General features: G+C 38.0%; 2 protein-coding genes across 7 annotated transcripts in view; both read left to right on the top strand.

Moving 5' to 3' along the window:
• Nucleotides 1–48743: 48743 nt before the first annotated feature.
• On the top strand, nt 48744–115193 carry LOC131156338 (uncharacterized). Of its 5 annotated transcripts, none has more exons than XM_058109941.1 (2): nt 48744–49645; nt 114892–115193. In XM_058109941.1, exon 1 carries the CDS (start codon nt 48775–48777, stop codon nt 49444–49446), a length of 672 nt encoding a protein of 223 aa, XP_057965924.1. In that variant the 5' UTR covers nt 48744–48774; the 3' UTR covers nt 49447–49645; nt 114892–115193. The 5 variants fall into 5 exon arrangements, 4 of the variants coding, with proteins under 4 accessions (XP_057965924.1, XP_057965925.1, XP_057965922.1 ...); XM_058109942.1 differs by lacking the exon at nt 114892–115193 and adding an exon at nt 62289–62667; XM_058109939.1 differs by lacking the exon at nt 114892–115193 and adding an exon at nt 60800–61365.
• A 25432-nt stretch (nt 115194–140625) lies between these two features.
• LOC131156149 (calcium-transporting ATPase 12, plasma membrane-type) overlaps nt 140626–144179 on the top strand; it is a 6412-nt gene continuing 2858 nt past the window's right edge. Inside the window, exons 1-2 of one of the 2 annotated variants that reach the window (XM_058109601.1) lie at nt 140626–141156; nt 143212–144179. The exon at nt 143212–144179 is cut by the window's right edge and continues 2858 nt beyond it. In XM_058109601.1, the coding sequence (XP_057965584.1) occupies nt 140809–141156; nt 143212–144179 (1316 nt within the window). In that variant the 5' untranslated portion in view covers nt 140626–140808. The remainder of the gene's footprint in view (nt 141157–143211) is intronic. The other variant, XM_058109602.1, reaches the window with a different exon arrangement.

Raw genomic sequence — 144179 nt, forward strand, 5'->3', positions numbered from 1 at the left:
ACTGGTCAACCAAAGCCCTTATCCGGACTCAAGGGCACAACAACTCTACTATATGGCTCAGCTTACTACCACGCCACACGCTCCATGAGCCCGTGTGGTTGCACTGCTCCACTAGCAACGATACCGTGCTCTCAATATCATAACCCATCATTAGGGATTCCATATTCATCCATCAGGGTTTTCACTGCCACATACCAACAATCATTATGTGGTATTGGCATTTCATCCATCACATGTCTATATTCCCCGTGCAGAATTCCACATTTCATTTCTCATAATTTAGTATTCATACTGTAGAATTAACAGTGCAACATTCACATTTCACATATTTACATTTCCCATAATCATATTTCACATTTTCATATTGCAGAATTAACATTACAATATTTTCATTTCCCATATTCACATATCTTATCATCATGTTTCACATGTTCACATTCCTCATATTTATATTACAGAATTTTGCATTGCAATATACACATTTCAAAATCAGTATTCTCAACACATTTGCCATTTCAATAATACTTCCTCAGTTCATGATTCATTTCACCACATTTTATCATATAAATATCTTTTTTCACAAATATTCAATATTTCTCAAAACACATTCACATATTTCACATTTCCTCATTTTCTCAGAAAATACATTTCCTGCATATTTCACTTTCATTATTTTCCCATAATTCAATTCTCATATCATAACACAATTCAATATCATATATTTCACAAGATAATTCATTTATCCCAGTTTAAACATTTCCCAACATAATTCATATGCCACACAAATTTCATCTAATATTTATATTATAAATAAATTTCAGGTAAAATATCATATACCATTTTCACATATTTTCCAACCCATCCATGAAGATACTGCTATAATTTATTCCCCTTGCCTGACTTACTGAGATGTTCGCAATTTAATCCAAACGTACACCCATGATGTTCCCAACTCAACACCCTGAAATTTATATTTTCCCAAACTAAACTTTAGTATTATTCCAACTACTATACCTTTCTCAGTCCAAAAATACCAAATACCTTATAAAACTTAAAATAACCAACTTACCCAGAGTTTGGGATTGTGCCCAAGTTGGCCTAACCAACGAACTACTCCAGCAAACTTGAAGAGAATCTTCTCAGGAGTAGCGTGGTGGCTTCCAATCGTAGAATGAACAATGAATGAAGTCGTAAGTCTAGAGAGAAGGTAGAGGAAACGATTTTAGAAAGAGAGAGAGAGAGAGAGAGAGAGAGAGAGAGAGAGAGAGAGAGAGAGAGAGAGAGAGAGAGAGAGAGAATGGTTGTGCCACGCCCTGAACCCAGCAATGGGACCCAGGGGTGAAAATGTAATCTAACTTGTCCCTGCATCAAACAAATCATCCAAAGATGAGAGTCTGACTTCGTGGGGTTCCCAGGCACCCTATACACATCCATACACAACAAAATATATGCAGTGGAAAAAGGTCATTCTATACATACATGGTACCATACCAGAGTCTATACAATAAGAGTCTAAGCTCCATAGCACAACACATAACCCAATTATCAACCATACTCGAAAATGACAACCCAAGAACAAAAGTCCTAGCACTTACCCAAGCGCTATCCGTGGTACACCGACCACTATACTCCTACACCAAGAAGCTAGATCCGGTTACCCGAAGGACCTGAAAATATGTACGTACAATAGGGGTGAGACATCTCTTAGTAAGGAAGAATACATGTTATATCAGTGTGTGACATTCGAGTGTTATCATGATACACAACACATACACAGTTAAATGCAGTTCCAGTACTAATTTCACAACAGTGCATACAAGCACACACACATGATCAAGCAACCCGATGTTGTCATACCCTTTGGCCCGAAGTAGACCCGCGATACCCGACGTCAGCCTGTAGCTGACCCACGATACACGGCATCACTGGCACATGACTAGTCCCTGACTCCCATGGCATCGTACCGGCACAAACTGGTGGATCCACACCCTTCGGTGATCAGCCGGTAAGGCTTACGCCCTCGGATATAAAGTCGGACACTCTTGCCAAACATAGCCTAGCAATTTCATATGCCCACGGATATAGAGCTGGACACTCTCAGTACCTGGAACAACTCAAAACCCAATTCCAATTGCATTCCACAAAACATAACTATGCATGCTCATATAACCGAACATACCACAACCATTTGGTAATCTAAAATCATGGTTTTCTAAACATATACAGTTTAAATAAAGTTAAAGCACGGTCATCCCTATTACACAGTATAAATCATCATATACATACAGTTTTTCCAATAAAACCAGGGATGCAACCCAATACCCCCTTTTCCCCAAAATTGTAATCATGAAAAGCCCATAGTTTTACCCGTTAGATCTCCCTAAATGAGTAACCAAAACGCACACAAAACCATGGACCACAGTTCCACCAAGTCCAATTTCAAAAATAACTGGCATAAACTAAATCATCTTACCTTTTCCCCAAATAGCAAATCCCGAACTCCAAGGCCCCTAAACAGCGAACCGAGTTCCAAAACCTACAACCCACAGTACAGAATATACTCACGACTTCATTCTCTACAAAACTACTGGAACGAAAATGAAAACTGAGCCTTACCTCGATTTTATGCCAAAACCCGAAAATAGCCAAACCGAAAATTCGATCTGTAGAACTTGTAAAGAATCCTTCCACGATCCTCATGATAACGTCGAATTAACGATTCCCGCAAAAAAAAAACGACGAAGAAATCTAGAGAGATGGAGAGTAGGAAGAGTTTCAAGTGAGATAGAGAGAGAAAATAAGATTTCTTAGCTAAGAAGTAATGAAAATATCTATTTATAGTACCCTTGACTCAGCCGTTCTCGTCGACAAATTGCGTCCTCATCGATGAGGCCTTATAGACACCTCATCGACGAAGCGGTGACCTCGTCGACGAGCCTGAGATTCCTGGTTTCCCAAAACTCCTCGGCTTCTCCTCGTCGACGAACACCTGAATTTCGTCGTCGAGAAATATGGGGCCTTTAGCGACGAACTCTGGCTTCGTAGACGAAGCCTGCTAAATTCCCAATTTGCTCTTCTCTTAGTTAGTTAATTCCATATATCACGATTCGGGTTCTTACAACCTCCCCTCCTTACAAAAATTTCGTCCTCGAAATTTTCTATCTCTCATGCACAAACTCAACCACACAACCAGTTAGATACACATTCAACTCTAAAGAAAACTGGCAACTACTAAAATGCGGCCCTGTCACAATATATACATACCCTCACTTTTGGCGGAGGAATACCGTGGTTATATACACAACCGTCTCATGAGTTCACAATAACATACACTCCCAATGACTAACCACCTATCCCAACCCAAAGTAGAGAAATGTACACATACTCAGAACAACTGCGGATACTTCCGGTGTATTTCCATTTCCAGTTCCCAAGAAGCTTCCTTAACCTTGTGATTCTACCACACTACCTTCACTAACGGTATATCCTTGGTATGAAGTTTCTGAACTTTACGGTCCAGAATCTGAATAGGTACTTCCTCATATGCCAAAGTATCCCCAATCTCCACATCCTCATAGTTAATAACATGTGCAGGATCCAATACATACCTCCTCAACATGGATACGTGGAACACATCATGGATCCTCGAGAGTGTTGGGGGTAGTGCAATCCTGTAGGCCATCGGACCCACTCGCTTAAGAACCTTGAATGGTCCGATATACCTTGGGCTCAGCTTGCCCTTCTTCCCAAATCTCATCACCCCTTTCATTGGAGCGATTCTTAGAAATACCTTACCCCCCACCTTGAACTCTAACTCACAGCGGTGAACATCTGCGTAGCTCTTCTGTCGACTCTGAGCTGATTTAATCCTCTCTCGGATCAAACCTACCTTCTCAGACGCCCGCTGCACAAATTCAGGTCCTAACACCTGACATTCACCAACCTCATTCCAACATAGAGGAGATCGACACCTCCAACCATACAAAGCCTCGAATGGTGCCATCCCGATACACGCTTGGAAGCCGTTGTTATAGGCGAACTCTACTAGTGGCATAAACTGTATCCAGCTACCACCGAAGTCTAACACACAAGCTCGCAACATATCTTCCAAGATTTGTATCATCCTCTCCGACTGTCCATCAATCTGGGGGTGGAACGCTATATGGAAAGTAAGCTTCGTCCCCAATGCTTCCTGCAAGCTTGTCCAGAATCGAGAAGTAAACCTCGGATCTTGATCTGATGCAATGGACACCAGTACCCCGTGCATCCTAACTATCTCATGCACGTATAGGTTTGCTAACCTACTCAAAGGGCAGCTAACTTTCATCGGTATGAAATGAGTAGATTTCGTCAATTTGTCCACGATCACCCAGATAACATTCTACCCGTGAAGTGCTAGTGGCAATTCGGTCACAAAATCCATGAAAATATGCTCCCATTTCCACTCCGAAATAGCTAAGTGCTGCAACGGCCCTGCCGGCTTTTGATGTTCAGCTTGACACGTCAGACACTGCTCCACTAACTGAGCAATCTTCCTTTTCATACCACTCCACCAAAAGGTCTCGCGCAAATCCTGATGCATCTTTGTACTACCTGGATGTACCGTATACAAAGAGCGATGCGCTTCCTACAGAATCGTGCTTCTGATCTCATCATCGTTCGAAACACATAGCCTGGTCCCAAACCTCAACACACCTCCCTCAGAGAATTTGAACTCTGAAGCCAATCCTTATTATACCTTTTCCACAACCTCTGTCAACTCTGCATCACTAGCTTGTGCGACTTTAATACGCTCAAACAAAGTCGGCTAGATTACTAAGCTAGCAATAAAAGCCTGATGATCCCCAGATACCAACTCTATACCCAAGTTCTCCAGATCCTGTCTGATGTGATGCTGAGCTACAATTGCAGATACAGCCGTAGGTTCCGCTTTCCCCGGGTGATAACTGATGGTGCAATCGTAGTCCTTGATCAACTCGAGCCACCAACTCTGCCTCATATTCAACTCCTTTTGCATGAAGAAATACCTGAGACTTTTGTGATCAGTGAAAATTTCACATTGCACACCATACAAGTAGTGTCGCCAGATCTTTAGTGCATATACAACAGCAGCTAACTCCAGATCATGTGTAGGGTGATTCTTCTCGTATTCTTTCAGTTGTCGAGAAGCATACGCTATTACCTTACCCTACTACATAAGCACACACCCCAGACTCTTCAGAGACGTGTCACTATAAATCACAAAACTGCCATTCCCTGAAGGAATGGTCAAAATTGGAGTAGTAACCAGTCGGTGCTTCAACTCCTGAAAACACTGCTCGTAATCACTGGTCCTCTCAAATTTCACTCCCTTCCTAGTCAATCGAGTCAGAGGCCTAGACAGTTTAGAAAACCCTTCCACGAACCGACGATAATAACCCGCCAATCTTAGTAAACTCTGAACCTCTTGCACATTCTTCGACCTTACCCAGTCGACCACCGCTTCAATCTTGCTAGGATCAACTGATATACCGTCTCCAGACACCACATGGCCTAAGAATGCAACCTGATTCAACCAGAATTCACACTTCTTTAGTTTAGCGTACAATTTTTTCTCCTGCAGAACCTGTAATACTAACCTCAAATGATTCTCGTGCTCTTCCGAACATCTCGAGTATACCAAAATATCATCAATGAACACCACTATGAACTAGTCCAGGTACTCATGGAAAACTCTATTCATAAGATCCATAAATACTGTTGGAGCATTCGTCAACCCAAAAGGCATAACCAAGAACTCGTAGTGGCCGTATCTAGTTCGGAAAGCCGTCTTCGCAACATCTTTGGATTGAACCCTCACCTGATGATACCCTGACCATAGATCAATCTTCGAAAAGACCTACGTACCCTGTAGCTGGTCAAAGAGATCATCTATACAAGGCAAAGGATAACGATTCTTCACGGTCACCTTATTGATTTCACGGTAATCAATGCACATCCGCATCGACCCGTCCTTCTTCTTCACAAACAGTACTGGAGCTCCCTAGGGAGAAACACTAGGTCGAATGAAACCCCTATCCAGTAATTCCTGTAACTGCTCCTTCAACTCGCGAAGTTTTGATGGAGCCTTCTAGTACAGAGCTTTAGAGATTGGAGCCTTACCGGGCAGTAACTCTATCGCGAACTCCACCTCACGATCCAGAGGTAAACTAGGTAAATCATCTAGAAACACATCCGGGAACTCGCTGATTACCCAAATATCCTCGAGTCTTAACTCATCCCCCAACGGTCCCTTCACATAAGCCAAGTACCCCTGATAGAACTCCACCTCGCCTGCAATGCTGATAGAATCTGTGGCGTCGAACGCAAAAATGATCCTACAAACTCATACTCCTACTCCCTAGGAGTCTGAACACTACCACCTTCCTACGATAGTCGATTACAACATAACTGGAGAACAACCAATCCATCCCCAGTATGACATCAAACCCTGACATGTCATATACTACAAGGTTCGCCGATAGCAGTTTCCCTTGGATTACCACTGGGCAGTCCCCCAACATCCTTCTACAGAATGATATACTCCTAGATGGCATGGCTACATGCAATTTATCTTCCATAACTTGGGTCTCCACTCCACACAGTTTCACAAAATTAACAGAGATAAAGGAGTGGGTCGCACCCGAATCAAACAAAACAGAAGCTTTATTTGAAAACAATAATAAGGTACCTATCACTGCATTCCCTGCATGTTTAGCATCCGCTGGAGTAAGAGAGTATACTCTGGCCGGAGCTGTATTCACATGGATAGTTCCCCGAGATATTAGATTGCTACCCCGGTTCACACTAGATGTAGGCCTATCTCGCTTAGGTACACGACAATTATGATCCATGTGGCATGACTGGCCACAGTTGTAGTAGTTACCCCCATATGATTGGCACTCGCCCTCCTGCCATTTGAGGCACTTGGTACAACGATCCTGCGTCTGACTCGCTTGCGTACCCTGGTGCTCGATATTATGATGGTAACTCGAGCCCTTGTTCCTCTTTTTCCACGATCCTTGACGAGATCCCGACTGAGAACCAAAAGGTACTGTCCTCTTCTTTGATTCCTGATCCACCTCATCCTCTTAAATGTCGATCTCGATCACCGTGGCCTTATCCACCAAAATCGAGAACTCAAGAATCTGAAGCATACCCACCAGTTTGCAGATATCCTTCCTCAGGCCCTTCTCAAACCTCCGAGTTTTCTCGTACTCGTTTGAGATCAAGCATAAAGCAAATCGAGATAGCTCTATATACTGAGCAGCGTACCCCTGCACCGATATACTCCTCTTACTCATCCACTTTAGCATCATGTACAGAAGCCGAGAAGTATCTATCGAAGAACACCTCCTTGAAATAGCTCCACGTCATCTCCACTAGACCGGCTCTCTGCTTCTCCAGCAAACTCGCTGCAATCTACCATCGACCCGTCTCCCCATACAATTGGAAGGTAGCATAGAGGACTCGCTGTCTATCCGTGCAGTGTAAGACTTCTAGAATCCTCTCAGTCTTCTCCACCCAGTCCTCTGCTATCGTTGGGTCATGTCCACTAGAGAATGTCAAAGGATGCATGCGTGTGAACCTCTTAATGGTGCACCCTGCAGCAGTAGGAGAGCGTTCGCATCTCCTGACACTCCGCCCGATCTCCTGCAAAACCTGGCTCGTCAATACTCAAGGCACAATAGGAGACTCGTCACTCCTGGTCTAGCAACCGAACAAACCCTAACCAACTCTACCCACATCCAACATCCTATACTCTGGTATGTACTCACAGCTAAGCCAAACCAAGTCTACAAGACCTAACAACCTGGTTAGCTCTGATACCAAGCTACCACGCCCTGAACACAGAAATAGGACTAAAGGGTGAAAATGTAATCTAACTTGTCCCTATATCAAACAAATCATCCAAAGATACTGTACAATGAATAAGGGTCCGACCCCGTGGGGTTCCCAGGCACCCTATACACATCCATACATAACAAAATATACATAGTGGAAAAAGGTCATTCTATACATACATGGTACCATACTAGAGTCTATACAACAGGGGTCCAAGCTCCATAGCACAAAACATAACTCGGTTATCAACCATACTCCAAAATGACAACCCGAAAACAAAAGTCCTAGCACTTACCCAAGCACTATCCGCGGTACACCGACCACTACGCTCCTATACCAAGAAGCTAGATTCGGTTACCCGAAGGACCTGAAAATATGTACGTACAGCAGGGGTGAGACACCTCTCAGTAAGGAAGAATACATGTTATATCAGTGTGTGGAATTCGAGTGTTATCATGATACACAACACATACATAATTAAATGCAGTTCCAGTACTAATTTCACAGCAGTTCATACAAGCACACACACACATGATCAAGCAACCCGGTGTTGTCACACCCTTTGGCCTGAAGCCAGCCCACGATACCCGATGTCAGCCCATAGCCGACCCACGATACATGACGTCACAAGCGCAAGGCTAGCCCCAGACTCCCATTGCATCGTACCGGCACAAACTAGTGGATCCACACCCTTCAGTGATCAGCCGGTAAGGCTCATGCCCTCGAATATAGAGCTGGACACTCTTGCCAAACATGGCCTAGCGATTTCATACGCCCACGGATATAGAGCCCGACACTCTCAGTACCCGGAATAACTCAGAACCCAATTCCAATTGCATTCCACAAAATACAACTATGCATGTTCATATAACCAAACATACCACACCCATTTGGTAATCTAAAATCATGGTTTTCCAAACATATACAGTTTAAATAAAGTCAAAGCACGGTCATCCCTATTACACAGTATAAATCATCATATACATACAGTTTTTCTAACAAAACCAGGGATGCAACCCAATACCCCATTTTCCTTAAAATTGTAATCATGGAAAACCTATAATTTTACCTGTTAGATCCCCCAAAATGAGTAACCAAAACGCACACAGAACCATGAACCACAGTTCCACCAAGTCTGATTTCAAAAATAACTGATATAAACTAAATCCCCTTGCCTTTTCCCCAAATGGCAAAACCCGAACTCTAAGGCCCCTAGACAGCGAACCGAGTTACAAAACCTACAACCCACAGTACAGAATATACTCATGATTTTATTCTCTGCAAAACTATTAGAACGGAAATGAAAACCAAGCTTTACCTCGATTTTACGCCAAAACCCAAAAATAGCCGAACTGAAAATCTGATCCGTAGAACTTGTAGAGAATCTTTCCATGATCCTCGTGGTAACGTCGGATTAACGATTCCCGCGACAAATGACGAAGAAATCTAGAGAGATGGAGAGTAGGAAGAGTTTCTAGAGAGATAGAGAGAGAAAATAAGATTTCTTAGCTGAGAAGTAATGAAAATATCTATTTATGGTACCCTTGACTCAGCCGTTCTCATCGATGAATTGCGTCCTCGTTGACGAGGCCTTATAGACACTTCGCCGATGAAGGGGTGACCTCATTGATGAGCTTGAGATTCCCAATTTTTCAAAGCCCCTCAGCTTCTCCTCATCGACGAGCACATGAATTTTTCACCGAGAAACATGGGGCCTTCGTTGACGAACTCTGGCTTTGTCGACGAAACCTGCTCAATTCCCAATTTGCCATTCTCTTGGTACAAAGCTTGCTCAACTCCCAATTTTCCCTTCTCTTAGATAGTTAATTCCATATATCACAGTTTGGGTTCTTATAGGCTGCATGAAAAATTGTTGGTGTATTTATAAAATGCGGATTCGTTGACGAGGCACGTCACCTCGTCGACGAGTCCATTATGGAAGTTCGTTGACAAACTCGTAACCCTCATCGACGAAATTCAGGCTCCGCTAAACCCTTCTTAGTAAGTTCTCATCGACAAGATATGAGTCCACATCAACGAGCCCAAGAAGGCTACTCGTTGACAAACGTAGAGTCCATTTAGAAAATTCCTTTTCTCTCCTTTCTTTTATTTACTTAATTTCTATAATTCTTTGGGTCTCTACAATAAGTTCTAGCATGTTATAAATATATATACTGCAAGTAATTTAGCTGTAATATATCAACTGTAAATGATAAATCATGGAAATATATACTTTTAAACATAAGCATACTATATCATAACAAGTTTCTATAACATATAAAACAACTGCTATAACTGTATAATACTGAAATTTTTCCCTAGATGGATAGCGAGCTGATATCATGTATTACCCCCACATGATTGGGTTGTGCGGCCCGTAGGTGGGACCTAGCAATGGTTGGCCTACCATGCTAAGCCAAAACTGACCCGTTTGTAAGTATGATTGGCCTGCCCAGCTTGGTCCGGACTGCTAGGGGGCCACACTACTCTTCTTTGGCCTCAATCGACTATCCAATCACCAACACTCTATCTGAGATGTGCGGTGACACTAATCTGAACTGTTAGCTATGATACCATACTCTAAAACTAAACTAAGTCATCAGGGTTCCTGCTATCATACAGTGTAAAGCCCCAAAAATACTTATCACGGGAGGATGTAGTGATTTCAAAAAAAAATTAATAATAATAATAATTAATTAATTAATTAATAATTATTATTAATTATACAATATAATATAATATTGTAATATATATTATATATTATAACCTGAAGCTTCTCTAAAGCTTCAGGATTTTTCAATTATAGAGAACATAAGGCCCCCCCTCTGCGTTTCTCTCTCATGTTGTTCTCTCCTCCCACTCCTCTGTCCCTCCTTCTTTCTCTTCTTAATTTCCTAGCGAGTACTCGACCGATCGGAGAATGGAAGATACCCTTGGGTTCCATTCTCTCCCACCGACATTTTCACCAGAGTGGATTTGTCGTAGGAGCGACGTAGGCATCACTCCTAGGGTAAGATAACCTCTCAATATCCCCTCAATTTTTCCCTAAATCTCCAGCCAAATCGATGATCGGCCACCACCATGGGGTCCTAGCTCCGATCCTCATCATGTTGGCCGGAGCAGATTTTTAATTTGGGTTTCTTAGGCACCACTCCAAGGTTAGGGTAGGATAGTGGAAATATATCCATTAATTATGGTTAAAGTTTAATTCGCTATTGGGAGTGTGTTGGCCTAGAAAATATTAAAATAATTATTATTATTCTGGGAGTTGAGTTGATTAATCTAGGAAAAATGTGAATTTCAGGGTTTTGAGCATCGAACGCTGCGGGCGTATAATTTAGGTATTTTAGTGAGATCTCAATAAGTCAGGTAAGAGGAATAAATTATAACAGTCTTTTATGAAAATTACTGGTTGGGAAATATGAGAAATTAAAATATGATATTTTACTTGAAATTATTAATATATGAATATCAAATGAAAATTGTTTGACATATGATTTATACTGAAATGTATTTGAAATTGGGTTAAATGATTTACATTGAGAATAATGAGGTTATGAAATGTATATTGAAATATGAGATTTTAAATGTGGAAAATGATGAAAAGTGATAAGTCAATGAGTACTTTCTGAGAAATGATGAAAAATTGAGCATAGATATGTATGCTGAAAAATGGAAGAAATATGAAATGTTGATGTTGTTTTACTGAGATATATGGAAAAACGTGAAATGAGATATATATATATATATAAGATGAAGTGTGTATTGAAATGTTGAGAATGAAATAGAAGAGGATGAGAACCTAATGTGAATACCGAACTGTGAATATTGATATATGAATATGGAAATGGAAATATTGCAATGTGAATTTTGTAATATGAATATTGAGATGTGGAAATTGAAATGTGAATCCTGAAATGTGTATACTGAATTGTGAATATTAAAAATGGGAATATTGCAATGTGAATACTACAATATGAATACTGGAATATGAATACTGGAAATGTGAATATTGCAATGTAAATGTTGTAATGTGAATATTGAAATGTGAATAATGCAATATGAATACTGCATGGTGAATACTGATATGTGAAAGTGAAAAGGTGGAAAAGAAAACCCTGATGGATAGATTGCGATAATGAGCACAATACCGTTGCTAGTGGTGATTACGTGCAACCACATGGAGTCGTGGAGTGTGTGGTGTGATAGTCAAATGAGCTAGTGTGGAGGGTAGTTTTGCCCCCTGGAGTCTGGATCAGGGTGAGGCAGGCCATTCGTACTATAGACGGGTATATGGTATGTTTATTTTGATATAACCGGGTAGGCCAACAGTGGTTAAGATCTAGCCTTTGGGCCGCACAACCCTGACCATAGGGGAGAGCATGGCATTGAGAAATATTCTCAAGGCAGCCATGAGTTACAGACGCAATGTGCCCTAGTTATCGAGGACACTCATGGGCTGGATGGTGAGATGTAAATGGGAAATGAAAGAATGATGAAAATGGGAAATGAAAGAGAGTGAGTTAATAACATAAATAATTAAAGCGAAGTAAAACACTCTGCCTGAGGGCTTACTAAGTAAGGTGAGTGCCCTGATAAGTATTAGTTGTAGCCGAACCCGAGTTAATCGGGCAATAATAAAAACAATATCTGAGTAGAGGGAAGCTACATGTATGGGCATGTAATCTCCCCTATTCTCGGGAACTTCACTGGTAAACATGGGTTGCGTGTGAATGAATTTGAAAATGGAATTAAAAGCTTATTAAAGCTTGTTTTCTATATCTTTATGATTATAAGCATATATTAGTTTATTTTTTCAGATGATATGATGCTTTAAAAGAGTATGTCATCATATAATGAAACTCATTTTGTCACATACTGTAAATAATTTATTCTATCTTACTAAGATGTGTCTCACCCAAATATCTGAACATTTTAGGATGTTGGCCTAACAAGGCTTTTCAATCTTGTTTTGATGATAACAAATGAAGGATATTTTAACATGTGTTGTTGAGTGACTTTATTTCAAGATTAAGTAAAACCACACTCATGATCATGGAAGTAAGCTGGAAATTAAAGAATGCTTCTCAAACTATTGAAGCAATAAAAGACAAATGAAGAGTTTGAAGGCTAAGTTGGACTTGAAGTAAAGCTGAACCTCAAGAGACTTGAAGACTTAAAGCTAAATGAGTTCATGCTTAGAAAGATATTTGTAAGTACTTCATTCCAATACTATTTAGATATATGAAACTCTTTAGGATCAAAAGACTTAGAGACCATCTCTTAAACAAACCCTTGAAAATGATTTTGAAAAAGTTGTATTTGAGTTTTTCAAAATAAACTAGAGTTTAAAAATAAAAAATGAAAATATTTGAAAAAGAATGGTCCGTCTAGCCTACTGACCATGTTTGAACTAAGTTTAGCCAGACAAATGACAAACATAAAGAATGAAAAACTTGCCCAGCCGATTGACAATTTGAACTAGGATTAGTCAGCCAACTCACACCCTAGTCTGTCCAGTTGACTGACCATTTTTGAACTATGTTCAGTCAGCCGATTAACTATTTATTGATATAATTTTTGGATAGACAGAACGCTGTCAGCCACCTATCTAGCCGACTGACTTGCACAAAATTCGACCCAATTGATTGAGTCAGCCGACTAACTCCACAGAGATTTTGAAATTCGAAACTAAAGGGGAAGTTTTTCAAAATTAATTCTAGGATTTCAAATCTTTTGTGAAATTGACCAAACACTCCAAGTCAACTTGGTAAATAAGGTTATTCTTCCACAAAAGAGTCTATAAATACCTCCCTTGCTCAATGAAAAAATATGCTCAAGCAATACAAAGCATTCTACGTTCATACTCTCCTAAATCCATAGGTGTTTACACTCTTACTAGGAGAACTCTACGAAATTGCTGATTGATCAAAAGCCTTGGTTCTGATTTGCAACTAAGTTTTCTCTATCTATAAGAAAGAACCTTTGGTGACATCTAAATCTTGAGTTTCGTATTTTCTATCTAGTATTTTCTTTGAAGTATATTAAGTGCTTTAACTTGTACAAGTTTGCTCTGTTTTGAGAGTGTTCTTGTACGTAGATTCTTACTTCTATTTTGTAGTTCTTTGACGATTCAAGATTGATTTGGATCGTTGGACCAAGCGTGGGCTGTCGCTTGGGGAGTTTTCTCTTCCTGAAAAAGAGGTTATTTGAAACGGTTTTGTTCCACCTGGAAAGGAACAGGTATAGTGGAATCTTTAGGTGGTTTGCCTAAGGAAAAGACGTAGGCTGGGGATAAGCCGAACCTTGTAAAAACAGAGGTGTCACTCGCTTTCCCTTGTTCTCTTTAAATTCCAGCAAAAATATAAATTGGGTGGATGTTGTAATTCTCTCAATCATAAAAACAAAATGTATTGGAAATTAAATAAACCAAAGCTTAATTTGTTTTTAGGCTTGCGAAAACTGAAAGGGAGTACGTTGGTTAATCAATATTTTGTGGAAACCGTAAGGGAGTACGTTGATTATTTAACCACCCGAAACCTATTAACTAAACATTTATTTGAATTCTGATTTTGGAAAGAGTGATTGGATGTTATTTTGATTATCAATTGAAAGGCAAATTGCATTCTCTACAGGGATTACATATTCATATTTCCAAAAGAATCAAGCTAAATATTTCCAAACGAATTGAAAAACATATATTGATTGGTTACTTATATTGTGGTTGATTGGTTTAAGTAGTTGATTGATTGTTTATTTGTGTTGTGGTTGTGGATTGAATAAAATACTTAAGCTTTTGTGTGATTGCTAAAAGATGTCAAGAAATCTTTGAAAGAATTATAAAAGCTTAAGAGAATTCATAAAAGGATTTAAAAGAAATTTTAATAACCCAATTCACTCCCCCCCCTTTGGGGCTACACCTTAGTTTTCAATTGGTATTAGGGACTCGTTATAGTAAATCCTAACAAGAAGCTATACAAAATCTAGATGACACAAATAGGAGTAGCTCCCTTTGGTGAGGGTCAATCCTCAACTAGACCATCCATTTTTTTTGGACTTAACTACACCTTCTAGAAACAACGTATGAGAATTTACCTTCTAACAATGGATTGGAAGGCATGGAAGGTTGTCACAAATGGTAACCTAATCCCTACTAAACTAGTGGATGGAAAAGAAGTACCTAAGGAAGACAAGGAAATGACCGAAATAGATCACAAATTGTTGCAAGTTAACTTTAGTGCAATAAACGCCCTATATTGTGCACTTGATGCTAATGAATTCAATAGAGTGATGGCATGTAAAACAGTAAAAGAAATTTGGGATAAATTGGAAGTAACCTACGAAGGCATAGTAGATGTTAGAGACAGTAGAATTGATATGTTGACTAGTGAATACGAAGCTTTTAGGATGAATTCTGATGAAACCATAACAAGCATGTACACTAGGTTCACACATATCATAAACTCACTAAGTGCCTTAGGAAAAACATATACCACCCATGAGATGATTTGCAAAATTCTAAGAGCACTTCCACGTATTTGGGAACCGAAAGCCACAGCCATAACGGAAGGTAGAAACATCAAAACAATCTCATTAGATGAACTCATAGGATCACTTCTAATCTATGAAATGGCTATAAAAGAAAGAAACACTGAAAATAAAAATAAGAAGTCTATAGCTCTAAAAGCCTCGAAAGAACATTCAAGTGAAGAAGATAATGACTCTAGTAAATTAGACGATGAAGAATTAGCTTTCATAACTAGAAGACTTGGAAAATTCTTCAAAAGAAATAAAAAATACACTAGAAAATTCAAAGGGTCAAAAATTGAAAAAGGTGAAAATAGTAAAAAGGAATACAAGAGCAAAAATGAACCTCTCACTTTCTATCACTGTAAAAAGGCCGGACACATCAAGCCGGTCTGCCCTTAACTCAAAAAGGAAAAGAAGAAAAAGAAGCTTGCAATGAAAGCAACATGGGACGAGACAAGTTCAAGTGTATCGGAGAGTGAAACCAGCGAACAAGAAGTGGCAAACATGTGCTTCATAGCACACAATGAAGAGGTAAACTCTTATTACTCCTTCTCAGAAGATTTATGTGATGAATCATGTAATGATTCATGTGAAAGTATGCCCTCTCATATAGAAACTTCAAGCTGAATTATTCTCTCTTCATAATAAGTTTATCAAGGTCTCAAAAAGGAACATAATCTTAAAACAACAAAATGAATCACTTAGAAATCAGTTTGAATCCTCAAAAATTGTTGAAAAAAAAAAAGACTAAAAAATTGATGAGCTTGAGAAGAAAGTAAATGACATATCTCAAAATTTACCAAAATCTTAGGTGAATGAAGATGGCAAGAAAGAACTAGAAATAATTGATCTTAAAAACTCAATTCAAGATAAGGAAAAGATTATTTACAACTTTACCAGAGGTAAAGAAAACTTTGAAAAAATGGTAGGACAAAAAATGATGGCTAATAATAAAGAAGGAATTGGTTACAATGGAACACCAAACAAAAGAAAGAAAAACTTGTTTATGGGATATTTTGTAAATCAATCTAAACACTATGCAAGTACTTCATCGACAAACATTTATGAGCATACTACTTGCTACATGTGTAAAAATAAAGGACATATAATGTTTAATTGTCCACTCAAGAAAAATACATCAAAGTAAAAAATGAATGGAAGTTAAACACTAAAACTAGACAATACTTAAAGAGAGTTAAGAAAGTTTGGGTTCCAAAAGTAACAACATAAATCCTTTCTTGTAGGTTTGCTTTAGGTCCACTCCATCTAGAGAAAAATGGTACTTGGACAATGGATGTTCAAGACATATAACAGGGGATAAATCAAAGTTCAGTTCTCTCACTCAAAAGGATGGAGGATATGTAATCTTCGGTGACAACGCAAAAGGAAAAATTATCGGAATTGGTAAAATTGGTAAAGATTTCTCACTCACTATTGATAATGTTTTGCTAGTGAACGGTCTAAAGCATAATCTATTAAGTATTAGTCAACTTATTGACAAAAGATTTGAAATAATCTTTAAGAAAGACAAATGTATAATACAAAATCCTAAGGATCATGAAATACTATTCACAGCACATAGAATGAATAATGTATATTGCATAAACCTTGATAGCCTAATTTCTCAAGATGTAACTTGCTTGACTGCCATGAGTGAAAATAGCTGGCTTTGGCATAGAAGATTAGGACATGCAAGCATAGATCTTATATCCAAGCTTTCTAAAAAGAATTTAGTAAAGGGCTTGGCTAATGCTAAGTTTATCAAAGATAAAGTTTGTGATGCTTGCCAACTAGGAAAACAAATCAAGACAAGTTTCAAAAAGGAGAAATATATATCAACTAACAGACCCCTAGAACTCATACACTTAAATTTATTTGTACCTACTAGAACTCAAAGTTTAGGAGGAAAAAAATATGCCTTCGTAATTGTTGATGACTACTCTAGATACACATGGGTACTGTTCTTAGCTAACAAAGATGAAGCTTGTGATTTGTTAATAACTATATGCAAGAAACTTCAAAATGAGAAGAGATACAATATTTCAAACCTAAGAAGTGACCAAGGAAGAGAGTTTAAAAATAAGAACGTTGAAAAAATTTGCAATGATCATGGTATAAGTCATAACTTTTCAGCACCTAGAACCCCACAACAAAATGGAGCTGTTGAGAGGAAAAATAGAACCTTTCAAGAAATGGCAAGAACTATGCTAAATGAGAATAACTTACCCAAGTATTTTTGGGTTGAAACTGTAAATACAGCTTGCTATATAATTAATAAGGTTTCTATTAGAACAAGCCTAAATAAAACACCTTATGAATTATGGAAAGTAAGAAGGCCTAATATAACTTACTTCTATGTTTTTGGGTGTAAGTGTTTCGTTCTGAATAACAAAGATGACTTAAGAAAATTTGATTCTAAATCGGATGAAGGAATTTTCCTAAGATATTCTACAAATAGTAAGGCTTATAGGATCTACAACAAAAGAACACTAACCATTATTGAATCACTTCACGTAAACTTTGATGAATCAAACCCTTTTTCAAAAGAAGTCAAAAATGAAGAAAATGATGATATTTTCAAAAAAGAGGATGATCTAAAAATTAAGGAAGAAAATGAAGAAACCTTAAGAGGTAAACCAATAGAAAATATTGAATTACCACGAGAGTGGAAGTATGTAAGAAATCACCCTCAAGATCAAATTATAGGTGAACCATCTAGAGGTGTAACTACTACATCTTCTTTAAAGAATCTATGTAATCACTATACATTCCTATCTCAAGATGAACCTAAGAATGTTGAAGAAGCCCTTAAAGATGACTCTTAGATAATTGCTATGCAAGAAGAATTAAATCAATTTGAAAAGAGTAAAGTATGACAATTAGTACCCAAACCTAGAAATCACTCGATCATTAGAACTAAATGGGTATTTAGAAACAAAAAGGATGAAAATGCTATAGTCATTAGGAACAAAGCTAGACTTGTAGCTAAAGGAGGAAGGGATAGACTATGATGAAACCTTTGCCCCTATAGCTAGAATAGAAGCTATAAGGATGCTATTAGCTTATGTGTCCTACAAAGAATTTAAGTTATACCAAATGGATGTTAAAAGAACCTTCTTAAATGGGTATATTAATGAAGAGGTATATGTTGAACAACCCCTTGGATTCGAAGATATAGAAAATCCTGATTATGTGTTTAAACTAACTAAGGCTTTGTATGGGTTAAAGCAAGCCCCTAGGGCTTGGTATGAAAGACCTAGTGGATTTTTAATAGAAAATGGATTCTCAAGAGGAAAAATTGATAGTACCTTGTTTATTAAAACCAAGAAAGATGACATACTTTTAATTCAAATCTACGTAGATGATATAATACTTGGTGCTACTAATGAACATCTATGTAAAGAATTTGCAAAATGTATGCAAGAAGAATTTGAAATGAGCATGATGAGAGAATTAAACTATTTTCTTGGACTACAAATTAAACAAATAAAGAATGAGACTTTTATAAGTCAATCCAAATACATAAAAAAATTTATAAAAAAATTCAATATGGAAAATAGTAATCCCATAGGAACCCCTATGAGTACCTCCATCAGCCTAGATAATGATGAGAAAGGAAAACTTGTAGATATAAAGTATTATAGAGGCATGATTGGAAGTTTACAATATTTAATAGCCAGTAGACCCGACATAATGTTTAGTGTGTGTATATGTGCACGTTTTCAATTAGCACCGAAGGAATCTCATCAAGTTGCTGTAAAAAGAATTCTAAGATATTTATTAGGTACAATTGAACTAGGACTATGGTATCCAAAAGACACCGGCTTTGAAATAGTTAGCTATTCAGATGCAGATTATGCCGAATGCAAAATTGATAGAAAGAGCACCAGTGCCACATGTCACTTTTTAGGAAGATCATTAGTATCTTGGTTTTTAAAGAAACAAAATTCTGCGGCCTTGTCAACTGCTGAGGCTGAATATGTAGCAGCCAGAGTTGTTGTGCACAAACACTATATATGAAACAACAATTAAGAGATTTTAATTTAAAATACACAACTGTACCAATTAAGTGTGACAACATGAATGCGATAAACATATCCAAAAATCCTATTTCACACTCAAAAACCAAGCACATTGACATAAGACATAATTTTTTAAGAGATCATGTTCAAAAAGAAGATATAACTCTTGAATTCATCAATACAAATGATCATTGGTCTGATATCTTTACTAAACCTCTCTGAGAAGACAAATTCATAATAATTAGAAGAAAACTTGGTCTACTACATAGTAGAGAAATTGTGTAAAGAATCAAAATTTCAGAAAAGATCATCAATCAACCGACTAACCAAAGACCCAGTCGACTGACTGAAAAAATGCATGAGAAGAGTGTTACAGTTAGCCGCCTAACCCAAGACTTAGCCGACTAACTAAGCTATTTTTCTGAAATAGAGACCTGTCAGCCAACTAATCCTGAGGTCAATCGGCTGACTGACAGAAAAACCCGAGACTCGTTTATAAAAACCCAAGTCATTCGAGTGGTCAGCCAACTAACCTAGGGTTTATTCTCTCCTATGCTCTCTTTCTCTCCCATTCTTCAGTTCCTTCTCTTCCAAAAATCACCAAAATCTTGTCTTTCATTTCCAAAAATCTAACACTGCCTATCAAAACCACCTTAGAAAAGTTCCAAAATGTCATGGATCAAGTCTATAGGAAGTAAGAAACCTTCCACCTCATCTCAACACATTGAAGATTCTTCGATTGAGCAATGACTCATAGCCCCACATGCCAAGAGCTTTTATCGAACTCATCTAAGCGTGGCAAATCCTATCCTAGGTAAAATCCTTGATGTTTCATTTTTCACATCTGATTTCCCTCATATCATTTCCCTATTCGAGACACTAGGATGGAAAATTTTCATTGTGTATCAAGCCAAGGGACATTTTCCTAATCTTGTAAAAATTTTCTATGCAAATCTTGTTAAGGAAGAACACGAACTTTCTACCAAGGTGATGGGAAAATTCATCTCTCTCACTTCCAAATCCCTTGCAAAAATATTTAAAATCACCAAAGGAGATTTTGAATGTCCTACTTTTAGTACTTTTTGGATTTTAGAATAAGGTTTCACTCCAGAAGAATTCCTTCCCTTGATATTGGACACCAAGCCTGTTTCTTTTGACAATCCTCTGCTCTACAAACATTTGAATCTTCAAGCTCAGATTTTACAAAAAAATCATCGCATATAATATACTTCCTCAAGATGGATCACATGTGTATATCTCCTATGTAGACTGCTTTGTCCTTTGGTGCTTGCTCAAGGGTAAGAAACTAGACTTACCGAGTCTTATGCTTCAATGGATGATATCTCAGGTGGAAGCATGACGAGTCACCCTTCCATATGGAGGAATTTTAAACCAACTTTTTGCAACACTCTAAGTATCTTCATCTTCTGATCTCTTTGTGAAATGCACCCATTATCACATTTTCAATTCCACAATTCTCAAATTAATGGGTTATGAGAAGTATGAGGATGGTTGGATTCTAAAGGGAAGTGGAAGTCAAGTACAACAACCCCTTGTTACTACTACTCCCACATGGTTTAATCCGTTCTATCAACAATTCACCACTTTCAGTCAAACCATGCAAACTGGGCCTCAGCCTCTCCAATCCAATTTTTCTCCCCTTCAAGCAAATTACACCTCACTTGATGAACGTTTAAGCCTCATTGAGAAACATTTAGCCAGTTCCTCTCATATCGCTGATTCTATGGATATCAGTTCAACTCCTTCCAATGATGACAAGGATTCCACTGGAGGAAGTGAGGATGATGATAAGGAAGGCATCGAAGAAGAGCTTGGTTTAGAAGAAGAAGAAGATGAGGACTCAGATGAAGAAGAAAGAAATGAAGAGGAAGACAAAAGGAATGAAGAAGCAGTAGATGATCATCTTGCTGATGAAAGCTGATGTTTTTACTATTCTTGTCCTTAAAAACCTAAATCTTATAACTTTTTTACTGTAATTTGGTATTTTGTATGACTTAACACTTCATTTGGTTGCTTTGCTTGTATTGCTTAGTAGACCTGCGTCTTTCCCCTTGTTTTGAATGATGTCCAAAGGGGGAGAAATATTGGGAAAAAGCAAAGATGTCATGTTAAGTAGTTAAGTATGTATTTAGAAAGCAAAAATGTCATGACATGAAATAGTATGTTAAGTATATTGAAATGCTATGTTAAGTATATTGAAATGCTATGTTTGAGATTCTAAAATGCTATGTTTGAGCTTATGATGAATCAGGTTGAGTACATTATTTGCATATTGAATATCTTTGGCTTTGACTTTGAGCAAATTGACTATATGTATTTGATGATACATGCTTAACATATTGAAAGAATGCTTATAGTGAGGTGGAGTTTTTTTTTTGAAGAAACATTCATCTTTGCTCCTCATTTTTCATCATAAAAAAGGGGGAGATTGTTGGCCTAATCAAGCTTTTCAATATTGTTTTCATGATAACAAATGAAGGATATATTAACATGTGTTGTTGAGTGACTTTATTTCAGGATTAAGTAAAACCACACTCATGATCATGGAAGCAAATTGGAAATTAAAGAAAGTTTCTTGGAATATTGAAGTAATAAAAGAAAAATGAAGAGCTTAAAGGTTAAGTGGGACTTGAAGTAAAGCTGAACCTTAAGAGACTTGAAGACTACCGCCCCAGCACGAGTCTATATGCTGACACTAAGGGATGCTGAGGCGGCAAGAGATATTGTGATAGGTACTATTTCAATTTTGTCACATATAGCTATTGTTTTTTGTTGATTCAGGGGCAACTCATTCTTTTATTGCTTGAGAATTTGTTAAATTTTGTGGGATAAAGACTCAGCAATTAGACATTAGTTTGTTAGTGGCTATGCCGATAGGGGCTGTAGGGATATGTGAGAGGGTACTTAGGAACTGTCCAGTCTACATTCAGGGAGGTCTTTATTAGCTAATCTAGTGGTCTTGGATATGCATAGGTTTGAGGTGATACTAGGGATGGACTGGCTAGATGCTCACTATGCCAGTATAGACTGTTATTGGAGAGAGGTAGTGTTCAAACCTTTGGGAGGACAGGAGTACATATTTGTGGGGTCATGTGTGCGCACCCCACCACAGTTGTTATCTGCCATTTAGGCGAGGAGATTGTTGCTAGAGGGTTGTCAATGATATGTGGCTTGTGTGAAGGAGTTAGCAGAAGGGGAGTTGAGGTTAGAGGACATCCCGATAGTGAGGGATATTCTCAATGTTTTCCTAGAGAATTTTATGGGACTACCTCCTGATCGTGAGATAGAGTTTATTATCGATCTAGTTCAGGGAAAAGCTGTAGAGACTCGAATCATTATCATAATTTAATAATAGGAGAAGGAGAGAAAAGGAGTTAAAATTGGAAAATTAAACAGGGTCTCGTCGATGAACACTGGGGATTCGTCGATGAGCACATATGAAGGGCTCGTCGACGGGGACGTGTCTCGTCGATGAGAAGATACCGAAATGATATATTTCAGCTCTGAATTTCATCGACGAGGATAAGCATTCGTCAACGAATATCCTTCTTGACCTCATCAATGAAGTGACATGGCTGGTCGACAAAGGCCAGTGTATAAATAGCGTAAACCTCATTTTTCCAGGTGAAAATCACGCGCAGAATCCTCCTTCTCCCTCTAGTTCATCTCTCCCACCTTATCTCTAAGTTTTTGGGTCAGATTCTTGTCGGTTCGACTATCCGAGGCCACCATGACACTCCTGGGGAAGTTATCTTCAAGTCTACTGGAGTGGATTGTTGGCGAGGTTGCCTTGAATTTCAACCCAAATTCAAGGTAAGACCTTTTATCCAATATTTGGCTTTACCCTAGTTATAAGAAATGTAGTACACAGAAAAATACTGAAGTTTTGTTCTGAGGGATGTTGTTTTCAGGGTATTTGATGGGGAACCCAGTAGGTGTAGGACCAGTCATACTAGGGGCTTTCCAGCAATCAGGTAAGGGAAATATGCTATGTTAGGGATTTTAAAATGTATGTCAGAAGATTATGCTTATGTATATATATCAGTTTAATGATCAGTTTTTCCAAAATATTATTGTTATTAGTATTACAGTAGAATTACAGAAATTGAGCATGAGATTTTAATTACTTAATTGTGTGGCATGAGTTTATTACAGTTTAGTATGATGATTATACAATTTTATAGATATCCAATTATACAGTATATTAACAGAAAGTATGATTTATAGTATTCTTCAGAATGACATGATTTCTAAAACCATAACACTCAGATAGAAATTACAGATATTTTAGAAAGATATTACAGATATTTCAGTCATATATTATAGAAATTTCATTCAGATATTATAGATATTTTAGTCAGATATTTCAGTAAGATATTTCAGTACAGATTTATAGTGTTATGGTTATTTTAAAATCATGTTAAAACAGTAAGATAAATATATATATATATGTATATATTAGTATTACACAGTATCAGATCCCTGAGAAAATTTTAGACAAATTTAGATAGCAAAGCGCACCGTACCGTTGCTAATACAGATAGAGTGCAACCACATAACTCAGATAGTATGTGGATTCCATCTAACCGCGTTAGGAGAGATTGTAGTCTCCCGAGCAAGTTGGGTTAAGGTGGCCGATTAGACAAGATAGACTTGGAGATTGCCCGGAGAGACTGCAGTAGGCCAGATTGTCGGTTGATAGAGATATAGATTAACCTACCTGGTCGGCCAACCTAAGTAAGTCTCGCCTAAGGGCTGCACAACCGTGTCATGAGGGGTTAAATCATGACATACAGATCCCAGGGTATTATCTCATAAATTCCTATGTATAGATATATCACACAATAGGAGTTATATTATAATATTAGAAGTATGTATGAATAGAAAACTCGGATACAGAGTTGTATTTTAAATTATACTATGAGAGTTTCGTACAGTATACCAGCATATTTGTTTTACAGTATCAGTATTATATCTGTATATTAAATGTGTAACTCAGCCGCCACACACTAGTAATAGCATATTTCCTCTTACTGAGTGTTGTCTCATCCCAATGACTTACTATTTTTTAGGAGATCTAGCTAGGCGAGCGGATCAGACTCACGAAAGGATGCTTACGCTGCCCTTATTGGAAGGGTAGGTGTTCTTTGGTACCAGTGGTTTGGGGTAGATCCCAAGTTTTGATGATGTCATTGGGTATTTTGTGATATATTTATGTATGTACTTTGGGATTCATAGTTTTCTGGTATTGTATATAGATGTTTATAGTTTCTTGTATACCGCTGCTTAGGAATGTATGGTATATAGAGTTTGCTCAGTGATTTTTGGGCATGAGATGTTCAGTAGTATTACAGACAGAGTGGTTATACGTTTTATATTTGGAAAAAAAATGATATAAGTAGTTGGTCATTACAATTTGGTATTAGATTTTAGGTTGCTAGGTTCTGTAGACCCTAGAATGCAATAAAAACAATACCTGAATATAGGAGAGGAATTTGAGGTTTGTTATGTGATCTGGATACAGGATTTTCGTGTTGGTTTCTGTGTTTTTCCTAGGGTGACGATTTCAGGAAAGTCATAGTAAACTATTGATGAGTCGTGTGTTTAGGTTGCAGGATTAGATTTGAGTTAGGAACGGGGGTGATAGTTATTAGAGAATCTGAGGTTTTAGTTGAATGAAATAAATTAGATCTGTATGGGAGATAAGATCCCAAAATAGTGTTCTTTGTATTTACAGGATGAATCTAGGGAGTAGTGGTACGAATGCTGGAGGCTCCAGTATGGGAGGTGGAGATACAAATGCAATGTTACGCAGCGTCAGCTAGTAGGTGATGGCTGAGATGGCTAGGAGCGGGGGAGAGCGTGGTTGCATGATCAAGTAGTTTACGCAGATGAAGCTTCCATATTTTGCTGGAGGACCTGACCCGTTTGTAGCTGAAAACTGGGTTCAAGATGTTGAGGAGATTTTGGTGGTGTTTGCATGTACAAATGAGCAGAAGGTGTCATTTGCATCATTTAAACTGACAGGAAAGGCAAAGTGCTGGTGGAGGTCAGTGCGATTGATTGAGGAACAGAGGCCTGATCCAGTGCCAATGACGTGGAGTTAGTTTAAAGAATTGTTTTTTGAGCGATATTTTCCTACTATCATTCAAAGTGCAAAGGCAGCAGAATTCCTGTGTCGCACGGTTTATTGAGTTGTCCAATTTCGCCTCACATTTGGCACCAGATGAAGAGAAAAAAGCAAGAAAGTTTGAGGAAGGCCTGAGGCAGAATCTATTTGAGCAAGTTAGTGGATTTCGGGCTCAGACGTTCATGGAGGTGGTGGATAGAGCTGCTGTTATCGAGAGTGGTATGTAGAAGGGTGTCGCAACTCAGAGTTAGAGGAAGAGGCCCGCGCCTTAGGACTTTCAGGTGACTAACAACCGAGGGCCATAGAGAAGAGACCGATATGGAGGTAGTTAGGGAGGAATGATGGGTCGCGGTGGTCCTAATGGTGGACGGGCTATTCCTACCTGTTCTAGATGTGATCGGAGACATCCAGGTGAATGTAGAATGGGAGAGGACATCTGTTACCATTATGGGAGACTCGGGCATAGGTCGTGGTTGTGTCAGGGATTGCTGGCCTAGGCACCAGCTCCTAGACCGTTTCGGGGTAGTTATCAGACGTCTCGTGGAGGCCAGCAGAGGAATACTGCACCTGCAAGAGTCTATGCGTTGACGCCAGGTGACGTCGAGGCAGCTGGAGACATAGTTACAGGTACCCTTACTGCTTTTTCATATAAAGCTATTGTTTTATTTGATACCCATTCTTTTATTTCATCGGTGTATGCTAAGTTAACGGGGTATAAGGCATGATTGTTGGATATTGGGTTGGCTGTAGCTATGCCAACTGGATCAGTGGTAAGATGTAGGAGAATATTCAGGGACTTTCCCGTGACCATTTAGGGGAAAGTACTGTTAGCTGATCTTGTGATATTAGACATGTAGGGGTTTGATATAATTCCGGGTATGGATTGGTTGGCAGTTAATCATGCTAGTATCGATTGTCATTTGAAAGAAGTAATTTTTAGACCTCCAAGTGAGCAAGAATATAGATTTCTTGGTTCAAGTGTACGTTTTTCACCACAGCTTGCGTAAGCTATTTAGGTGAAGAAACTGATTCAAGATGGCTACCATGGATTTGTTGCCTACATAAAAGAATTGCCAAAAGAAGAACTGAAACAAGCTGATATTCTTGTGGTTAGAGAATTTTCAAATGTATTTCCAAAAGAATTACCTGGTTTGCCATCAGACTGTGAAGTTGAATTTACTGTGGATCTTCTACCGAGGTCAGCACCAGCATTTAAAGCACCTTACCGAAAAGCTCCAGCCGAGTTAAAAGAACTAAAAGATCAATTGTAGGAATTGTTGGATAAAGGATTTATCAAGCCCAGTGTGTCTCCCTAGGGAGCACCAGTTTTATTTGTGAAGAAGAAATATGAGACCATGAGGATGTGTATAGATTACAGAGAGATAAATAAACTGACAGTTAAAAATAAATATCCTCTTCCCAAAATTGACAATTTGTTTGATCAGCTCCAGGGGACCTAGGTCTATTCTAAAATTAACCTTCGGTCGGGTTATCATCAGGTGAAAGTTAGGGCGGAAGACATCTCAAAGACGACATTTCAAACGAGATATGGGCATTACGAGTTCTTAGTGATGCCATTTGGATTGACTAATGCACCGACAATATTTAAGGATTTAATGAATTGAGTGTTCCATCAGTATTTGGACCAATTTGTGGTTGTATTCATTGATGATATACTAGTCTACTCGAGGAATTTTGAGGAGCACGATCATTATTTGAGGCTGGTGTTGCAAACACTGAGAGAGAGAAAGCTATACACAAAATTCAAGAAATGTGAATTCTGGATGAGGCAAGATTCTTTTCTCGACCATGTGATCTCTGAGGCAGGTGTATTAGTTGACCTGAGTAAGATAGAGGCAGTAGTGAATTAGGTAAGGCCAAGGAATGTCCAAGAGGTTAGAAGTTTTTTGGGATTGGCAAGCTACTACTGACGTTTTGTTGACGGTTTCTCCAATTTATCAGGTCTACTGACGCGACTTACGAGGAAAAATGTAAGGTTTGAATGGACTGATGACTGTGAGCAGAGCTTTCAGGAGTTGAAACAAATGTCGGTTACTGCCCTAGTGTTGGCTATCCCATCAGGAGAGGACGGGTTTGTGATATATAGTGATGCATCATTGAAGGGTTTTGGATGTGTGTTGATGCAGCACGACAGGGTTATCGCGTATGCTTTTAGACAACTTAAAGAATATGAGAAAAACTATCCTGTGCATGATTTGGAGCTACCTGCAGTGGTGTACGCTCTCAAAATCTAGAGGCATTATCTTTATAGCAGGAAGTGCGAAATCTTCACAGATCATAAAAGCTTAAAATATTTCTTCACCCAGAAAGAATTAAATATGAGGAAAAGAAGGTGGCTAGAACTTATTAAAGACTATGACTGCACTATTATATACCACCCAAGGAAAGCGAATGCGGTGGCAAATGCTCTGAGCAGGAAATCAGTGGGACCTGTATTGGCAGCTATAGAGATTTAGCACCCGATCCTAATGAATTTGGAGAGACTTGGCGTAGAGTTAGTAGAGGATAATCCTCAGGCATTTATTGCCAGCCTGGTTGTGCAGCCTACACCATATGAGAAGATTAAGGCAGCCCAGGGTGATGACGTAGAATTAGCAGAGGTAATAGCCAGAGTACGAGATGGTTAGGGAGAAGAGTTCAGTATCTTAGATGACGGAGCTCCAAGGTTTCACAACATATTATGTGTGTCGGTAGATGATGATATTAGGAGAACGATTTTAGAAGAGACTCACAAATCACTATACACAGTCCATCCCAGCAGTACTAAAATGTATAGGGATCTGCGAGAATATTTCTGGTGGAGTGGAATGAAAAGGGAAATTGCCGAATTTGTACAATAGTGTTTGACGAGCTAGTAGGTTAAGATTGAGCACCAGAGACCAGCAGGGCAGTTGCAGCCACTTTTGTTCCAGAGTGGAAGTGGGATCACATCTCTATGGATTTTATTACTGGGTTACCACCAGTACGACAGGGATTGAATGCTATTTGGGTGATCGTTGATCTTTTAACGAAGGCTGCTTATTTCATCCCCGTTAAAGTTGCTTATTCCATGGATCGATTGGCAGAAATATATCAGGAAATAGTTCGTGTCCATGGTGTACCGATATCCATAATTTCAGACCGAGATCCATGGTTTACTTCACGATTTTGGAAAAGCTTTCAGGAGGCTATGGGTACACAGTTAGCATTCAGCATTGCTTTTCATCCTCAGATGGATGGTCGGACTGAGAGAACAATCCAGACATTAGAAGATATGCTTCGGGTGTGCGTACTAGAGTTTGGGGGTAGCTGGACCCATTTTATGCCACTAGTTGAGTTTGCTTATAATAACAACTATTAGGCTAGCATCGGCATGGCACCTTACAAGGCACTGTATGGTAGAAGGTGTCGTTCTCCTCTTTTATGCGTATGATAAGGTTCGACTAATTAAAGAAAGAATCAGTACCATGCAAAACTACAAAAAAGCTATGCAGACACTCGCCACCGGGAGTTAGAATTTGATGTGGGGGGTCGGGTATTCTTGAAGGTAGCTCTTTTGAGAGGGATTACGAGATTTGGGAAGAAGGGCAAGCTGAGCCCTAGGTTTGTTGGTCCTTTTGAGATACTAGAAAGAGTGGGGTCAGTTGCCTACGGGCTAGCTCTGCCACCAGCCTTGTTCAGGATAAACAACCTATTCCATGTTTCCATGTTGAGGAAATACGTCCCAGACCTGCCTACGTAATCAGTTATGCAGAAATAGAGCTTAAAGATTCATTACTCTATAAGGAAGCACCAGTACAGATCTTAGACCAAAAGACACAAGCATTGCACACCAAAGAAATTTAGCTGGTGAAAGTTTTGTGGAAAAATCATGCTATAGAGGAAGTTTCTTGGGAGCTCGAGGACAGAAATACCCGCAATTGTTCCAAGAGGTTTAGTTATAATCAGGTAAAGTGTAAGTTGTTAGGTAATGTTTCTTTAGCAAGTACATGCATTAATTTAGTTAGAAAGTAGTCTTTTTAGTTTTATATGTGTAATCTCCTAGAACTTAGAATGTAACCACGGTATTCCTCCGTCATAAGTGAGGGTAAGTAATAAAATAAGTCGACAATTTTCTTCAAAGAATAGTGTATGGTATAAATAGTAAATTTCGAGGATGAAATTTATAAGGAGGGGAGAATGTAGATACTCGAATAATTATCATAATTTAATAATAGAAGGAGAGAAAAGGAATTAAAATTGGAAAATTAAATAGGGTCTTATTGATGAACACAGGGAATTTGTCAACGAGCACACATGAGTGGCTCATCGACAGGGACGTGTCTCGTCAACAAGAAAATACCGAAAGGATATATTTCAGCTCTGAATTTTGTCGACGAGGATAAGCATTCATCGATGAATATCCTTCTTGACCTCATCGACGAAGTGACGGGGTTCGTCGACGAAGGCCAGTGTATAAATAGTATGGCCAGTACGAGTTTCTAGTTATGCCGTTTGGATTGACAAATGCTCGTATAGTATTCATGGATCTAATGAACAGGGCATTTCATCAGTATTTGAACCAGTTCATGGTGGTGTTCATTAACGATATATTGGTGTATTCAAAGAGCCTAGAGGAGCATGAGGAACATCTGAAGGTAGTGCTTCAGGTGCTGAGAGAAAGGAAGTTGTATGCAAAATTCAAGAAGTTTAAGTTCTGGCTAGAGTAAGTTACCTTCCTTGGACATGTGGTATCTAGGGGTGGTATTTCAGTAGATCCGAGCAAGATTGAGGCGGTAGTGGATAGGACACGATCGAAAAATGTGTAGGAGATTAGGAGATTCCTAGGATTGGCCGGGTACTACCATAGATTTGTTAATGGTTTTTCTAAATTGTCGGGGTCCTCTAACGAGATTAACTAGGAAAGGTGTGAAATTTGAGTGGACCGACGAATGTGAACGGAGCTTCCAAAAGTTAAAACAGCGGCTAATCACTGCGCCAGTGTTAAGGATTCCTTCACGAGAAGAGGGTTTTGTCATTTACAGTGATGCGTTACATAAAGGACTTGATTGTGTTTTGATGTAGCAGGGGAGAGTTATAGCATATGTCTCACGACAATTGAAAGAATATGTGAAGAGTTATCCTACCCATGATCTGGAGTTGGCAACAGTGGTATATGCACTAAAGATTTGGAGACACTATCTCTATGGGGGTAGGTGTGAGATTTTCACTGACCATAAGAGTTTGAAGTACTTCTACACACTGAAAGAATTAAACATAAAGCAGAGTAGATGGCTGGAGCTGATAAAAGATTATGACTGCACCATCAGTTGCCATCTGGGAGAGGCTAATGTGGTAACTGATGCTCTGAGTCGAAAATTAGTGGGTTCATCAGTATCTGTAGTGGTGATTCAACATCTGGTCCAGATGGATTTGGAGAGACTCGGGATAGAACTCACAGAGGGCGATCACTAAGCATTTATTGCCAATCTGGTGCTGCAACCAACTCTACAAGAAAGAATTAAAGCTGCTCAGAAGAGTGATGCAGAGTTAGTGGAGCTTATGCATAAGGTACAGAATGGTCAAGAGGTAGAGTTCAGTATCTTAAATGATGGGACTTTGAGGTTCCGTACTAGACTATGCGTACCTGCCAACCCTAAGATTAAGAAAGTTATTCTGGAAGAAGCTCACTGATCCCTGTATACTATACACCCTGGTAATACTAAAATGTATAGGGATCTTCGGGAGTCTTATTAGTGGAGCAACATGAAGAAAGAGATAGCGGAATATGTGAATTAATGTTTGACATGCCAGCAGGTGAAAGCTGAGCATTAAAGACTGGCGGGATCACTACAACCACTTTACATTCCTGAGTGGAAGTGGGAGCATATATCGATGGATTTTGTCACAGGATTATCGTTGGCACTACATGAGCAAGACACCATTTGGGTAGTCATGGATCGATTGACGAAAACTGCCCATTTCCTTCCTATCGGAGCCAACTACTCCTTTAGCAGACCGAAAGAGTTGTACATTCAAGAGGTAGTTAGAGTCCATGGCGTGCCAGTATCTATAGTCTTAGACCGAGACCCACGGTTCACATCCCATTTCTGGAGGAGTTTGCAAAGAGCCATGAGTTCTCATTTGTTGTTCAGTACAACATTCCATCCTGAGCCAGATGAGCAAACGAAGAGGACGATATGGATACTGGAGGATATGCCGCGAGCATGTATGCTTAACTTTGGAGGCAGTTAGATACAGTTTATGCCATTGGTCGAGTTTACTTATAATAACAGTTATCAAGCCAACATTGGGATGACACCATTTGAGGAGCTATATGATAGGAGGTGCTGATACCCGTTATACTGGGATGACATTGGGGACCGATAGATTTTGGGGCCAAAGCTAATACAATAAACTCATGATAAAGTCATACTCACCAGAGATAGGATCAAAATAGCACAGAGTCGGCAGAAGAGTTATGCGGATACTCACCGATGGGAGTTAGAGTTTGAAGCAGGGACTCATGTGTTTTTGAAAGTGGCTCCAATGAAAAGAGTTATGAGATTTGGGAGGAAGGGTAAACTGAGCCCTAGGTATATTGGACCATTCAAGATTCTTGAAAGAGTGGGTCAAGGTGCCTACAAGTTGGTGTTACCACCGGCGTTGTTTAGAATTCACGACGTATTTCATATATCCAGATTAAGGAAATATATCCCAGATCCCTCCCATGTGATCAATTATGAGGCGTTGGAGCTTGATGATGCCTTTTCTTACGAAGAAAAATCAGTGCGGATTTTAGATTAGAAGGAACAAAAGTTGCGTACGAAGAGGATTCCATTGGTAAAAATGTTATGGCGCAATCATGCAATTGAGAAAGTTTCATGAGAATTAGAGGAACAGATGCACCAGAGATATCCATATCTGTTCAATGGAGCTCAAAGCTGAGCTAGTAAGTAAAAGTAAATAATGATTTATGTATTTTGACTTGTATAGTGCAGGGTAGGATATATAGTATTTTGGTTTTGGTTATGAATGATTTTGGGGGAGTTTTCTTTTGATGCATATGATTGTAATCTCCCATAACCTTTCTTTGTAACTAGGATATTCCTTTACCATGAGTGAGGGTAATTAATAAAATTGAGGAATTTTTCTTTAAAGTTGAAAAGATGATGAATAGTAAATTTCGAGGACAAAATTTTTTTATGCAGGAAAGAATGTAACGCCCCAAAAATAATTATCACAGGAGGATGTAGTGATTTCAAAAAAATTAATTAATTAAATTAAATAAATAATTAATCAATTAATAATAATTATTATTAATTAAATAATATAATATAATATAATAATATATTAATATAAGGTAACCTCTCACTCTCTCCTCAATGTTTACCTAAATCTTTAGTCAAGTCGACGATCGAACACTATCACAGGGTCCTAGCTCCGATCCTCGTCATCTTGGCTTAAGCAGATTTTTAATTTAAGTTTCCTAGGCACCACTTCAAGGCTAAGGTAGGATAGTGGAAATATATCCGTTAATTATTGTTAAAGTTTAATTGGCTATTGGAAGTGTGTGGGCTTAGAAAATATTAAAATAATTATTATTTTTGGAATTGAGTTGATTAATCTGGGGAAAATGTGAATTTCGAGATTTTGAGTGTCGAACGACGCGGGCATAGAATTTGGATATTTTAGTGAGATCTCAGTAAGCCAGGTAAGGGGAATAAATTATAACAGTCTTTTCTGAAAATTAATGGTTGTGAAATATGAGAAATTGAAATATAATATTTTACTTGAAATTATTATGAAATGAATATTAGATGAAAATTGTGTGGCATATGATTTATACTAAAATGTATTTGAAATTGGGTTAAATGATTTATATTGAGAATAATAAGGTTATGAAATGTATATTGAAATATGAGATTCGAAATGTGGAAAATGATGAAAAGTGATAAGTCAATGAGTACTTTTTGAGAAATGATGAAAAATTGAGCACAGATCTGTATGTTGGAAAATGGAAGAAATATGAAACGTTGATATTGTTTTACTAAGATATGTGGAAAAACGTGAAATGATATATATATATATATGTGTATATATATATATATATATGTATGTATGTATATGTACGAAATGAAGTGTGTATTGAAATGTTGAGAATGAAATAGAAGAGGATGAGAACCTAATGTGAATACCAAACTGTGAATATTGATATATGAATATGGAAATGGAAACATTGCAATGTGAATTCTGTAATATGAATATTAAGATGTGGAAATTGAAATGTGAAGCCTAAAATATGCATACTTGATTATGAATATTGAAAATGAGAATATTGCAATGTGAATACTACAATATGAATACTGGAATATGAATACTGGAAATGTAAATATTGCAATGTAAATGTTGTAATGTGAATATTGAAATGTGAATAATGCAACGTGAATACTGCATGGTGAATATTGAAATGTGAAAGTGGAAAGGTGGAAAGAAAACCTTGACGAATGGATTGCAATAATGAGCACGGTACTGTTACTAGTGGTGATTATGTGCAACCACACGGACTCGTGGAGCTTGTGGCATGACAGTCAAATGTGCCAGTGTGGAGGGTAGTTCTACCCCCATGGAGTCCGGACTAGGGTGAGGCAAGCCATTCATACTATAAACGGGTATATGGTATGTTTATTTTGATATAACTAGGTAGGCCAACCACGGTTAAGATCCAGCCTTCAGGCCACACAACCCTGACCATGGGGGGAAGCATGGCATGGAGAAATATCCTCAGGGTAGCCATGCGTTACAGACGTGATATGCACTGGTTACCGAGGACACTCATGGGCTAGATGGTGAGATGTAAATGGGAAATGAAAGAATGATGAAAATGGGAAATGAAAGAGCATGAGTTAATAACATAAATAATTAAAGTGAAGTAAAACACTCCACCTGAGGGCTTACTGAGTAAGGTGAGTGCCCTGATAAGTATCAATTGTAATCAAACCCAAGTTAATCAAGTAAGAATACAAACGATATCAGAGCAGAGGGGAGCTACATGTATGGGCATGTAATCTCCCCTATTATCAGGAACTTTGCTGGTAAACATGGGTTGCGTGTGAATGAATTTGAAAGTGGAATTAAAAGCTTATGAAAGCTTGTGTTTTACATCTATATGATTATAAGCATATATCAGTTTATTTTTTTAGATGATATGATGATTTAAAAGAGTATGTCATGATATAATGAAACTCATTTTATCACACATTGTAAATAATTTATTCCGCCTTACTAAGATGTGTCTCACCCAAATAAACATTTTAGAAAACTGAGATAGACTAGGTGATAGAGCTCCAAGATAGAGGGGAGCTGGTACCTTGATATACAGGGCGAGTGTATGAACTAGGGATGTCTATTCCCCTAGAGTTTTATTGTTTTTGGGAATGTGTTAAACATGTATATATGGATGGGTTAGTACTCTGGTATGTGTATTCGCAGTGGTATGTAAATATAATGACTTTTGCTAATAGGGTTGTTTGTATGACTGCTTACCCGGTATCCTCTTTAGGTTGGGTTATGTTGTTATAGTATTAGAGTTTCTAACGTGGCCGATGGTTGAGTATATGTGATTAATAATTATTATTTAGTGGAAAAAAATTTGTATGAAAAATCAAGGCGTTACAGTTTGGTATTAGAGTCTAGGTTGTTTGGTTATGCAGACTTTAGTAAACAACAGAATACAATACCAGAGTATAAGAATAGTTTTTGATGAGATATGAGTCAGTTGTTGTTAGAGGATGAGATTGAAATTTAAGGTTCTATCTTGCAACATGAAGGCAGGAATTCCATAGTTGTTTCTATGATTTTCCTGGGGTGAAGATTTCAGGAAAACCATGGATACTATCGTCAGTTCTTGTTTCTAAGTGGTAGAATTGAATCTTAAATGGGGATTGAGAATGTTAAGAGAAATTTTTATAATAGAATATCTTGTGGGTTTTGGTTTTCTGGGTGTGTTAGTGAGTTATGATGATAGAGTTCTAAGACTGTTTTATACTATTTGCAGGACGGATCCAGGGAGTAATAGTGCACATGCTGGGGGTGATGATGCAGGGCATTCTAGTATGGGGGGCGGAGACCCCGATGCAATGTTACGTAGCATCACCCTGCCGGTGATGTTAGAGATGGCTAGGAGTTCAAGAGGGTGGAGCTGCACAATTGAGTAGTTCACGCATATAAGGCCCCTGTCGTTCTTCAGAGGAGCTGACCCACTAGTAGCCGAGAATTGGGCCCAGGATATAGAGGGCATGTTGGAGGTTCTCTCGTGTACGGATAAGCATAAAGTACTGTTTGTGGTGTTTAAGTTGACTAGGAAATCTAAATGCCGGTGGAAAGCTGCGAAACTATTAAAGGAGTAGAGATCTGAGGCTGTAGTGGTGACCTGGAGCAGCTTCAGGGAGATCTTTTTCGAGCGGTACTTTCCCGCTACTGTCAGAAGTGCGAATTTATGCAGGGGCAGATGATGGTACAACAGTATGCAGCCATATTTGTTGAGCTGTCCCGGTTTGCTCCGTATTTGGTACCGGATGAGGAAAGGAAGGCAAGGAAGTTCGAGGAGGGCCTGAGACAGAGTCTATTTAAGTAGGTTACAGGCTTGTGGGCCTAGTTTTTTGCAGAGGTAATGGATAGAGCCGCAGTGATTGAGAGTGGCCTATAGAGAGGCACTGCAGCACATAGCCGAGGAAAAAGGCCTGTGCCTTCAGATTTTTAGGCAGGGTCCAGTCAAGGGCCTTGGAGGAGGCATGATAATAGAGGTGGACGGAGATCGGGAGTGGGATATCGGGCAGTACAGGGCATACAGATGCCCCCTTCTTGTCCCATATGCTACAGGATACACCCGGTAGAGTGCCAGGTCAGGGAGATTGTTTGTTATTGATGCCATAAGCCTGAGCATATGGTGAGAGATTGTCGAGCACCACCAATTGTTACGCATGATTATAGCCCATATCAAGGAGGTCACCAAGCACCTCGAGGCAGATAGTAGAGGAATACCACCCCAACACGAGTCTATGTGCTGACACTAAGGGATGCTGAGGCGGTAGGAGATGTTGTGACAAGTACTGTTTCAATTCTATCGTATACAACTACTATTTTTTTTTATTCTTTTATTTCCTGAGAGTTTGTTAAATTTGTTGGGATAGAGACTAAGCATTTAGACATTAGTTTGTCAGTGGCTACACCGACAAGGGCTGTAGGGATATGTGAGAAGGTACCTAGGAACTATCTAGTTAGCATTCAAGGGAGGTCTTTATTAGCTAATCTGGTGGTCTTGGATATGCATGGGTTTGAGATGATACTAAGGATGGACTGGCTAGCTGCTCACTATGCCAGTATAGACTGTCATTGGAGAGAGGTAGTGTTCAAACCTTCGAGAGCATAGGAGTACTGATTTGTGGGGTCATGGGTGCACACCCCACCACAGTTTTTATTTGCCATTCAAGCGAGGAGATTGTCATTATAGGGTTGTCAGGGATATGTGGCATGTGTGAAGGAGATATTAGAATAGGATTTGAGGTTAGAGGACATCCCGATAGTGAGGGATTTTCCCAATGTTTTCCATGAGAATTTGTCGGGACTACCTCCTGATCGTGAGGTAGAGTCTATTATTGATCTAGTTCCTGGAACAGCGTCGATTTCAAAATCGTTGTACATAATGGCATCGTTAGAACTAAAAAAGGTATAGTTACAGGAACTTTTGGATAAAGGATTTATTTCGCCTAGTGTGTCGCCCTGGGGAGCACTGGTTTTGTTTGTGAAGAAGAAGGATGAGTCGATGAGAATGTGCATTGACTATAGGGAAATAAATAAAGTGACTATCAAGAATAAATACCCGCTTCCTTGTATCGATGATTTATTTGAGCAGCTACAGGGGACAGAGATTTTCTTGAGGATTGATTTGCGGTCTGGGTACCATCAAGTGAAGGTTAGGGCGAAGGATGTTTCAAAGACAGCATTTAGGACTCGGTATGGCCACTACATGTTCCTAGTTATGCTATTTGGATTGACAAATGCTTCTGCAATATTCATAGATCTGATGAACATGGTATTTCATCAGTATTTGGACTAGTTCATGGTGGTGTTCATTGATGAAATACTCGTGTATTTAAAGAGCCTAGAGGAGCATGAGGAACATCTGAGGGTAGTGCTTCGGGCGTTGAGAGAAAGGAAGCTGTATGCAAAATTCAAGAAGTGTGAGTTCTGGCTGGAGCAAGTTATCTTCCTTGGACATGTGATATCCAGGGGATGGTATTTTAGTAGATTCGAGTAAGATTGAGGGGGTAGTGGATTAGGCACGATCGAAAAATGTGTAGCAGATCAGGAGTTTCCTAGGATTGGTTGGGTACTACCGCAAATTTGTTGATGGTTTTTCTAAATTGTCGAGGTCTTCTAACGAGATTGACCAGGAAATGTGTGAAATTTGAGTGGACTGACGAATGTGAATGGAGCTTCCAGGAGTTAAACCAGCTACTCATCACTGCACCAGTGTTGACGATTCCTTCACGAGAGGGTTTCATAATTTACAGTGATGCGTCACATAAATGACTTGGCTGTGATTTGATGCAGTAAGGGAGAATTATAGCATATGCCTCATGATAGTTGAAAGAATACGAGAAGAGTTATCCTACCTATGATTTGGACTTGGCAGCGGTGGTTTATGCACTAAATATTTGGAGACACTATCTCTATGGGAATAGGTTTGAGATTTTCATTGACCATAAGAGTTTGAAATACTTCTTCACACAGAAAGAATTAAACATAAGGCAGAGGAGATGATTGGAGCTGATAAAAGATTATAACTGCATCATCAGTTACGATTCGAGAAAAGCTAATGTGGTAGCTGATGCTCTGAACCAAAAATTAGTGGGTTCATCAGTATTTAAAGTGGTGATTCAACATCCAGTCCATATGGATTTGGAGAGACTTGGGATATAACTTGTAGAGGGAGATCACTAGGCATTTATTGCCAATTTGGTGCTACAGCCGACTCTACAGGAAAGAATTAAAGCTGCTTAGAAGAGTGATGCAGAGTTAGTGGAGCTTATAGATAAGGTACAAAATGGTCAAAAGGTAGAGTTCAGTATCTCAGATGACGAGGCTTGGAGGTTCCGTACCAGACTGCGCGCACCTACCGACCTTGAGATTAAGAAAGTTATTCTGGAATAAGAGCACCAATCCCTGTATATTGTACAACCTGGTAGCACAAAAATGTATAGGGATCTTCGGGAGTCTTATTGGTGGAGCAATATGAAGAAAGAGATAGCAGAATATGTGAATCAAAGTTTGACATACCAGTAGGTGAAAGCTGAGCATCAGAGACCAGCAGGATCACTACAGCCACTTTACATTCTTGAGTGGAAGTGGGAGCATATATTGATGGATTTTGTCACAGGATTACCGTCGGCACTACATGAACAAGACGCCATTTGGGTAGTCGTGGATCGATTGACGAAGACTGCCCATTTCCTTCCTATTATAGCTAACTACTCCTTGAGTAGACTGGCAGAGTTGTACATTCAAGAGGTAGTTAGACTCCATAGTGTGCCAATATCTATAGTCTCAGACCGAGACCCATGGTTCACATCCCATTTTTGGAGAAGTTTGCAAGGAGCCATAGGTTCTTAGTTGTCGTTCAGCACAACGTATCATCTTGAGACAGATGGGCAGACAGAGAGGACGATATAGATACTGGAGGGTATGCTGCGAGCATGTGTGTTGGACTTTGGAGGCAGTTGGATACAATTTATGCCGTTGGTCGAATTTGCTTATAATAATAGTTATCAGGCTAGCATTGGGATGACACCATTTGAGGCGCTATATGGAAGGAGGTGTCGATCCCTGTTATACTAGGATGACATTTGGGAATGACATATTTTGGGTCCAAAGCTGATACAACAAACTCATGAAAAAGTCATACTCACTAGAGACAGGAATAAAACAACACAGAGTCGGTAGAAGAGTTATGTGGATACTCACCGATGAGAGTTAGAGTTTGAAGCAGGGAATCATGTGTTTCTGAAAGTGGCTCCAATGAAAAGAGTTATGAGATTTGGGAGGAAGGGTAAGCTGAGCTTTAGGTATATTGGACCATTCGAGATTCTTGAAAGAGTGGGTCAAGTTGCCTACAAGTTGGTATTACCACAGCATTGTTTAGAATTCACGGTGTATTTCATGTTTCCATGTTAAGAAAATACGTCTCTGATCCTTCCTATGTGATCAGTTATGAGGCACTGGAACTTGGTGATGCCTTATCTTACGAGGAAAAACCACTGCAGATTTTAGACTGGAAGGAACAAAAGTTGCGTACAAAGAGGATTCCACTGGTAAAAGTGTTATGGCGCAATCATGCAGTTGAGGAAGTTTCCTGGGAATTAGAGAAACAGATGCGCCCAGAGATATCCATTTCTGTTCAGTGGAGCTCAGAGTTGAGCTAGTAAGTAAAAGTAAATAATGATGTATATATTTTAACTTGTATAGTGTAGGGTAGGATAGATAATATTTTGGTTTTGGTTATGAATTGTTTTGGGGGAGTTTTCTTTTGATGTATATGATTGTAATATCCCAGAACCTTTCATTGTAACCACGGTATTCCTTCGCATAAGTGAGGGTAATTAATAAAATTGGAGTATTTTACTTTAAGGATGAAAAGATGATGAATAGCAAATTTCAAGGACAAAATTTTTATAAGAAGGGGAGAATGTAACACCCCAAAAATAATTATCATAAGAGGATGTAGTGATTTCAAAAAAAATTAATTAATTAATTTAAATAATTAATTTATTATTATTAATTAAATAATATAATATAATAATATATTAATATATTATAATATAATATTATAATAATTATATTATATATTATAACCTGAAGCTTCAAAGAGAAGCTTTAGGATTTTTTAATTACAGAAAACAGAAGGCTCCCCCGCTCTATGTCTCTCCCTCATGCCGTTCTCTCCTCCCGCCCCTCTGTCCCTCCTTCTTTCTCTTCTCAACTTAGTGAGTACTTGGCCGATCGGAGAACGTAAGATACCTTTAGGTTCAATTCTCCACCTCCGACATTTTCACCAAAGTGGATTTGTCGTAGGAGAGATGTAGGCACCACTCTTGGGGTAAGGTAACTTCTCACTCTCTCCTCAATTTTTTCCCTAAATCTCCAGCCAAATCGACGATTGGACACCACCATGAGGTCGTAGCTCTGATCTTCGTCATGTTAGCTGAAGCAAATTTTTAATTTGGGTTTCCTAGGCACCACTCCAAGGCTAGGGTAAGATAGTGGAAATATATCCGTTAGTTATTGTTAAAGTTTAATTGACTATTAAGAGTGTGTGGGCCTAAAAAATATTAAAATTATTATTATTCTGGGAATTGAGTTGATTAATCTGGGGAAAATGTGAATTTCAGGGTTTCGAGCATCGAATGTCGCGTGCGTAGAATTTGGGTATTTTAGTGAGATCTCAGTAAGCCAGGTAAGGGTAATAAATTATAGCAGCCTTTTCTAAAAATTACTCGTTGAGAAATATGAGAAATTGAAATATGATATTTTACTTGAAATTATTATGATTTGAATATCAGATGAAAATTGTGTGGCATATGATTTATACTAAAATGTATTTGAAATTGGGTTAAATGATTTACATTGAGAATAATGAGGTTATGAAATGTATATTGAAATATAAGATTTGAAATGTGGAAAATGATGAAAAGTGATAAGTCAATGAGTACTTTCTGAGAAATGATGAAAAATTGAGCTTAGATTTGCATACTGGAAAATGGAAGAAATATGAAATATTGATATTGTTTTATCGAGAAATGTGGAAAAATGTGAAATGAGATATATATATATATATATATAATGAGATGAAATGTGTATTGAAATGTTGAGAATGAAATAGAAGAGGATGAGAACCTAATGTGAATACCGAACTGTGAATATTGATATATGAATATGGAAATGGAAACATTGCAATGAGAATTCTGTAATATGAATATTGAGATATGGAAATTGAAATGTGAATCTTGAAATGTGTATACTGGATTGTGAATATTGAAAATGGGAATATTACAATGTGAATACTGTAATATGAATACTGGAATATGAATATTGGAAATGTGAATATTGCAATGTAAATGGTGCAATGTGAATATTGAAATGCGAATAATGCAACGTGAATACTGCATGGTGACTACTAATATATGGAAGTGGAAAGGTGGAAATGAAAACCCTGATTGATGGAATGCGATAATGAGCACGGTACCGTTGCTAGTGGTGATTACATGCAACCATACGAAGTTGTGGAGCGCGTGGCGTGACAGTTGAATGAGCTAGTGTGGAGGGAAGTTTTTCCCCGTGGAGTTTGGACCAGGGTGAAGCAGGTCCTTCGTACTACAAATGGGTATATGGTATGTTTATTTTGATATAACCACGTAGGCCAATCGCGGTTAAGATCCAGCCTTCGGGCCGCACAACCCTAACCATGGGGGGAAGCATGGCGTGGAGAAATATCCTCAGGATAGCCATGAGTTACAGACGCGATATGCACTGGTTACCGAGGATACTCATGGGCTAGATGGTGAGATGTAAATGGGAATTGAAAGAATGATGAAAATGGGAAATGAAAGAGCGTGAGTTAATAACATTAATAATTAAAGCAGAGTAAAATACTCCGCCTGAGGGCTTACTGAGTAAGGTGAGCACCCTGATAAGTATCAATTGTAGCCGAACCTAAGTTAATTGGGCAACAATACAAACAATATCAGAGCAGAGGGGAGTTACATGTATGAGCGTGTAATCTCCCCTATTCTCGGGAACTTCGCTGGTAAACATGGGTTGCGTGTGAATGAATTTGAAAATAGAATTAAAAGCTTATGAAAGCTAGTGTTTTACATCTATATGATTATGAGCATATATCTGTTTATTTTTTCGGATGATATGATGATTTAAAAGAGTATGTCATGATATAATGAAACTCATTTTGCCACACACTGCAAATAATTTATTCTGTCTTACTAAGATGTGTCTCACCCAAATATTTGAACATTTCAGGAAACCGAGATAGACTAGGTGATAGAGCTCCGAGGTAGAGGGTAGCTGTTACCCTAATATACAAGGTGAGTGTATGAACTAGGGATGTATGTTTCCCTAGAGTTTTATTGTTTTTGGGAATGTGTTAGGCATGTATATATGGACGGGTTAGTACTCTGGTATGTGTATTCATTGTGGTATGTAAATATAATGACTTCCGCTGATAGGGTTGTTTGTATGACTGCTTACCCGAGTTCCTCTTCGGGTTGGGTTATGTTGTTACGGTATCAAAGTTTTTGACGTAACCGATGGTTGAGTATATGTGATTAATAATTATTATTTAATGGAAAAAAATTTGTATGAAAAATCAGGGCATCACAGTTTGGTATCAGAACCTAGGTTGCTAGGTTCTGCAGACTTTAGTAAACAGCAAAATACAATACTAGAGTATAGGAATAGTTTTTGATGAGATATGAGTTAGTTGTTGTTAGAGGATGAGATTGGAATCTAGAGTTCTATCTTGTGACCTAGAGGCAAGAGTTCCGTGGTTGTTTCTGTGATTTTCTTGGGGTGACGATTTTAGGAAAACTATGGATACTATCGTCGATTCTTGTTTCTAAGTGGTAGGATTGAATCTTAAACGGGGATTGAGAATGTTGAGAGAAATGTTTATAACAGAATATCTTGTGGGTTTTAGTTTTCTAGGTGTGTTAGTTAGTTATGACGATAGAGTTCTAAGACTGTTTTATACCATTTGCAGGATGGATCCAGGGAGTAGTAGTGCACATGCTGGGGGTGATGATGCAGGGCCTTCCTATATAGGGGGCGGAGACCCCGATGCAGTGTTACGTAGCGTCACCCAGTAGGTGATGTTAGAGATGGTTAGGAGTTCAGGAGGGCAGTGCTGCACGATTGAGCAGTTCAAGCGTATAAGACCCCATCGTTTTCTAGAAAAGCTGACCCACTAGTAGCCGAGAATTGGGTCCAAGATATAGAGGACATGTTGGTAGTTCTCCCATATACAGATGAGCATAAAGTACTGTTTGCGACGTTTATGTTGAATGGGGAAGCTAAATGCCGGTGGAGATCAGCAAAACTATTATAGGAGTAGAGACCTGAGCTTGTAGCGGTGACCTGGAGCCTCTTCAAGGAGATCTTTTTCGAGCGGTACTTTCCCGCTACTGTTAGAAGTGCGAAGATAGTGAAGTTTCTGCATTTCACATAGGGGCAGATGAGGGTACAACAGTATGCAGCTAGATTTGTTGAGTTGTTCTGGTTTGTTTCGTATTTGGTAGTGGATGAGGAAAGGAAGACAAGAAAGTTCGAGGAGGGCCTAAGACAGAGTCTGATTGAGCAAGTTATAGGCTTTTGGGCCCAGAATTTTGCAGAGGTAGTGGATAGAGCCGTAGTGATTGAGAGTGACCTATAGAAAGGTATTGCAGCATAGAGTCGGGGAAAGAGGCCCGTGCCTTCAGATTTTCAAGCAGGGTCCAATTGAGGGCCTTGGAGGAGGCAAGATAACTGAGGAGGATGGAGACCGAGAGTGGGAGATCGGGCAGTACAGGGCAGAGATGCTACAAGAGACACCTAGGAGGGTGCCGTTTTAGGGAGATCGTTTGTTATCAATGCCATCATCTTGGGCATATGGCAAGAGACTGCTGAGCACTGCCAGTTGTTGTGCCTTCTTATAGACCATACCGAGGAGGTCACCAGGCACCTTGAGGCGGACAACAGAGGAATACCGCCCCAGCACGAGTCTATGCGCTAACACTTGGGGATACTAAGGCTGTAGGAGATGTTGTGATAGGTACTTTTCAATTCTGTCATATACAACTACTGTTTTGTTTGATTAAAGGGCAACTCATTCTTTTATCGCCCGAGAGTTTGTTAAATTTTGTTGGATAGAGACTCTGCTGTTAGACATTAGTTTGTTAGTGGTTACACCAACAGGGGCTATAGGGATATCTGAGAAGGTACTTAGGAATTGTTCAATTTGCATTTAGGGGAGGTCTTTATTAGCTAATCTGGTTGCCTTTGATATGCATGGGTTTGAGGTGATACTGGGGATGGATTGGCTAGTTGGTCACTATGCCAGTATAGACTGTCATCGGAGAGAGATAGTGTTCAAACCTCCGGAAGGACATAAGTACATATTTGTGGGGTCATGTGTGCATACCCCACCACAATTGTTATCCGCCATTCAGGCGAAGAGATTTTTGCTAGAGGGTTGTCAGGGATATGTGGCTTGTGTGAAGGAGTTATCAGAAGGGGAGTTGAGGTTAGAGGGCATCCCGATAGTGAGGGATTTTCCAGATGTTTTTCCTGAGAATTTGCCGAGACTACCTCTTGATCATGAGATAGAGTTTATTATTGATCTAGTTTAGGAACATCGCTGATTTCGAAAGTGTCATACGGAATGGCACCGGCAGAATTAAAAGAGTTGAAGGAATAGTTGCAGGAATTGTTGGATAAGAGATTTATTCTACCCAGCGTGTCGCTCTGGGGAGCGCCGGTTTTGTTTGTGAAGAAGAAGGATGGGTCGATGAGAATGTGCATTGACTACAGGGAAATAAATAAAGTGACTATCAAGAAGAAATACTCGCTTCCTCATATCGATGATTTGTTTGACCAACTACAGGGGACACAGATTTTCTCAAAGATTAATTTGCGATCTGGGTACCATCAGGTGAAGGTTAGGGCGAAGGATGTTTCAAAAACAGCATTTAGGACTCAATATGGCCACTATGAGTTTCTAGTTATGCTGTTTGGATTGACAAATACTCCTGCAGTATTCATAGATATGATGAACAAGGTATTTCATCAATATTTGGACCAGTTCATGGTAGTGTTTATTGACGATATATTGGTGTATTCAAAGAGCCCAGATGAGCATGAGGAACATCTGAGGGTAGTGCTTTAGGTGCTGAGAGAAAGGAAGCTGTATGCAAAATTCAAGAAGTGTGAGTTCTAGCTAGAGCAAGTTACCTTCTTTCGATATGTGGTATCTAGGGATGGTATTTCAGTAGATCCGAGCAAGATGAGGCGGTAGTGGATTGGACACGACCGAAAAATATGCAGGAGATCAGGAGTTTTCTGGGATTGGTGGGGTACTACCGCAGATTTGTTGATGGTTTTTCTAAACTATCATGGTCCTCTGACTAGATTGACTAGGAAAGGATTGAAATTTGAGTGGACCGACGAATGTGAACGGAGCTTCCAAGAGTTAAAGTAGCGGCTCATCACTGCCTAAATATCAGATTTCCCAAAATATATAGTAATTCATAAATATCTTTTCCATATGCCTAAATATACAGAAAAATCATATATATAATTTCTAAAATCAAACTTTTTAACTGGTAAATTTTTCTAAAATACTTGACATAATCTATCCCTTTACCTGATTCTTGAAGAAAAGCCTGCAGGGATCTTAAAATCGTGCCTGCGGTGTACACACAAAGCCCTGTATGCATAAATCCTAATTTAATCAACTCAATCCCAGAATAACTGCCATTTAACATTCCCAGACCAACACATTCAAATAACTAACTAAACTTGAAAAACAACTTCCTTACCCTTAGTTTTGGAGTGGTGCCTAGAATGCCTGATTTACGAAACCGCTCCGGTTAAATTGCAGAGAATCATCGCCGGGATCCCGAAATGATGTTTATTAGCTGATTCAGGCTTATTTCGGGAGAGAGAAAGAGAGAGAAAGAGAGAGAGAGAGAGAGAGAGAGAGAGAGAGAGAGAGAGAGAGAGAGAGAGAGAGAGAGAGAGAGAGAGAGTGTGTGTGTGTGTGTGTGTTTGATTTCTTAACATAAAATGAACTTAAACCCTTTATATAGGGTTGTTGGTGCAGGAAGTTTGACCTTTTTAACCAAACCATTTCTACTATTTTACCCTTACCTCCTCTCGGTAACTCAAAATCGTCGACAGTTTTTTGAGCTCCACCAAAACCATTGATTGTTTGGCCTTACACAAAACCAATTTCTCCTTTTTTTGACTTATTATTATTATTATTATTATTATTATTATTATTATTATTATTATTATTATTATTATTTTCATCATCATTTTCCGGGTCTCTACAAATTTAACTCCAAAATATTCCCAAAAATCTGATATAATCAAATCTCTGCAGTTTAATTTAATTCCAAAATATTCTCAAAAACTCGATATAATTAAATCCCTGCAGTTTAATTTAATTCCAAAATATTCTCAAAAACTCGATATAATCAAATCCCTGCAGTTTAATTTAACTCTAAAATATTCCCAAAAATCTTATATAATCAAATCCCTGGAGTTTAATTTAATTCCAAAATATTCCCAAAAATATGATATAATCAAATCCATGCAGTTTAATTTAACTCAGACATATTTTTAAAATAAAATCTGAACATAGATATAAATAATTTCACATACTGAATTTAAATCGGGCATATTTTAATTAACATAAGTCTAATTAAATTCACGTACGCAAATTTAATCGAGTATATTTTAAAATAAACCTGATATAATCTATTCCCCTTACCTTAACCTTTGAGTGGTGCCTACGACGTACAAACGAAGAAATCACTCCGGTTAAAACGTTCAGGAGCGGAGTTAGGACCCAAAAGTGATGTTTGTTTTTCGATTTGGCTGAGATATGGAGAGAAATTTGAGAGAGAGAGAGTTTGAGGAGAGAGAGAGAGAAAGAGAGCATGCATTCGGCCTTTGGGGCTTCAGGATACATTATAAATATAATATAATATTATATTAATATATTATTATATTATATTATTTAATAAATAATAATTATTATATAATTAATTAATTATTATTATTTTTTTATTTTTTATATTTTTTTCGATCATTACAGAAATGCTTCTGAGAAGCTAATTTGTACAACTTTAAACTATATGCACTCTTTCACAAGATAAGATTTGAGCTCGATAGAATTAGGGTTTCTCTCTCAAAAATATTTTTGAAATAAATGAGAGTAGATGAGAGTAGGTGATCTTTGATTTAAAAAATAAGTATGCAATAAATGCTTCAAAGATTTAAAATCAATAAATGTTTTCACCAACAAGGATTTTTGCGATAAATGATGTTTGGAGAAACTTGATTTTTGCTCTCAAGAAAAGATTATCAAATGAAAGAGTAGATGAGAGTAAAATGTTTCTTTTTCGAAAGGATGAGTGAAAACAATGCCCAAATATTCAAGAGTGTAATTCAAGATTAACAAAAATCATTTTAAGTGCTTTGGGCAAGGTATTTATAGACATTTTCAAAATATGACCGTTTTATGGCCATTGGGAATAAAATAATAATTTATTTTGAATTTTTGTAGTCGTTTTCTACTCAAAATAAGCTCAACCCGAGAGTTCCGGGCAATTGACCTGAGGTTCTGTCGACTGACCCAAGGTGTTTTACCTTTTTAGCGTGGTTCGATCGACTAAGCCATTGATCCGGTCTGTTGGATTGTCATTGCATGAAGTCCGGTTGATTGGGCTTGTACGTCCGGTCGACTGGGCCCTTTATAAAAACACGTTTTGGCCATTTGTTCTATTTTAGCTCTATTTTGACCTAAAAAACATTTCAAGTCTTTTTGTATGAGTTTAGCTTTTTAAGTAAAAGATTTCTCATGAAAAGATTGATTACTTAAGGTCATTCTATGGTCAATATTGAACTTCAAATCATATCAAGTAAGACATGCATTTACAATTGAAACTAAATGCAATACAACTGAAATAGTAAATGTTTTCATTCTTTTGTTTTTCAATTTTTCATGTAAAAAACCTGGAGATATGAGCTTTAAATGCCTCCTGATTTCCATTTTACCTTAACCATGTATGCGTACTGAAATATAAACTTGTTCAAGTATTAAATACACACATGAGGTACTTGTGCTTTGTCATTATTAAAACGAGATTACATTCAAAAAGTCAACGATCATTTTATTTTATAAGCAATATCAAAATATTTTTCTTTTATAAATCAATTTATTTTTTAACAATAATTATAAAAATCATTTATTCAATTACTGTTTATCAATTCAATTATTATTAGTAGTTAAAAATTTAAATTGTAATTGTGATTGGAAGATATTTTCATCTTATAATAATTTGAAATATTTTAATGTATTTGTAACTAGACGGGCCGAATAGCTCTCAATCCCTAACAATGGCCACACCACTACCAAGCCCACCACCACCATCACCGTCTGACCTCGAAGAGGACTACTCTCCTTCTTCAACCGTCATAACCTTTCCTCGCCCGCTTCCTTTGCTCCGAGTTCCCACACCCGCCAGCTCACGCAACGATCGCTCGGCTGGTCCATTCGTCCTCGCCTTCCCGACCTCCCAGTCTTTTGGATCTGCCTTCAAAGCCTGCGAGTCCAAAATTGTCGACCAGTGCGAGGGCGGTGCACGGATCGGTTGCGCCATTAGCGCCTCCAGCAAGTGTAAGCCCCCATGGTGGCAGGCTATAATAGGGGGAGGAGGCGTTCTCGATTTAGAGGAGAGGGAGAAATGTGAAGAGCGCGAGATGGGGATTTGTGTGGCTGCGTCGAAAGAGAAGTGTCTTCTGTTTGCGAAAGAGAAGTGTTTGGCCTCATTTAGGGATGCTCGAGTCGCATTAAATGATCCAATGGCGGGGTCGAAGAAGGTTTCGAAGTTAATTTTCTGTGCATCAATGTCGGAAGATAGTGTGGTGTCCAATTTAGTTGGAATTGATGAAATGGTTGATTGGGTTTCAGCTTGCGAAGTTGATGTGACAAATTATAGAGGGAGTGTTTTCCTCGATTCTCATAGGAGAGCTGAAAAGATTTCTAATAAGGGAAATGGGAGCGATTGAGTTAAGAAAGAGCACTTGGATTGTCATTTTAGGAGACATAGATATTTGGGAGGTGAAGCTCAGGTGAACAAGCTTCGAGTTGGTTTGAGACCTTGAGGGTTGATAAACGCAGGTTGCCTTGTTGCCTTAAACAAAGATGCTGCAGGATTAAGGGCCAATGCTGCTGAACAATATAGGCATCTTAGAAGGGCATGAAGTGGTAAGTTCTATTTCCTTTAATTTGTAGCACATCATTTCCCTGTTTTCGACAGAGTTGTGCGTATTTTTCTTTTGGCCTTTGGGGGATCTTTTTATTGAAATGCACATCTTAAATCATCATCAAAACAAAAGAGGAAATATATGAATTTCATGTATTATGAATTGCACTTTTGGATAAGATCAACTGAAGTTGACATCAAATATGATTTTGAATATTGTCATTTGCTCCATTGATTTTTTTTTTTTTAAATAGAAAAGTAAACTTCATTAGAGTAGAAAGGATAAGGGCAAAAGACACTCACCTCTCTCAAGGTTTGGCAACAAGATAGAAACCTCCCCTAAGGTTTGCCAAAAAGATACATATATCCCCTAAAAAAACATTTCTTTTTGTAAAATATAAGGGGAAATTTATATCTTTTTGGCAAATCTCAGGGGAGGTCCTTGAAAATTTTGAAACCTCAGGGGAGGTTATTGTTTTTTTGTCAAGTCTCAAGGGAGGTTAGTCTTTTGCCCTAAGCATATAAAATGAGGTTAAGAAGTCCTTATAAAACAAAACAAAAAACCAGAAAGAGCTAAGATAAAGAAAGAAAAAATTAGGCTAATAAACCCTTCCAATCATATTAAAGATAGGAGAAACCAACACTACAAAATAACACTAAGAAAAAAAGCTCATAGTGCAAACAAGACAATCATGTTTGATATCAAATCCATTGACAAAGTTTGATTGCAAAAAATATGAGCATTTATCTTTAGCCAAACCACCTAAAGAACAATAAAAATTGCACACCATTATAATCTCCTTGGATCTTTTAGCCTCTCTGTTGGAAGTTGGCGCTCTAATACCAATTTGTTGATGTGAATGCGCAGCGGAAACCAAACACATTTAAAATTTCAAATAAGTAATGCAAGCACTCAATGATGAATAATACGAAACAAACAATCACTCACAAAGAGAATCAACGAAAGCAATAATCAAAGACGCAAGATTTATGTGGTTCGGCAATGTGCCTATGTCCATGGGAGCAGCGACTGAATTTTCACTATCACATTGTCAAGATTACATTTTAGGGTTACAAATATTGATTAAAACGAATCTTAAGCATACAGGAACCTTAGTACCTATCTAAATCATCCCTGTAGCAATTCCCGGAGGAAAATCCTCCAATCCTCCCAATCTACTGATCACCAAATTCCAAATTGTAACCTGCGCCGAACGAAACCATTGACCGTTTAATGCCGAGAGCTGAAATCTGCAGACTGAATTGAAATCGTCGACCGTTGTAAAGAAACCGTTGACAGTTGTTGCAACCAACTTCCTTGTTCTACGATTCACGATACTTTTCCGGTGCATGCGTTCCACTCAATATGAGCCACATCCCCAGCAATCTCCACCTTGGCGAATATTCACCACTTAGGAGAAATCTGAAAGCATAACCCGCTGCTCAACCTAGGATAGTGGATTGGGACCGTCTCTCGACTAGCACCTAGAGACGTTGATTAAGTCCAAGCAATACTTGAACTTGCCCGTTGTGACTGATTTCGTCAATGTATCAGTTGTATTGTCAAATGTGTGAACCTTCTCAAGTAGAAGTTCACCTGAAGAATTCAGTTCCCTGATATTGTGAAACCGCACATCAATGTGCTTTGTCCTCGCATAATACACTTGAGTCTTCGCCAAGTAAATGGCACTTTGACTATCACACTGTAGCCGAACTCGATACCCAACTCCTTGACCAATCCCATAAGCTATAACGCTTCCTTGACATCCTCAGTCACTGCCATGTACTCTGACTCAGTAGTAGATAAGGCAACGAGTGAATGTACCATAAACCTCCAACAAATAGGTCCTCTCACAAAGGGTAAATACGTACCTTGTGGTAGACCTTCTGTCATCCAAGTTTCTTGCGTAGTTAGCATCTACGTACCCTACCACTGATGGATCACTTTGTTGTCTACTGAACATGATGTCACATCCGGTTGTACCCCTCAAGTACCCGAGAATCCACTTGACCGTATCCCAATGCTGTCAACCCGAATTTGAAAAGAACTTGCTCATCACGCTGACAACCTGTGTCAGGTTCGGCCTCGTACATATCATGACATACATTAGACACTGGACTACACTAGCACAGGGGATCTTCGACATATCATGAACCTCATCGTCCGTCTTTGGGCATTGGGCGGTAGACTGCCTAAAATGACTCGCCGACGGTGTGCTCACCGATTTAGCAATAGTCATGCTAAACCTTTCCAGCACTTTCTCCACATAGCCGCTCTGAGACAACCCTAGTCTCCCTACAACTCTGCCCCTGAGAATCTCCATGTCAAAAATCCTCTTTGCTGCCCAAGCCTTTCATACCGAACTCTTTTCCCAATAGAGTTTTCAACTGATTTATCTCAGTCGTGTCTTTAGTAGTAATTAACATGTCGTCTACATAAAGTAACAGAAATATGAGAGACTCATCCTTAAGACTCTTCACATAGACGCATCAATTGTACTCACACCTCCTGTAGCCAATACGGATCATATAGGCGTCAAACCTTTTGTACCACTGCCTCGGAGACTGTCTCGTCCCGTAAAGTGACTTCTTCAGTTTGTAGATTAAGTGCTCCTATCGAGGTTGGCAAAACCCTTTTGGTTGTGTCATGTAAATCAGTTCCTCCAGATTACCATGGAGGAACGCTGTCTTTACGTCCATCTGCTCCAGATGGATGTCATATTGCGCCACTAGTCCCAACACTACCTTGATGGAAGTGTGCCTTACCATAGGGAAGAAAATTTCATCATAATCAACTCCCTTCCTCTGCGAGTATCCCTTTGCTACCGAACGAGTCTTATATTTCTTTCTTTCCTTTTCTGAAACTGCTTCTTTCTTCTTGTATACCCACTTGCATCCGATCACCCTCTTCCCAGCTGAAAGCTCCACCAAGTCCCATGTCTGGTTCTCGACCATAGCGCCCATCTAGCTACCTTTCTCCTGGCTCTACATGACCTCTTGAAAAGTAGTAGGATCCCCATTGTTAGTGATAAGCGCATAAGACACCATGTCGTCAAAACCGTATCTGGGGGGTGGCTTGACGATGCGTCTAGATCTGTCTACAGTTATGCTGCAACTCGGCTGATTTCTTGAATTAGAACTCCCTGCATTTATGCCTTGAGTCTCCAAGTCCACCTGAATTGCATGTTCGTTGCTGTTGCGATTTTCTGGCACCTATTTCTCTATTTCCTTTTGAGTACACCGTAACATGACTTTCTCATCGAAAACCACGTCTCTATTGATCACCACTTTGTTTGCCACTGGATCCTACAGTTTGAATCCTTTCACACCTTTCTGATATCCCAAAAAGGTGCACCGTCTAGACTTCTTCTCAAGCTTTAATTTCTCCTCACTAGGAATGTGCTCATAGGCTGGATACTCAAATACTCTAAATCCGGAGTAGTTTACCTCGTTTCCTGTTCACACTTCCTCAGCAACTTTCCCATCTCATGATGCTTTACAAGCCATACTAACCGCCTTAGTCCATAAATTCATAGTGAGCCCAATATTCAACTTGAGACACCGTACCCTTTCAGTTAGGGTTCGGTTCATCCTTTTCGTCACACCATTTTGTTGTGATGTTTGGGGTACTGTAAAATATCTCTTTATGCCATGCTGCTCGCAAAACTCTCTGAAAGTCGAGTTTGTGTACTCAATTCTATCGTTTGTCCTGAGGAATTTAATCTTTCTCTTGATATGGTTTTTCACCTTAGCTTTCCACAATTTAAACTTGGCAAACGTCTCTGACTTGCGCCGCATGAAGTACATCCAAACCTTTTGTGAGTAATCATCGATGAAATTCACGAAATACACATGTCCCCCTCGTGATGCCACTCTCACTGGCCCCCAAATATCAGAATAAATGTAGTCTAGTATTCCCTCCGTCTTGTGCATGGCTGTCATGAACTGAACCCTATTCTGCTTCCCAAGCACACAATACTTGCAGAAATCCAACTTACATGATTTGACCCCCTTCAAAAGATTTTTCTTGTGAAGTTCCTTCATTCCACACTCACCTATATGCCCTAAACACATATACCACAAAACGGTAGTGTCAAACTTAGATTTTGCGGTTGTAGCTCCACCTATAACCATAGTACCCAACAGTGTGTATATATTTCTTGGTACTCTTTTCCCCTTCATCACGGTCAGAATGCCCTTGCTCACCTTCATTACCCAACCTTGAGATTTGTAATTAAATCTGTTACAATCCAAGGTGCCTAACGAAATCAGATTCTTTCTCAACTCCGGTATATGCCTAACATCACATAACGTCCTCACCACACCATCATACATCTTGATTATGATATTTTCCATCCCAACAACTTTGCATGCAGTATCGTTTCCCATCAGAACAAAACTAGAACTCACCAATCTGTATGTAGTGAACTAGTCATTGTTGGGCGTCATATGATAAGAACATGCCGAGTCCAAGATCCAAGAATCTACGAACTCATCCGACTTAGATGAAACCGAGAGCATATCACCGTCACTGCTCCCAAAGTCTCCTTTTTCTACTACATTCGCTGTGTTTGATGATTCTTCTTTATTTTCAGCATTCCCCTTAATCCTCTTCGGACAATCGGGTTTTATGTGCCCCTTTTCCCCGCACTTAAACCACCGCTCGTCCTTCCCTTTTTGGATTTGGACCAAGCCCTATTGTTGCCTGATCCACCTCAGAACTTGCCTCTCCCACGATCTTGATTACCCTTCATCGCAAGCCCTTCACCATGTGAACTCTCATCGCTGACCTTCTTCCTTTGATGGAACCCCAACAATGCACTCGTGATATCCTCCAACTCCATGGTTTCTTTCCCCCATGTCATTGTTGTAATCAGATTCTCGTATGTAGGAGATGTAGGTGGGGAATTAAGCAGCATCAATGCTTTGTCTTCTTTCTCAAACTTCACATCAACTCGCTTCAGATCACTAATGATTTGATTGAATGTGTTGATGTGTTGTGTTAGGTCCGCACCCTCTGTCATCTTAAGCCAATATAGTTTTTTCTTAAGATACAACTTGTTCGTCAATGATTTGAACATGTACTGACTTTCCAATTTTAGAGGATTAGTATAGAGAAGAGAGAATTCAGATCAGAAAGCAAGGGGAGAGACCTTAAAGAGAAGAGGAACAGAGTAGGACAAGAGACAATAGGCAGAACGGAATGAAGAAGGGAAGGGAGGAGGAAGAAAAAGAAGAAGAAGAAAAGAAGAACCTCTATGGGAGGGGGAGAGAGAGAGAGAGGGAGCCCGAAACTGCTATCTGATTCAAATAATAACTGATCAAATGATTTACAAGCCCAGTATTTATACCCACGACCAACTCAAACTATATTTGCATAAAACCCCAACAAAACAAGTAATTAAAAAAATAACCCCAAAGTACTTAAAACATGCAAAATAATCCTATACTAAATATCTAAAATTAACCAGAAATTTCCCAAACTAAAATAAAAATCTTAGTTACCATATAAACAGCTAAAGTTTTCCATTGATTGTTCTTCATCAAGGAGTCAGTGCACACAACATTTCCCCTCCCCATTCAATCTCTTTGGCATTGATTACAATCAATTGTAACATCTACTTGCTATGGAGTAGGCAAGAGGTACAATCCTTTATTTAAAGTCGAATTGCAAAAAAGGCCTTTTCAATTGGGTGTTATGGAAGATGAAAATGGTAAGAAAAGCCATTGGGGTTTTTTTTTGATGGCTTTGAAGATAGGGCTTTGAGACTGTTTAAGGAGATTGGGAAAAAAAGAAGAAGAGAGGATGCACAACTTAATTCTAAAACACCCTTGGGCAGCTACAGGAAATTGGATACAAACAGGGTGCTAAAATGCCTGCAATGTTCAGTTAATTATGATAAATCGGGAGGATGTACAGATTTGGTGGGGGCAAGTGGCAGCCGGGGTTGCAGTGTTAAATCATGTTAAAGAAAATCATATCATGGAATGTGCGGGGGCTAAATGATAAATTCAAAAGAAATCTAATCAGGCCCTTTTCAAGGATTGGAGAGGTGACATTTTCTGCTTATAGGAAACCAAAGTGGAAATATGTACCATCTTTCAGTCCGAGAACTTTGGGGATGGTAGACCTGCTGTTGGGCTTCCTTTGGGCCTGCAGGTAATGTTGGAGGCATCCTTGTTATGTGTAATCTCAATGTTGTGGAGATGCTGAATCATTCCATCAACCCTTATTATGTCCCCTGTTTGTTCAAATTTCAAAAACCTGGATGACAGTCTTCTATGGGTTCTCATGGGTGTGTCTATGACCCTGGAGAAGGACCTCATAAAGACACCTTTTTTGGCAAAGCTCTTGGAAATTGAAAGCTAATGGGATGCACCTTGGGTTATTAGAGGAGATTTCAATATGGTGTTGTTTCCAAAAGAAGTGCAGGCGGAGCAGAGAATAGTTGCATGAGAGATTTTTTCGACTTCATCAATGTGAATGCCCTCATTGATCTTCCACTAATGGGGGAACTTTCACTTGGTCTAACACTAGAGAGCCACCTTATTTCTCGAGGATTGATTGATTCCTTATTTTGGCGGATTGGTATATTCACTTCCCCAAAGCCACTCAAGGACTCCTTCCTAGGTCTGCTTCAGATCACTTCCTTATTCTCATTGACACGGAAGGGATCAAATGGCGTCCAACACCTTACCACTTTGAGAGCATGTGGTTAAAGCATAATGGTTTCAGAGACCTCATTAAGCATTGGTGGTCCATGCTTCAGATTGAGGGGAAAGCTAGCTTTGTGCTAGCATAAAAAATGAAGGGGTTGAAAGAAAAGCTCATGGTGTGGAACAAGAATACCTTTGAAAATATTCAAGAAAAAAAGACCACTATTCTCAATGATGTCAAGGATATTGACTAGCAGGAGATGGGACAAGGGCTTAGTATTGATAAAAAGGGAAAAAGGGTCTTGTTGAAGGAGGGATTGATTGAGATCATTAGCCTTGAAGAGATCACCCAGAGGCAAAAATCTAGAGCCTTATGGCTCAAGGAGGGGGATCGTAACACACAAAAATTTTCCACCAGACTAATGTTCCTGCAGACTGAACCCCATTTCCAGCATTGAATTCAGGGAGTACACCTTGGTAGAGGAATAGGAAATCAATAGGGTTATTTGTGAGTTCCACGAAGTCCTTTACTCTAAAATCGGAAGCTGGATACCTACACTGGATCGTATGAATTTTAAATCTCTCAGCCCCCTACCATAGAGTGGCTAGAGAGACCCTTTGAAGAAACTGGAAAATCCTCCAAGCTATCAGAGATTGCAATGGAGACAAATCACCCAACCCAAATGATTTCTCCTTATCTTTATTTTTATTTTTATTTTTATTAAATTTTTTTCCCAGCCTAGTTGGGACACTCAAGAAAGATTTCATTAGAACCTTTGAGGATTTCTTTAGATCAAGTAGATTTGTGTGCAGCATCAATGTCACTTTTCTTTGGTCCCAAAGAAATCTGGAGCCATTAATATTAAGGACTTTTGTCCAATCAGCATGGTGGGAAGTATTTAAAAGATCTTTGCTAAAGTCGTTGCTAAGAGGATCAAAAGAGCCATTTTGAAAGTTCTCGAGCTGCATCAACATGATTTTGTGGCCAAAAAAGGTGGATGCAGCCTTCATTGCTAACGATTTGGTGGATACATATCAAAGAGAAAGGAGTAGCTGTGTGGTGTGTAAGCTTGACATGGAGAAAGCTTTTGATCACGTCAACTAGAACTTTCTCCTTTATCTTATTAGAAAGATGGGTTTTGAGGAGTGATGGTGCAGCTGGATTGCTCATTGCATCAATACACCAATTTTCTCAATGCTCATAAATGGGCGCCCTATCGATTTCTTTCACTCCTATAGAGGACTGAGACAAATGTTGACCCTCTTCTTGTTCATTGTGGTGATGGAGATGTCGGGCTTCATGTTGAAAAAACCTACCAAAAGAGGGCTCCTTAAAGGCTTCAGAGTTGGCAGAAATGGAAGGTCTTTGGAGGTCTCGCATCTCTTGTTCATGAATGACACATCATTTTTTGTGAGGACAATCCTCTCCACCTTTTGAATTTGTGACGTATTTTGGCAGCATTTGAGGTCGTCTCAGCTTTGAAAGTAAATCTTAGAAAAAGTGAAATTATTTCAATTTTCGACAGTTCAAGGGGACCTTTTTTTGCGGGTCTTTTGGGATGCAAATTAGGATATTTTCCTATCAGCTACCTTGGGTTACCCCTTGGAGCCAAATTAAAGATAAAGGAGTGTGGGACCCATTATTGAGAAGTTCGAAAAACAGGTTAGTAGGATAGAAAAGGAATTTTTGTTAAAAGGTGGCAGACTCACTCTTATTATAAGCACCTTGACAAATCTTCCGGTTTATTTCTTGTGACTCCTCCCATTCTCGACTTCTTTTGCGAAGAGACTGGAAGGAATTCAAAGGAGGTTTCTATGGGGGAGCTTCGGGTAGAATTCAAGTTACATCTGTTCAAATGGGGCATGGTGAAACAATCTAATTGTTCAGGAGGCTTGGGTTTAAAGTCCCTCCACATATTCAATAAAGCCCTTCTTGGGAAATGGTTGTGGAGATGCATGGTTGAAAAAAAACATCTTTGGCGGGAAATCATTGCCATAAAATATGGGCTTGAGCATAATGAGTGGATCTTTTAGGCTGGTAGAGGACCACATGGTGTAGGGGTGTGGAAGTACATCAGGAAAGGCTGGAGTGGCTTTTTTTCCTTTATTAGATTCCAAGTGGGGAATGGTGGCAAAATTTATTTTTGGCATGATATGGATTGATCAGAAGGATCTTAGTGTCTTATTTCCAGCCATTTTCAACTTGGCCTGTGATAACTGCCCACCTAAGTCAACACCTTCAAACATCAAGTCAGGGATTTTTCTGGAGCATCCCTTTCCATAGAAATATAGAGGATTGGGAACTCCACCAGCTCACTGATTTCTACAGCATTCTTTATAAGTTCTAGGATCAGAGCATTCTAAATTTTCCTGTTTGGGCCTTAGACAAGAAGGTGGTCTTCACTGCCAGATCCTTCTACAGGAGAATTTTTCCTCTGGAGTCAACAGTACTAACTTCCCTTGGTTTCAGATATGGAAGACAGTTGCCTGTACAATAGTTTCCTTTTCTACCTAGGAAGCAACATGGAAAGATCTTGACCCTGGACAACTTGCAGAGAAGGGGGTTGTTTGTTGCCAATGGATGTGCCCTTTGCATTGCTGAGGCAGAATCAGTTGAGTGCATCCTTCTCCATTGCCCCTCGACCAGAAATCATTTGAATTTGGCTCTGATCCTTATCAGACATCAGTGGGTCATCGCCAGCTCTGTGGGAGGGGAGCTCTAGGCCTGGGGAGAGATTTAGGCAACAAAGGAAATGAGGAAGGTTTTGTCTATCATTCCGCTTGCGGTTTTTCTGGTGTGTTTGGAAAGAGAGGAACACGAGAGTTTTTAAAACTTTAATCTAGTTGCTTCAGTTCAGAAAAGAGCAGTTCTAGTTGGCATAGTTGACTTTTAGCAAATGATTTCAGTGTAATTTTTTATTTTTGCTACACCCTTCAGGGTGGTTGATTTGCTGTACCTCAGGGTAGCATCCCCTTGATGCCCTTTTAATATATACTATCTTTTACTGATTAAAAGAAAAAATCCTTCAAATGGAAAACACCAAGCTCAGCAAATTCAGAAAGACGAAATACCTCTCTTTCTCTTGCCCATCTCCCCCTCCCTATTGAGAATCACCCTATTGGGAGATATTAATCAATAATTGCAACTCAGTGAAATCAACTATCGTTTTCTTGGGTTTTTGAATCAAATTTGAAGCCCTTGCAAAAGAGACATGCATGCTAGATCGTATGCCATTGTTCCTTTCACTCCTTTTGAAGTTTATATTTTTTCTTGTGTAGTCATGTTGCAACTTCTTTCTTTTTTTGGCGAAGGCTGAGCTGTTAATTTTATATTATTTTTATGCAGTGTAATTTTGAAGAACACATTAGATTCAGACAAAATTTAATTGGAGAAAAACCTGTCTGGCACATTCATTGTGAATGATAGCATGGTCCTCATTGCACAATTATAACCTTTATCACTGTCTTTTAATGGCATAGTGGCCAATTGTTATTTCTTACATAACGGTTTTTTGGGTTCCCAATAATGTTACATACCACTGAATCGGTGGGAAGAAAATTCACAGCTGTAGTGGCCATTACCTACTGTTACATAACAGCTGCTATGATCATTATGCAACATCTACAGGACTATTATGACAACACACACACACACACACCTTGTTTTTCATCTTTGGTAAGCTGTCTGAACATGGTGGCATTGGGGGGGGGGGGGGGCGTGGGTGATGAATTATGAGGATGATAATGATATAAAAATCATTTATTTATTTTTAATGTTTACAAGAGATGTATTAGTTATCAATTTGATATGAACACTATTTTGTTAAGAAAATATTTATTTTGGTAATCTATATTTTTCAACTTCAATCTTCTTTTCTTTCTAGTTTGCCCCATGTTCTTTTGTGTGTTCAAGTTCTTAGCAGCTTAATTTTTCATATGTGGATTGGCTAATTAATTCATTGAGATATATTGTGTGAAAAGTATTCAGAGTATGTTTCCAATTCCTTCTGGGTGTGTTTGGTGCTGCAGCTGGGGCAGAATAGTGAAGGATAAGAACCCATTGTTCTATATTAGTGTTGACTAATTTGGGGGGCATAGGCTGGAGACTATCCCACTTAATGGGATAAATGTGGGATAGCTTGATTATAGCCTCCCATAGTCTAAGCTATTCCATGTAATGGGATAAGGAAATCTTCCTTCTCAATCAAGGTTCTCTTTCTATCTTGTGTCTCTCTTGTTAGGGCCATAATGGCCATTGTCAATTGCTTTTGGTCGTCTTTGTCATGAGATATTTTCGCCACTTCTGTTGCTAGAGGTTGGGCCATTACTGTCACTGTCACCTTTGATGGCCCTGACAACAGCTTTCCAACCCTCTCCAACAGATCATTATGTTCATCTTTGGTGGAAGGATTAGACTTAAATTCCTTTTGAGCAAAGGAGCAAGGTGGGTTATCATCTGGACTGATTATTGTGTCATACTTTGCATCCCTGAATTGCAGTAGTGGTTGCAGACCATTGGAATGATCTGCTTGTAGCGATGGAGGCTATCCATGGGTGGCGAATTTGCTGATGTGACGTAGATTTGCCATCGGGGCTGGTCATGATGTTTTGGCTAAATTGCAGCGACAATGTATGGTTTTGATTTCTCTCTTGTTTTCTTCCCAGTGATAGACTGTCCTGAAACCAAAACGTTCTTGAACTGATAGGTTGAAATCTAGTTTTCTCACTGAAAGCCATTAAGTGGTGGAGAGTGGATAGCCATAGCATTTTTATTGGATTACAATCGCGATGCTCATAATCTTTGAATAGAAGCAAATTCAACGTAAAAAACAGAGTATATGCACATCTGCCGAGATTTGCTTTTTGCTAGTCCCTTCTCATAATTTGTTATGCTTTGAATGTGTTATGGTTAGCCCTCATCAGATGTTTGTTAGGTGCACAGGTTTGTTGTGTTGACCACAGCAAGAGTGTCTTGTGAAAAGCCAGTGAATTTGAGAATGTGGTATATTTGGTAATTATTACTTTTGAGTGGTTGATTGGTTACTAAAAATTTGCAGGTAGCTAATCATAATCATGTGGTGTGCTTGTATGTGCTTGCTGATGTAGTGAAATTAATTAATTTTGTGTACATGTCATGTGCTGAGCACACAATCTCACCTCAACTTGTTGGGCCTAAAATATGTCTGGCCTGGGCTAGCTGTCTACTAAATGTTTGGGAATTTAGATTATATGGGTCATTTTCAATTGAGCCATTGTAGCCCATCGTACAGCCTTTCTGGGCATATCATGAATGAGTTATGTTTTGCCCAAGAAAAAAAAATGTTTTGCCTAGCGTGAACTTGGTTCAATGAGATGGCCGAAACAGCACCAAGCACTCCCCAGGTAAGAAAGAAGGGCCAGCCAGACCCATGCAGCTCCAGTTGGAGTGGGGTTTAGGGAGGGTTAGGTATATGTTGCCTTATATGTGAGAAGAGGTATTTTTGCGACATGAACCTTGTCGAAACAGACCAACATTATCATTTCAGCAAGGTTGGCTCTGAGAAGTTACCTTCGTCGCTTTTTCCTTCAACCTCAACAGATTTATGGGGAAAGCATGTTATATTTTTGCTGTTATTTTTTATCATGATTTTGTGCAGCAGTTTTAAAATGAAAATTTGTAAATATAAGAGCATCCAATATTGGTCCACATGGAACATCTTCTACAATGCTTCCTTGTAGCAACTTAAGAGTCTTGTTTTATATTTTTTTATGGCTCGTGCAATGTGTGGGTGGTGGAAAGAAGGAACAAATTAATACATAAACAGTACCAATGTAAAAATCCCAAAAAGAAGAGATCTCTGGACTACTAGGAAGTCATATTGTTTTATTTGGTTATGTATGCCTCCTGATGTGCCCATTAATATATGCTGAGCGTATGCATGTGCTAGTTTTAATAAGGATTCATGAGTACTCTTCTAGTTAATAAGTATAAGAATATAAATGCGTTAGTTGTTGGAGGGGCGTGGATGAGGCCAAAGTATGAAAGCAGATAAAAATGGAAGCCACAGAGATTTAAGGTATTGGAGAGATGGTTGATTGTTCTTTTTGATGAAGGCTGCCGACTGGTGAATTATGCGTCCAGTGTATTATGAGAAACTGAAATACCTTGTAGCAGGAAGGAATTGTTGTCTTCCACCAAAACTTTCCTCCAGTGTTTCCCTGTTATGTAATGGTCGACTAGACGGGAAATTGTTGATCGCTTGGAATATGCTACTTGGAAAGTTTGTGATGACAGGCACCAGTGAGTGAGATTCCCTGGGAATGTGTAATATTTACTATGTGAAGAATTCTTTGTAAAATGGAGAAAACTAAGGTAGCGCTTGGTTTATAAGTGGAATCAAAATTGAAAATGGAATGTAGTCTTTCATATCACGTAGAATTAGAATCGAAATTATATTATAATATTTGGTATATATAGATGTGGAAATTGGAATGAGTTTAGTTTATTAATTATGTCGTTTTAGTATAAAAATTTTATTTAATTAATTTAATATGGAATAATAATATTGTAGTATATAATTATCATATAATATTATTTATTAATCTATTTAATAAATATTTTTTGACAATAAAATCATTTTTATAGTCATGCACTTGATTATGCTTTGTGTATTTTATTTTATTATTATTATTATTATTATTATTATTATTTTTTTTTTTGTTTTAACTATATTATTAATATTATAGTTTATCTTATATTTTATAAGTATTATATTTTAATATGTAATTTTTTGAAGGTAAATAAAAATATCATATATTATAATACTATGGCATAATTTATTATTTAATATAAAATAATAACATAATAAAATAACCACGATAGCATTATATTTTATTACACAATAGTATTTTATTCTTTTTTATGTTTTATATCACTAAAATTTATCATTATATATTTTTATTAATAATATAATTATTTTGTTTTAAGATTATACATAATAATATAATAAATAATCATACTACAACTATATCATAAATAGCATTTTATAATTTAATACTATATTACTTTTTATGCATTATAATATTATTATATATAATATAAATAGTAATAATAATGGTTAATTATTTTATATTAAAAACATTATTATATATTTATATTTAATGATGTCATAATATTAATATTATTTTTTATATTCATGTAGTATATATTTTAGTATATATACAAGATTACATTATATTTTATATATATATATATATATATTACTTATATGTAATATACAGTAGTATTATACTTTTTTTATGCTATAGCATTATTAAATTTTATCATTATATATTTATAATTGATGATAATAATAAATATTTTATTTTATTTTTTTTAAGATTACAAATAGTAATATAATAAATCAAATAATCATACCATATTATTTTAACATTTAATAGTGTCCGATTAATTTTTATGTTACAATAATATTATATATAATAAAAATATTAATAATTATATCATAATATTAATATTATTTTTAAAAATTATGTAATCTATAATTATATAAATATAAATTATCATATTATAATAATTAGTGTGTTGGATTTGATTTAGGAGTAAGTATTAGGAATCAAAATGTAGGTAAAAGGGAGAATTTCATTCTTGTATGGAATGAGAATCAAAATGAGATTATTGTAAAACAAACGTTAGGAATACAAATTAATCATTTTGATTTTGATTCCTAAACTTGATTTCCATTTATCAAACACCACCTTAGTGAAATGAAGAAATCCTAAATTTATGTACCAGGTTTGTCATTGCTTGGCCCGTTTCTTACTGTAGTTTCATCTGAGGACATTTTGGACTATGGTTGGCATGAAAGCAAAACAATTTGAACTTTGGTCTCCAAATGATTGTAACAAAATAAGGAAGAGGTCTTTCACTTTTACCAGGTCCGCACTTTGTCAAGGGTGGATAATCTATTCACAGTAGCCAACCAGCAAATAAATGCATGCCAAGGCTGAATGCCAGCTTATGGTGGTGCCTTTTTCTAGAACATGCTCCTGTGTTAGAAATAAAGTAGGCTTTGTTTAGAAGACGAACTCTTCAATCAAAGTCAACGGATTGATAACGCGAAACAAGAACCGTTGGAACTTGACGTTCAAGAGAAAGTACTCGGCGTTAATCAAAGGCAGCACTGTCTATTAGAAAGAAATTTCTAAAGAAGAAGAACACAAAACAGATCTAGAAATTTGCAACATCAACTGAAATTTATCGAACATTCTGAGGCAAGAGATGAAGAGATCAACTGTCTCCGAGGAGGAGTGACGAGACACGAGATAGACGGAGCGAGGGAATGGCGTGACCAGCAGATCAGATCAAATACGAGTGAGTTGGAGACGAGACGGAGACTGTGACTAGCAGATCAGACTATAGTTGAGAGTGGAGAGCTGCGAAGTCACGCTGAAGTGCGAGGCTCTGACTGTGAGAGCAAGAGCGAGAGTCGAAGGTTGAGAGGCGAGGCCGCGAGAGGCTCATATAGTTGCCCTTCAAGCGACCGTACAAATTCCGGTCGAACACTCGCCAATCGGTCACCGAAAATCTAAAGCTTAAGTTGTTTTAAAACCAAAAAATTAGATCGGCAGATGGAGGCGAGATCCCAATCGGAGAAGGGATGGTGATGGCTGAACCATAGAGAGAAGAAAATCCAAAGAGGCAGAGAAGAAAATATTGCGGAAATTTGAAATCACTGTCGAGAGGAACAGAGAGAGGAGAGTGCTCTGATACCATGTAAATAAGTAAAGAATTGTATATTGCAAAATAATCGAAAAGAGTAAAGTGAATGTACAGTACATTAGTATTTATACTAGTACATGTAATGAAAAAATACATTTCAATTACATCTCTTACTATCTAACTATTTACAAACAAAGCCCACTTTATTTCTAACATCCTGTGCAAAGGAAAAACTAAAAGAGCATAATTTAGTTATAGTCTAGATGAGGAATATGAGGATTTGGATATGTGTAAATTATCCTTGATTTTAGTGATTCTGTTAGTAGGTTTTCTTGGCCGACGCCACTAGCCATCCTTGATCATACTTGAAATCATAGAATTAATAGGAACATCAAAATCAATTGTAATCATGCGGTAAAATGTTACCCCTAAAGGACTTAAGAGGATGACTAGTTATCAAATGAAAGAGAGGCAGACATCCCATCTCGAACTGGCATTGGAAGCAATCATAAACAACATTCCTAACTTTTATAGCAACTTCTTCCAAATCCAATAGTAGTCTAGGGAAGGCTCGATTGCCCAAATGCTCTTATTTTTTTAGCTTGAAGGTATAGATCCAAGAAATCTAGAGGGAAGACATTAAAGTGTAAATAAACTGGGGTTATTTAGCAACCAAGTTAGTATTTCAATATAAGTGTCATGGATGTGGAGTTCTTAATGGTTAACTTTTTCCAAAATCCTCCCAAAGTATTGAGTCACACCTGTACAGTGACAAGGCTATACCGAGTCTAGTTTAGTTGTACTCATCCTTATCCAAGGACATACTCAAGTGTCTACCCTAAAGTCATGTCTCATAACTTGACAACCTTTGAACCAACTAAGGTCATCACTAAGGAATCTAGAATTGAACAATAAGGGAAATAACTCACATTTCATTAGTATTGAGAGTAGATCCCCTCAACACAATGATACCGCCTAACTTTATAGTCGACAACTAAGAAGGATGTACATCCAAACTTCGAGGTCGAGAGTACTTATGCAATCCCATTCTTAAATGGATCATCCTTGGGGCTCCCAATCCCACATGGAAGCTCAAGACAATCCTTGAGGATGTCAAGAAGTCCCCCTTGAGCGCTCTTCAGGGTTGCTTACTTAATACCCATCGGGATGCTAGGGAAGGTAGGACACACACCTAGTGTACCCCCAAGATTTTATTCTTCATAGTATTCTCGGTTACATGCGAGAAATCACCGCGGATCTGTGATCATACTTCTTAAATTTGAGAACACCACAATCACTATTTGCATCCTTTACCTTCCTTCTCTTTCTACCAGCACTTAAATCCTTACCTGAGCTACGAACATTCACATGCATACATACTTAAAATTAGTAAACATACTCATGAGGGGATACGGTTACAAAACCAATTTTGATACATCACATAATCGCGCTTGAGTTATTCATAACCCCTCGATACGGTTACAAAACCACTATTGATATCCTACATAACCGTCCTTAGTTATCTATAACCCTCATAAACTTTATAACGGTTTGCTTCCATCACTATAAAAAGGTGATCCCAAGAGGAGGTAAGCATCTCATTCTCATTCACTTTTCATTTACTGTTGCAATCTGAACCTCCCATTCCATAACTTAGGCATTGAAGTGATCCCCCAGAGCATACCTTGGTCCTTTAAGCCATTCTTGTTTGATTTCTTTCAAGTGGTTGCGGTTGAAGGATGGTATAACAATAGCTATATGATTATTGGCAGCAAAGTTGGCACCGTCAGTGGGAATCCTTAGGTGGTTTTATATCCTTGACTATGACCACATCGCATAACTCTAAGTCAAAACCCATTGGGGGAAGCCAATCACCTTAGTCAATTCATTCCACTCCAATAGATAACTCGTGTGCCACCGAGTGACTTTCTAGCCTTCCAAAAAAGGGTAGAAGACATGTTTAGTATGATCTTGCATAAAAAATAGGATCATGGGGAGCATGGTATAGAGGCTAACTGAATAGAAGCAGTGTTTGATGGAAAGACAGCTGCCCCACAAGAAGTTGCTGTGAAGGCTTCAGATCCAGCAAAGAAGGTAGATGATGCAAATAGTGTGGGCATTTATAAACAGCGGTCTCACAAGTTGGAGGAAAAGTTAAAAAAAAAATTGGCCAATTGGAAAAGTTGGTGAAAGAAGTATGCAACTACCCCTCCATGGGGGAACCAAAAAAATCTTCGAACCCTGCTTTTACCAAAAGAGGTAATGGAGATCCCTTTGCCAAGTAAGTTCGAAATGCCAAGTATTGAATGGTATGGTGGCTTGACCAATCCTTTGGACCACTTGGACACCTTTAGGGTGTTGATGCAATTGCAAGGCGCTCTTGATGCAATCATGTGTCGATAAATTGTAGCCACCATAAAAGGGAATGTTAGAGTGTGGTGTTGAACCGTAAAGCGTGGCTTTATTGGATCCTTTTATGAAATGTAGCTATAATTTGTCAGGCATTTTTTCAGTAGTCGGAAAATGGCAAAAGCCTCAGCTCATTTGATAGGTCTTGTCTAAGGGGAAAAGGAGAAACTTAAGGGATTCATGCACCGCTTTGTCAACGCCACTTTAGAGATTCGAAACCTAGATCATGGGGTAGCGGTAGCAACTCTGACAATAGCTTTTCAATTGGGGGACTTATTAAACTCTTTAGGGAAAAGACCCCCAACCAATTTGGGGGAATTGGTTACACAAATCTAGAAATAAATCAATCTAGAAGAAGTCATAACCAGAAGGAGGAGTTGGAGCGATCTAAAAGGAAGAGTTTGAGGGACCTGGATGAAGCGGCTAAGGAGGGGAAGGAAGCAACTTATATACTCATGGCGTGCGAACCCCAATGGCGCAAACCCCAATGTCACGAATCCCAATGACATGAATTTCGACTATGTGAATCCCAATGACGCGGATCAACATGCCTAGACCAATAACGACTCATCCGATGAGCACCGCTTATAAGGCCCTAAAACCTACCCATTTGATGAGCATAGCTCATGAGGCAACAGAGGAGTGAGCACAACTCACTAGTAATAACCCATCTAATGAGAACCGTTTGTGAGACCCTAAAGACCTGCCCATTTGATGAGCATAACTCATGAGGCAACAAAGGAGTGAGCACAACTTGCCAGTAATGACCCATTTGATGAGCATAACTCATGAAGCAACAAAGGAATGAGCACAACTTGCCAGTAATGACCCATCTGATGAGCACCGCTCATGAGGCCCTAAAGACTTGCCTATTTTGACGAGAATGGTGTATTCCCAAAAGGGGGAGGGGGGGGGGGAGGTGAATTGGGTATTTAAAAAATTCTAGGTCAATTTACCCCTATTTTAAAATCCACAAGTAGTATTACACAACCTATGATCTTTGTATACAATTTCAAATCTCACAAATATTTAAAGCATGTATGTAAAGCAATCAATGCAATAAATAATCAAACATACATGTATAAAAATTAAAGTGCGGAAATTAAATAGAGTAGGGAAGAGAAAGCAGATACAATATTTTTATCGAGGTTTGGCCAATCCTGCCTACGTCCTTGCCTTGGGCAAACCACCTAAGGATTCCACTACCTTGCTCACTTAATCGGGCGGAGCGACGCTGTTTACAATTTTCCTTATAGGGTACAGTCTCCCTAGCTCACTTATAGGGTGGAGCCAAATCGATTCTCCTTACAGGGTCGAGTCCTCCTAGCTCACTTAATCGGGTGGAGTCAAACCGTTTCTCCTTATAGGGTGGAATCCCACTAGCTCACTTAACCGGGTGGAGCCAAACCATTACAAGGATATGAAAATTTGCGTACAAATAAATTGTTTCTCACATAAGCTAGAATGTACAAATTAAAGTTCTATATGCATTCTCTAATGATATGAAATTTAAGTTCGGTAGACTATTTAGAATTTCTCTCTCAAAAGTATTTATATGTGAAAAACAAGAGAAGATAAAAGTATTTGATCTTTCATTTCAATAAAATATGCAGTATGTATTTTTTCAAAGATCTTAGACCCCGAAGAGATTTTCCCAAAAATGATATTCAAAAATATATAGTTCAAGGGAAACTTAGGGTTTATGCTTAAAAATATTTTTGCAAATAAGCACAAGTGAGCTTTTGAATCTGACAATAGATGTGCACAAAAATTCACAAGCTTATATGAAGTTTCTCCAGCAAATAATTATCAAGAAAAAAGAAGTGGAGAAACTCTAAGCTAACTCTCACAAATGATTTTCAAAAATAATAAAGTGTGAGTGAGAGTAAATGCTTTAAAAATGACAGAATAAATGCCCAAATGAAAGCTTCTTTCAATCAACCCTCAAATGCAATCAATGTGCAAATGAAAGAAGTGAAAGAAAATCTAAGCTCTCTTGAAAATGATTTTTCAAAGGAATGATAAAAAGAGTATGAATTTTGTTTGCTTGAGAGTATAAAGCACAAAAAGAATTTTGAAAGAATTCTTAAGCTAATAAAAAAGGTGCTAATTTGTGCTTTAGAATGGGCTATATATAGAGTTCTCAAAATTTTGATTGTTAGGGACACGGTAGGCATTTTTGAAATTGTTTAATTAAAAAATTAATCACGTTTAGAGCTGAAAATTTGAAAAACCCGAGAGGTTTAGTCGACTAGTTAAGGCGCCGGTCAGTTGGCCTCAGTTCATTTTTCAAATTTATGAAGGTCTGGTCGGCTGGGCACAATGCCGGTTGGCTGGCCTTTAGGCGATTTCAAAAAGACTGAGAAATAGCATGCTGGCCTCATGATCTGGTCGGCCAGGCATGAGGACCAGTCGGCTGGGGCTTTTTGTTCAATTAGGGCTGGTCGGCTGGACTTTAAAAGCTTGGCCGAATGTGAAGGTCGATCGGCTGGAGCTTGTATGCTCATTTTGTGCCGGTTGGCTGAGCCTTTGTAAATTGCCCAAAAGCAAGGGCCGGTTGGTTGGGGCTTTTAAAGCCAGCAAAGGGTTGATCAGCCGAGCTCTTTGTAAAAACGAATTTTAGCCCACGTTTTGCCTTAAAAATGATTTAAACCTTTAGTATGATTTCAGTTTTTATGAAAAAAATTTTCCATGAAAAATTTTGGTTCCTTAAGGTTTGTTTATAGTCATCTGAGCTTTAGCATCATACCATGTGAGACATGCAATATTACAATCCAATCAAAATGCATTTACAAATGAATAAAACATGTCTTCTCTTCTTTGTTCTTCTATCTTTCATGGAATATGCCAAACGATATGATCTTTAAGTCTTTCATGGCTTCCATTACCCTTTCCCTTGTGTGTGTGCTGATTTATAAACCTGTTCAAGCACTAAACGCACACATGAGATACAAGTGCTTTGTCAACATCAAAATAGGGATCAGACTCAAAAAATCAACATATTTGATGAACACAACTTATAAAACAAAAAAGGACTCATCAATAATGACCCATCTGATGAGCACTGCTTATGAGGAGGCCCTGAAGACCTTGCCCATTTGATGAACACAACTTATGACGCAACAGAGTGAACACGACTCTAGTAATGGTCCATCTAATGAGCACTGCTTATGAGGCATGGAAGACATTGACTTAGATTGAGCTGAAAAGTGAAGACATCACCTCGAATTGAGCTGAACAGTGAAGAGGTCGGTTCGAATTGAGCCAAATAGTGAAGAGGTCAGCTTTAATTGAGCTGATAAGTGAAGACATCGACTTGGATTGAGCCTAATAATGGAAAGATTGTCTTAGATTGAGTCGAATAATGTAGACTCCGACTTGGAGGGAGAAGTCGACTCAGTTTGAGCCGAACAGTGGATACATTGGCTCAGATTGGGCCAAACAGTGGAGACATCAATTCGGGTTGAGCTGAATAGTGGAGACGTCAGCTTAGATTGAGCTGGACAGTGAAGACATTGATTCGAATTGAGCTAGAGGTGTTCACTCAAATTGAGCCAAATATTGAAAATGTTGGCTCTAATTGAGTCGATAAGTGAAGATATTGGCTCAAATTGAGCCAAATAGTGAAGATATTTGCTTGGATTGAGTCGGATAGTGAAGACATTGGCTCGGATCGAGCCAATAGGTTTTGTAATTTGGGTAAGCTAGGAAGCCCTGTAGTTGGCTTAGATTAAGGTTGAATGCTTGGGGACTGATTCTAATTACGTCGAAAGCTTGTATGGCGGACTTTGAAACACTAGCAAATACAAAGAATTCTTTGTGTCAAATACAAACACTATCAAATACTAATCTTGGGTGTATCAAACACTATCCTCTCAGCAAGCCGAATAGCCCTTAAAGCAATGCTAGTAAGCCTAGCTTGCTTTTGGTGAAGAGCAAACCCATAAATGATGAGAGGTGGGGATGATTCCTAGTTCCTAACGTGAGAAGGAAATTGAACAGGTATTCTTTCTTTCTCTTGATCGATGTAGGACGAATGGTTCCCAATTATCAAGCGATCAACGCTGCCAACTAACATTCAACAAGCTAACACACTAGAGCAACTCCCAGCATCATTGTCCAACATGGAAGATTTGTAAAATTAGGAAGTCTTCCACCTCTATAAATCTCCAACCTTCCTCGCTTCCGTTTTAATTTTGAAATAAACTCAGTCAACATTTTTAATTTAATTTTTATAAAATTGAATTAAAAATTATATGATTATTCTACATAAAAGGAATAGTACAAATACATTATGATGTGTATATTATATATCTGAATTCAATTCTATGTCTGTACATAATTAATTAATTCAGTTTTTTGATTTTTCGATTCAGTTCGGGCTAAAAATTTCTTTGGTTATTTTCAAAATTAATTCAAATGATTTTTTTTTTTTTTTTTTGAAATATGATGATGATCACAAATATACAATTATCTAGTGCATGCTTGTCAATGATCCTTGGTAGCTTGGGGTTTGGGTCTTAAGTTTAAACTTTTACTAGCGTAATATAATATAAAATTGTAAAATTATATGAATTCAAATTCAGAATTTTAAAATCATTCTTGCAAAAATAAAATAAAATAAATAAACTATGCATTCCTAAGGTGAAAAAGCAAGTGCCCATGCAGATAGGCTGGTGGTACGTTGGGACAAGTCCTATCAGACTCCTTTTGCTATGTATTATATTGAATAAAGCTGAAATCTTGTATGGTGGGATAGACATTAGTTCACTGCATCTGCAAGTGAATCCAAAAGATCCTACAGCTTAAGCTTTGCAGGTTCTCTTTGGTTTCCATTCGTAGACTTATCAACGGCTAAGAATGCATTGTACTTATATGTACTGTTCTTCTGAACACGCCATTGACATGTGGCGGGGCCTAGGTTAAGTTTGGACTATCGTGCTTGTTAGCACAGACCAAACTTGCGTTGTTGACAGACATTCCCAGGTGAAGTGCGCTGCACGCACACGGAAGTTGGCAAGATTTTGTGTTGTGTTACTACTTCCCAGAATGATCAGCAATAAACTAAGTTCAAAAATTGTAAAGCATTTGTGTGGGTTGTGACGTGGGAGCACTTGCTCAATCTAAAACGTCGACTTTGTTTTGTCATCCTTCTTATCTTTAGATGCTGCTACGATACAGAAATCAGCAACGGCTGCGTGATCTTTTTTTTTTTTTTTTTTTTTGGGGTCTATAAAATAAGGCTAGTCAAATAATGCTCTAGCAGTGACCTTAATGTGGGCGCAAGAAAAATTGGTATAAGAGTCTGTGTCCTAATATCACTGTTTCTCAGGAGGAGAAATATGGTATTATGATCAGCAGAAGAGATAGAGAACAAGGGTCACTTTTCTATCAGAAGGCCTCATTAAAATCAAACATAAGATTTTATGAGAATTTAATAGAAGAAGTTTGGAGAGAAAAATACTTCAAACTAGATTCTTTTAAAGCCAATTTTGACTCAGATCCTATTGTGATAGATCTAAAAAGAGTTAAGAAAGGTCTAGAATCACAACTAATAGAGATTGAAAGGCAGATTAGCCTTTATCAGTCTAGAATTAGTTAGTGTGAGTGGCAGTTAGAGCAACTCCACAAAACTTTAAGATCAGACGGCCAAAATCTCATTCATCTTCAAAAATGAAGGATAATCAGTCCATCACGAATAAAATTAGAGAAATAATGAAAAGTTATGAGGGCAAAATAAGATCTCTCAGTAGGGAAGAAGACACTCAAACGTCTCAAGTCAAAAGTAGCATGTCAGAAAGATATACTGCTAAAGACTATGAAGATGCACAGGAATGGGAGGTTCCAAGAGCTCTCAGAGACATTGATGAGACAAAGGTTTTGTCAGACATAACTAATGATATCCAGAACGCTCAGGATGAGTTGGATAAGCTTCTTCATCGTGAAAAATGGACAGAGAATGAAGTCTCAAAGATTCAGAAGAGAATCAATAAAAGGCTTAATGAGGTAGAAGACCTCAAGGCTAAGAAATTGGCCAGTGCCGAAAAAATCCTTGCAAGAACCAGTAAGGGTTCAGCAAGAGGTGGAACTGCAGGAGCAGGACCATCAAGTTTCAGGGAAACAGTATCAGTAAGTTTTCCAGAAGTTTCATCTTGGGATGCTAAGCCAGTATGGCAGCCCCTAAGAATGGAACCACACCCGTGGGAGCAAAAGAAGTTATCTTTCAAGGAAATGCTCCAAACCACGACAAAATAGTAGGAGTCTGTTTTAAATTACCCAGGAAGAATTCAGGAAGAATTCATACCAAGGAAGAGTGTTCTAGAGGGAGTACCCCAGAACGGAACCATCCTTAGGCTTAATTGCGAGAAGGATCCCGCAATTGCAATAGATGATTGGGCTATGAATATTAGATATCATATCCTTGGCAGAGGAATTGAATCTTGGTCAGTGGAGCAAGCATATAAATTTGCAGTAGCCACACTAAGAGGAAATGCTGGAGATTTTTGGGAGATACTTCAAAGGAACTTAGATGTGAGTACCATTATTATTAACACCATCAAAACTCCAGATGAAGTAATTGCTATCATAGCTGATTTCCTCAAACAAGAGTTTGTAGGATATTCGCTAGTTGATAGAGGGGACGAGCTAGTTGAGAAGGCCAGGATGACTCTCACAAAGATTCAGATCTGTGACATGTGTTACTTTGAGGAATTTCTTTGTGAATACCAGTATTGGTATTACAAGCTTGGACCACAAGATCAAGCGTATGCAAAAGAAGTCTTCATCAATAAATTACCCGGTAGTTGGCCAGAAGTGGTAAAACAAGCTGTTAAGCAGAGACTAGAGAGAGATACAGAAGTATTAGATACTCTCGGAGTCAGAGCAGAAACAGTAAGACAAATGATAAGACTTTATTGTATGCAGAGGCATATGTTTCAGGATATAAGAAACATGCCTTATATGAATTCAGACTGTTGCACCAAGATAAGTGGGGTAGCAGGAAGATATGGATGTAACCAGAGACCAACTAAATACTCAGAACGAGTAAAAACTAGTTGTGTAGATGGAGTTTGCCATAAGAAAACTAAAGTTTCCAAAGTCAAAGGAAAGACTTGGAAGAAATATGGGAAAATAAAGAGCTCTAGAAAAGGGCAGAAAAACCCAGAAAAAAGATATCTTAGACTCAGTAGGGTAAGAGAAGATGTCAAGGAATCGTTCAAAAAGAAATACAGACGATATCCCAAATGTCCACAAGGAAAATCCTTGGAAAATTGTGACTGTTGTTGGTTTTGTGCAAGAAGGGCCATAAGGCTAATAATTGTCCAGAAGTAGAGAAAAGGAAGGATAGCCTCAAAAGTATTTTGATGGAGAACACTTCAGAACTGCTTTATGAACCGATTTGGGGTGAGGAGATAGACTCAGATGATGAGAGTGTTTATTCTATTTTCTTAGAATATTCTGAATCAGAAGATGAAAAGGAAGATTCAGAGGATGAATCTCTTTATGATCTCAAGCTGAGTCAGTTAAGACTAGCTATGATAAGAGCAGCACTAGAACTAGTTTCTCTAGCAGGAGAAGAAGAAGATCTAGTGCAGAATGCAGAAATTGAAATTCCTTCAGAAAGTAGGGATTGTCAGGAATGGAAGATGCCTCGAGCCAGTTGGGCCGAAGCATACCAGACCTCATGGATACCTTACAAAGAGACAGTAAAGGTGATCGAGAAAGTGGTAACAACGGAAGTCTAGAGAGCAATGGATAAAAGAGTAAGATATGTCCACTATGGAATTATCCAGGTGGGAATTGATCCCTTAGTAAGAAAAGGACAAGATCTTCCTATCCTTATTGCAGTTATGGATGGAAGTATTGGAAATTTTGGTAGATACTTGCTAGGAGGAGCAAGAACTAACTTGCATTCAGGAGCAGCCTGGATAAAAGTTATACCAGATTTACATGTTGACCTCCAAGACAAGAGTGTGGAGAAAACTCTATAGATTAGAGTTAATACACGTGACTGACAGAATATGTTAAAATGTAACCCAGACAGGAGGTGCATTAGAATTATTGTCAGATTGTATTTAAAGTTCTATAATACGGGGAAACCAGCCCTTAGAAGGGGAGTTAGTAGATTCACTCAACTCTTCGAGACAAATCAAGCAGACCTAGTCAGAGGATTACAGCCTGAAGTTGTAAACCCAAGAGCACTAAGTTGGCCTCAAATTTGGGTAACCCCAAGAACAGAAGATAGATTGAAAAATCTTTTGCTAGAGTCAGTAAGACAAGAGGCAAATAAATTAATCATCACCGAACCTCTAAGTGATTATACTCCTACTAGAGCGAGTGTATCTAGAGAGGAAGATATTAATTCAGAAATCAGGTCAGAAGGTTCTAGACCTTTTGAATTAAGACCATCAAGCAGTAGAAGGGTAGTTGGTCAGAGAACCATAAGGATCCCTATCTATGCAGATGAGGATGAAGATCAGTCTCATATAGCATATATAGGAGCATCCATTTTAAGCGCTAAATTTGAAGAATGGGCAACACTTGTTAACATTTCTATCGGAAAGGTAGAATGTATAGCCCTTATTGACATTGGGTGTGCATGATCTAGTACTAAGATTAGATTTCCAGAAGTGACTTGGGAATCAGAAAATTTTAAAGTTATAATCGGCAACGGTGTTATTCTTAGATTGGAGAAGTTGTTAGAAATGTTAAAATCAGGATGAATGGCAAAGAATAAGAGGAGCAAATTCTTGGCCTAATTCTAGAATTACTAGACGATTTCCTTTTGGGAAGCATATTCCTTAAAAGATATCAGCCGTTTACGATATTCTCAGAAGGAATTATCCTAGATAATCATTTTATTCCGAAACTCTCAGAAACTATTGTAAAGAATTACAGATTAGTAGAAGAAGAAAAATCGGAAAATAAATTTAATTATCAAGAGAAACTTGATAATTGGAAGGACTTGATATCAGGAAGTATTCTAAAAGTAAATCAGTCGTCCGAAGAAGAAGAAAGTAATCTTGAAGAAATCAAGAAGATGCTTTCAGAAAATTGGTCGGAGAATCTGCAAGCGTTATGGTAGAAAGTCATACTAGAAGCTGATATTGTGCTTAAAAATCCTGATACAGTTATTAGAAGTGAAGAGATTAGTTATCCAAATGAAATGATAAAGGAATTTGAGAAGCAAATTCCAGAATTGTTAAATTTGGGACTCATTAGGCACAGTATGAGTGAGCACAGAAGTGTAGCATTCATGGTAACAAATCATGCCGAGCAAATACGAGGAAAAGCCAGAATGATTATTGATTATAGAGATCTGAATAAGGAAACAAGAGATGATGGGTATAACTTACCAAATCAGGAATCTCTTAGAAATAGAATAAGAAGGGAGAAACCCTCAGTTTATTCTAAATTCGATCTCAAATCAGGGTATTGGCAGATAAAGGTTAAAGAAAGAGGAGTAGCTCCTACAGCCTTTACAACGCCCATTGGACTTTTCAAATGACTAGTAATGCCATTTGGATTGAAGAATGCCCCAGGCATTTTCCAGAGAAGAATGGACAGAGCGTTTGGAGGGATGACTAGATTTGTTGCAGTTTACATCGATGATGTTTTAGTATTTAGTAAAAATACTAAAGATCATTTAGAACATTTGAGGCAGGTGACACAAGTGTTTAGAAAAGAAGGAATTGTTATTTCAGAAAGAAAAACCATTTGGATGCAACCTCAGATATAATTTTTAGGTTTAAAAATTCGAGGTAATGAAGAGGAGTTTCAACCACACATAGCAGAAAGGCTGCATGAATTTCTTGATGAATTCAAAGATAGAAGGCAGTGTCAATGCTTTCTAGGAGTATTGAATTACATTAAAAAATTCATAAAGGATTTGGCAGAAAAGGTAGCACCAATTCAGAAAAAGGTTTCAGTAAAGAATCACTGGAATTGGACTTCAGAAGATACTGAAGTTGTTAAAGCCTTAAAGAAAGAAGCCAAAAATTTGTCAAAATTAGAATATTCAGACGGAACAGAATTAGATATAATTCTGGAAACCGATGCTTCAGATATAGCATGGGGATGCGTTTTAAAGATCAGGAAGATCGATAAAATAGAACATCTTAGCAGATATTGGAGTGGATGTTTTAATGGAGCAGAACTTAATTACCCAGTTCATGAAAAAGAATTATTGGCAGTCCTTAAAGGAATTAGGGCCAATGAACTTTTCTTGGGTAAATCATTTATTGTTAGAACAGATAGTTCCTATGTAAAGAATTTCATGGGAATTAAGTTAAAACGATGCACTCAAACAAGATTGGTTAGGTGAAGGAATGAGTTACAATATTATTCCTTTAATGTAGAACATATTAAGGGAAAAGATAATATTATTGCTGATACTCTAATCAGATACTTAAATTCTTGCAGAAAAGATGGCGAGCAGTAGCAGTCATATTAGATGCCCAATTTGTCAAGAAAGGCATAAGGTGGCAGATTGCCCAGTTGCTAGATTTGTTGATAGACAGAGGCAGATATCTTTCAAATCCAGGAAGGAAGGAAAAAGTAACAAGACCGTTTCTCAAAAAAGAGGACGCCCAGTTCCAGTTCAGGAACAAATGAAAAGAGGGAGTTCATCCAGAAGGGATGAGAGACCCAGTAATAAAAGCCACATTCAGTGCTTTGTTTGTAACCAGTTCGGGCACTCTAGCACTCAGTGTACCCAGAATCCTAGATCCAGGAAAGGGAGAGGAGAAAAAATACAGAAAAATGAAGAGATCATGATCAATAGAAGTTTTCTAGAAACCAGAAAGGATAAGGAAACAGATGAAGTCGAAGTAGTCGATATTGATCTGGTTCTTGAAGATTTTCTGTTAAGAACTCCAGAAATCTAAAAAAGAAAAAGGGTTTTGCTAGAAGGGATGATTAATAATCCAACAACTCTAGCAAATACACTCTTTTCAGTCTATCTTCTAGAAATAGTAGAAATATTGGAAGAATTTGAATCCATTATTTTAGAATATTTCTTAGTCATTAATAGGGAAAGTACATCCGAACTCATTCACCAACAGATTAAGCTTAAGGTGGAGATGGACATTCAGCTTAAGAAATATAATTTCACTACCAGAGCGATAGTGGGTATTTTAGAATATCCTGAATTGAAGTAGTTTTGGATGAAGAGCGGATTGTGTATTCTGAAGCTACACATTCCTAGAAGCATTAAACTAGAGCTTCTTGTTGCAGTACAGAAGGCTTTGAGGACAGGAGAAATCCAGTTTTTTGGTTTTAGTAAAACAGGGCAGACTTTCAACTTTCTACCAGTAATGGTGAAATATGTGCTAAATTTTACCCATCTAGGATGGATTTGGTGGACTATATTGAACCAGTTGAGTTGAAAACAAGAAAAGTCTTGTTTTGGAATTTTTTTCCAGAAGATTGGAAAGAAGGAACTGTTTCAGATTTTTATGAAGAGGAACTAGATTGGAAGGATTTTCAGAAGCATAGAAAATTCTATGATTTGGTCCAGAATCTGTGGGGAATCTATTTGTTAGAAGCCAGGATGACATCAAACTGTATTTTCTTCTCAGACTATGAAATTCTGATTTCCATTGAAGGAAAGTTTCTCCAAAAATTCGAGGAAGCTAGTTTAGTAAAATTTGCGATTAATGCAAGAACTGTAATTAATCAGTTAAAATATTGGGAACAACATCTTCCTTCAACCCAAGCCATGAAGAGTGATCTTCAGATAGTACTGGCAGAGCTAGCAAGAAAGGAGCACGATGAAGAAATCATTAGTGCCCTAAAAGATCTCTGAAGAAGGACGAGATTTTTGCCAACTGTACAGAATAGATGACTCCTACACTCATGTTTAAGCTGTTATTTATGTTGATTGCATGCTATAATAATAATAATAATTATTATTATTATTTATTATGAAGATAGAATAGTTTTATCCCATTAGTGTTTCCTGAATTTATAAAGTAATCAATATAAACAGAATAGTTTTATCCCATTAGTGTTTCTTGAATTTATAAAGTAATCAATATAAACAGAATAGTTTTATCCCATTAGTGTTTCTTGAATTTATAAAGTAATCAATATAAACTTAAAAGTACTTTTCCGGTAAGGTAAAACGTGTATGATGGAAAATTGGTCGTGAAAGTAAAAAATACTTTGTTTAAAATAATTATGTAGAAATGTATTTTTTTAAAAATAGTCTACGATTATAATAAGTAGTAAAAAGTATTTAATTAAAAATAGTCTATGATTATAACATTTTAGAAGAATAATTTTTTTTTTCTTAAGAAAATATTGGTTTTTTGTTTTTAAAAATATTTTGGAAGAGTAATTTTTGAAATAAGTATTTATTTAAGTGTAAACAAATAATAGTTTTAGCATAAGTACTTACTTTAAATACCTTTTTTTTTTTTTTTTGAAAAAGCACTTATTTTTTAAGATATTCTAAAGAGGGGCTTAGCAATTACTGAAGGCTTTAATTAGGGGAAAAATATATATTCAATTTGGCGTGGAGATCTACTCAAGCCATCATGAACTCTTGAAAATTTGAGGGTCACTAGAGATTTTTCTTAGAAGAAACTCTAAGCTCTCTCTCTCTCTCTCTCTCTCTCTCTCTCTCTCTCTCTCTCTCTCTCTCTCTCTCTAACAATTCATTCGTAGTAGAGGGACATTTGTAGTAGAGAAATTTAAGATCCTTCTATTTAGTATATTTAATTGGCTAATCTTAGTTTACTCTTTAGTTCATCCTTCATTTTTACCTTGCACTTTGGTTTCTTAGAAAATTAAGGCTTCATTTGGAACTTAAAAAATATTAGAGAAAGGAAAGAAAACTATGAATTTTTTTTTAATGTTTCGTCATCAAAATCTTACTCTAGAAACCCATAATCATATGTTATATTTAACTGGTAAAAAATTTTAATGTAACTAGCATAACATATTTGTTGGTTTTATTGTAATCCTAAGAGGGGGGGGGGGGGGGGGTAAATTGGTATTTTAAAATTGCTCCCCTAGGTTAATTAACTAGCAATAGTATTACACAACCCTATGGTCAATATAGTGTAGATATAAAATAAATCAATATATATGCTGAAATTAAATTACACAAGTAAGCTAATTATGTATGCAAGGTAAAACAAGTAAAGAGAGATAACATCAGATATGTTATTGACGTTCGGCAAAATGCTTACGTCCTCGTTTTGGCTCACAAGTACAAAGATTACACTAGGGCTCACTTCACAGGTGGAGCGACGTCGAAATACAATCAGATCAAATTAACACAGGGCTGACCTCAACTTTTTACAACCAATTCTTTCGAGCTGAATTAATGCCCCCTCAGGCCACACTTGGAATATAACAGAATCACAATACAATTTGTGTACAAAATATATGCTTATCAAACAAGCAGGTTTGTACTAATATAATCAACACACTACAGTATGATAGGATATGATAAGCTCAATGTAGTCCCAATGTCTACTCTCAAAATAATGCTAGTATATCAATCAGAATGTGAGAGTGTATGTGTTAGGATCTTTGTGTCAAGATAATAATATCAATTACAAGATGCAGTTACTAAGATCTTCAGCACATAAGCAAATGTCTCAAAAATATTTTTCTCAAAAATAAGCATAAGAGATATTTAAAATCAGTTTGTAAAAATTATTTCATAAACAAAATACAATACAAACTCTTACGTATTGCAATGATAATGCAAAACTTACAAGCTCTAACGAGTTTTCTAAAGAAGACTTATTGACAAAGTCTCCAAGAAAAACTCTAAGCTTACTCTCAAGTAAAAATAAATCTCAATCAAACAGAGTTGATGAGAGTGTAAGCCTTATAGGATAATCACAAGAGCACTCTTCCTAAATGATTTTTGTAATGAGAATGAGTAAAAATGGAAGTGGAGAGCTTGAATATGAGAAATATGGTTTTTGAATTTCAGAGAGAATTTGCTAATGATATTTTCTAATTAGTTCATTATCCATCCAAATGAGGGGGTATATATAGACACCTCAAAAATTATAACCATTAGGACCTATTTGGTATTTTTGAGAAAGTTTAAATAAGGTTAATAAAAATTAATCACGTTTTAACTTCGGTAAAATTCAAACAACCTGAGAGGTTCGGTCGACCATTTTTAAGGTTCAGTCGACTAGGTTACTTAGTTTGGTCGACCAGGGTGTGTTTGAATTGAGATGTTGGTCGACTAGACTTTAGGCAATTTTGAAACCTTCGAGGTTCAGTCGACCGGGCTAAGTTCGGTTGACCGAATTTAGATGTTCGATCAACCGACCATTTTTCAACTTCAAGTTCAGTCGACCAGGGCGTTGATGTTCATTTTAAGGACGGTCGACCAAATGGTCAAAATTTTGACCCTGGGGTGGTTCGGTCAACCGAAGTGTCTCTGTGTGTTAAGGTTCGGTCGACCGAACACACTAACTTTGTGCATTCAATTCCTAACTCTCTTTTAAAGATACCCTTGTTCACATAAATGTTAATTCTAAGTTATAGGAGGCTTTTTCATGCAATAATTTGGGCCTATGGTCAGTCTAAGGTCTTTGAGCTTATCTGTCCTATCATGCATGCAATGCATTAATTATTACAAACCATTGATATTTAAATATTACAGACTCGAATAAAACTTAATTAAATTACAAAAAATAAATGTTCTGAGTCTTTATCTTCTTCAAGTGCATGTGCATGCACCATATGATACTTCCAATTGATCTTGCATACAAACTCATCAACCATTAAATACCAAAGTATTTGTTATAATCAAAACAGGATATAACCTATAAGGTCAACAATCTTTCCCTTTTTAATGATGACAAATATCTTATGCAAAATTGGGTACACTCAAGAAAGGCTCCTCCTGAAACCATGCATAAGAGAAATGTAAAGATTTTAAAAGATCAAATATTTTCCTAAGAATTCCTAAGATACCCAATTTAGCCCAACTTCTTCCCCTTTTGGCAACAAAAAAAAGGGTCATGATAAATTTGAAACCTATATGAAAGACATTGAGTAAAAATCATTTTAATACAAGATATGGTTGAGAAGATTTTTAGAAAATTTGGTAGCATGCCGTTTGAAAATAGAGCATTTCCCAAAAATATCTGTATGGAAATGACCTAATTGAGTTCAAATTTACAATTTATCCATAACTAACAACTCAAATAGTCCAATATGAATCAAAACATAAAACATAAATATAACTATCAATATGTAAAAGATATGATAGCCATGCATTGCATAGTACAAACATATTCATAAAGTATAAAGCAATGATAGATTTAAAGTTTTCAGAGTCAAATGTTTCTAGGGAGTAGCTCCTTCTAAGTTCATGTACTCTATCAAAAATCTATGTGGCCTCTCTACTATGCATTAGACCAAGCTCACGTCTAATTTGTATGAACCTATCTTCCAGAAGAGGTTTGGTGAAAATATCAGCCCACTGCTCACTAGTACACACAAACTCAAGTCCCACATCCCCTTTCTACACATGATCACGAATGAAATGGTGTCTAATCTCAATATGATTGGTTTGTGAATGTGAGATAGGATTTTTTAGAGATATTAATTGTACTAGTATTATCACATTTAATTAGAACTATATCGTAGTGCAATCCAAAATCCATGAGTTGTTACTTCATGTAAAGCGTTTGAGCACAACAACTTTCAACTATAATATATTCTGCTTCGACGATAAGACAACTGAGTTTTGTTTCTTGGAGAACCAAGAAATTAGATATTGTCCTAAATAGTGACAAGTGCCGCTAGTACTCTTCCTATCAATCTTACTACCGGCAAAGTCAGCATCAGTGTAGCTAATAATCTCAAATGTCGTATACTTAGGGTACCATAAGCCTAATTCAACAGTTCCAACTGGGTACCTAAGTATTCTTTTGACTGCTAATAGATGAGACTCTTTAGGAGCAACCTGAAACCTAGCACACATACACACACTAAACATGATATCAGGTCAACTAGTTGTGAGGTATAGAGACTACCAATCATGCCACGATATAGTTTCACATCAACAGGGATGCCTTGCTCATTTTTATCAAGTTTTGTGGAAGAGCTCATAGGAGTTCCCAAAATTTTGTCATCTTCTATATTAAATTTCTTTAACAAGTCCCTAACATATTTAGATTGACATATAAAAGTGTCATGTTTAGTTGTTTAATTCGAAGTTCTAAAAAGAAACTCGGTTCACCCATCATGCTCATTTTAAATTCACTTTGCAGGCATTTGGCAAACTCATTACACAATTCATCATTAGTTGCTTCAAATATGATACCATCAACATATATTTGGACAAGGAGCATATGATTATTTTTAGTTTTGGTAAAAAGTGTAGTGTCAATTTTGCCCCTGGTAAAACCATTATCTAGGAGGAAAACACTAAACCTTTCATACCAAGCTCTAGGAGCTTCTTTCAATCCGTATAAGGTTTTGGACAACCGGTAAACATGATTAGGATATTTATGATTTTAAAACCCTAACGGTTGTTCTACATATACTTCTTCATTTTTATAACCATTTAAGAATGCGCTTTTAACATCCATTTGGTACAATTTAAAGTTCTTAAAAGCAGTACAAGTAAGCAACATACGAATGACTTCCATTCTATTTACGGGAGCATAAGTTTCCTCCAAATCTATCCCTTCTTCCTGATTATATTCCTGGGCAACTAGTCTAACTTTGTTTCTAGTAACTACCCCATTTTCATCCTTTTTATTTCTATAAACTCATTTAGTTCTAATAATAGTATGATCATTGGGTCTAGGAACTAGGGTTCACGTTTTGCTTCTTTCAAGTTGGTTAAGTTCTTCATGCATAGACATTAACCAAGATTCATCCTCTATGACTTCCTTAATGTTTTTGGGTTCTTCCTGGGATAGAAATGTAAAATGACTTACTAGGTTTTTTAAGGAAGATCGGGTGGAAACACCACATGAAGGTTCACCTATAATTTGATCTAAAAGATGGTTTCTAATAAATTTACAATCCCTAGGTAGTTCATGAACCTTACTTTCAACTTTATGTTCTTCAATTGATTTATCATTGATTTCTGAATTCTTGTCCACATTATTTTCAATAGATAGCTTATTCAGTCCATTTTTAATATCAATATCATCTTCATCATCTCTTTTAGAAAATGGATTAGATTTATCAAATACAACATGAATAGATTTAATAACAGTTAATGTTCTTTTATTAAAAACTCTATATGATTTACTGTTAAGTGAATAACTTAGGAAAATACATTCATCAGATTTAGAGTCAAATTTCCCTACGTGCTCATTATCTCTAAGTATAAAGAATTTACAACCAAAAACATGAAAATATGAAATATTAGGTCTATGGTTGTTCCACAATTCATATGGAGTCTTATTAAGTGAGGGTCTGATTAATACTTTGTTCATTACATAACAAGCATTGTTTATAGCTTCGGCCCGGAAGTATTTGGGTAACTTTTGTTCGTTTAGCATTGCCTTACCCATTTCTTGCAAGAACCTATTCTTTCTTTCTACAACTCCATTTTGTTGTAAGGTCTTAGGTGCAGAAAAATTATGTGAAATGCCCTCTAGGTCACAATAGTTTTCTATGTCATAATTCTTGAATTCAGTTACCCTATCACTTCTTATGTGTGTGATTTTGTAGCATTTTTCATTATGAATTCTTCTACACAGTTTAGTGAATTGTTCATACGATTCATCCTTATGAGAAAGAAATGACACATATATGAATCTAGAATAATCATCCACAATAACAAAAACATACAATTTTTCACCTAGACTTTGAACTTGATTAGGACAAAATAAATCTAAGTGTAGCATTTCAAGTGATCTAGTGGTGGATATGAAATTTTTTTTTTCTTAAAACTTGATTTAGTTGTCTTACCCATTTGACATGCATCACAAATTTTATCTTTTATAAAATGTGTTTTTGGCAAGCCTTTGACTAAATCTTTTTTCATAAGTTTTGACAAAAGGTCTATACTAGTATGTCCTAAACGTCTATGCCACAACCAACTAACTTCGTTTATTGTAAAAAAGCATGTCACGCCCTGAACCCGGAAATGGGCCCCAGGGTGTGATTTAGTAACCTAACCTATCCTTGTATCATACAACATCCATGATACTACACAATATAAGGGTCTGACCTCGTAGGGTTCACGTATACCCTATTCATCATCACATACCTAGTATATATGTAGCGGAAAAATTCAACCTAATATATTTATAAAACCATACAAGAGTCTATACAACATCAGGATCTAGTCCCATAATATAAAACATAATCCCCGAGTATCCACATAACCAAAAACGACAACCCGACCATAGTACAGTACTTACATAAGTACTTAGACAGCTAACCAACAACCACGCTCTTAAAAAGTTAGAACGCTAGTGTCGGCTACTCAAAGGACCTAAAAAATACTTGTATGATAGGGGTGAGACACCTCTCAGTAAGGGAGAAACATGTTATATTAGTGTGTGGATTCATGAGTGTTATGTCAATAGTAAAACATACATTTCACAATTTCAGTATTTTCACAAACAGTTCTAGTATACATCTCACAAAACACCGCAGTCTAGTGTTGTCACACTCTTCGGCCTAAGCCGGCTACACGACGCGATGCCCCCGGTAACTTAGCGTAGCCTAAGCCCCATAATGTTTAACCGGTGCAAACATGGTACAAATTCATACCTTTCAGTGACCAACCGGAATCACAGGTGGTATTGCACACCCTCGGCCTCAAGCCAGATATCGCCGCCTACGGTATTATTTTGGCACGCCTCATATCTTATCTTTCGGTTGTTAACTGGCACACTTCGATTGTCCTAGGCCTTCGGTTTTATCCCGATTCGGCACTTTCACAAAACCTGGAACATTTTGGAACTAACGTTCCTATATCTTATTTCAAATACTTATAGCTTACGGTAGTTAACCAGCGCACTTTTCCCACAAAACATATCATTCACAGCCTACGGTAGTTAACCGACATGCTTTTCCACAAACATATCATTCAAAATATATAAGCTCATTCCATACTTATTTAGGTATACAAACAATCTCATATCAGGTATTCCAAAAATACAATTTTAGATAATCAAAGGTACAATCATTTCTATATTATATTTTAACCAAATATATAGTTTTCCAACAGAAACAGAGATGATACCCGAAACTCTCAATTTTCTCAAAAACTGTAAACATAAAAATCCTGTAATTTCACCCGATAGATTTCCCAAATAAGTAGCCAAAACATTCGCAGAATCGTAAATCATAGTTTTATCGATTCAGATTACAAAAATAACTGATATAAACAAAAACCCCTTACCTTTTCCCGAAAATCGAAACACGAACTATACGGCTCCTAAACAGCGAATTGAGTTACCAAAACCTAAAAATCGAAGAACAATCTTCAATATAATCCTATTTATTATAGATTTACTGAACCGAAATTGAAATCGGACCCTTACCTTGATTTTGGATCAAAACCTAAAAATCATCGAAATGAAATTCCGATTCGCTATAATTGTAGAGGTTCTCCTCCTGATCCACGTGGTAACATCAGATTGTTGATTTGAGTAACAGACAGCCCACAATCTTAGAGAGAAAGAGAGTCCCCTTCGAATTCTAGAGAGAGAGAGAATCCTAGTTTTCTTTTCAACTAAGCAATGAATAGATATTTATAACTTGGTTGAACTAGCCAACCTCGTCGACGAGACGACATCCTCGTTGACAAGCATAAGAAGGGAGTTCGTCGACGACAGAGTGACCTCGTTGACGAGCATGAGATTTCAGAATTCTCAAAATCTCTCGGCATCCCCTCGTCGACGAACCTTTGAATTTCGTCAACGAACTGTAGAAGAGACTTCGTCGACGAGAAAAGGAGCCTCGTCGACGAGCCCTACTGATTTTTCCCTTTCCAAACTTCCTTCCTTTTTCTCATTTATTTAATTCAAAATTATCAGGTCGGGTTCTTACAAAGAATGTAACTTGTTGAGAAACTAAATTATCAAAACTAGTGGTGTATATATTTTGATAACATTCAGAAGTAAAAAGTACTTTATTATTAGATTTACTCTCAACAATGCATTTATCATTTTCAAAAGATACTTTATACCCTTTATCACACAATTGGCTAATACTTAACAAGTTATGTTTCAAGCCATCAACAAGCAATACATTATCAATAATGAGAGAAGGTTCCTTACCAACCTTACCTACACTAATGATTTTTCCTTTTGCATTGTCCTCGAATGTCACGAATCCTCCTTCCTTGGGAGTGATGAATTCGAACTTGGCCTTGTCGCCGTTCATGTGCCATGAGAAGCCGCTATCCAAGTACCATTTGTCATTGGAAGAGGACGACCTTAAGCATACCTACAAAAATATCTAAGTAACTAACGTTGGTCCCCAAATTCTATTGGGTCCAAAGGGGTTAGTTCCTGATTCACTTTTGACTCTCCACACCTTTTTAATTTTTACATGCTGATTTCTAAATGAATAGTCAAACTGAATGTGACCAATCTGTTTGCATTTAAAACATACCAATCGACACGGAGGATATTTAGGTGGAATTTGGGAATTTGATTTTTGAGTAAAATGTCCAAAGTAAAAATCAGGTCGTCTCACATTTTCAATACCATTAAATCCGAGACCTTCTTTACTAAGAGAGTTTCTTTGGGCCCCAATGAGTTTTTCAAAATTGCGTTGACCCTCAGTAAATTTATAAATAATTTTGGAGCTATCATCCAATTTTCTCTCATGTTCAGCCATTTTCAAATTCTTTTCTTATTACCAAGAGGAATGAACATATTTTCCCATTTCAACAAGCTTTGAATAATTTTCACATTTCTTTTTCAAAAATTCATTTTCCTTGGTCATTTTATTTAGCAATTTTGACACACGAATATATTCATATTGCAATCCTTTATAAGTAGACATGCTATCAGAATCAAAATCATCATCATCAGAATAATATGAAGATAAGGAGTAGGAAGACAATACCTCATCATCGTGTGCCATCAAGCACAAGTTAGCAACCTTTGAATCACTGCAGTCTGAATCTAAATCATTGCTACTTCATTTATCCCATGAGGTGCTTGCTTTCATGGCTTTCTTCTTTTTCCTAGACTCCTTCTTCAGCAACGGGAAGTCGGGTTTGATATGCCCGACCTTGTTACAATTGTGACACATGAGAGCATTTGATTTTTCTTTTCTTTTTCTAGATTCTCCCTTCTCAGATACTGAATCTCTGAATTTTTTATAAGACCCACTGTTCCTTTTAAAGAACTTGCTGAACTTCCTAGTAAGCATAACCATGTCATTACCATATTTAGGTTCACTGCACTCACTAGAAGTATTAGTAGACGTTTTTAAGGTAGTCACTTTCTTCATTCTATTGTGCTCATTTAGTCTCTCATTAATAGCTAACTCATAGGTGATAAGTGAACCTATCAGTTCATCTAGTGACATAGCCTTAAGGTCTCTACCCTCAGATATAGTCGTAGCCTTTGCTTCCCAAAAAGGAGGCAATTCCCTAAGGATTTTCCTAACCATTTCATACATGGAATATGCCTTACTGAATGCATGCAGTGAATTAATAATGTGTGTGAAGTGAGTGTACATGCTCTGAATGGATTCACCAGTATTCATTCTAAATGCTTCATACTCACTAGTCAACATGTCTATCCTACTATCCTTAACATCTCTAGTACCCTTATAGGTGACCTCTAATTTATCCCAAATCTCTTTAGAATAAGAACATGTCATAACTCTATTAAATTCATTAACATTAAGTCCACAATAGAAATTATTCATGGCAATAGTATTTAAACTAACAACTTTCATATCCTCATCAGTATATTTATTTTCTGTCTTAGGAACTTTAGTTTCACTTTCAGTTTTCATGGGAATATAGTTTCCCTTTGAGACAACTCTCCACACCTTCCAGTCAATGTTCTGAAGGTAAATACGCATCCTTTGTTTCCAGAAGGTGTAATTGACACCACTGAAAATAGGAGGACGTGTGGAAGAGGGTTCCTTAGGGAGAGGGGTTACAGTGTTGTGAGCCATATAGATCTTTTGCAAAAAAAATGGTTAAGTCTAAGCTACTATGCTCTGATACCAATTGTTTGCTTTACTGTAATCCCAAAAGGGAGGGTGAATTGATATTTTAAAATTTCTCCCGTCAATTAATCGGCAGCAATATTACACAATCCTATGGTCAATCTAGTGTAGATATAAAATAAATCAATATATATGTTGAAATTAAATTACACAAGTGAGCTAATTACGCATGTAAGGTAAAGCAGGTAAAGAGAGATAACACCAGATATGTTATTGAGGTTCGGCAAAATGTCTTTGTCCTTGCCTTGATTCATAAGCATAAGGATTACACTAAGGCTCACTTCACGAGTGGAGCGGCACCAAAATACAACCAGGTCAAATTAACACAAGGCTGACCTCAACCTTTTACAACCAATCCTTCCGGGCTGGATTAACGTCTCCTCAGGCCACACTTGGAATAAAATAGAATCACAATACAATTTGTGTACAAAATATTTGCTTATCAAACAAGTAGGTTTGTACCAATATAATCAACACACTACAGTATGATAGGATATCATAAGTTTAATGTAGTCTTAATGTTTACTCTCAAAACAATGCTAGTATATCAATCAAAATGTGAGAGTGTATGTGTTAAGATTTTTGTGTCAAGATAATAATATCAATCACAAGATGCAGCAACAAAGATCTTCAGCACACAAGCAAATATCTCAAAAATATTTTTCTTAAAAATAAGCGCAAGAGATATTTAAAATCGATTTGTAAAAATTATTTCACAAACAAAATACAATACAAGCTTTTGAGTATTGCAATGATAATGCAAAACTCACAAGCTCTAAGAAGTTTTTCCAAGGAAGACTTATTGAAAAAGTCTCCAAGAAAAACTCTAAGTTTACTCTCAAGTAAAAAAAAATCTCAATCAAACAGAGCTGATGAGAGTGTAAGCCTTATAGGATAATCACAAGAGCACTCTTCCTAAACTATTTTTGCAATGAGAATGAGTAAGAATGGAAGTGGAGAGCTTGAATATGAGAAATAGGGTTTTTGAATCTCAGAGAGAATTTGCTAATGATATTTGCTAACTAGTTCCTAATCCATCCAATTGAAGGGGTATATATAGACACCCCAAAAATTATAACCGTTTATGACCTATTTGGTATTTTTGAGAAAGTTTAAATAGGGTTAATAAAAATTAACCATGTTTTAACCTCGGTATAATTCGAGCAACCAGAGAGGTTCGGTCGACCATTTTTAAGGTTCGATCGACTAGGTTACTCAGTTTGGTCGACCAAGGTGTGTTTGAACTGAGGTGTTGGTCGACCAAATTTAAGGCGATTTTGGAACCTACGAGGTTCGGTCGACCAGGGTAAGTTCGATTGACCGAATTTGGATGTTCGGTCGACCAAGGCGTTGGGATTTCCACACGTGCCAGTTCGGTCAACCAGGGCGTTGATGTTCATTTTAAGGACAGTCGACCAAATGGTCAAACTTTTGACCCTGGGGAGGTTCGGTCGACCGAAGTGTCTTTGTGTGTTAGGGTTCAGTTGACTGAACACACTAACATTGTGCATTCAATTCCTAACTCTCTTTTAAAGACACCCCTGTTCATATAATTGTTAATTCTAAGTTATAGGGGGTTTTTTCATGCAATAATTTGGGTTTATGGTCAGTCTAAGGTCTTTGAGCTTATCTGTCCTATCATGCATGCAATGCATTAATTATCATAGACCATTGATATTTAAATATTACAGACCCGAATAAAATTTAATTAAATTACAACAAATAAATGTTCTGAGTCTTTATCTTCTTCAAGTGCATGTGCGTGCACCATATGATACTTCCAATTGATCATGCATACAAACTCATCAACCATTAAATACCGAAGTATTTGTCATAATCAAAATAGGATATGACTTATAAGGTCAATTATATTTTTCTTACCTAACTGACTGGGAGGCCAGACTCCAACTCTATTCTCACGCCCACAGTGTATCAAAGTTAGAATTCTGAAATGAAGTATATTTCCTAATTCAATCAACCCAAACTTAGAATAATAACTATACTCGCATTTTCCCCAAGCTCACATATCTCATTTTATCTACGAAATTCTAAAGCATTAACTATTTATCAAATTTACCCAGAATTCCTAAGGAAACACCCGCAGGGATCCTCAACCCATGCCTACAGTGTTCAGAACTCCAAACCTTGAAACCACATCAACCCTAGTTTAATCAATTCAAACTCTAGTATATAAACATTTAATACATTTCCTGGGCCTAGAAATACCTAATAACCATGAAAACCTTAAAATAACTCACTTATTCTGATTTTGGGGTAGTGCCCAAGAAACTCAAATTAACAATCTGCTTTAGCTATCTTGCAAAGAATCACCCTGAGATCATCGTGGTAACTTCCGATCGTCGAAACGGGGTATAACGAAGCTGAATCTGAAGATAAAAGGAAGGAGCACCGAAAATTAGAGAGAGAAACAGAAAAGAACCTGAAACCCTTGCTAAAAATGTGATTTTTGCATATATATATATAGACGATTGGCCACGTGGATTCGTTGACGAGACACGTGTCTTAGTCAACAAGTCACAAAAGGTAGTTCGTCGATGAAGACAGAGGATTCGTCGACGAACCTTTACTCAACTAAAGTATATGCTCTCAGTATTTTTTCGTCGATGAGACACGTATACTTCGTCGATGAGATCTAGAAGGACGTTTGTCGACAAGAACCTTGGGTTCGTCGACGAATTCCTGTTAACGCTCTTTAATATAATTCCTTTTCCTTATTTTCTTTTCCTTTATTCTCCCTTTTCCTTTATTATTTTATTGCTATTATTTTTCCGGGTCTCTACATTCTCCCTTCTTTTTAAAAAATTTCATCCTCAAAATTTGTTGACTATACATGTACTGACATCTAAAGGAAAAATTCGCTGTACTTTTATTAATCACCCTCACTTATGGCAGAGGAATACCGTGGTTACACATATGGTCCTGGGAGTTTACAATAACTAATCAAAATTCTTCCAAAACCAACTATATCCTATAAATCAAAACACAATTATATACATCAATTACTCTGCACTGGAAAAAACAAAATCGAAACAAAAACTTACCTTATCTGAACTATTACTTTTCTCTTCTGACTAATACTAATCCCCACTGAACAAATGTGGGTACTTCTGTCGTATCTCCTCCTCGAGCTCCCACAAAGTTTCCTCCACTGCGTGATTCCTCCACATGACTTTTACTAGTGGTATTTTCTTGGTGCGCAACTCCCGTTCTTTACTATCTAGAATCTGCACTGGTATTTTTTCATATACTAAAGTATCTCTAAGCTCTAACTCCTCATAACTGATCATGTGGGAGGGATATGAAATGTATTTCCTCAACATAGAAACATGAGATATGTCATGAATTCTGGATAATGCTGGTGGTAAAGCTAATCTGTAGGCAACTGGACCCACTTTCTCAAGTATTTTGAATGGGCCAATGTACCAAGAGCTAAACTTACCATTCCTCTTGAATCTCATAACTCCTCTCATTGGTGCTACTCTTAAAAACACGTGGTCTCCTACCTTAAACTCCAACTTCTGACGGCGAGTATCTACGTAACTTTTCTACCGACTTTGGGCTGCACTAATTCTATCTTTAATAAGTTGGACTTTATCATATGCCTGCTGCACCAACTCTGGCCCTAGAACTCATCTTTCACCCATTTCATCCTAGTATAGTGGAGAGCGGCACCTTCTATCATATAATGTCTCGTAAGGTGTCATCCCAATGCTGGCCTGGTAGCTCTTATTATACGCGAATTTTACCAACGACATAAACTCGGTCCAATTACCCCTGAAATCCAGCATACATGCTTGTACCATATCCTCTAGTATCTAGATTATCCTCTCCATTTGTCCATCAGTCTGGGGATGAAAGGCCGTGCTGAATGATAATTGAGACTCCAAAACTTTCTGCAAACTCTTCCAAAATCGTGACGTGAAACGTGAGTCTCAGTTTAAAACTATGGATACTGGCACTCCATGAAGTCGAACTATCTTCTGAACGTATAACTCTACCAACCTATTCGTAAAGTAGTTGACTTTAATAGGGAGAAAGTGGACAGTCTTCGTCAGTCGATCAACAATCACCCAGATGACGTTCTGCCCATGCAACACCGGCGATAATCCTGTAACAAAATCCATAGAGATATGATCCCACTTCCATTCATGGATGTAAAGTGGCTGCAATTGTCCCACCGGTATCTAGTGCTCAACATTTACCTGCTGGCACGTCAAACACTACTCCACAAACTTGGCTATCTCCCTCTTTATGCCGCTCCACCAGAATGACTCTCGCAGGTCCCGATACATCTTAGTACTGCCAGGATGCACCATGTAAAGGGATCTGTGGGCCTTCTCTAGGATAGCCTTCTTAATCTCAGCATATGCAGGTATGCACAATCTAGTACGGAACCTCAAAGCTCCATCATCTGAAATACTAAACTCTTCTCTCTGTTTGTCCTGCACTTTATCAATCAGTTTTACAAATTCTGCATAAGAACTTCATGGTTAAGTGTGCTTGACTTGAAGTAATCTTGGGATGAGTGATTTTTTGGAAAGTTTTCTTAGGAAGTGTGTGAGTGAGGAGAAAACACACTGAAAAGGAGACGTGTTGATCTATGGGGCCAATCATTAGTTCGATAAGACCCGCCCCTTTGTTGTCTGGTTCAAGTGGAGGAGGAGAGACACAGTGCCCCCAGACAGACTTAGGTTGGGGCATTACAAAATGGTATCATAGCAATTACCCAATCGGAAGTGTGATGAGATTCACATCGCTTGAGTTTGGAAATGTTGGTTCGCAACGAAGACGTTGCATTCTATAAGTGGGGGAGAATGTGATATCCCGTGGAAGAAAGACTTAAAAAGAATTTGATGTTACTATCTATATCAATAAGGTGCATGTTTCTTTTCGGGAGCCTTCCCATAAAAATTCCACCGTTAAGCGTGCTTGATTTAGAGTAATCTTGCGATGAGTGACATTTCGGGAAGTTTTCTCAGAAAGTGTGTGAGTGGGGACAAAACACACTGAAAATGACACATGTTAGTCTGTGGGATCAATCATTAGTCCAATAAGACTCCCCTGTTGTCTGGTTCAGGTGTTGGGGCGTTACATTATGTGTGAGCTCTACCATATAAGATATGTTGTTTGGGGTACTTTCATTGAATGGTGGGGTCTAATGGGAGGAGCACATTGATGCTTCGGAATAGACCTGACAAAGCGGATCGGGTTGGATAATCCGTAGCGAATTAGATGGATTTTTAGGTGAGAATATTACAATCCTTATCCGACTCATTTAAGTTATGGATTTATAACTGTTCAGATCAAATAATTTGTGGCAGATGACGGATAATTCGTCATTCTCATCCCTAATATATATATTTTTTTACCATCTAATGAACAATTTATTTTTATAACACAATAAGTAAAGTTTTTTTAAAAATTTTAATTTGATAATATATTAAACATTTAATAACTAATCATAAAATTATTTTTTTTTTTAATTTTTCAGAACATAAATTTAGAGACTTTTATTTTGATCACAAAAAAACTGAACATTAGGCTTGAGTTGAATGTGGGCGTAGGGTAGACCTAGAGACGCATATAGTAGTGCAAAAGCTGAGAGTATTGGACCAGGTCTTGACCAATAGAACTTATGTTAATTGATTTGATGTGTAATAAGCATGAGCAGATTGGATTATCAATAAATTTAAACATTAGTTGTTAACAGATAGGTAGTCATCGCATAAAATCCTAAATTCGCCAACCGACTCATTCAGTGACGGATAAAAAAAGTATTTAAATCACATTTGACTCATTTAATGTGCAGATCAATTGTAAGTTAATTTAAGCAAGTTAAATTTTATTTGAATTAATGAATTTTTATCCATTTTACCAAATTTGGTAGCTAATATTATCTCCAAAGGTGCAGTACCGCATGCTGTCATACTTTTGGCCCCTAATTTTCTCAAGGACTTGCCACTTGCATTACAGCCGACATTGCTATCGCCATCACGGACGCCTCCGTCCTCACCGTTCGTACCCCTTGCTTCACGGGTTCACTCACATGATGAGGCGTGAGGAATGTGGTGTCGGAATTGGTGCATTGAAAAAAATAATCATTACGTGTCACTCCCACAACAACCCAAAAGAAAAGCGAGTCGCTTTAATTTACTTTTGTCAATGTTTGCCTTTTTCAAAGTCATTCATTGCTTTGGAACATGATGCCTCTTTGGTCCTTTCTAAGGTAAGCCCGACCCTGCGCGAAGGTGGAAAGCAACCTTAGAAAGAGACCAAAGCAGAAACAGGAAATCAAGGAGCGTCTGAACGGAAAATTTGGCATCCTCTTCTGCAAGTCTTTGCCCGTGGTTGGAGCTGTTGATTTTTTTTTCCTCCGTCGTTTCTCACAATTCTTCCACGAGGGAAAGCGACTAATAAAGATTTGCTGGGGCTCGTGCTCCAAGTCCACATATGGAGGGGGAAAAAAAGAAAAAAAATTAGTTGTTGCCCAGCCGGCCAGCTCAAGTGATCAGGACGACTTGTGATTTCGGTGATTTCAAGGTCACAGGTTTGATTTCTCCTTGAATCCTTGTACCGGTGAATTACTAGGGTGCGTCAATGGGGGGATGACTCTCACCCCTCCGGATTTTGTGTCGTACCATAGTGTCCAAAGTGACGCGATGATGGTTGGAGTTCATGGGTTATAAAAAAAAAAAAGGTACGTACAGTCATTTGGGCTTGGGATTTTAAAAATTAAAACTTGTATAAATTTAGAGAAATATGGAGTAAATTATATTGATCTTAAGGATCTTAAATTTGGAAGAAAATTAATATAATTTTTTATTATATTTTATTCAAAATTTATAGAATTTCAAATTTAAGTTTTGAAATTCACGCTTCCATTTACTACATGAGTTTCTTTCAAATTCATGTAACCTAAATTCAAACCTTAAAATTCATGTTCGTAACAAACATTACCTTAGTTTACATGTCAACATGTTGATTACCATGGGACAACAATCATATTTTGTGATATGTATAGAAAATTCATTTATTTCGATTAGATCGAGTACTAAGATTACAGCTTATATATTCCCACGAATGGATTAGTTTTAATATGTTAGTTACAATTAGTTATACATAAAATTATGTTATTACTATAAAACAAATAATAATGTGAGACATTTTATACGTTTATAATAAGGAATAGATAAGAAATAACTATTCTCAAATTTCATTATGAGAATGTATATTCCTTTCTTATTACATATTAAATGAAATAATTAGAAATATATAAGCACTAACTATTTTCTTGATATCTAAAATTTAAGTTATATTTTTAAAAATAACTCTTTCGTCGAACCAAATCAATTGTGAAAATTTCCGTTATAGCGCCCCGAACCCAATGGGGCCCGGAGTGCTAATATTCCATAAATAACCCTATAATACTCTGATACCACCATATCAACATCCATAACTAATATAAGCATACAACCAGCGGAAGCAAAATCTATTTATACAACCATGCATACTAGAGTACTACTCTCAACCAATCTTACCAAAAATTTTCCAAAACATTATACAACCCAAAATGTTCGAAAACAACTAAACATAACAAACTAGTATCTTATCAAGCCCACTCTCAGTTAGATCGTCTAGGTTTCGCCCCAGAGCTCCTAGACTCGGTTTCCTGTAGGTCATGAAAAATTGATATATTTACTGGGGTGAGACACTTCTCAGTAAGATGGAATAAATTATTATCAGTGTGTGGCTAGCATGAGTTCTAATGAAATCAAACTCATTCTTTAATTTACTTTAGCTGAAAAATATAACATTTGTATAATATAACTCACATTTACACAACTGGAAATACACACTTCCTCATAATATAATCAACTCAGTAAATAATATCGTTTACATAAGTTCACATATATGTGTAGAAGAAACCCTCTTTTGGACATACAACATCATCATGTATAAACCCCCATGATTGGGTTGTACGGTCCGAAGACTGGACCTAGCCCTGGCTGGCCTACCACCAGGCTAAGTCAAACCTCATGTCTGTAAGACCAATTTGCTTACCCAGTCTGGTCTAGACTCCAGGGGGGTACACAACCCTTTCATGGTCAAATAAACTTTTCATTACCAACACTTCTATCAAGAACAGTGTGGTTGCACTATCTCAAATACTAGCTAAGGTACCGTGCTCTCATCACAATTGATCCTCAGGGTTCTTAAACCATATAATGCAATTTAAGTAATAAAACTGTAATAAAATTCTCATTTTCGTAATTCATTATAAAACCTACCATTTACACATTTTTCATATAAAACTTGTCATATCGAAACCCAGCATTTAGCCGTCATATCAAACTCAGCACTCAGCCGTTATATAAAACCCAACCTCAGTCGTCATATAAAACCCAACATTCAGCCGTATATAAAGTCCAACACTCAGCCATCATATCAAACCCGACACTCAGCCGTCATATCACATTTTACAAATTCCACCACATTTCCCGTGTTCCCATCAAATAGTCGAAATCACATTCTCACAATATAATACTATAAAAAACACTCAAATTCACTTATGTAGTAAAATATGAATAAATCTCATGCCACACAATTTTTTAACTGATAATCCATAATATACTAAACTGCTTGGGAAAATAGATTTTTTTATTGAAAATTAGGTCTAATCATCTCCATAATTTTATTTAACCAAAATTATATTTTTAGAAAATAGAAATGAGCAACCAACACATTTTAGGTTTTCCCCCCAAATACATATGATAATTAAAACATCCATTTCATATGTCTGAATTAACCAGAAAATCTTATATAACATATACGAGTTCATACACTCGAATTTAATCAGTTCAAATTCAAGAAAAACTGACATAATTTATTTTCCTTATCTGTTCTTGAAAAAACGTCTAAAACGATTGGAAATGAACCCTAGATTTCACGATCCTACTGCGGGAAAACAAGCTGGCAAGCCGAGAAGAATGAGGAAAGTGATCGGAGGGACTTGCCGGAGCCTCGGGAGGCCGTAGGAGAGAAAGAGAGAGAGAGGTTTGGGATGAAATGAAAAAAAAATAAAAATAAAGATTCTAACTTATAAGCCCATGCCTCGTAGAAAACCATCGATGGTTTTCCTGAACTTGACGAAATCGTCGATGGTTTGGCACTTAAAATGCTCTCAGTTATTGTAACCGTCGACGGTTTTCTGAGATGGCCTCAAACTGTCGATGGTTTAGTGCCAAACCAAACCACCTCCATTCTTTCTTTGATTTTCCTTCCCTTCATTTATTTTCTTTTCTTTTTCATGGTTCAGGTTCCTACATTCTCCTCCCTTATAAAAATTTCATCCTCGAAATTTGTTAACTCATACTTATCATCACTCTTGGAATTACCGATTCAATCACCCGACTCTAGGAAGAGCCGATAGCCACCCATATGACAGCCTCATCCCAAATTTATTAATTACCCTCACTTATGGTAGAGGAATACCTTGGTTACAATAACGATCCTTAGGAGATTACAAGTAGATCAACAAAATTCTCGCAATACCACTTAAAACACTAAACGCGAACTCTATGGATTTACAAACATTCAAACTTAGCCAGACAACCTGTACAAAACATAGTATATATACAATCATATTCTTACCTAAACTGTCGTACCTACTTGCCTAGGGTTAGGTCTTGCTGAATAGCTGCAGGAACTTCTGACGTTTTTCCTTTTCCAACTCCCATGAAGCTTCTTCCACTGTGTGGTTACGCCAGAGCACCTTTACTAACAGAATCTTTTTAGTAAGAAGTTCTTGTTCCTTCCAATCTAAAATTTGAACTAGTACCTCCTCATAGGATAAAATATCTCTGATTTCTAGGAATTCATAGCTTAACACATGCGAAGGGTGTCACGCCCCAAACCCGCAAGTGGGCCCCAAGTGTGAATTTAGTAACCTAACCTGTCCCTGTATCATTTAAAACATATAAGATACTACGCTGAATGAGGGACCGACCCCATAGGGTACACATACACCCTATACACATTCACATACATTCCATACTCATCAAATACGCAGCGAAAATATTCTTTCTAGACATACATCATACCATACCAGAGTCTATACATAACTAGAACATACGTTCCCAAAATACAATACATACTCCGGGTGTCTACGAAACCCAACAATGACAACCCGATTACAAAACCTGTACTTACGTAGGTACTAAATGCAGCTAACCGACACCCATGCTTCCGAACGCAAGGATGTTAGTTTAGGCTACCCGAAGGACCTAAAAAATATTTGCATATTTAGGGTGAGACACCTCTCAGTAATGAAGAAAGCAAGTTATATCAATGTGTGACATACAAGTGTTATTTCAACCTAAAACATTAACACAATACAGTTCCAGTATTTTCACAATTCAGTTTCTGTACATACGATCAGTATCGTCACACTCAAGCAAACGATACCCTGCAATAACCGAAGCCTCATAACGATATCATGCTAGTACAGTGTCCACTCACACCCATCGGTGACTAGATGGAAAAAGCAGACTATGTTTCACACCCTCGGACACAGAGTTGGACACTCTCGCCCACGGTAATTAGCTAAGACATGGCGTCAGCGTACGGTAATTAGATACCCCTAGCTGATTCAGCGTACAGTAATTAGCCGCCCCTAGCCGATTTACAAAACCTGGAATAATTTTGGAATTTATGTCCCTATACTCATCAGCATACGGTAATTAGTTGCCCCTACCTGTTTTACAAAACCCTGAAACATTTTATATACGACATTTCATTCCACACTTATTTAAGTATACAACAAATCATATCGTTTTCAATTCGAGAAATACAGTTTAATACAAATACATGTACGGTCATCTCAATACTACAGTTTTATACAACATATGATTTCCTAACAGAAATAGAGATGATACTCGAAACCCCAAATTTTCCCAAAAACTGTAACCTGCAAATCCCGCATTTTCACCCGATATATTTTCCCAAATAAGTAACCAAAGCATACATATGATCGTAAACTATAGGTTTGCCGATTGTAATTTAAAAAATAACTGATATAAACAGAATCCTCTTAGCTTTTCCCGAATACCAATATATGAACTCTACAGCTTTAAAACTACAAATCGAGACACCAAAACCTAAGCATCCAAGAACTATACTTCACTATAATTCTTACTACTACACATTCAAAAACGAAACTGAAATCGAACCCTTACCTTGTTTTGGGTCAAAACTCGAAAATCCTCGAAATGAACTTTCGATCTGCTAAAAATGTAGAGCTTCTCCTTCTGATCCACATGGTAACGTCGGATCGTTGATTCTAACTGACGACCTGAAATCCTAAAAGGAGAGAGAAGTTTCGAGTTCTAGAGAGAGAGAGAGAGATTTAGCTTTCTTAGCAATGAAGCAAGTGAAAAAGATATTTATAACCCTTTGACTTGGCCAGCCTTCCTCGACGAAACGACGCCTTCGTCAACGAGTCATCCGTATGTTTCGTCGATGAACCGGCTTCTTCGGCGACAAACCTTATTTCGATATTTTACAACATATTCGATATCTCTTCATCGACGAGACTTTGAATTTTGGCGACGAAGAGTACGGGGGCTATCATCAATGAGAACAATGGCATACCCAACTCTAGGAAGAGTTGGCGGCCACCCACATAGCAACCCTGTCCTAAATACATACATACCCTCACTTATGGCGAAGGAATACTATAATTACATATATACACTGTCTCGGGAGCTCACAATATCACATACTCTCCCAAAGACTAACCACACATCATTACTATGATAACAGAATATTACATACATACATACCCATACTGATCCTACTATCAAAACAACTAAGAATAACTGCAGACATTTCTAGCATATTTCCATCTCTAACTCCTAAGAAGCTTTGTGATGACCTGCTTAATTTCCACTTTTTTTTTTTTATATTATAAAATCATAAAACTCAACTCAGCATATCATAATCCACCTAGACCCGTGGGTACTAGGGATATGTTAGAACTCATAACGAAAGCCAAAGTAGCAGGAAACATACAATCACAATATTATAAATAAAAAAACATCCATTATATTACCATAAATACCAGAGTTACTATATCTACTGTATTTCAATATATACATCCCAAAAACAAAATCTAGGGACATTTCTCACAAAATCCAACTGTCCCTACTAAAACTTACCCTTCAAAGAGGGCAGATAAATAGCTCTAGATCAGCGGGGCTTTTCTCGCTCTCCTATCTGAGGCTCCTGAAAAGTTTATAAAATTTTGGCGTGAGACACCTCTCAGTAAGGGAAATAAACTAATACTAGCGTGTGGCAACATGAGTATTTCGTGTTATACATATACCATACAGAACATACAGAACATGGCAGAACATACTATATTTTCATAAACATATATCATCTCATATAATAATAATAATACCAAAAACATTCTTGGTAGGTTAGCTAACTGTTGTCATGTATTACCCCCACATGACTGGGTTGTGTGGCCTGAAGGTGGGACCTGACAATGGTTGGCCGACCACTGCCAAGTCAAAAGTACAGTCTATAAGTCTGATGGGTCTGCCAGACCTGGTCCGTACATTAGGGGAGCTCACACACTTCTTAAAAACCACATCAACCATCCAATCTCACACCACTCTGTACAGCGGCGTTAACACAAATATCATGATCATGAAAACCATGGACACATAGCAACGGTAAAACCGTGCAAGTGCTAGCCTAGACCAAGCCAATCAAGTTCTGATATCATATAACATATACTGAAACTGTGATACATGGATATTTCATATCATTAATTTTTAAATCAATCATATCATTTTGCATATATACGTATATCATGAAAATCATTGGCCCGTACGCCGGTATTTCACATTTTACCATAGCTCGGCCTATACGCCGGAAAATCATATCATAGCATAGCTCGTACGCTGGCAAATCATTTCCATAGATTGGCCCGTACGCCGACAAACATATCCATAACTCAGCTCGTACGCTGGAAAATCATACACATAGCTCGGCCCGTACGCTGGCAAATATATCAAAATCTCGGCCCATACGCCAGTTTTTCATTATAAAAATCCATATCATTAACACATTCCCAGAAAAATAGTATTTCATAACAATTTCTACTCATGTCACACTAACAGGTTTTCCGCATATTCAACATACCATCATTTTCAACAGTATTTTCCCAAATATAAATCATATATAAAGAGTCATATTTACTTTCCTGAAATCAAATGCTATATATACATACATTTTCTTAGAAGGACTATTTTAGTTTATCCCCTTACTGGATTCTTGAAAAGCCCATAAGAAAATCTGTCCCGCACCCGTAGGGTTCCCAACTCAACACCCTGGAAATAGCATTCCCCAGAACTAAAGTTCAGTATTTCTACGCGTATAACACTTCATACAACTATCAAATAACCAAATACTGAGTAGAAATACTTACCTTGGATTTGGGATGGTTTCCAACTCAGCCCCACTGACGATCTGCTCCGGCAGACTTGCAGAGAACTTTCCCAGGAGTATCGTGGTGGCTTCAGATCATCGAACCAGTGGAAACCCAACCCAAAATCTTAGTGAGAAGGAGGAGAAACCGTAGGGTAAGAGAGAGAGAGAAGTTATGTGTAGGAAATTTCAGCCAAAAATGAATTTTAGGCCTATTTAAACTGTGGCCTTCATCAACGAGCCACGTTACCTCGTTGACGAGGCCAAGAGAAAATTTGTCGACGAACTCTCCCCTTCATCGACGAAATTCAGAAACCCCAAAATCATCCCCTCGGTATTTCCTCATCGACGAGACACGTCACCTCGCCGACGAGTCCTGTAGAAAGTTCGTCGACGAATCCTATCCTCGTCGACGAGCTCCTATTTTACCCTCGTCGACGAGTCTCCTATATTCGTCGACGAGGAGCTGAAAAATTTCTCGGGATTATTCTTTCCAAAATGCAACGTCGTCGACGAAGTCAACTGTCTCCTTCTGTTTCCGGTTTCCATTTCCCTTTCCTTTTATTATTTAAATACCATTATTCTTCAGGTCGTTACAAGCTTCCTCAACCACGTGATTCAACCATAGTACCGTCACTAACGGTATCTCCTTGGTACGCAGCTTTTGAACTTTACAGTCAAGAATCTGAACGTGTATCTCCTCATACGCCAAAGCATCCCCAATCTCTAAAGCTTAGTAACTAATCACATGCAATGGATCCAACACGTACCTCCTCAACATGGATACGTGAAATACATCATGGATCCTCGAGAGTGCAGGGGGTAGTGCAATCCTATAGGATACTAGACTCACTCGTTGCAGTACCTTGAATGGTTTGATATACCTCAGGCTCAGCTTGCCCTTCTTTCCGAATCTCATCACCCCTTTCATCGCAGTGATTCTCAGAAATATCTTACCCCCAACCTCGAATTTCAACTCATGACGGCAAACATCCGCGTAACTCTTCTGCCAACTCTAAGCTGATTTAATCCTATCCCTGATCAAACCAACCTTATCAGAAGCTTGTTGTATGAGTTTGGGACTCAATATCTGCTGTTCGCCAACCTTATCCCAACACAAAGGAGACCGACACCTCTGACCATACAATGCCTTGAACGGTGCCATTCCGATACTAACCTAGAAGTTATTGTTATAAGCAAACTCCACCAATGGTAGAAACTGAATCACACTACCACAGAAGTCTAATACACAAGCCTGTAACAAATCCTCCAAGATCTGTATCATCCTCTCTGATTGTCAATCAGTCTGGGGGTGGAATGTTGTACTGAAAGTAAGTTTCGTCCCAGTGCTTCCTATAAGCTCTTTCAGAATCAAGAAGTAAACTTCGGGTCTTGATCCGAAACAATGGACATCAGTACCCCATGCATTCTGACTATCTCCTACACGTACAACCCTGCTAGCCTACTCAAAGAGTAGCTAACTTTCATCGGTACAAAGTGAGTAGATTTAATCAACCTGTCCACGATTACCCATATGACATTCTATCTGTGTAGTGCTGGTGGTAACCTGGTAACGAATTCCATGGAGACGTGGTCCCATTTCCACTCTGGCATACTCAATAACTGGAACGGCCTTGCCGACCTCTGATGTTTAGCCTTTACCTGCTGACACGTCAGACATTGCTCCACAAATTGGGCAATCTCTCGTTTCATGTGACTCCACCAAAAAGATTCACGAAAATCCCGATACATCTTCGTACTACCCGGATGTACTGTATATAAAGAACAATGTGTCTCCTCCATCGTCCTCTTTATCCCTTCGTCGTTTGGAATACATAGCCTGGTCCCAAACTTTAGCACTCCTCCCTTGGAGATGTTAAAGTTTGTAGCCAACCCTTGCTACACTTTATCCACAACCTCGTATAACTTCGCATCATTAGCTTGCATGGCTTTAGCCCTCTTAAATAATTTCAGCTGGATCACCAAGCTAGCAACAAAAGCTTGATGATTACCATCCACCAGCTCCACGCCAAGACTTTCCAAATCCCGCCTGATATGATGCTGACCTACTACTGTAGATATTGACACATGCTTTGACTTCCTTCTCAACGCATCAACTACCACGTTAGCTTTTCCCTGGTGATAGCTAATCGTGTAGTCGTAGTCCTTGATCAGTTCCAACCACCTTCTCTGCCTCATGTTCAACTCCTTCTGTGTGAAAAAGTATCTGAGACTCTTATGGTCCGTGAAGATCTCACACTGTATATCGTACAAGTAGTGCCTCTAGATCTTCAACGCATATACTACTGCCGCCATGTGTGGGGTAATTCTTCTCGTACTCCTTGAGTTGCCAAGAAGCATAAGCAATCACTTTCTCCTGTTGCATCAGCACACATCCCAATCCCTTCAGCGATGCGTTGCTATAAATCATAAAACCATAATCCCCAGATGAGACGGTTAAAATTGGAGCAGTGACCAATCGATGTTTCAACTCCTAGAAACTCTGCTCATGCTCATTGGTCCAATTAAATCTCATACCCTTCCTCATCAACCGTGTTAGAGGGCTAGATAACTTAGAGAATCCCTCCACAAACCGCTGATAATAGCCAGTCAGTCCTAGGAAACTTCGAACATCTTGCACACTCTTCGGTTTCACCTAATCAACCATTGCTTTTATCTTACCAAGATCAACTGAGATACGACCCTTAGACATGACATGGCCTAGAAACGCGACCTGATTCAACCAGAACTCGCATTTTTTTAGCTTAACATACAACTTCTTCTCCCGCAAAACTTGAATTACCAACCTTAGATGATTCTCATGCTCTTTCAAACTCCTAGAGTATACCAGAATGTCGTCGATGATCACCACTACAAACTAATCCAGGTATTCTTGGAAAATCCTGTTCATTAGGTCCATAAATACCACTGAAGTGTTAGTCAACCCAAAAGGCATGACCAGAAACTCATAGTGACCATATTTGGTTCGGAAAACAGGCTTCACAACATCTTCAGTCCTAACTCTCACCTGATGATATCTTGATCGTAGATCGATATTTGAAAAGACCTGCGCTCCCTGCAGCTAGTCAAACAAATCATCTATACGAGGCAACAAGTATCGGTTCTTCACTGTTACCTTGTTGATCTCATGGTAATCAATGCACATTCGCATAGACCCATCCTTCTTCTTCACGAACAATACTAGAGCTCCCTAGGGCAAAACACTAGGTCGGATAAAACCCTTGTCCAGTAGTTCCTGCAACTGCTCCTTCAAGTCCTTAAGTTCAATTGGAGCCATCCAGTATGGAGCTTTCGAAATCAGTGTCTTACCTGGCAGCAACTTGATAGTGAACTCCACCTGTCGATCGGGAGGTAAACTAGGTAAGTCTTCTGAGAATACATCCAGAAATTCGTTAACCACTCGGATATCTTCAAGTTTCATATCATATCGAGGTGGTTCCTTCATGCAAGCTAGGTACCCCTGACAACCCTCCAAGAGTAACCTTCTCGCCTGTATAGCTGATAGAATTTGTGGTGTCGAACGCACACACAATCCCATGAACTCATACTCTTACTCCTTAGGAGATATAAAGATTACTATCTTCCTAGGACAATTAATCACCGCATAACTAGAGAATAGCCAATCCATCCCCAGTATGACGTCGAATCCACACATGTCATACACTACTAGGTTCCCCGGTAGCAGTCTTCCTCGAGTAACCATTGGGTAGTTTCCCAACATTTTACTATAGATCGTTACACTCCCAGTCGGTGTAGCCACAAACAACCATTCATCCATTACTTGGGTTTCAACCACACACAGTTTCACAAAATTAGCAGATATAAACGAATGGGTTGCTCCCAAATCAAATAAAACAACAACTCTATTCGAAAGCAATAACATGGTACCTATTATCACGTTTCCCGCATGTTCCGCATCTGCTAGAGTAAGAGAGTACACCCTCGTCGGAGCCGTGTTTTCATGATAGTTCCCCTGAGGCATCTGATTACTTCCATTGTCTTGGCTCTATGCAGGCATATCACTCCTCTGTGCTTGACAGTTTCAGGATATGTGACCCAGTTTGCCACAATTGTAGCTGTTACCCCAAAACGGCTGGCATTCACTATTGTGCCATTTACGACACTTGACGCATAGTGCGGAAGATGGATCCCCCTGAGAACTCTGCCGCTCGGTATTTTGGCGATAAGTCAAACTATAGTTTTTCTTCTTCTTCCACTATCCTTGTCGAGGACTAGTCTGAGAACCAGAAGATATTGACCTCTTCCTCTACTTCTGTACCACCTCATCCCCCTGGAGGTCAATCTGAACTATAGTGGATTTATCCACCAGAATAGAAAACTCTCAGATCTATAGCATCCCCACAAGCCTGTGGATGTCCTTCCTCAGACCCTTCTCGAATCTCCGAGCCTTCTCATACTTGTTCGAGTTCAAGTACGACGTGAAACAAGATAGCTCAAAATACCTGGTTGTATATCTCTACATCATCAGGGTTCCCTAAGTCAGGCTCAAGAACTCATCAGCCTTTACATCACGAGTGGAAGTTAGGAAGTATCTCTCGAAAAATACCTCCTTGAAACGGCTCCAAGTCATACCAGATGGACCAGCCCTCCCAGATGGACCAGCCCTCTGCCTCTCAATCAGAATCACCGCCATCCACCATCTTTCCGCTTCTCCTGCCAGTTGAAAGGTATAATAGAGAACCTTCTGCTAGTTAGTACAGTGCAGAACTTCCAATATCTTCTTAGTCTTTTGCACCCAATTATCTGCTACTACCGGATCGGGTCCTCTCGTAAACGTCGGAGGGTGCATGTGGGTGAACCTCTCTATGGTACAACCCATAGCAGTAGGATAGCACTCACATCTCCTGACACTTCACCCGATCTCTCGCATAACCTGCCTCGTAAAACCTTGAGGCACAGAAGGAGACTCATCACTCGCAGTCCCCTCGGAACCACTATCCAAGTTGTTATCCTTGGGCTCCATTATGAAAGTAAGATATGACTCAGTTAGAATTCCTATATCGTATACATTTAACACAATCATTGGAAGCTAATCATGTTAACTACAACTCTCACGGTCCTAGGTCTATCCTACCACACCGACACGAAACCATCAAGGGTTTGCCGTGATTTTACTGAAATCGTTATTCTAGTAAAAACACAAAACACCGCCAATGAGTCCCTGTCTAGCAACGAGACAACCCTCGACCTACTCTACCCATTTCCTACATCCTATATTCTCGTATGTACACATGACTACGCCTAACCAAGTCTACAAGATCTAACAACCTGGTTAGTTCTGATACCAAGCTGTCACGCCCTGAACCCACAAGTGGGCCCCAGGTGTGCATTTAGTAACCTAACCTATCCCTTTATCATTTAAAACATACATGATACTACATTGAATGAGAGGCTGACCCTGTAGGATACACGTACACCTTATACACATTCACATACATATCCATACTCATCAAATACGCAGCAGAAATATTCTTTCTATATGTACATCATACCATACCAGAGTCTATACATAACTAGAATATACATTTCCAAAATACAATACATACTCTTGGTGTTTACAAAACCCAATAATGACAACCCGGTTACAAAACCCATACTTACACAGGTACTAAACACAACTAATCGACACCCACGCTTCTGGACGCTGGGATGCTAGTTTCGGCTACCCAAAAAACCTAAAAAATATTTGTATGTTCGGGGTGAGACCCCTCTCAGTAAGGAAGAAAGAAGGTTATATCAGTATGTGGCATACAAGTGTTATTTCAACATAAAACATAACACAATACAGTTTTTGTATTTTCACAATTCAGTTCTAGTACATACGATACCAAACATATAGTTAGTGTCGTCACACTCAAGCAAACGACACCCGATAATAACCGAAGCCTCACAATGATATCATGCAAGTATGGTGTTCGCTCACATCTATCGGTGACCAACCGGAAAGAACAGGCTATATTTCACACCCTCGTTTATAGAGCTAGACACTTTCGCCTACGGTAATTAGCCGCCCCTAGTTGATTTACAAAACCTGGAACAATTTTGAAACTCATGTTCTTATACTTATCAGCGGATGATAATTAGCCACCCTTAGCTGTTTTACAAAACCCTGGAACATTTTACATACAACATTTCATTCCACACTTATTTGAGTATACAATAAATCATATCGTTTTCAATTCGAGAAATACAATTTAATACAAATACAGGTACCGTCATCTCAATACTACAGTTTTATACAACATACGATTTCCCAACAGAAATAGAGATGATACTCGAAACCCCAAATATTCTCAAAAACTGTAACCCGAAAATTCCGCATTTTCACCTGATAGATTTTCCCAAATAAGTAACCAAAACATACATACAATCGTAAACTACAGGTTTACTGATTCCGATTTCAAAAATAGCTGATATAAATAGAATCCTCTTACCTTTTTCCGAATATCAAAATACAAACTCTATGATTCCAAAACTACGAATTGAGACACCAAAACCTAAACATCCAAGAACTATATTTCACTATAATTCTTACTACTACACATATTCAGAAACGAAACTGAAATCGGACCCTTACCTCGTTTTTGGGTCAAAACCCAAAAATCCTCAAAATGAACTTTCGATCCGATAAAAACGTAGAACTTCTCCTCCTGATCCATATGGTAACATCGGATTGTTGATTCTGGCAATTTATGGCTTAAAATCCTAGAGAGAGAGAGAGAGAGAGAGAGTGTGTGTGTGTGTGTGTGTTTTAGCTTTCTTAGTAATGAAGCAAGTGAAAAAGATATTTATAACTGTTTGACCCGGCCAGCCTCGTCGACAAAATGGCGCCTTCGTAGACGAGTCATCCACACGTTTCATCAACGAATCGGCTCCTTCGGTGACGAACCCTATTCTGATATTTTACAATACGTTTGGTATCTCTTCATCGATGAGGCTCTGAATTTCAACGACGAAGAGTACGAGGGCTTTCGTCAACGAGAACAATGAGTTCATCGATGAAGCCTACAAAATTTACGTTTTTACCTTTTCATTATTCAATCAATCTACATATCTCCAGTCGGCTTCTTACAAAGGGTCTAAGACATACTTTCTCAACATCGATACATAAAAGACGTCGTGGATTCTTGACAGAGATGGGGGGTAATGCTATCCTGTATGCAACCGAACCAACCTTCTCTAGTATCTCAAATGGCCCGATGTACCTAGGGCTTAGCTTACTCTTCTTTCCAAACCTCATAACTCGCTTCATCGGAGCAATCCTCAGAAATATCGTATCTCTTATCCCAAATTCCAGGTCTCATCGGCAAGTGTCAGCATAACTCCTCTGCCGAATCTGAGCTATCTTAATTCTATCCCTAATTAATTTGATCTTCTCGGAAGTTTGTTGAATAAGCTTTGGTCCCAAAATCTGTCCTTCACCAATCTCGTCCCAATACAGCAGAGATCGGCACATTCAACCATACAACGTTTCATATGGTGCCATCTCGATACTAGCTTGATAGCTATTATTATAGATGAACTCCACAAGTGACAAAAACTGAATCCAACTATCGCCAAAATCTAGCACGCCCGCCCGCAACATAACCTCTAATATCTGAATCGTTCTCTCTAATTGTCCAACAGTCTGCGGGTGAAATGCGGTACTGAAATTCAATTGAGATCCCAAGGCCTTCTCCAAACTCCTGCAAAACTGGGAGGTGAACCGTGGATCTCAATCGGATACAATGGATACTGGGACGCCATGAAGTCGGATTATCTCCTATACATGTAGCTCTATCAGCTTATTCATGGAGTAACTGACTTTAATAGGAACAAAATGTGTGGTCTTAGTCAAACGATCCACTATTACCCATATAACATTTTGTCCATGCAATGCTGAAGGCAACCCTATTGCTAAGTTAATAGAGATATGCTCCCACTTCCGCTTAGGAATACAAAGTGGTTGCAGTGGTCCTACTGACCTCTGATGCTCTGTTTTCACTTGCTGGCATGTCAAATACTGTTCCACAAATCGGGAAATCTCTCTCTTCATATTGTTCCACCAGAAGGATTCTCACAGATCCCTATACATCTTTGTACTCCCAGGATATACAATAAAGAGAGAGCAATGAGTCTTCTCCAGAATTATCCTCTTAATCTCTACATCCTTAGGTACACACAGTCGGGTGTAAACCCTCAAAACTAAGTCGTATGAGATATTGAAACCTGTTCCTAAACCACTCTGTACTTTCTCCATAATTTTCATCAACTTTGCATCTTTCATTTGAGCGACTTTAATTCTTTCCTCTAAGGTTGTTGAACAACCGGACTAGTAATGAACCCCTAATGGTTGCCTTCAACAAATTCCACATCAAGCCTTTCCAGATCTGTCCTGATCTGCTATTGAGCTACTACTACCAAGAATGATGCATTCACTAACTTCTGATTTAAAGCATCAACTACCACGTTAGCTTTCCCTGGGTGGTAACTGATGGAGAAGTCATAGTCCTTTATCAACTCAAGCCACCTCCTCTGTTTCATATTTAACTCTTTCTGCATGAATATGTACTTAAGATTTTTATGATCTGCGAAAATCTCACACTTTTCACCATATGGATAGTGCCTCCAAATCTTTAATGCAAAGACCACTGTTGCTAGCTCCAAGTCATGCGTAGGATAATTCTTCTCGTACTCCTTAAGCTGCTGAGAAGCATATGCAATAACCTTTCCCCGTTGCATCAATATGCACCCGAGCCCTTTATGAGATGCTTCACTGTAGACTACAAAACCCCATTCTCCTGAAGGAATGGTCAATATTGGCGTAGTGACAAGTCGCTACTTTAACTCCTAGAAACTCTATTTAGGCTCATCTGTCTATTCATATCTCACATTCTTCCTAGTTAACTTCGTCAGAGTGCCTGATAGCTTAAAAAAACCTTCTACGAACCGGTGGTAATATCCTGCCAAACCCAGAAAGCTCTTGACCTCATGAATGTTTTTCAGTCTTACCCAGTCCATTACTGTCTCAATTTTACTTGGATCCACAAAAAGACCATCCCTGGATATCACATGCCCGAGAAATGCCACCTATTCCAACTAGAACTCGCACTTCTTAAATTTAGCATACATTCTCTTCTCCCTTAACACCTGAAGTATTGTCCTCAAATGATTCTTGTGCTCCTCGAGGCTCTTTTACTAAATCAATATGTCATCAATAAACACTACCATGAACTGATCCAGGTACTGATGGAAGACTCTATTGATTAGGTTCATAAATGCAACAGGTGCATTCGTTAGTTCGAACGACATAACCAAAAATTCATAATGGCTATACCGGGTTTAGAAAGCAGTCATCGGTACATCCTCTGACTTAACTCTCACCTGATGGTACCTGGATCGAAGGTCAATCTTTGAGAAAACCTATGTTCCCTGGAGCTGGTCAAACAAATCGTCGATACGCGGTAGCGGGTACTTGTTCTTCACCATCACTTTATTTATCTCTCGATAGTAGATGCACATTCTCATTGAGCCATCCTTATTCTTAACAAACAACACAAGTGCTCCCCACGGAGATACACTGGGCCTAATGAAACCCTTATCCAACAACTCCTGTAATTGCTCATTTAATTCTTTCAACTCGATTGGAGCCATTCTATACGGAGCCTTAGAGATTAGCGCCCTTCCCGGAGATAGATCAATAACGAAATCCACCTCACGCTCAGGAGGTAATCTCAGAAAATCCTCTAGAAATACATCAAGAAACTCCTTTACTATCGGAATATCCTCCAACTTAACTTCCCCTTCCGGTATTTCGTTTACCCAAGCTAGGTACCCCTGACACCCATTCAAGAGTAACCTTTTAGCTTGTGTGGCTAACATAATCAATGGTGAGGCACGCACATGCAACCCCTCAAATCTAAACTCCTGCTCTCCTGGAGGTCTAAACACCACCTCTTTCTTGTAACAGTCGATACTGGCATAACCAGAAGTCAGCACCTCAAATCCGTGCATGTCGAGAACTATAAGATTAGCAGACAGCGTCTTCCCCTGAATACTGATCAAAAAATTTTTAAGTACCCTCCTACACGTTACTACGATCCCTGTCAATGTAGCCACTGATAAATATGATGCCCAGTGGCTGGGCCTCTATCCCACACAGTTTAACGAACTCCGGAGCCACGAATGAATGTGTCGCTCCTGAATCAAACAACACAATATTTTTGTGCGACAAAAATAAAATAGTACCTATCACCATGTCATTGGAGTCCTCTACATCTCTCGGCGTAAGCGAATACACTCGCGCCTAGGTGGTGCCCCTCTGGTGACCTCCTTGGGGTACCTGATTATATCCCTGGAACTAATGAGGTGCGGGCGCATCACTAAGCGGTGCACGATAGTTTCGTGCTATGTTGTAGAGACCTAGTGAATTATAGCAATTAAATAATAAAAGAAAGGAGAGGAAAAGGAAATTTTTAAAAGGGTACACACCAGGATAGCGTAGCGTCGTGTTTGTCGACGAAGCGACTTATTAGGATCGTCAACGGAGACACGTGTCTTGTCGACGAGGAATTACCGAGAGGGTTATTTCAAGGCCTGAAATTCGTCGACGATGAATAAGCGTTTGCTGACGAACTCTCCACTTGGCCTCATCGACGAAGTGACGTGTCTTGCCGACGAAGGCAGATGTATAAATAGCTCAAACTCGGGTCTTTAGCGAGAAAACTTGCATGCAACCCTTTTCTCTCTCTCTCTCTCTCTCTCTACATTTCGTCCCCTATCCCTTCTCTCTAAGTTTTTGGACCAGTTCTTCGCCAGTTCAATGATTCGAAGCCGACACGCTACTCCTAGGAAGTTTCTCTTCACATCTGCTAGAGTAGATCGTTGGTTGTGCCAACTTGGGAACCATCCCAAAATTTAGGTAAGTTAGTTAATTTTAGTTTTAATGAGTATTTGGGGTTTCTGTACTAAGGAGAATATGTTAGGAAAGATAATACTGAAATTTTGTAAGGGAAATGCAAATTTTAGGGTATTGAGCTAGGGAACATGGGTGTAATTTTGGAGTAATTTGTGGGTTTTTCCATAAGTCAGGTAAGAGGATAAATTAAGTCAATATTTCTATGAAATTATTTATTAATATTCAACTTTTATTTTCAAGGAAACTATGTATGTTATAGAATTGAGTTTGAGAATACTACTGTTTAACAGGAAAACTATTTTAATACAGTTCAGCAGGGATTACGATTTTGTGTAAATTTTATGAATGGAACAATATCCATGTTTTTGTGACATGAGTTTGAAATTCCATGATTTTATATAATATCATAATATTATATTTTCAGATTAAGCATGTTTTTATTGTTTTTAGGAAAATATTAAAAACGATACAGGGATTTTCAAACTATGAACGTTATATGATATGCCGATGTAAGGGTCGTGGATTTTATATGATATGTTGGCATAATGGCCATGGATTTTATATGATATGCCGGCGTAAGAATCGTGATTTTATATGATATGCTATGTCGGCGTAAGGGCTGTGAATTTTACATGATATGTTATGCAAGAATTCATGAAAATATTATCATGACAGATATTATTATAAAACAGCAATGTATCATTATTTGAAATTTACTATATGTTATCAGAATCCGGATGGCTTGGTTTCGCCTTTCACGAAGCACGATACTGTAGCTATATGATCATGATCATGTATATGTTAGTGCCACCACTTGTCGTAAGGGGCAGTGGGAGATCGGCAGTTGATGTGGTTTTATGGTAGTGCAGGCATTCCTCTAGTGTTCGGACCAGGAGGGGTAGACCCATCGTACTTACAAACTTATGTTGATCTAGCGTGGTTTGCCAGTCATTGCTAAGTCCCGCCTTTGAGCTGCACAACCTAATCATGTGTGAGTAAGACATGACACCAGTCAGCTATCCATCCAAGGTTTTATTTCATGTACAATTATATGATATGATTTTTTTTTATGTATAGAAATTCAGTATGTTATACCATGTTATGATAAATTATGTTTTTCCTAAATATGATACAGATAGTTTTATCAAATATGATTTATGTACTGTTGTATGTATAACACGGAAATACTCATGTTGCTACACACTGATATTAGTTTATTTCCCTTACTAAAAGGTGTCTCACCCCAACTATATAAACATTTCAGAAGCCCCAGATAAAAGAGCGAATAGAGCTCCGCAGCATTAGAGTTCGACTGTTCTACCCTGTCTGAAGGGTAAGTTATTTTGCTAGGGTCTGATGAATTTTTGGGTTGTGACCCTAGGGCACTTTTGGTTATTTTAGGATGTGTGTATGTATATAAAATTTGTAGTAAAACTCTAGTATTGTGTTGGTTAGATGATTTGATATGTATATGATTTTACGTTTTCCGCTGCTTAGGTATCAGTGTTGTATTTCAGGTATATCTTTGGTACCCAGGGTCCAGGTTGATTATGTTTTATCAGGATCATTATATTAAATAAATAAATAATTATTAAAATAGTCAGGTCATTACATATGTGGCCAAGTCTACTACATCGATAACAGACAACTAATCTACCCCGGCACTTGTCTAATGCCTCTAATGACACATGGGGCAAGGAGGGCATGACTAAATTCCCTGAGGAGCTCGGGGTCCCACTTCATGTCGTTGACCTACGTAGTCACCAGGCCTCCTCCATGTACCCCAACTTGTGCCAATCTGAAACCCATGAGGCAGGGGTCTCTTCTTCTGGTTCACTACTCCCTCACACTTTTGTATACTGGCCTCTACCACCATGGTCTTGTCCACCAGCTTAGAGAAGCTTTGGGCTTGAAACGCCACCACCTGCGGGCATATTCCTTGCCTCAGACCCCTCTCAAATCTTCAAGCCTTCCTAAGCTTGTCTGGGACCATGTAGGGGGCAAAGCGAGATAGCTCCACAAACTTGGCCACGTACTACTGTACGATCAAGTGCCCCTGAGTTAGATTTTGGACTCCTCTGCCTTAACTTCTCTAGTGGAAGTGGGGAAATATCTATCCAAGAAAATCTCCTTAAATCAGCTTCAGGTAGTAACTGCAAGTCCTGGCCTATGATCCTCCACCATCTTGACTGCTCTCCATCACCGCTTAGCCTCCCTAATCAACTTGAAAGTAGCGTGCGACACCCTCTACTCATCGGTGTAATGTAGAACAGGTAGAAGTTCCTCAATTTCTTGGACCCAATCCTCAGCTGCAATTGGGTCCACTCCTTCTACAAATGCCACAAATGCATACGGGTGAACTGCTCAATGATGCAACCCCGTTCTGCAAGTGGGTAGTCCTGCCCTTTCTAGTCCTGCCTCATCTCTGCCCTAACCTACCGAGCTAAAGCTCGCAATGCTGTCGAGACATTGATATCTTCCTCTCTAAAATCCTCCACATTTTTATCTTATATAGCATCCTTTTCCTTATCTCTGGGATCCATCCTACAAGTAGGGTCAAGAATAACTTGCTTAGAATTCTATTGGCAGAATACTACTTGTACAACTCATTAGCTATATCTATAAATTTCCCTTATACCCCGCACTGAAATACTTAGACCTTCCCTGATAGACTTTTCCCGCACAATTAAATCATTTGACCTCCAACTTCTCAATCCAAGGGTCAGACTTACCGCTATGAAACAAAACTGTCGATGGTTTGCCATGACTTTTTTGAGACTGTCGCATCATGAAAACCATAGAGGACCGTCAAGGGAATTCTGCCTTTAGGCTACTAGACAAAACCCCAACCTCTTATGTACTCTGATTCACTATCCACCCTATACCTGACCTACTTTACTGTATCCAGGTCACCACTTCCTACTCTTATCACCACTCATTCCTATACTCTGATAGTATTATTTCTCTAGAGTTTGCAGATCCAAACAACCTAGGCTTTGATACCATAACTGTAGCGTCCTAAACCCAATGAGGCCCGGAGTGCTAATATTCCATAAATAACCCTATAATACTCTGATACCACCACGTCAACATCCATAACAAATATAAACATAAAACCAATGGAATCAAAATCTATTTATACAACCATACATACCAGAGTACTACTCTCAACCAGTCTTACCAAAATTTTCTCAAAACATTATACAACCCAAAATGTTTGAAAACAGCTAAACATAACAAAATAGTATCCTATCAAGCCCACTCTTGGTTAGATCGTCTAGGTCCCGCCCCGGAGCTCCTAGACTCGGTTTCCTGTAGGTCCTGAAGAATTGATATATTTACTGGGGTGAGACACTTATCAGTAAGACGGAATAAATTATTATCAGTGTGTGGCTAGCATGAGTTCTAGTGAAATCAAACTCATTCTTTAATTTACTTTAGCTGACAAATATAACATTTGTCTAATATAACTCACACCTACACAGTTCGAAATACACATTTCCTTATAATATAATTAACTCAGTAAATAATATCGTTTACATGAATTCACATATATGCGTAAAAGAAACCCCTTTTTGGACATACAACATCATTATGTATAAATCTCCATGATCGGGTTGTGCGGTCCGAAAACTGGACCTAGCCCTGACTGGCCTACCACCAAGTTAAGTCAAACCTTATGTCTGTAAGTCTGATTTGCCTACCTAGCCTGGTCTAGACTCCATGGGGGTACACAACTCTTCCGTGGCCAAATCAACTTTTCATTACCAACACTTCTATACAGAACAGTGTGGTTGCACTATCTCAAATACTAGCTACGGTATCGTGCTCTCATCACAAGCAGTCCTTCGGGTTCTTAAACCATATAATGCAATTTAAGTAATAAAACTGTAATAAAATTCTCATTTTTCGTATTTCAGTATAAAACATGCCATATACATATTTTCATATAAAACATGTCATATCAAAATCTGATATTCAGCTGTTATATCAAACTCGACACTCAGCCATCATAAAAAACCCGACACTCAAATTCGATATCCATTATTCTCATCCAATAGACTAAATCACATTTTCACAATATAATACCATAAAAATACTGAAATTCACTTATGCAGTAAATTATGAATAAATCTCATGTCACACAATTTTTAAACTGATAATACATAATATACTAAACTGCTTGAGAAAACAGATTTTTCATTGAAAACTAGGTCTGATCATTTCCACAATTTTATTTAACCAAAACTATATTTTTAGGAAACTGAAATGATCAACCAACACATTTTAGGTTATTTCCCCAAATACGTATAATAATTAAAACATCCATTTGATATGCTTGAATCAACTAGAAAATCATATATAACATATACGAGTTCATACACTCGAATTTAATTGGTTCAATTTCAAGAAAAACTTATATAATTTGTTCTCTTTACCCATTCCTAGAAAAATCGCCTAAAACGATTGGAAACGAACCCTAGCTTTCACGATCCTGCCACGGGAAAACAAGCCGGCAAGCTGAGAAGAACAAGGAAAGTGATCGGAGGGACTTTTCGGAGCCTGGGGATGTTGTAGGAGAGAGAGAGAGAGAGAGAGAGAGAGTCGAACCCTAATTTTAAAGAGAGGGGTTTGGGATGAAATGAAAAAAAAAACATAAGATTCTAACTTATAAGCCCCTGCCCCGCAGAAAACCATCGACGATTTTCCTAAACTTGACAAAACCGTCGACAGTTTGACACTTAAAATGCTTTAGGTTGTTGTAACCATCAACGATTTTCTAAGATGGCCTCAAATCGTCGACGGTTTGGTGCCAAACCAAACCACTTCCATTCTTTCACTGATTTTCTCTTTATTTATTTTCTTTTCCTTTTCTTGGTTTGGGTTCCTACATCCATGGTGTAAGAACTCGAACTGTGATATGTGGGTTTAAATAAATAAGAGAAGGGTAAAATTGAGATTTGAGTAGGTTTTGTCGACGAAGTCAGAGTTTGTTGACGAGGTCCATGTTTTTCTCGTTCATGAAATTGAAAGGCTCGTCAACGAGGAGAAGCCGAGAGATTTTGGGAAACTAGGGATCTCAGGCTCGTCAATGAGGTGATCGTCTCATCGATGAGCTAACTATATGGCCTCGTCGACGAGGACACCATTCGTCGACGAGGGCGGTCGGGTCAAGGGGCTATAAATATCAGTTTCATTGCTTAACCATTAAGAAATCTCAAAATCCTTTCTCTCTCTCTCTCTCTCTAGAACTTATCCTACACACTCTCTCTCTCTAGATTTCTTCGCCGTTCATCATTGGAATCGTAGATCTGACATTGCCACGAGGATCACGGAAGGATTCTCTACAAAACCTATAGATCGAAATCTCGTTTCCGAGATTTTCGGGTTTCCACTTAAAATCGAGGTAAGGCTCGGTTTTATTTTCTGATCCGGTAGTTTGGTAGAGGACGAAGTTATGAGTATATTCTGTATTGTGTTTTGTAGATTTTGAGAAATTCGTTTGCTGTTTAGGAGCTGTAGAGTTCGGAATTGGTTTTTTGGGGGAAAGGTAAGGGAATACATTTTATATTGGTTATTTTTTAAATCGGACTCGGTGGAACTGTGGTTCATGATCCTTTGTGCGTTTTGGTTACTCATTTAGGAGAATCTAACTGGTAAAATTATGGGTTTTTCAAGTTTTGGGAAAAAAGGGGGTATTGGGTTGCATCTCTGATTTTGTTGAAAACCGTTGGTATATTGTGGTTTATACTGTGTATTAGGGATGATCATGCCTTGACTTTGTTTTAAACTGTATATGATTGGAAAACATGATTTTCGGATTACCAAATGGGTGTGGTATGCTTGGTTATATGAGCATGCATGAATGTGTTATGTTGAAATGTAATAGGAACTAGGTTCCGAATTGTTCCAGGTATTGAAAGAGTGTCCGACTCTATATCCGAGGGCATGTGTTTATCGTCTGCCATGTTGGCAAAAGTGTCCGGCTCTATATCTAAGGGCGTGAGCCTATATCGGTTGATCACTGAAAGGTGTAGGTCCACCAGATAGCGTCGATATGATGTCATGAGAGTCTGGGACTAGCCATGTGCCGATGGCGCCGTGTGTCGTGGGTTGGCTACGAGCCTACGCCAAATATCGCGGACTGGCTACGGACCGAGGGGTGTGACCACACCATGTAGATCATGGGTGTGCGTATGCGTGTGTGTGTGTGTGTATGCACTGTATTGGAACTGTATTACGAGAATACTTGAATTGCATTAATTGTGTTTATTTGCTGTCATGATAATACTCAAATGCCACACACTAATATAACTTGTATTTGCCTTATTGAGATGTGTCTCACCTCTGCTGTACGCACATTTTTACATGTCCTTCGAGTAACCGGAACTAGTGTCCTAGAGTTGGGAGTATAGTGGCCGGTGTATTGCGGGTAGTGCTTGGGTAACTGCTAGGACTTTTATTTCACGGGCTGTCGTTTTGGGGTATGTTGGCACCCAGATGTACGTTCTGTATGTATAGAGCCAGGACTCTATTTTGTTTTGTATAAACTCTAGTATGGTACAATACTTGTATAGAATGACCTTTTTCGCTGTGTATATGCTTTGTGTATGGATGCGTATAGGGTGCTTGGTAACCCCACGGGGCCGGACTCTCATTCATTATGCTGTATCGTTGTTATCTGTATGACACAAGGACATGTTAGGTTACTAATTCACCCCTGGGTCCCATTTTCGGGTTCAGGGCGTGACAACTTGGTATTAAAGCTAATCAGGTTGCTAGGTCTTGTAGACGTGGTTAGGAGTAGCTCTGTGTACATACCAGAGTTTAGGATGTTGAAATGGGTAGAGTAGGTTAGGGGTTGTTTTGTTACTAGACAGGGATTCGTTGGCGGTGTTCCGTATTTTTCTTGGAATGATGATTCGAGTAAAATCAGGGCAAACAATTGATGACTTTCCTATCAGAGTGATAGGACAGACCTAGGCCTGTGAGAGGGTAGTTAACATGATTGTTTGTCAATTATTGTGTTAACTGTACGTGATGTGGGAGTCCTAACCGATTCCTATTCTGTTTCAGAATGGAGTCCAAGGATAATAACTTGGGGAGTAGTTCTGAGGAGACTGCCAGTGATGAGTCTTCGTTAGTGCCTTGTTGACAAGGCATGTTATGCAGAAAATCAGGTGAAGTGTCAAGAGATGCGAACGCTCTCCTACTGCTGTGGGGCGTACCATCGAGAGGTTCACACGCATGCACGCGCCGATGTTTGTAGGGGGTCCCGACCCGATTATAGCAGAGGACTGGGTCGAGAAGACCGAGAGGATTATGGACGTCCTCCACTGTAAAGATGAGCAGAGAGTCCTATACGCTACCTTGCAATTGTCTGGGGAGGCGAGGCGTTGGTGGACTGCTGTGAATCTTCTGGAAAAACAAAGAGCTAGTGTTTTGGAGATGTCTTGGAGCCATTTTAAGGAGGTGTTTTTCGAGAGATACTTTCCGGCCTTCACTCATGATGTGAAGGCGGATGAATTTTCTGCTCTGTCGTAGGGGGATATGACGGTGCAGGGGTATACTGCTCGGTATATAGAGTTATCCTGCTTTATGCCGTGTCTGATCTTGAGCAAGTATGAGAAGACTCGGAGGTTTGAGAAGGGTTTGAGGAAAGATATTCGCAGGTTGGTGGGTATGCTTTAGATCTGCCAGTTTTCGATTTTGGTAGACAAGGTCACGGTGATCGAGAACGGCATCTGAGAGGATGAGGTGGATTAGGAATCGAAGAAGAGGACAATACCTTCTAGTTCTTAGTCGGGATCTCGTCAGGGATCGTGGAAGAAAAGGAACAAGGGCTTGGGTTACCGTTAGAATACTGAGCGCCAGAGTACTCAGGCGAGTCAAACGCAGGATCATTGTACCAGGTGCCTCAGGTGGCACGAGGGCAAGTGCCCGTCATTTGGGGGTAACTGCTACAACTGTGGCCAGTCAGGACACATGGCTCGCGATATTTGTGTACCGAAGAGAGATATGTCTGCATCTAGTGTGAATTGGGGGAGTAACCAGATACTTCGGGGGACCATTCAAGCGAATACAGCTCCGGCCAGAGTATACTCTCTTACTCCAGCAGATGCTGAACATGCAGGGAATGTAGTGACAGGTACCTTATTATTGCTTTTAAATAAAGCTTCTATTTTGTTTGATTTGGGTGCGACCTATTTTTAGTATCTATGAGTTTTGTTAAACTGAATGGGGTTGAGACCCAAGTCATGAACGAGATATTATCCGTTGCTACACCATCTGGGAGTATATCATTCTGTAGTAGGATGTTAACAAACTGCCCAGTGATAATTCAAGGAGGACTGCTACCGGTGAATTTTATGGTATACGATATGTCGGGGTTTGATGTCATTCTGGGGATGAATTGGTTGTTCTCCAGTTATGATGTGATCGATTGTCGTAGGAAGGTAGTATTTTTTAGACCTCTTGAGAAGCAGGATTATGAGTTTGTAGGATCGTGTGTGCGTTCAACACCATAGGTTCTATCGGCATTGTAGGCAGAGAGGTTACTCTTAGACGGATGTCAGGGGTACCTAGCTTATGTGAAGGAACTGCCATGGGATGAGTTGAGGCTCGAGGATATTTGGGTAGTGAGCGAGTTCCTGGATGTGTTCCCAGATGATTTACCCGGTTTACCTTCTGATCGTGAGGTGGAGTTTGCGATAGAGTTGCTGCCTGGTAAGGCACTGATCTCTAAAGCTCCTTACCAGTTGGCTGCAGTGGAACTTTGGGAGTTAAAGGAGCAATTGTAGAAATTACTGGATAGGGGTTTCATTCAACCTAGTGTTTCGCCCTGGGGAGCTCTAATATTGTTTGTGAAGAAGAAGGACGGATCGATGCGTATGTGCATTGATTACCGTGAGATCAACAAGGTGACTGTGAAGAACCGTTACCCATTACCTCGTATTGATGATCTCTTTGACCAGCTGCAGGGGACGCAAGTCTTTTCGAAGATCGAACTACGGTCATGATATTATCAGGTGAGGGTTCGATCTGAGGATGTTGCGAAAACTGCTTTTCGAACCAAATATGGCCACTATGAGTTCTTGGTTATGTCGTTTGGGTTAAGCAATGCTCCAGAGTATTTATGGATCTTATAAACAGGGTTTTCCATGAGTACCTGGACCAGTTTGTGGTGGTTTTCATTGACGATATTCTGGTATACTCGAGGAGTTCGGAAGAGCATGAGAGTGGTTTGAGGTTGGTACTACAAATTCTGCGAGGAAGGAGGTTGTATGCCAAGCTGAAGAAGTGTGAGTTTTGGTTGAATCAGGTTGCGTTCTTAGGCCATGTGGTGTCTAAGTGCGGTATTTCGGTTGATCCTAGCAAAATTGAAGCGGTGGTTGATTGAGTAAGACCAAAGAGTGCATAGAAGGTTCAGAGTTTTCTAGGACTGGCTGGTTACTATCATCGGTTCGTAGAGGGTTTCTCTAAACTTTCTGGGCCTTTGACACGTTTCACCAAGAAAGGGGTGAAGTTTGAGTGGACCAGTGATTGTGAGCAGTGTTTTTAGGAGTTGAAGCACCAACTGCTTACTGCTCCAGTTTTGACCATTCCTTCGGGGGATGGCAGTTTCGTGATCTATAGCGACGCGTCTCTAAAAGGTCTGGGGTGTGTACTTATGCAACAAGGTAAGGTAATTGCTTATGCTTCTCGGCAACTGAAAGATTATGAGAAGAATTACCCTACGCACGATCTGGAATTAGCTGTTGTTGTATATGCACTGAAGATCTGGCGACACAATTTGTATAGTGTGTGATGCGAGATCTTTACCGACCATAAAAGCCTCAGGTATTTCTTTTCGCAAAAGGAGTTGAATATGAGGCAGAGACAGTGACTTGAGTTGATCGAGGGTTACGATTGCACGATCAGTTATCACCCAGAAAAAGCTAATGTCGTGGTTAATACGTTGAGTCGGAAGTCGGAACCTGCGGCTGTGTCTATAGTTGTAGCTCAGCATCACATCAGATAGGATTTGGAGTGCTTGGGTATTGATTTGGTGTCTGGGGATCATCAAGCTTTCTTTGCTAGTATGGTGGTCCAACTAACTTTGTTTGAGCATATAAAGGCTGCGCAGGCTAGTGATGCAGAGTTGGTGGAGGTCATGGAAAAGGTACAGCAGGGACTGGCTACAGAATTTAACATCTCTAAAGGAGGTGTATTGAGATTTGGGACCAGGCTATGTGTTCTGAATGATGATGAAATCAGAAGGATGATTCTGGAGGAGGCACGTCATTCTTTATATACGGTACATCATGGTAGTACAAAAATGTATCGGGACTTGCGCGAGACCTTCTGGTGGTCTAGTATGAAGAGGTAGATTGTTCAGTTTATGGAGCAGTGTCTTACATGTCAGCAGGTGAAAGCTGAACATTAGAGGCCGGTAGGGCCGTTGCAACCTTTGCCTATTCTGGTGTGGAAATGGGAGCATATTTTTATGGATTTTGTAACCGAATTGCCACCAGCACTTCATGGGCAAAATGCTATTTGGGTGATCATAGACAGATTGACGAAATCTACTCATTTCATACCAATGAAAGTTAGCTATCCTTTGAGTAGGCTAGCGGATATGTATGTGCATGAAATTGTGAGAATGCATGGAGTACCGGTGTTCATTGTGTTAGATCGAGACTCGAGGTTTACTTCTCATTTTGGATGAGCTTGCAGGAGGCACTGGGGACAAAACTTACTTTCAGTACAACGTTCCACCCCCAAACTGATGGACAGTCGAAGAGGACGATACAAATTTTGGAAGATATGTTGTGAGCCTCTGTGTTATACTTTGGTGGTAGCTAGATACAGTTTATGCCACTAGTAGAGTTCACTTATAATAACAGTTTCTAGGCTAGTATCGGGATGACACCGTTCGAGGCTTTGTATGGTCGGAGGTGTCGATCTCCTTTGAGTTGGAATGAGGTTGGTGAACGTCGGGTGTTAGGACCTGAACTTGTGCAGCAGGCATCTAAGAAGGTGGGTTTGATATGGGAGAGGATTAAATTAGAGTTGGAAGAAAGTTACGCAGATGTTCGCCGCCGTGAGTTAGAGTTCGAGGTTGGGGGGGGGGGTAAGGTACTTTTGCGTATCACTCCGATGAAAGGGTTGATGAGATTTGGGAGGAAGGGCAAGTTGAGCCCGAGGTACTTCGAACCATTCGAGGTTCTTGAGCGAGTGGGTCCGGTAGCCTACAGGATTGCACTACCTCCAGCACTTTTGAGGGTCCACAATGTGTTTCACATGTCCATGTTGAGGAGATACGAGTTGAATCCATCACATGTTATCAATTATGATGGTTTGGAAATTGGGGATACTTTAGCATATGAGGAAATACTTGTTCAGGTTCTGGACCGTAAAGTTCAGAAGTTTCGTACCAAAGATATACCATTAGTGAAGGTATTGTGGCGGAACCACGAGGTTAAGGAGACTTCTTGGGAACTGGAAACAGAAATACACTAGAAGTATCCACAATTGTTTTGAGTACGTGTACGTCATCCTGCTTTGGGTTAGGATAGGTGGTTTGTCTTTGGGAGTGTGTGTACTTGTGAACTCCTATGACATGATGTGTATATAACCACGGTATTCCTCCGCCATAAATAAGGGTATGTTGTATATATAATATGATGGGGTTGTGTTGTAGTAGTCGCCGGTTTTTCTCTAGAGTTGAGTGTATGTGTGAGTGTTTGATTGTGTGTATGAGTTCATCAATAAGAGATTGCAAATTTCGAGGATGAAATTTTTGTAAAGAGGAGAGGTTGTAAAGAACCCGAACCGTGATATGTAGGTTTAAATAAATAAGAAAGGGTAAAATTGAGATTTGAGCAGGTTTCGTCGACGAAGTCAGAGTTCGTCGACGAGGTCCATGTTTTTCTCGTCAACGAAATTTAGAGGTTCGTCGACAAGGAGAAGTCGAGAGATTTTGGGAAACCGAGAATCTCAGGCTCATCGACGAGGTCACCGTCTCGTCCACGAGACGCCATTCGTCGACGAGGGCAGCAAGGTCAAGGGGCTATAAATATCAGTTTCATTGCTTAACCATTAAGAAATCTCAAAATCCTCTCTCTCTCTCTCTCTCTCTCTCTAGAACTCATCCTACACACTCTCTCTCTCTCTCTCTCTCTCTCTCTCTAGATTTCTTCGTCGTTCATCACTGGAATCGTAGATCCGACGTTGCCACGAGGATCACAGAAGGATTTTCTACAAAACCTACAGATCGGAATCTCGTTTCGGAGATTTTTGGATTTCGGCTTAAAATCGAGGTAAGGCTTGGTTTTCTTTTCTGACCCGGTAGTTTGGTAGACGACGGAGTTGTGAGTATATTCTATACTTTGTTTTGTAGATTTTGAGAAATTGGTTCGCTGTTTAGGAGCTGTAGAGTTCGAAATTGGTCTTTTGGGGGAAAGGTAAGGGAATAAAGTTTATATTGGTTATTTTTGAAATCGAACTCGGTAGAACTGTGGTTCACGGTCCTTTGTGTGTTTTGGTTACTCATTTGGGGGAATCTGACGGGTAAAATTATGGGTTTTTCATGTTACAGTTTTGGGAAAAAGTGGGTATGGGGTTGCATCCTTGCTTTTGTTGAAAACCATTGGTATATTGTGGTTTATACTGTGTATTAGGGATGACCGTGCCTTGACTTTGTTTTAAACTGTATATGATTGGAAAACATGAATTTCAGATTACCAAATGGGTGTGGTATGTTTAGTTATATGAGCATGCATGAATGTGTTATGCTGAAATGCAATAAGAACTGGGTTCCGAATTGTTTCAAGTACTGAAAGAGTGTCTGGTTCTATATCTGAGGGCGTGCGTTTATCGCCTGCCATGTTGGCAAGAGTGTCAGACTTTATATCCAAGGGCGTGAGCCTATACCGGTTGATCACCGAAGCGTGTAGATCCACCAAATAACGCTGGTACGATGCCATGGGAGTCTGAGACTAGCCATGTGTCGGTGGCGCCGTGTGTCGCGGCTTGGCTATGAGCCAACACCGGATATCGTGAACCGACTGCGGGGCGAGGGGTGTGACGACACCATGTAGATCATGGGCATGCATATGTGTGTATGTGCGTGTATGCACTGTACTGGAACTGTATTGTGAGAATACTAAAATTGCATTAACTATGTTTATTTGCTGTCATGATAACCCTCAAATGTCACACATTAATACAACCTGTGTTTGCCTTACGGAAATGTGTCTTACCCCTACTGTACGTACATTTTTACAGGTCCTTCGAGTAACCGGAACTAGCGTCCTAGAGTTGGGAGCATAATGGCCGGTGTATTGCGGGTAGCGCTTGGGTAAGTGTTAGGACTTTTGTTTCACGGGTTGTCATTTTGGAGTATGTTGGCACCCGGATGTACGTTCTGTATGTATGGAGCCAGGACTTCGTTTTGTTTTGTATAGACTCTGGTATGGTACAATACTTGTATAGAATGACCTTTTTCGCTGTGTATATGCTTTGTGTATGGATGCGTATAGGGTGTCTGGTAACCCCACGGGGTCAGACTCTCATTATTATGCTGTATCATTGTTATCTATATGACACAGGGACATGTTAGGTTACTAATTCACCTCTGAGTCCCATTTTCGGGTTCGGGACGTGACACGTGCTCCAATGTATGATATGTTTTGACATATAATAATATTTATTGATCTCGATATATCAATTAACATGCTAATTGGTATACTAAGTATACCTGATATTGTTTTTCTATCTAAAGGGCTTGCATTTTTCATGTAAAGAGTAGGCCTTTATCAAGAGAATATTGGGCTTTGATCCACATAATTCCATGCAGTAATTATGAACATCGAAGGTTTTCTTGGACCCTAAGTATAGGCTGATTATTATGGGCAGCCAAGGACTTCTTGGACCTAAGTAAAGGATGAGTGTGCGACGAGAATGGGGCTTGTCAGCTTTCCGCTTGCATTACTTGAATTGAATGTTCTTGTTGGAGAACCGTGTATTGTAAGAAAAGAAAATAATAATGCATAAAATATTAATCCGTGGAATGGTATGACACCAAAAAAGTGCACAAGTTAAAGTGTGTGCAAGTGAATTAAATAATATGTGATACAATTTAAGGGTCACATGGTATCCTATCGAAATTATGAAAATAAAAAAATAGAGATAAAAGTTATATGTCAAGAATAAGAATTTAAAACTGAATTTACTAACCTAGTTAATATTTCAAAAAGTAAAATAAATAAATAAACCTAATTAAACTCATCTTCATTTTGTTCCTTAAATAAAATAATAAATAAAAGTATAAAAACACAATAGAATATAAACCGATAGAGATTGAATATATTTCAAAATTCATTCCCAATACTCTAAAAAAATCTATTCAAAATTAATAACATAATCATTTTTGTTTTTAATTTTTACAATATTTATTAATACCTCTTTTTACTGCCAAAATTTGTCTGAGAATTTGGACCAATCACGAGTTCAATTCCTTGCTAAAAACGAAAGAAAAAAAGGCTTGAAAGATTTGGGTTGTACTTCGGGAGACCACTCTAATGCCTAAGTTAGGGAATTTAGGATGATATGATTGTAATAGTAAATGAGTGAGGATGAGATGTCTTACCTTATTCCTTAGGAGATCCTTTTTATAGGCATTGAGGATGTCTTCTTATTGATAATAAATTATTATCAGTGTGTGGCTAGCATGAGTTCTAGTGAAATTAAACTCATTCTTTAATTTACTTTAATTGACAAATATTGCATTTGTATAATATAACTCACACCTACGCAATTGGAAATACACATTTCCTCATAATATAATCAACTCAGTAAATAATATCATTTACATAAATTCACATATATGCGTAGAAGAAACCCCCTTTGGGATATACAACATCATTATGTATAAACCCTCATGAGCGGGTTGTGCGGTCCGAAGACTGAACCTATCCCTAACTAGTCTACTACCAGGCTAAGTCAAACCTCATGTCTGCAAGTCCGATTTGCCTACCCAGCCTGGTCTAAACTCCAAAGAGGTACACAACCCTTCTGTGGCCAAATCGAATTTTCATTACCAACAATTCTATCTAGAACAGTGTGGTTGCACTATCTCAAATACTAGTTACCGTACCGTGCTCTCATCACAAGTGGTCCTCAGGGTTCTTAAACCATATAATGCAATTTAAGTAATAAAACTGTAATAAAATTCTCATTTTCATATCTTAGTATAAAACCTGTCATATACACATTTTCGTATAAAACTTGTCATATTGAAACCTGGCATTCAGTCGTCATATCAAACCTGGCACTCAGTCATCATATAAAACCTGGCACTTAGCCATCATATCAAACCCGACACTCAGCCATCATATCACATTTCACAAATTCCACCACATTTTCAGTATTCCGATCAAATAGTCCAAATCACATTTTCACGATATAATACCATAAAAAAAATACTCAAATTCATTTATGCGGTAAAAAATGAATAAATCTCATGCATCACAAATTTTAAACTAATAATCCATAATATACTAAACTTCCTGGGAAAATAGATTTTTCATTGAAAATTAGGTCTGATCATCTCCACAATTTTATTTAAATCAAAACTATATTTTTAGGAAAATGAAATGATCAACCAACACATTTTAGGTCTTTTCCCCAAATACGTATAATCATTAAACCATCCATTTCATATGCCTAAATCAACCAGAAAATCATATATAACATATACGAGTTCATACACTTGAATTTTATCGGTTCAAATTCAAAAAAAACTGACATAATTTATTCCTCTTACCTGTTCATGAAAAACTGCCTAAAACGATCGGAAACGAACCCTAGCTTTCATGATCCTACCGCGGGAAAACAAGCCAGCAAGTCGAGAAGAATGAGGAAAGTGATTGGAGGGACTTGCCGGAGCCTTAGGAGGTCGTAGGAGAAAGAGAGACACGCGAGAGAGAGAGAGAGAGAGAGAGAGAGAGAGAGAGAGAGAGAGAGAGAGAGAGAGAGAGAGAGAGAGAGAGAGAGGTTTGGGATGAAATGGAAAAAAAAAAACAAAAAAAACATAAGATTCTAACTTATAAGCCCCTGTCCCGCAGAAAACGGTCGACGATTTTTCTGAACTTGACGAAACCGTCGACGGTTTGGTGCCAAACCAAACTATTTCCATTCTTTCATTGATTTTCCTTCTCTATATTTATTTTCTTTTCTTTTTCTTAGTTCGGGTTCCTACATCCGTGGTCTAATGTATGATATGTTTTGACATATAATAATATTTATTGATCTCGATATATCAATTAACACACTAATTGGTATACCTAAGTATACCTGATATTGTTTTTCTATCTAAAGGGCTTGCATTTTTCATGTGAAGAGTAATATTGGGCTTTGATCCACATAATTCCATGCAGTAATTATGGACATCGGAGGTTTTCTTGGACCCTAGGTATAGGCTGATTATTATGGACAGCCAAGTGTGCGAGGAGAATGGGGCTTGTCAGCTTTCCACTTGCCTTACTTGAATTGAATTTTCTTGTGGGAGAACCGTGTAATGTAAGAAAAGAAAATAATAATGCATAAAATATTAATCCGTGGAATGGTATGACACCAAAGAAGTGCACAAGTTAAAGTGTGTGCAAGTGAATTAAATAATATGTGATACAATTTAAGGTATCCTATCGAAATTATGAACATAAAAAAATAAAAATAAAAGTTATATGTCAAGAATAAGAATTTAAAACTGAATTTATTAACCTAATTAATATTTCAAAAAGTAAAATAAATAAATAAACCTAATTAAGCTCACCTTCATTTTGTTCCTTAAATAAAATAATAAATAAAAGTATAAAAACACAAAAGAATATAAACGGATAGAGATTGAATATATTTCAAAATTCATTCCCAATGGCTAAGTTAGGGAATTTGGAAGGATTATATGATTGTAATTGTAAATGAGTGAGGATGAGATGTCTTACCTTATTCCTTAGGAGATCCTTTTTATAGGCATTGAGGATGTCTTCTTATTGATTTCCCTATTAATAGATATTTATTTGGATTGCAGGGATTATATTATGTTATTAGGGAGTAAATATTGGTATGTTATCTCCTTACTTTAATTAATGGACGTTACCTCTTTTTTATTAATCTCTTGATGTCTTTTTCCTTTTTTAATCTCAAATAAGTTAATGCCCAGTTTAATGTTGGGGTCTCTGTTTTAGGTTATATCAATTGTCCCCCTACTCTTGAGTCTTAGAGTTACAATTTTTTTTTTTTTTTTGTTTCAAAATATATTACATTTACTATAAATCCTTTTATTACCACATAATTCAAATTAAGTCATATTTTTCAATGATTTGGCTTTACCCGAGCCAACAAATGGAGTTTAAGTGAATTTCCTTTTGAAAATGGCTCAATCGAGCTGTTTGTGTGGACCTTGAGTTGGTTATAGTGAATTCTGAATTATCTTCTACAAGGAATGGCTCCATTTGAATGGTTTTATTTGAGCCGCATGCTCTTGGCCCGAGCTGATATCATCAAGTATCCCAATTTGAGCCCCACTTCAACATACGAGATGGTCTTTTATCCTAACGGCTTAGTAGACGGCGCCAATTGTTATTGCCACAATTTATTCGGGAGAATTTAGATCAATCACAACTTCGATTACCTGTTAAAAATGAAAGAAAAATAGTTTGGACGATCCAAGGTATACTCCCGAGGACCACTTTGAATGCCTAAGTCAGGAAATTTGAAAGGATTATATGATCACAATAGTAAAAGAGTGAGTGAGGATGAATTGTTTTACCCTTAATACCCATAAAAAAGACTAGAGGAGGTAGGGTGCACACTTGGTGTATCCCCACGAGTATTCTTCAAAGTATTTTCGATCACGTACGAGTAAAAATCAAGAATCTAACGATCATACATCTCAGATTTGAGAACATTATAATCACAACTATTTAGATCAATCATAACGTCACAGAAATATATTGAAATCATCTCTCGTGAAGACCACACAGTCGCATCCAAATAACTAATCATGTCTCTCATTTTATAATTATATACTAAGAATATGTGCTAGGTTGCGAAACTTTCAAAGACCCTAGCCCTATGCTTTTAAAGATAATTAATTAAATTCATTGTCAACAAATACAAATTAAAAATTTGGAAAGTATTTTGTGCAAGTTAAAAACAAGAAGGCATTTAATATTGCTAGCTGGACAAAATTTCATCTGCCAACAACCAATCCAACTCTTCTTTCAAGAACCATATATTTATATATATATAAAAGTTAAGCGTGAAGTTTCCTCCCACATGCAATGGCCTAATCTCAAAAAGGCAACACAAAAATAATAATAATAATAATAATAAATTAAATTAATAAATCAGAAGGCAGGCGGCATGCTTTTAATGAGTAACAGCCCTTGTAGACCTTCCAACTCTCTTAATTTGAACAATCCTTCCTATCATACGCGCGCGCGCGTATATATATATATATATATATATTTATATATGGTTTTATATTAACTTGGATATTGTACTTGTCAAATAGAAATAGGGAGGAAAAATTTAAGATTTCATACCGTATATTTGATCGGAAATTTAATATAATTTATTTTGCGACTTTCACTCAATGAGAAAATAGATCAAATGTATAAGTTTAAATTCACAAGTCTTAATAAATAATGAAAGAAAAAAGAAAAGCAGGAGAAAATAATAAAATAATAAATAAATAATGTAGAAGAACCATTTATTAGCCATACACGACAAATTTGCTCCCAGGCATCTTACACACTATGAAGCTGATCATGCCTATAGTTGTTATCTTAACGGCGAAAAGAAAAATGCTGAAAAAATGTTGGGTTATTTCCTTCCATCTGAAGGAAAGCTCAAGTGGGTTTTATTAAAAGCCCAAAGTTCAGCCTTTTAGTGTGAAAACCTATGAGAAGTTATAAAAAAGAGAGGGGGAGAAGGGAGGAGCCGTCACTTTTAAAAAGAAAGAGAGAAAAACGTGATTTTTCTCATACTGTCCAGATTTCATCGAGACTTTGATACTGCTTCGTCTATGGTCCGATCAAGCTGAAATTTGGAGGAGAGGTTCACGACTCAAGTAAGATCGGATTTTGAGCTCGGGAGTTGGGATTTTTGGCCGTGAATAGTGACTGCAAATTTGGTATATTCTCTCAAATTCTCTCTGTATTTACCAAGATTGTTGATATCTTAATGAGATATATTTGTAGTCTCTAATTGAGATTAGAGAAGATTTGGTGTATCCATTATTTGGTTGATACTGGAGGTTTCAACTGGATTAGGTCCCGTGATTTTTCTTCCTCACACTAGGGAAGTTTTCCACGTAAAAAATTACTTGTGTTCTTGAGGTTTGACATAATTGATTATTTTTCTTACTATATTCAGCACACATAAAAGTAGATATACACTATATTTGCTTACATATAGGGAGAATAATTATTCCGCTGTGGTTGTTTGTCGATATCTCTTCCAACAAAGTGGTACCAAAGTCCGATTGATAGATTGTCAGGTTGGTAGTTTGAGTTATGAAAGCAAATACTAGTAGAATGATTAAGCTCAATTGTTCAAATTATCACAAATGGAAAGGAAAAATGGAGGATCTTCTTTATGTGAAAGATTATTACCTACCGATGTTTAGTGCTGAAAAACCAGAAAAAAGTCTGATGTGGAATGAATTTTGTTACATCGACATGTGTGTGGGTATATTAGGCAGTGGGTAGATGATAATGTTTTGAACCATATTAGTGGAGAGACAAATGCACGTTCTCTATGGAGTAATCTTAAAGAGTTATATGCTAGAAAGACTGGAAATAATAAGTTGTTTCCGATTAAACAAATGATGGTTTTGAGGTACCAGGATGGGACTCCTTTATCTGATCACCTGAATACATTCCAAGGAATTATTAATCAGTTGGGTGGAATGGATATTAAGTTTGATGATGAGATACAAGGGTTATGGTTGCTTGGTTCATTACTAGACTCATAGGAGACGCTTAAAACTTCATTGTCTAACTCTGCTCTAAAAAGTGTAATCACAATGGATATGACCAAGAGTTGTTTACTAATGAAGAGGTGAGAAGAAAAACACAGGGATCCTCTTCACAGTTAGAGATCTTGGTTACAGAAAAGAGGGGAAGAAATAAGAGCAGAGGTCCGAAGAGTAGGGATAACAGCAGAAGCAAATCCAACAAGTTTGCAAATGTTGAGTGTCATCATAGCGGGAAAAAGGGACACATCAAGAAATATTGCAGGGCAATTGAAGAAAGAAAACAAGAATGAGAAAGGGAAGGGAACGAAGAATGAAGATGACAAAGATGGTGATGATAGAGTTGCTACCACCACTCTTGCATAATTCCTCATTGTTTATGATAAAGAGATGATAAATGTTGCATACCATGAGACCAGCTGAGTGATTGATAGTGGTGCCTCCATTTATGCTACATTTCAGAAGGATTTCTTTACATCCTATTGATCTGGTGACTTTGGAACAGTAAAGATAGGAAATAATGGCTTGGTTAAACTCATTGGAATTGGGGATGTATATTTGAAGACAAATAATGGCACGAGTTTAGTTCTTAGAGATGTGAAAGATATTCCTGACATTCGTTTGAATTTGATTTCTGTAGGTAAACTTGAGGGCGAAGGGTACTACAACACTTTCAGTGATGGCTAGTGGAAGCTCACTAGGGGTGCTATGGTTGTGGCTCGAGGCATGAAGCACTCTGCATTGTACATTCTTCAAGCAAAGATCTCCAACGACATAGTTAATGCGATGGAGGATAATGGTACAACAGAGTTATGGCACAAGAGATTGGCTCACATGAGTGAGAAAGGATTAGCTCTACTGGGAAAGAAAAGTCTATTATGTGAACTAAAAAGTACACTTCTGAAAAGGTGTACTCATTATTTGTCAGGGAAGTAGAGTAGAGTTTCCTTCAAGAATTCCCCTTATTTGAGAAAGTCAGAGATACTGGATTTGGTACATTCAGATGTGTGTGGCCCTATGAAGACGAGTACACTTGGTGGTTCTAGATACTTCGTGACCTTCATAGATGATCATTCAAGGAAGTTGTGGGTATATACCTTGAAGTCAAAAGACCAAGTGTTGGCTGAGTTCAAGCAATTTCAAGCGCTAGTTGAGAGACAGACTGGGAAGAAACTGAGGTGCATCCGGACTGATAACGGTGGAGAGTATTCTGGTCCATTTGATGATTATTGCAGACAACAGGGTATTCGGCATCAAAAGACTCCTCCGAAAACTCATCAATTGAATGACATAGTAGAAAGGATGAACAAAACACTAGTTGAGAGAGTGAGATGTTTGCTTTCACAAGCCCGGTTGTCAAAATCCTTTTGGGGGGAGGCTTTGAGCATTGTTGTTAATGTGTTAAATCTTACACCCTGTGTTCCTCTACAGTTTGATGTTCCAGATTGAGTTTGGATAGCTAAGGATATTTCCTATAATCACCTGCGTGTTTTTGGGTGCAAAACATTTGTGCATATTCCAAAAGATGAAAGGTCCAAACTTGATGAGAAAATGCGATAGTGTATATTCCTTGGCTATGGTCAAGATGAGTTTGGATACAAGTTTTATGATCCAGTTGAGAAAAAAATTGTTAAAAGCAGAGATTTCGTATTTGTAGAAGATCAGACGATTCAGGATATTGAGAAGGCAGAGAAATCTATGTCTCAGCAGGATGATAGTTTAACTGATGTCGATCTAGTTCCTCTGAAGAATTTTCCATCTCAGGTTGAGAATGATGTTCAAGATGACCACTAGGGTAGAGGTGATGTGGATTTTCCCTTACAGGCTTCGGAAGATGTTGAGACTAATGAGCAGTTGATAGTGCTAGAAATTCCACCAAAGATTCCATCTAGGAGGTTAGCTAGAGACCGACATCCTTCCACTCGGTATTTAGTAGAACAATATGTGTTATTGACTAACGGGGGAGAGCCCTAGTGTTTTGCATAAGCCATGGAAGATGAACACAAGACAGAGTGGGTTGAAGCCATGTAAGATGAGATAAAGTCATTGCATGATAACCACACCTTTGAGTTAGTGAAACTACCTAAAGGAAAAAAAAGCTTTGGAGGACAAGAGAATTTACAAGAAGAAGCCCAATGAGTTCTTTTCACGATCATGGTACAAAGCTAGATTGATTGTAAAAGGCTTTGGTCAGAGAAAAGGTATTGACTTTGATGAGATCTTCTCTCCAATTGTAAAGATGTCATTGATCCGTACAGTACTCGGCTTAGCAGCTAGTCTTGACTTGGAAGTTGAGCAGATGGATGTGAAAACTGCCTTCTTTCATGGTGATTTGGAGGAAGAGATTTATATGAAACAGCCAAAGGGTTTCAGAGTGAAAGGGAAAGAGGATTATATGTGTAAGCTGAAGAAAAACCTATATTGTTTAAAACAAGCACAAAGACAGTTGTATAAGAAGTTTGAGTCTGTTATGAGGGAGTAAGGCTACAAGAAGACAACTTCTGATCACTGTGTCTTTGTTCAGAAATTCTCTAATGATGATTTTATTTTCTTACTGCTTTATGTGGATGACATGCTGATTGTTGGCAGGAATGCTTCAAGGATTGACCAGTTGAAGAAGCAATTAAGTAAGTCATTTGCTATGAAGGATTTGTGGCCAGCAAAGAAAATTCTTGGCATAAGAATTAGTCGTGATAGGAGTGCCAAGAAGTTATATTTGTCACAGGAGGAGTACATTAAGAAAGTGCTTTAGAGGTTTAATATGGACAAAGCTAAAGTGGTAAGCTCTTCTTTTGCTACCCACTTCAGACTACGTACAAAGAAATTTCCTTCTACAGATAAGGAAAAGGAAGACATGGAAAGAGTTCCTTACGCCTCAGTAGAAGGAAGTTTGATGTATGCAATGGTTTGCACAAAACCAGATATAACCTATGTAGTTGGTGTAGTTAGCCGATTCTTATAAAATTTGGGAAGAGAGCACTGGAATGCAGTGAAGTGGATCATGAGGTATCTTCGAGGCACTTCAAGTTTGAGACTTGGTTTGGGAAACGGACAACCATTGTTAGTTTTCTACACAGATGCAGATATGACTGGGGATGTGGATACTCGTAAGTCTACTTCGGGCTATTTGATAACTTTTGCAGGTGGGGCTATAACTTGGCAATCGAGACTTCAGAAGTGTATTACTCTTTCTATGACAGAGGCAGAGTTCATTGCAGCAACGAAAGCGACTAAAGCAAAGAAGATATTGAGAGAACTTGGTTTCAAGTAGCAGATGTATATGTTGTTTCGTGATAGTCAGAGTACTATTCATTTTGCTAAGAATTTCAGTTTTCATACAAGATTAAAGCACATTGATGTACAATACCATTGGATCAGAGATGCATTGAATGATAAGTTACTAGAACTTAAGAAGGTTCACACTGATGATAATGGTTCTGATATGTTGACAAAGACACTACCAAGGGAGAAACTTAAAGTTTGTTGTTCGATCGCCGGGATGACAATTCCCTCCACATAGTCGAAAAGGGGGAGATTTGTTGGGTTATTTCCTTCCATATGGAGGAAATCCCAAGTGGGCTTTATTAAAAGCTCAAAGTCTAGCCTTTTAGTGTGAAAACTTAAAGGAAGTTATAAAAAAGAGAGGGAAGAAGGGAGGAGCCGTCACTTCTAAAAAGAAAGAGAAAAAAACGTGATTTTTCTCATGCTACCTAGATTCATCAAGACTCCGAATCCGCTTCGTCCGTTGTGTGATCGAGCTGAAATTTGGAGGAGAGGTTTACGACTCAAGGAACTACAATCTGAACGGTGGAGATCGGATTTTGACCTCAAGAGTTGGGATTTTTGTCCGTGAATAGTAATCGCGAATTTGGTATATTCTCTCCAATTCTCTTTGTATTTGTCAAGATTGTTGATATCTTGATGAGATATATTTGTAACCTCTAATTGAGATTAGAGAAGACTTGGTGTACCCATTATTTGGTTGATAGTGGAGGTTTCAATTGGATTAGGTTCCGTGATTTTTCTTCCTCACACTGGGAAAGTTTTCCATGTAAAAAATTGCTTGTGTTATTGTGATTTGGCGTGATTGATTATTTTTCTTACTATTTTCAATACGAATAAAAGTAAAGATGCACTATATTTGTTTGCGTATAGGGAGAAGAGTTATTCTGTTCTAGTTGTTTGTTGATATCTCTCCCAACAAAAACAATGCTAGCGACCATCATATTAAAATTTAGAGTATATGGAAACTTGGGCATTCATTGTTTAATTATACTATTTTAATAATTTTCACATAAACAAATGCAAATTGGATTGGTGCAAATTTTATCTATTTCAAGGTAAGCGAAAAACTTGAGATAGGCCACCCCACACTCAGTTGCAGATTTAGAAATTTTTTTAGTGGATAAAAGATAAATATATAAATAATACATAGAAATATTTTTATATAATTAAAGCCAAATAATTAAATGCCCACTCATTGAAGCCAGTAATAAGTTTCAAATGACAACATTTTCTTTAAAAAGTTTTTTTTTTTTTTAAAAAAACACTTCCTAATATGTCCTTATCATAAATTTAGTTATTTTTAAGAGTTCAAACAAAAAGAGCTTAGTGAAGGGAGCCCAATACTCTTGTAACATTTTGTGATGAGTTTGATACTTTCAAGTTTATTAATTTATTGTTTAAGCCGACAATATAACATTACTTTTTGGGGGATTTTAACTTTCCTAATATGAGTTGAGTTGCTAAAATGAGATAACTTTAGTGACATTACAATTTACACTTACAGTTTTTTCTGAGGACTCTTGAGATCTATTACAAAAATCAAGTAGGAAAAGACTTATATATTGTGAGAGTAGCGACACATTCCTTTCATTAAATCCTACCACATAAGCAACATAGTCACTTTTAGAACTGTTTCTCACTACTAATATTGCTACATCCTACCATATTGGCATGATTCTCTATAAGTCATGGACATATGCATTTAATACGAACCACAAGTAGAAACCTCAACCGTATATGTTATATTGTTTGTATATGTTACATGAAGATGCATATACTCATACTCATTCACAGTTATACTTCTTTAACAGCTTTTTTATGCTAATAGAATTCCTGTTGATGTTAAAAATTATAGTCTAGTCTTTGCATACACAAATCATACCGATTACCAACAAAGAAAGGGAACAAACTTTGGAAACCCTTGATTGCCTCCATGAGCCCTTCTCAATGCTCTAGACAATATCAAGATATATGTAATTATAACATTTCTTGGAATATTATAAAATAAAACTTACCTAAACCAAGATCCCTCCTTTTATCAATGGTCCTTTCTTTAGGTTTAATGGGGCCTTTAATTTATACTCTTTCATTTTCCTTCATAATTTTCCTCCCTAATTTAGGAATTACACTCCTTCATTTTCTCATTAATTATCTTTTCAAGAGTACAACCTTTCATCTTCCTTAACAAGTCTTTGAGTGTACATTATTTTTATCTCATATAATTTTATCTCCATCAAATACTATTTGGAAGGTTAAGATCCACTTTTAATATTTTCTATTTTTTCAATTTTAGTTTTCCAAAGAATTATAAAATTTTATTTTATTTTAACAATTTTCAAGATTCATATTGAAAAGATTAAAAATAATTCATTTAAATGTGCAAGATAAATTTTCATATTTTATTTTTAGATTTCAAGATAATCACAAAAAAGATAAATAACTTCCTAATTTTTCAAATGTTATATAAGCTATATTTATAATCATAGATTTTGAAGTTTGAATTTAGATTTATGTGAATTTAGAAAAAAAAAAATACGCTTTCCACATAATCAAATACAACTTGAATTTTAAGATCCAAATTTCATACTCTCATTTGCGAAGTAAGAGTTAGAAATATATTAAAATAATGAAAATATGTTTTCTAACTTTTCTATATAAATTTGACACATTTTGTAATTATTTAAAAATTTTGAAATGAAAAATTAAATTATTTTCACAAGCAAATGATACGAAAACTGTATTTTGTTATTCATTTATTTCATATACATACTATAAAAATAAAAATTAAACAAACTTTAATGTAATTTTTTGAAAAATTAAAATAGAAATAAACAACTAAATGGGCCGTAAAATCCTAAAAAATTAAGGATATTACGTCATTTAAAACAAATAAATAGATGAACTTCAAAGTGTCAAATTCATTAGAAAGTGCTACAACAGTCCCCATTGTTGAAACCCAACTGTTAAGTTTTGCTCATTAATGATCGACTAGAACCTGACCCAATAGTGGGTGTTTGGTAAGAAATTTCCAAAAATTCAAAACCCTGATGCCTATATTTAATTAGTACAGACGTGAAAGATCTTGAAAACTTTTAGTAATTTAAATTTTGATAAGAAGTAAATTAAAATTATGAACCTAATATGAAGTTTCCAAGCAAATTCGTATGACGGTGGCAGCAAAACTCATTTTCCAGTATTTTTGAAACACTTGTTCATTTTTTTTAGTCACAATCGACGACCAGTCGACGACAAGAACTGAAAATATATTTAAGTATTGCCACTACGCCTGGAAATTGGAAGCTGCCGTGAACTTGCATTCCGCTGTTTCAATCACGAACGACACATCTGTGTGTGTATATATATGCCATGATTTCGCAGACCAGAATGAAGGCTCTTTCCCCTTCTTCGCCAACTTTCCATCAGACTGCAAAGATTTCTCACCTTTAATACTCCTGTTCAGGCAGAACCACCCACCGCCATGTCAGACGGTCAGTACTGCAGCATACTGCTTCTCAACGTCAGCGGCACCGCCCTCACCGAAGCCCAAAAACGGTGGCGCCGCCTATATGTCATAATCTATTTTTCCCAAGCCATGCTTTCCATTGCAAGAAAGAGAATATACAACAAGAAACATGGATGTAAAGACCTCTCCTGCAAGTCGCTAGCTCCTTCCTGTTCTGTTATTGATATTGAGCCAACCGAACTTACAGACATGGTGAAGAACAGAGACTCAGAAGCTCTTGGAGGATTTGGAGGAGTTGAAAGAACAACGGCTGTGCTCGGAACCAACCGAGAGAAGGGAATCCCCAGCACTATGCTTTTAAAGGTAATTAATTAAATTTATTGTCAACAAATACAAATTAGAATTTGGAATGTATCTTGTGTAGGTTAAAAACAAGAAAGCATTTAATATTGCGACCTAACACTGCTTAATTTGGAAAGTATTATTCTTATGGTATTTAGTAAGAAGCCAGCAAAATGATTTTGCCCCAATCCAACTCTCGACTTGCACAATTAGCTTTTTCTTTCAAGAACCTTATATATATTTTTTTTGATTACGCATTGAGTATCCACGCGTCCGTTTTATTTATTTATATACAAGTTAAGCCTTCTTTCCAAGGAAGTTTCCTCCCATGCCAAGATTAGAAAAAGGCAATCCAAAAAGAATAATAAATTAAAAAAAATTAATAAGTTATAAAGTAGGCGGCATGCATTTGCAGTTGGGGACAACTAAAATTAAAATATGAGTAGTATCAATCTGAACAATCCTCCCTATCCCCACACACGCGCGCGCGCACACACACACACACACACACACACACACATATATATATATATATATATATATATATATAAAGATAAAGATTTTATATTAATGCGGATATATTAGAATTTTATTGTGGAATGAGCTGATAGTCAGTTATTTAAGTGTGGGGGAAAGTCTCACTTCATGAATTAGCTCATGAGATTGAGAAGGTCCTAAATCGCCCACTATTGGTATTAGAGTTATAGTTCAGCATTCTCTTTAGGATGCTGGGTGATACCTGTCGATTTTAAATCCGATGTGTGAGATGGAAATTATTGGGATTTTTTCACATTGGTTGTCCAAGGGGCTGGTGGTAGGATATTGTACTTGTCAAATAGAAATAGAGAGGAAAAAATTAAGATTTCAGACCGTATATTTGATGAGAAAATTAATATAATTTATTTTGCAACTTTTGCTCAATGAGAAAATAGATCAAAATTATAAGCTTAAATCCACAAGACTTGAGAAATAATGAAAGAAAAAAGAAAAGCAGGAGGAAATAATAAAATAATAAATAAATAATGTAGAAGACCCGTTGATTAGTCAAACAAGGGCGAATTTGCTGCTAAAAGAAGATGCTGAAAACAATGCTAGCGGCGATCATATTGAAATTAGGAGTAAAGGGAAACTTGGGCATTCATTGTTTAATTAGACTATTTTTGTAATTTTCACATAAACAAATGCAAATTTGATTGGTGCAAATTTTATCTATTACAGGGTAAGTGAGAAACTTGAGATAGGCCACCCCACACTCAGTAGCAGATTTAGAAATTTTTTCAGTGGATACAAGGGAAATAAATATATAAATAATAAATATAAATAATTTTATATGATGAAAACCAAATAATAAAATGCACTCATTGAAACCACTAATAAGTTTCAAATGACAACATTTTCTTTAAAAAGTCAGAAAAAAAAAAAAAAATCACATCCTGATATGTCCTTATCATAAATTTAGTTATTTTTAAGAGTTCAAACGAAAGAAAACTTAGTGATGGGAGCCCAATACTGTTGTAGCATTTGTGATGAGTTTGATACTTTCAAGTTTATTAATTTATTGTTTAAGTCGACAATATAATTTTACTTTTGGGGGGATTTTAGCCTTCCTAATATGATTTTGAGTTCCTAAAATGAGATAACCTTTGAAACATTGCAATTTACACATGATTTTTTTCTCTGGACTCTTGATATCTATTAAATAAATCGTGTAAGAAAAGACCTATATAGTTGTGAGAGTATTGGGTTATTTCCACTAAAATCATACGAGAGTGTCACATTCCTTTCACTAAATTCTACCACATAAGCAACATAGTTACTTATGTGACACGTTCAGAACCCTTCTCACTACTAATAATACTATATTGGCATGATTTTCCATTAGTCATGGACATATGCATTCATTACGAATCACAGGTAGAAACCTCAACAGTACACGTTATATTGTTTATATATGTTACATGAAGATGCATGTAAACGTTCAATACTGCATATACTCATACTCAGTCTTGTTCACGATTATACTTCTTTAATAACTTTTTATGCTAATAGACTTCTTGTTGATGTTAAAAATTATAGCAGGATCTTTGCAAACACAAATCATACCGATTACCAACAAAGAAAAAGAACAAACTTCGGAAACCCTTGACTGCCTCCATTGCAAGAAAGAGAATATACAACAAGAAACATGGATGTAAAGACCTCTCCGGCAAGTCGCTAGCTCCTTCCTGTTCTGTTGTTGATATTAAGCCAACAGAACTTACAGACATGTTGAAGAACAAAGACTCAGAAGCTCTTCGAGGATTTGGAGGAGTTGAAAGAATAACGGCTGTGCTCGAAACCGACCGAGAGAATGGAATCCCGGGAGACGAAAACGATGTCAACCAAAGGAGCGAGTTGTTTGGTTCCAACACTTACATCAAGCCCCCGGCTAAAGGGATCTTTTATTTTGTGAAAGATGCTTTCAAAGACACCACAATTCTTATCCTACTGGTCTGTGCCGCGCTCTCTCTGGGCTTTGGCATTGCAGACCACGGAGTGCAAGAAGGCTGGTACGAAGGCGGGAGTATATTTGTGGCTATCTTTCTGGTTATTGTCGTCACTGCTCTCAGCAACTTTAGGCAAGAGAGGCAATTTGAGAAGCTCTCGACAGTGAGCAACAATATCAAAATTGACGTCATTCGAGGTGGCAGACGCCAGCAGAAATCCATCTTTGAAATTGTGGTTGGGGATGTTGTCATTTTGAAGATTGGAGATCAAATCCCGGCAGATGGGTTGTTACTAGACGGCCATTCCCTGCAAGTGGATGAGTCGAGCATGACTGGAGAAAGTGAGCACGTGGAAGTCGAAGCCATCAGAAACCCATTTTTGTTTTCAGGTTCCAAAGTCGTCGATGGATACGGGCGAATGCTGGTGACATCGGTGGGGATGAACACAACTTGGGGGGAGATGATGAGCTCAATAAGCCGCGATTCAAATGAAAGAACACCATTACAGGATCGCCTGGACAAACTGACATCATATATTGGAAAGCTAGGCCTCATCGT

The sequence above is a fragment of the Malania oleifera genome, chromosome 5 (assembly GCF_029873635.1).
Source record: "Malania oleifera isolate guangnan ecotype guangnan chromosome 5, ASM2987363v1, whole genome shotgun sequence".
Classification (NCBI taxonomy): domain Eukaryota; kingdom Viridiplantae; phylum Streptophyta; class Magnoliopsida; order Santalales; family Ximeniaceae; genus Malania; species Malania oleifera.

Excerpts from the sequence above, each read along its gene's own strand:
- LOC131156338 (XM_058109941.1), top strand. The coding sequence starts at position 48,775 with ATGGCCACACCACTACCAAGCCCACCACCACCATCACCGTCTGACCTC.